We start from the raw sequence: 144,179 nt of genomic DNA, 5'->3' as shown, positions 1-144,179 counted from the left end.
CCTCCTGTCTCACCTTCAGGGGAGTCCAGAACTTAGCTGCAAAGGAAGCCCTTTCTCCATTGGCCTCCAGCACCTGGTATGTGATACAAGTGTTCTCCTTGCAGCATGCACAGGGGGCACCAGCTGCCTGAGGAGATTTATAAGAAAAGGCCATGTTGTGTCTGGAGGTCACACAGTAAAGTAGGTATAATCTAGTTGGGTAATGGTCACATTGGGAAGGGAGACCCTGAAGGATTTAAATGTTCTTCAGAGTAGGTTTGTATTACAGGATAAAGGAGTCACAATCATCTGACTGAAGTTCTCTTCTACCATAAAGGCACTTTAAAGGGCGATTGTATTTGGGAAATACTGAAATTAAATTACTGCTGTGCTCTGGGAATCCTTTAATTTTCGAAACATAAATATACACTGATGTGTGTACCAGTGGCGGCCCGCCCATTAGGGGCCTGGCCCCTAATCTCCATGCAGCCACATTCCTGATCGTTTATGTGCTGGGGGGGGTTGGCTGTTGTGAGTTGATCGCCGATCGAGCAAGTGCTGGGGGGGTTGTTGTAGTGCGAGTGCCGCCCCCCCCCCCCCCCCCCCACAATATTAAGCACCAGTCGCCACTAGTGTGTACACTGTGCCTAGGGCAGAGGTAGGAGCACTAAGCCTAATTTTAGCAAGAGAATGGACAGTGAGGAAAATGGGATGCAGGGAATGTTGGGAAAAAAAGGAAGGCTCTTTAGAGCTCAAACACATCAGCGTGTTCGAGTAATGCATAATTACGCACTGGATATAGATGCAATGCCATTTATTTTGAAAAGCACCACAACACATCTCTTTTGGAGGGCACTACAATGTACAAAAATGAATTACCGTACATTGTGGTATATTACTAAAGATGCTGCAGATGGAAGCAAGTTTCAATCTGTTTTGGTTCATTGGCAGCCCATTCAAACAAATGGGTTGGTTACTTTAATGAAAACCATGTTATTGCACCACAACAGACTGGGTGGAGTGAATGGGCCCTTAGGAGTTTACGTTCTTTAAACTATCTCTCCTTTTTTTCTTTGGCTGTCTGTACATTGGGAACATAGCTGCACATACAGCACAACCAATACTGCCACCAAAAGCACATGCAGCATAGTTTTCACAAAGCTAATCTGATAATACAAGATGGTTTATTTATTAAAACTGAAGAGTGCAAAATCTGGTGCAGCTCTGCGTAAAAACCAATCGGTGTCCAGGATTTTTTTTGTCAAAGCTTAACTTACTCTAAATGCATTCTATGAAAGATAAAAAGCCTTCTGTGTGTAGCAGCCCCCCTCATCCTTAACTGAGCCACATCTCTGTCCATGAATGCCTCAGCCGTCCGGTACTCTCTCTCTCCTGATTGGCTGAGACACAGCATCAGTGCCATTGGCTCCCGCTGCTGACGATCAAACTCAAGTTAGCCAATCAGGAGAGAGAAGAGGCAGAGCCGAACTTCAGCTGAATGTCTGAATGGACACAGGGAGCTGTGACTCGGCTCAGGTGCCCCCATAGTAAGCTGCTTGCTGTGGGGGCACTCAACAGGAGGGAGGGGCCAGGAGCTCCAGCCAGGGACCCAGGAAGAGGAGGATCTGGGCTACTCTGTGCAAAACCAACTGCACAGAGCAGGTAAGTATAACATGTTTGTTTTTTTAATAGAAAAAAAAACAACACTTTATAATCACTTTAATTGAACAAACTGAAGTTAGAGGCTGATTGGCTACCATGCAGAGCTGCACTAGATTTTACACTCTCCAAGGGGTGGAGCTTGTATAAAAGGGCATCGGCATTCAATCATGTCTAGGGCATCGTAGTTTCTATATGCAGGTCTGGATTCCACATAGCTCCCAGTGATAATCATATCTGGGCTGTGATTCATCACAGCAACACAGTGCAATTTGACAATAGGAACTTTATTGTTTTTTTAAGTGTGTTTGGCAGCAGTACAACAGTTTGACAGAAGCCTCAATTGAACTTCATACACGTTCTGTCTGTGGTTTCTCGCTAACCTGAATCTTTCCACATAATCACACTTACTCATCACATGCAAGTCCCTGCTATAACAATGACATTAGTGGTCAGGTCAATGGCAGCCACAAGAACGGCTTACGCCTCTCCTGGTCTTCCCTGAGGACCTGTGTGCACCCAGTGATGTGATCAGAAAAAAGCTATAGTCAATCTCATTTTGGGAAACACAATAAAAGTAAAAGAGCACACAAAGGATAAAAGGCTTTGCTTTAAAGGGGAATTCATGTTTAATTCATGTTTTTTGTTATATATGTGAAAGAGACCAGCTTAACAGAAAAAGTGGTTTTAAATCCAAAACCAAAAATTGAATATCTTGCAGCTTACCAGTAATAGAATGTGGGGGCTGCATTCATTTTCTTTTTTTAAGCTTTTTTTCCCCTCTGTTTTCACCTGGTGATTTGGCCACCTAACAGACTGCAGGTGATCCTGTCTCTCTATTAAGCTCTCCTTCCACTCTGTAACATGCACTCTCTACCACTGCTTCTGACACTCCTGTCCTCTCTCCTCAAACTCTCTTACATTCACCCCCCCCCCTCCACCCGCCTGCTTATACATATCACCCTGCCTTCTGTCCTCTCCCTACTACTGCTCCTACCAACTCTTGCTCATTCTACATCCATATACTGATAAAACCTCCAGTACTCTTGAGACATGCCCCTTCACATAAATCACATTCGCACATTACCTCCCTCACCCTCCTGCTTCTCCTAATCTCTGGTGACATATCCCCAAACCCTGGGCCAACATCATCTGTCTTTGCCCAACGCTCCCATCCCCCTACACCCTCTGGCAGGAGCCGCAACCCACAGAACTTGGTCTCTATTCCTCTTTCCAAAACCAGCCCCCCCTTTTCTTGTGCCCTTTGGAATGCACGTTCTGTCTACAACAAACTCACCGCCCTTCACGACCTCTTTATCACAAATTCCTTTAACCTACTTGCCATTACTGAAATCTGGCTTCATGAATCAGATACTATTTCTCCTGCTTCCCTCTCCCATGGGGGCCTTCTCTGGACTCACTCCCCCAGACCAAGTGGACGGAAGGGAGGTGGAGTGGGAATCCTTCTAGCCCCATGCAGCACCTATCAGGTACTTCACCCACCTCCCTCTCTGACACTCTCCTCTTTTTGAGGCACATTGCATTCGTCTATTCTCTCCCATTTCTCTAAGAATTGCTGTCATCTACTGGCCCCCCTGGACCAGTATCAGCCTTCCTTGATGACTTCTCTGCCTGGCTACCCTACTTTCTCTCTTCTGAAATCCTCACAATTATTCTCGGGGACTTCAACATCCCTGTTACCACTAACACTACTATTACTTCTAAACTTCTCAGTCTAACCTCATCGATTGATCTGAAGCAATGGATACAGGCTCCTACCCACTCCAATGGCAACACCCTTGACCTTGTCTTCTATCTGTGCACTCCATGCAACCTTTCCAACAATCCACTCCCACTCTCTGATCACCACCTTATTAGTTTTGCTCTCTCCCTGTCTTCCACCTCTTCTCCCTCTAACCGCCTAACAGTTACACGTAGAAACCTTCACCACCTCAACCTTTCTCTACTCTGCTACTGATCACCTCTATGACAAAATCTCAGCTCTGTCCTGCCCCAACCTAGCTACTTTCATCTACAACAGCTCACGGTCTTCCTCCCTAGACAAGCTTGCCCCCCTCACTACACGCAGAATTAGGCCCCGACTGCTACAACCCTGGCAAACAGATGACAGAAGTCTCAGATCCAGGAAGACTTCACACAATATAAATCTGCCCTCCTAAAATACTATTCCTGCCTTCACACTGCCAAACAGACCTACTTTATCACACTCATTAACCCCTTCTCATCCAGTCCATGTCAACTCTTCTCTATCTTCAACACTCTACTCTGTCCTCCACTGCCTCCACCCACCAACTCACTCACTGCCCAGGAGATTGCCAATCACTTCAAAACTAAGATTGATACAATTCATGAGGAGATCGCCAATGCGCAAAAACCCCATGCAACACCCCATGTCCTCAGATACAATCATTCCTTTCCTCATTTAACCCTGCTACTACTACTGAGGTTGCTAAACTTTTATCTAACACTCATCTAACCACCTGCCCCCTGGATCCTGCTCTCTCGGAAATGCTATGCTCACCCTCTGACTCGATTCTACACTCTCTAACTCACATTTTCAACCTCTCCCTCTCTTGTGGCATCTTCCCAAACTCTCTAAAACATGCGCTAGTCACCCCCATACTTAAAAAGCCCTCACTGGACCCCACCAATCTCAACAACTTACCTCCCACCTCCTTACTCTCCTTCTCCTCCAAACTTCTTGAAAGACTGGTCTACAACCGACTAAGCGACCATCTGACCATGAATAAACTTCTTGATCCCCTTCAGTCCAGTTTTCGCCCTCAACACTTCATGGAAACTGCTCTCCTTAAACTCTCAAATGATCTACTAATGGCTAAAACCAGTGGACACTATTCTGTACTACTTCTCCTGGATCTCTCTGCTGCCTTCGACACAGTGGACCACCCCCTCCTCCTCAAAAAACTCCTTTGGTCTCTGTGATTGTACTCTTCGCTGGTTCTCATCCTACCTATCCCAGTGCTCCTTCAGTGTCACTTACAACTCTACTTCCTCCTCTCCTCTTCCTTTCTCCGTTGGGGTCCCCCAAGGTTCTGTTCTTGGACCTCTCCTTTTCTCAATCTACACCACCTCCTTGGGTCAGTTGATTGCCTCCCACGGCTTTAAATATCATCTCTACGCTGATGACACCCAAATCTATCTCTCCACCCCCCCAGCTCTCTCCATCTGTCTCCTCACACATTACCAACTTACTAGCAGACATATCAGCCTGGAGGTCACATCACTTCCTCAAACTCAACCTATCCAAAACCGAGCTCATGATATTTCCTCCCTCAGGTGCCACTTCCCCTGATATCTCTGTCAATATCAACGGCTCAACTATCAACCCATCTCACCACGCCAAGGTCCTAGGTGTAATCCTGGACTCTGAACTAACCTTTCGACCCCACATTCTATCACTATCCAAAACTTGCCGCCTCAATCTCCGCAACATCTCCAAGATACGCCCCTTCCTAACCAATGTCACCACAAAGCTTCTAATCCATTCCCAGGTCATCTCCTGCCTCGACTACTGCAACTCCCTCCTCATTGGTTTACCTCTAAATAGGCTATCCCCACTTCAGTCCATCATGAATGCTGCTGCCAGGCTCATCCACCTCACAAACCGCTCAGCGTCTGCTACACCCCTCTGCCAATCCCTCCATTGGCTGCCACTCAGTCACCGAATTAAATTCCAGATACTAACTATAACTTACAAAGCCATCCACAACCTGGCTCTTAGCTACATCTCTAACTTAGTCACAAAATACCAACCTCTTCGCTCCTCCCAAGACCTCCTGCTCTCAAACTCCCTTGTCACCTCATCCCATGCTCGCCTTCAGGACTTCTCCAGAGCCTCTCCCATCCTCTGGAATGCTCTACCCCAATCCGTCCGATTTTCTCCTACTTTATCCACTTTAAGACGATCCCTGAAAACTCATCTCTTCAGAGAAGCCTATCTGGCCCCCACCTAACAACTGTACATTTATCTTCTCAATCAGCACATCACCCACAGTTATTACCTCTTGTATCTCTTGACCTTCCCTCTTAGATTGTAAGCTCTAAGGAGCAGGGCCCTCTACTGTATTAAAGTGTATTGTATTTGTACCCTCAAGTTGTAAAGCGCTACGTAAACTGCTGGCGCTATATAAATCCGGTATAATAATAATCTTTTTGTATATTTTTTTCTTTTCTTATTTATAATAGTTTAATTGCACTCCTCTGTCTGCTGCTGAAGAAGTGGATTATTATCCAAGAAATGCACCGAGCTATGACATTTAAAGTGACACTAAAGGTTCGATTTTTATTTTTTAAAAATAACAAACATGTGACTTACCTCCACTGTGCAGCTTGGCGTTTTCTGGGGTCCACTGGCGGCTTTCCTAGCTCCTCCCCGTCTCAGATAACCCCCTGGGAGAAGCGCTCTCCTGGGGGTTACCTTGCGGGCGCGCTCCCGAGTCCTGCATTCAGCGTCCATAGCCGCCGAGTGCAGGACTCGGCCCTGTCTCTCGTGTCATTGGATTTGATTGACAGCAGCGCGAGCTAATGGCTGCGCTGCTATCAATCTATCCAATGAAGAGCCGAGAAGCCCGGGCAACGATCAGCGCGGGACTTTCAAGGGCTCAGGTAAGTAAACCGGGGGGCCGATAATCATCAGATTTTTTTTCACCTTAATGCATAGGATGCATTAAGTTGAAAAAACATGAACCTTTACAACCCCTTTAAATTATATAAGAAGTGTGGTCGTTTCCATCAGACAACTTTTACATGTTATATTTTGTAGTAATCAACAAACGATAGGTGGTTTGCTCTGTATTGCTTTTACTGATTAATTAGTCCAGATTTTAACTTTTGCTCAATTGTAATAAAAATGTATTTTGTATTTAAAAACATTTTTTGGGTTAGTTGTGCCTTAAAATTCCCACTATTGTTTTTTTTTTTTTTTAGATGTTGGTGCAATATAATAAATGTTAGCTTTTGAGTTTAACACCACAGACATTAAAAATATTGTTTCTATGTATAGTTTGTGATTTTCTATGTACTTGGCAGCAGTCTTTTGATCCCCTTATCTCAATGCTGCTTGAAAACAATAGACTCTAATGATTGGTAGCTGGGATCATGTGATCTAACCTGTCTCAGCTGGGAACAGATCTTTATTATGGTACGAAATAATTTTTTAAGCTGATTTCCTGGTTTCATTTAACTTTAAATAGGCTGTATGGAAACTGGTCCAAACTACCTACCTACCTCCCTAACAGATGAAGCCGCTGTCTGTGCTGTATAAGCTGTATGTAGCCTCAGCTACATACAGTGCTGTGTTCTGGCAGCAGTACGAGAACTTCCTGTCCCATTTCTGGAACAAAATTGAGACAAGCTGAGCGGCGCTCAGCTTTTTACAGGGAATTTTGTATTTTAGAAATGAATACAAAGCTTCTTCTGATTGGCTGAGGTGGGTAAGCGGGCTGATGACCTCATGTACTCTGCCTCAGCCAATCGGAGGAAGCTTTGTATTCAATTATAAATTAAAAAAGCTTGTTCAGTAGACTGGTTGGTGAGTTGAGCTATGGAATGTTCTGTTTTTTGTCTTTCATGCATTTGCCCTAGATGGGGCAGGGGCCATTTGTTTGTTACTGGTGTAAATATGGTCAGGGAACACACTGGGCACCTTTTGCTGCCATTGTGCTACGTGGTGGGTGTCCAGTGTGCTCCTGTTCCTTTAAGGGGGGTTGGGCTACCTTCAGGCCCACCTGCCCCTCATCTATCCATTAGAATGCATGTGCTCCCACTGTGGAGACGCTCATAAATTCAGTAGCTTTAGGACTCCAAACATACACAGGGTGCCATGAAGAGGCCTTGCAGGTTACGCATGCGTTTGCAAATGCGTGCTAACTAAACCCCTGTTTTTAACACAGACTGTTGGTGAGTTGAGCCATGGAATGTTCTGTTTTTGTGTTTCATAAATTACAAAGCTCCCTGTGAATGGCTGCGCATCCCTCAGCAGACTTGATTTTGTTCCAGGAGTGGGGCAGGAAACTTTTGTCCCACTCCCAGAACACAGCGTTGTATACTGTATGTAACTAAGGTTACACACAGTTTATCCCTGTCATGCCTAAGCCTATATCTGACATAAAATCCGTAAATTTTTTTTTTGCTAGAAATTTACTTAGAATCCCCAAACACTAATATATATATATATATATATATATATATATATATTTTTTTTTTTTTAGCAGAGACTCTAGAGAATAAAATGGTGATAGTTGCAATATTTTATGTCACATGGTATTTGCGCAGCGGTCTTTCAAACACAATTTTTGGGGGAAAAAAAAAAGACACTTTCACGAATGAAAAATAAACTAAACTGTAAAGTTAGCCCAAATTTTTTTGTATAATGTTAAAGATAATGTTACGGTGAGTAAATAGATACCCAACATGTCATGCTTTGAAATTGCGCACACTTGTGGCGACAAACTACGGTACCTAAAAATCTCCATGGGCGACGCTTTAAAAAAATTTAATAGGTTAGATTTACAGAGGGGGTCTTTTGCTAGAACTATTGCTTTCACTCTAATGATTGCGGTGATACCCCACATGTGCGATTTAAAAACAGTTTACATATGCGGGTGTGACTTACGCATGCGGTTTCTTTGCTGCGCAAACTCGTGGCGATGCTATAACATTTTTTGTCGTCTTATTTATTTTTACATTGTCACTTTAAAAAAAATAAATAAATAAAATTCTTATCACTTTGGTTGCTGTCACAAGGAATGTAAACATCCCTTGTGACAGTAATGGGTGGCGACAGGTACTCTTTATGGAGGGATCTGGGGTCTAAAAGACCCTAAATACCTACTTTGCACTTCAAAGTATTCATATTGGCAAAAATGGCGATTCTGAATATGGTAATTTTTTTTAATTCGGCGGCCGCGTAAACCGGAAGTGACGTCGCTTCTATGTTTTTACATAGGAGCCTGGAACAAAGACGTTTCCGGCTTTGTTCCAGGTTTAGCCTACCTGGCAGAAGTGCTGGATCATGAATCGTGACTCCCGGTGGAACGGGAGGCTCGGAAAGAGCGGCGTGAGGGGGGACATCCCACCAGCTCCTTTAGGATAACAGCCGAGCGCCTTTTAGCCGCATCGGTTGTTATCGCTAAAGAGCCAACCGCCCGCTCTAAAAAAGAACAACAAAAAACACAGTATTGGGGTGATGCCAGTATAACCCCTTCAAGCCGAGGCTGCATATGTGCGTACGGTCAGCGCTAAGGGGTTATACAGTGCACACAGCCACAGTAACTGTTAGTGAAGTAAATAGTTTGCTTGGACTAGCTTGGATCAAACTAACTTTTTAACCACTTACAGACCGGACGATTAGGCTGCTTAATGACCAGGCCATTTTTTGCTTAACTGACAATTGCGCGGTCGTGCGATGCTGCACCCAAACAAACGTGCCGTCCTTTTTTTCCCACAACTCGAGCTTTCTTTTGGTGGCATTTGATCACCTTTGTGGTTTTTATTTTTTTGAGCTATAAACAAAAAAAAAAAAAAAAAAAAAAAAAGCAAAAAAAAAAAAAACCAATATTTTTTACTTTTTGCTATAATAAATATCCCCAAAAAATGTTTAAAAAAAAAAATTTCTTACGCAGTTTAGGCCAAAATATATTCGTCTACATATTTTTGGTAAAAAAAATAAATAAATATATAAATAAAAATCGCAATAAGCATATATTGATGGGTTTGTGCAAAAGTTATAGCGTCTACAAACTATGGGAAAGATTTATGGCATTTTTATTATTTTACTAGTAATGGCGGTGATCTGCGATTTTTAGTGGTACTGCAACATTGCGGCGGACTGATCGGACACTTGACACATTTTTGGGACCATTGAAATTCATACAGCGATCACTGCTATAAAAATGCAACGATTACTGTGTAAATGAAGGGGTTAACACTAGGGGGTCGATCAAGGGATTAAATGTGTGTGTTCCCTATGTGTGTTTCTAAGGTCCCATACCAACTTTTAGATTTTCTGCAGATTTTTGTCTTCAGATTTACCAAAACCATATAATGAGGTCAAACCTTAGGAGTTTCAATTTGTATGCAATCAGGCAGGCCCTTGCACTACATGGTTTTGGTAAATCTGAAGACAAAAATCTGCAGAAAATCTAATAGTGTGTATGGGGCTTAAGTGTGAGGGGATAGGACTGACTGGAAGAGGAGACATGAAGCTAAATAGACTCCACCGCTCAGGTAGATCCAAACCGAAATGAATAAATCCTTTATCTCCAGGAGAGGAAGAGCCCCAGGTGCTGCCTAATGCCTATGCAGGTAGGATTGGACGAAGTCTGGATAGCTGCACACCGGAAGAAATTTCATATGCCTTTAATTGTGGAGCAGGATCATGAAATACACAAGACACCACGGCAGAGTGGTACAGAACAGTTGACACGTTTCACACTTATACTAAGTGCTTATAGAGTAAGCACTTAGTATAAGTGTGAAACGCGTCAGCTGTTGTCCTGTACCACTTTGCCGTGGTGTCTTGTGTATTTCATGACCCTGCTCCACAATTAAAGGCATATGAATTTTCTTCCGGTGTGCGGCTATCCAGACTTTTTCGTCCATTCCTACCTGGAAGAGGAGAAATATCGTTGTTCCTACTTAGTAGGAACAAACGATATGTCTCTTCGCTCCCTGTTCGTTCTCTCGTGCACGCCTGCTATCGTCCTTCAAAGGTACAGACATACCCATACGGCGATTCGCGGGAACGAACCACTTTGCTGCCGTATATCGGTGTGAGCTGGTCGGCAAGTGGTTAAAGTTGAATGAAGGCTGGAGATCAACATTAAACCAAAAACAACAGTATATACTGACATGAACCATCTATATTTCGGGTAAAGGGTACACTTAAAGTGGATGTAAACCCACCAATTTTTTTTTATATCATACTGTAGAGTATAAGATTTCCTATCATTTGAGCCCAGTCTTGCCACACAGAGTTAATCCATCTCTGAGCAATCCTCTTTTATTGTTCAGTGAGAAAAATCTTGACAAAGTGAGAAAAACTGTCAAATCCTCCCCCCTTGCTGTGAGTGACAGCCTAAGACACAGGCATTATTTTTTAATTCCCTCCCCCACTCCTTTCTTCAGCAGCTCTGCAAGGATTGGCTGTTCCACACCTCAGCATGATATGGCATGCTGAAGTCATGTGGTTACTTTCCTGCCTTTTCACTGGATGTTAGAGATCATAGCAGAAGTTCAGTGTTAGAAATACACAGGGGAGTGTAGAGGTGGGCGGGGAGTCTACTGACATCACGACTCCACCCACCGAGCTCCAAACAGACCCACCCACAGAATATGCGGCTTTCATAACAGACAGAGGGGAGACATTTGACAGGTAAAGATACATGCAGGAGGCATGTATATCCTTATAGATAACCCCTATGGCAGTAGTTTAGAAAGGATGACATTGGGTTTACATCCACTTTAAGTCAACAAGTAAAATAAGTAAATAATATTCTAGTCAACAAGTAAAATAAGTCAGTGAACTGAAAATTAAAAAAAAAAAAAAAAAAAAAAAAAAATCGGAAAGTTTGCTCGGAATTCTTTATTGTGAACTTCAAAAAACGATAATGTAACTACATGTAGGTCGTCCATAGTGTGGTGCAGTAAAAACACAAGGCTACATATTCTCAGGACCAGATTCTGGACTATTCTGAAAACTACAATTCCAGCAAGTAATCATATTTAGCAAGTAGGGCAGATGAGATGCAAAATAGATCTGAGTTGAGCCCATTTCAGTGCAAAATTTCATGCAACTGGGGGGTATACCTCAATTTAATATACTGCAGCTCACCAGTCCTTCGATATGGTGGCTGGATTCGTTTTATTTCTTCAGGCTCTTTTCTCTTTATTCTTATCTGGCAATCCTGCAAATGAACACTGCCTACAACTACACTGTATTTATTGAGGGAGTTAGGCTTCATGTACACAGGACGCTTCTCAACCTCGCCTGAACACTGGAACATCACAGCTAGTAACCCACGTTTAAAAACAGGTTTAGCAGCGTTTGCGTTCAGGAGCGTTTACTAAAGATAACCTCCAGAGACCCTCCCAAATGATTAGAAAGCACTAAAAACAAGTATTTATTAACTATTTCAGCCATTCTGTATGAGAACAGTGTGAGTAGCAGCTGAGAAAGCAGTGTGATTGTAGCTAGCTGTTATTTTTTTGGTTGGTTTGTTAATATGGATCCCATGATGAGCATGTGTGAAAAAATGCTCCTGATGTTGCTTTTGCTAAGGCTTCAAAGATGTAGAAAATTGCGTGAGAGGACCAGAGTTCGACGCTACTGGACACATCCATTGATGGCTCAACGCATGTCCACAGGATACTTTTCTAATATGTATGTTCAGCTGCGTAATTACCCAGAGATTTTTTTTAATTTTACACGCATGTCAATTGCTACCTTTCGTGTTTTCTTGGAAAAGGTTAGACCCTGTCTAGTTTGCAAATTCTCAATGGTTGATGGGTGAGTGAAATTCCTATTCAACCTCAGCGTCAAGTAATGCACGTTGTGTATTGTACAACATAATTGGCTGATGAGGTGAATATCACATGGTACATCAAGCTTGCATACAGTGATAATGGAGTTTTTGGTGCGTTTTTAGAATTTTCCAGGCTCAAAAGTAATGAATAAAATGTTTCCCTTTAAAAACACTACTAGACGAAAACGCAGGTAGCCACGTTTGAAATGCCTCTAAATTCAGCTTCTGAACGCATTTTTTTGGGTTCCAAAAAAAGTCTCTAAAGTAACACAACTGCCTAGAAACAACTATAAATGAACCTGTGTACATGTACTGATAACATATGTCCGTTTACCAGCAGCAGTGTACATGAAGCCTTATGGTTGTAAAACTAGGCTGCTTTCCTTATTTGGACTACAAACATGTCTTCATCTCCATGACATCAGGAGCAGGGAAACTTGTAGTTTACAGAAGATGGAACATAACATGGTTTGTGCTCTCAGTCGAGTTCATAGGAAGGGACATTGCATCTCTGGAAAGATCAGCAAGTATTTTGTGTTCTTACTGAAACATTTTTTTTTTTTTTTTTGGTTTAAAAAAGACAACCAAAACAACTTCCACATCTGAGGACTAGCAGCCTGCAATATATTAAATGTTTACTTGGGTTTAGATATTCTTTAAAGGGTTCTGCAAAAGGACTCTACCCCTGAATTCTCACCATTGCCAGGTTCAGCTGTGAGTAGTACCATCCTGTCCAGGAAATCCTGCTGGATTTCACAGATTTTATCTGTTTTATAAAGTGAACCTGTCAGATCCTACAAAATATTTAGACTAACAATGCTGGTAAAGTGCAGGCACCCTGTGATGCCTGCAAGTAGGGATATCTGCCAATGCATTACGTTTAATGTGCATAAATATTTGTAATAATAAACTTTATTTTATTCAGAGTGGTCACAAAGTCACACACACAATCAAAGACAAAAACAAGTGATACACAAAAAAAGGAACAGTAAGGCTTCATTTCATGCACATGAGACGCCGGTGCAAACTCTGCTGAACACGTTTTTAAAAGCTGAAACCGGCATTTAAAAACGCCCGTTTTGCCACATTTGCATGCCACGTTTAGCGGCGTTTTACCGCGTTTGCGTCAAGAAGAGTCTGCAGAGCAGAGAATGACATTTTGCGACCCAAATTTAGGGCCCCCTATCTCAGGGCCACTTGGTGCTAGGAACCCCAAATTGGGTGTGCTACCACAGTGGAACACTAGAACATATCCAAATTTGGGGTTCCTAGCACCAAGTGGCCCTGAAATACGGGGCTCCAAAGTCGAGTCACACAATATCATTCTCTGCTGCAGAAAAGTGCTTGACATTTTGTGACCCGAAGTTGGGGCCCCGTATCTCGGGCCACTTGGTGCTAGGAACCCCAACTTTGGATATGTTGTAGGGCTGTTTCCACACCAAATTAGGGGTTCCTAGCACCAAGTGGCCCCGAGATACGGGGCCCCAAAGTCGGGTCGCAAAATGTCACTCTGCTGCAGTTTACCATAATATTTCTGTGTTTTCTGGTCCAAAAAATAGGGTTCCTTTAAAAACCACTTATAAACACAAACGCGGCTAAACGCGGTACCGTGTTTAGCATCTGAAACGTGGAAAACGTTTGCGTCTGAACCCATTTTTTTGCTTCTGGAAAAACGAGGTTAAAACAAAACTGCCTAAAAACTAGACTGTGTACATGGACACATAGGATAACATTGAATGAGTTCAGGGGCAGTTGAAAAAAGTGTCCAACTGCCTCTGAACACGAGTTTAACAGCGTCTCGTGTGCATGAGGCCCTAAGTGAAGCCTTGTCTAAAGAAGAAAGTTTAAGCAAGATGAATCTCTGAAAGAGAACTCCAAAGGTTTCAGGCCTTAAAGCATTACTAAACCCAGGACCCTGCATTTACTGGTCTCCCACAGTACACAGAACATGGAAATGCAATTATTTTGGTTAGAGCAGCCTTGTGACTTCTATCAGTGTCCAGCCAGGCACTGGTTAAAGCTTGTAGGAATAGTTTTCTGACTGTCCTATGAGACTGTAAAGACCCGTGACCCCCCGCCCCTGTCTGGACAGTTTAGTAACACTTTAACCGCTTCAGCCCCAGAAGATTTTACCCCCTTCCTGACCAGAGCACTTTTTGCGATTTGGCACTGCGTAGCTTTAACTGACAATTGCGCGGTCGTGCGACATTGCACCCAAACAAAATTGACGTCCTTTTTTTCCCCCACAAATAGAGCTTTCTTTTGGTGGTATTTGATCGCCTCTGCGGTTTTTATTTTTTGCGCTATAAACAAAAAAAAAAAAAAAAAAAAAAGCAAAATTTTGAAAAAAGCAATATTTTTTACTTTTTGCTATAATAAATATCCCTCAAAAATATATAAAAAAAACTATTTTTGTTCCCCTCAGTTTAGGCCGATATGTATGCTACATTTTTTTTAACCAAAAAAAAAAAAAATTTTGATTGGTTTGCGCAAAAGTTATAGCGTCTACAAAATAGATGATAGTTTTATGGCTTTTTTATTATTTTTTTTACTAGTAATGGCGGCGATCTGTGATTTTTATTGGGACTGCGACATTATGGCAGACACGTTGGACAATTTTGACACATTTTTGGGAGCATTGGCATTTTTACAGAGATCAGTGCTATGAAAATGCATTGATTACTGTAAAAATGTCACTGGCAGGGAAGGGGTTAACACTAGGGGGCGCTCCAGGGGTTAATGTGTTCCCTAGTATGTGTTCTAACTGAAGGGGGGAGGGGACTGTGCAGGGCAGATGACAGATCACTGTTCATAATCTGTCTGTTCTCCCCTCAGAGAACCGGAAACTGTGTTTACACACACAGATCACGGTTCTCGGTGTGCCCCGAGCGATCGCAGGAGCCCTGCGGTGATCGCGACCGCCGGGCACTCACATCGGCTCCGTGGGCACGCACGCGCCCCCTAGTGGCCGTCTATGTTACCAAGGTAACAGGACGGCGATTCGTGCAGCCGAGCCATGTTGCCGCAGTACAACTCCAAGGGCTGGTCGGCAAACGGTTAAAGTGGTAGTAAACTCAGCTTTTGAACATGTGCCTACAGGTAAGCTTAACCTGTAGGTACAGTGACTATCTACTAAACTTGCGGTGTTTAGGAGATATTTACACTGGAAGCAGCCGGTGACATCACCGGTGCTTGCGCACTGCGCTCTGAAGGGATGGCATACTGTCCCTTCAAAGCTCTGTGCCACGGTTGTGTCATCATCGCGGCTCGGCCATACAAATGGTCAGAGCTCATGCACCCAGAAGGAAAACCGGGTGAAGATGAGAAGCCCTGTCAGGGGTGACAGAGCACTGCAGGAGGGCTTTGTTTTAAGTCAAGTCTACCATAATGTGCTAGTATGCAGTACTTAAAAGCAGAGGGCCCACTTTTTTTTTTTTTAAATCAAAAAGTTTACTACCTCTAAAAGCAAAAGACCCTGTCACTTAGAGTATAGACAGATATGAGGGACACACAGAGGACCAGGATTAGGAGAGCAAAGGTTACGAGGGGGGTATGGTTACAGACAAATAATGGGTGTGCAGAGCCTTATAGGCGAGTATGAAGATATTAAAATGAATGTAGAACTTGACAGGTAGCCAGTACAAGAAGTAATGTAATCATTTGCACCAGACCTAGTCAGAATTATGGCAGCTGAATTTTGGACATACTGTATTCTTTTTAGTGTAGAGTTCGGTACCCCAGCAGGTAGATCATTACAGCAGTCAACTCAGAGAACACAAATATATTGATTAACTTTTCAGCCACAGTATATAACATCGGGTGTAGTGGAAAAAGATGTGGATCAAATGTTAAGCTAGTGTCAAAAATGAATCCCAGATTCACTTTAGACAGAAGCTCAAGTAAGGCACCATCGCCAGATAGTGTTAAAGGACTGGCTTTGCAAAGTTGAGGGTGCCAATAAGCACGTCTTGTCAGTTCATTGAAGGAAATTTTGAGTCATCCATTTTCTGAATAGGAGAGAAAGACAAATTTATATCCAGTTTAGCATGGATGTATATCCGAGTATCTTCAGCATAAAAGTGATAATTGAGACCATGTGATCTTAAAAGCTGACCTGGAGGAAACCTATAAATACTAAAAATAAGAGCTAAGCTGGGCGTCTTCTTTTCGAGTCAAGATCAAAACCAGAAATGAGTGCTAAACCGTATCTTTTGAGAATATTACAGTTTACTGCACCATTGGCGTTAATTCTATTTTTTGTCTGGAGTGACATCCTTGAGGTGGAGCGATGAATATCATGCTTTAAGAAGTCCCTGATATCCCAATTGCACACTCAGATTCCATCTTGAGAGAAACAAGTCTCACTGATGACCCTGAGTGACGTATAAACTGTAAGTGGTTTAGACATAATATATATTATATGGGTCCACTCATTGAGGTGAGCATATAGAATGCACAGTGGTAGAATATCCAATGGTCACCGCCCCTGGGACACTGCCTAGCACAGTGGAGTGAACACTGAGCACATAGTATACAGACTTATTGTAGAGTTCGTGGTGTTGTGTTGCACAAAGTGCAGATTTCATATGGACTCACAGTGTGGGAGATGTATTTACAGCATCGCTGTTTTGGTCATCTCTTAAATATTGGACGATACTTTAAAAGCTAACCTCTATATACACCAATGCTAATTTTTTTTTAAGTCCATGGCTGGATTTTAGATAACCACCTTCCCTTAGATTGCTCCTTTCTCTTGCTGTATTTGTCCACATTGTACCAGTTTGGTCCTCAAATCCGTATGTCTCTTCGTGTAATCCCAGACAGACTGGATTTTGAGATCAGGGCTCTGTGGGGGCTAAACCATCAACTCCAGGACTTCTTGTTCTTTACACTGAAGATAGTTCCTAATGACACTGATTGTATGTTTGGGGTGATTGTTCTGCTGCAGAATACATTTGGGACCAATCACACACCTCCCTGATGGTATGGCATGATGGATAATATATCTGCCTGTATTTCTCAGCATTGGAAGACACCATTTATCCTGACCAAGTCTCCAACTCACTCTCTTTACAGAAATGCACACCTCGAACCTCTACTATGCCTCCCTTTTGCCTGCAGACACTCATTGTACTGGCCTTCAGTGAGCAAACTGCCTCCTGCTACAGTCAAATGTTTCAAATTCATCAGTCAAGAGCACCTGCTACCATTTTTCTGTACTCCAGTTTCTGTGTTTTCTTGCATAGTTGAGTCGCTTAGCCTTCTTTCTACGTTGGAGGTTGCTTTTTTTGGCCACAATTCTTCCAAGACCACTTCTGGCCAGACTGCTCCAGTGGTGTACCTGGCTCCCAGCCAGTTCTGTGCCGATGGGACTTCTGAACATCCTCAGATGCCAAAGGGAAGCATGATGTGTCTCATCTACTGCAATAACTTAACTTTGCCGACCACTTCGTCTACGGTCCTCAACGTTGGCCGTTTCTGCGTGCTTCTTCAAAAGAGCTTGAACAATATATTTTGAAACCCCAGTCTGCTTTGAAACCTTGCTGATTTCAGTAGAACTACCTTCTGTCTTGTTGCTGTGCTCAGTCTGTCTATAGTGTATGACCTGTGACATGAAAACGGTCTTCCACAACCTCACCTTAGCAGCAGCGTTTAGCTGTTCCTCACTCAGTTTTAAGCCTCCTACACAGCTGTTTGTTTCAGTTAATGACTGTGTTCCAATTTACCTATATGAATTTGATGATCATTAGCACCTGCTTGGTATAATTGGTTAATCATATAACCAACTCTAATCCTACCGGAAAAAAAAAAAAAAAAAAACTTTGTGCAAGTGTAGGAAATGATGCTGGTTTGAAGCCAAAAGGGTACTCACACTAAATATTGATTTAAAGTGATTTTCTTTTTCTATTCGCTCACTTTGTAAATCGAACATTATATATATATATATATATATATATATATATATATATATATATATATATATATATATATATATATATATATATATATATATATATATATATATATATATATATATATATTTGTATTTATTTATTTTTTAATGGTTTATTTTTGAAAGGTTTTTTACATTACAGCATTTCTTCACACCTGCATAAAACTTTTGTATGGTATTGTATATATATTTATAGTGAGATCATCCCAACAGGGTGGACTCCCAGCCAAAGTGCTAAGCAGGAGAAATAGAAGACCAAGTGTGACTGGAACACCCAAGACCCTCGTACAAGGGAGGTTACCCATGACCAGATCACTGGAGTCTGTCGTACAACAGTCTGCATTGGAGTGAGCAACAGCAAGGGTGACTTATTGGACCAAATACTGAGCAGAAGAGGTTCATAGCCTGGTGGGGCTAGGTAAACTCAGGCCAGTGTACAAGCCGTATGCAAGATAAACACAACCAATGGTAACGGACTCACAACCTTTAGAACTGGAGGGGCAAACAGCTGTTTTTGTCTAGGTCACCTTAGGCTACAACGCAAAATGGAAAGGAATGGTAGTGTACAAACCAACCGCCAAGGAGGAGGAGTTGAAGGTTATTCATGGCTGAGGCACTTTGGTCTTACTACAAAAAACAAACAGTATGCAAGTTAAACTGTAGAACAAGGTGCAGTAATGACAAACTGCAACGCAAGAGGAACAATGGTTGTTGTGACTTGGTCACCAGCAGGGTGCAAGTGGGACATTACCATTACTCACGGGCCAACCGTTAGGCAAATGACGTTAAAGGCCATACGTAACAAGTACGTTGTACATTATAGGTTACTCTGTGCAAACAGTATACTAGCAAGAATGTCCAAAATCACTCACAGACAAACCGTAGAGCAGCAGAGTTCAACAGCCAGCGTGACTAGGTCAAGGTAGGCTGTATAAATGGTAAACAAGTGGAATGGAACCACAAGGGATGCACAGGCCACTGCAGAGCAGTAGGTTTAATGACCATTTATGATGGCCCCAATCAACAGTCGGTGTTTATGAAGAATTCCTTCCTGCATAGCTATTGCGTTCTCCCAGTGGAGGGGCATGGGGAGCTCTCACTGGTGGGAGAACAGTGATTACTGCAAGCGGCTGTAGCCGCTCGCAATAATGGCATGTGAAAACCCAACATGCGGGTTGTACCCAAGTCAAATCAATGGATCAACTTGGGTACAATCAGCCTGCCCATCGATGGTTCGAATGTCAGCCAGTCATTGCTGAATTGGAATTATCTATGGCCCACTTCAGTCACCACCATGGGCTGCCTTTCAAACAGTATACACTGAGACATTACAAACAAAAGTTACTCATCTTAGGCTAATGTAGAGCAAAATGGGTTAATGGCTCTCCGTGACTAGGTCACCATAGGCCAAAGAGTACACAGTGAGACATTACAAACCAGGGATTACTCACATATCACTGCAGAGCAGACAAGTTAATGGCGGTCCATGATTAGGTCACTATACCACAAGTACAGAAAGACATTACCAACCCAAAATCAGAACTGAGAAGACCAACTTGGGGAAAAATAATATCCTGGGCCATTAACAGACTGAAAGACGGTAAGGCCCTCTGATTCGGCACCTTTGCATCTAGATCTACCATGTGCATTGGTACAGGGTCCCCAGGAGGTGTACTCATAAAAGCCTTGAAAACGTCTTTCTCAGGAGTAGGATATTAAAGGACAAGCTCCATCCTGGCTTTACCCTATTTGGTGAGCATACCCCCAAAGAGGTCTTCAAGGACAGGGCTCCACCACGAGCAGACCACAGCCCCAGACTTGTATAGTACCCTGCAGTTACCTCAGTTGGTTGCACCACGTGCCAAGGTAAGCATCCACGCAGGATCCAGTGCCTGCAGAGTTACATCTTCATTCAAGCGAATATGGTTCTCAGCGGCCCAACCAAAAAGTCATCTGATCTGGAAAATTTCAGAAGGGTGTAAGAGCAGCTAGAGCTTGATCAAAGATCAAGAAAATGTTTTCCTCAAAAAGAAGAATAAAGCTCCTCTCAGAAAAACAGACATCCATCACCTAAGAACACTAGCAAAAAACTGAGGATTGGTGGGAGTGGAAAAGGTAAATTAAATGTCCCTGCAGCTTTTTTTTTCACCAGTGTCCACTCAATGAAGGTAGCTGCACATAACCCATGGTTATGACGAAGAGCCTGTGTTCTGTACTATACAACTGGAAAATAAAAAATGCTCAAATATAGATGACTCATAAAACATCTAAAATGTGGTTTTAAACCGGTCACGAGATGGAGGATTGCCAAAAGCAAGTCCCAGGAAGTTATCACACAAAAAGCTACGATGAGCCTCCTGCCTTCCCAGAGGCCATGGGGACAGGAGACGGAGGAAAGGCTCATTGTGGCTCTGATATGAGTGTTGAATTCCTGTTTTTCAGTCAGTGCTGTTGGTGGGAACAAGACAGCGAGAGCCCAATGCCAGAGAAGCATGACATGTCTTTCCTGTTTATGACTATCCCCATGCTGAAACCTCACTATCTTCATCAGCTATGATTTCCTTTCACTGAAAAAAGATGTACAGAAAAATCACATGGATTCTATATTGCAATTCATTTACAAAGACATGCCAATCATCTATAGACAATGCAGAAGGATTACAACAGTCTAAAGTCAGAAAAGAAAGGTCCAAAAAAGTATTTGTTCTGCATGAGTGCCAGACAGTCCCAAGGTCTGTTTTTATTTTTTAAATCAAAACTAAACCAAGGGGTAAATGCCCCTTTCTCCAATTGCTTAACAGACCAACCGCTAAACAACCAAATACTGTTCAACGCTCATCCCTAGACCCAGTACCACTAATCAAACCTTAGACTATATGTAAAAGAAAAAAAAAAAAAAAAAAACAAACACAGTTATTCTTGTATGATTCTATTAAATGACAATCCCCATTGACAACTGCATTCAAAGCATTTAACAAAAAAAAACAAAAAAAAATGCTTAAGGGCCAAATTTCAGTTCTATTTTCCCATCCACCACTGGATTTTGTGGAGCATACTCATTTTCTTAGATCCTCTGGTTGGTCATGTGACTTACATGGTTTCTCTCACTTCTTCAGCAGTGTGTGTGACCCTCACTGATGTAGAGAGCAGTGCTGGTGTTATAATGTCGCAGCTATTCCTACACTGTTTTGCTGGGAAAAATGAATGCACTGCCAGGGGTGTGTGGAGGGTTTCCAAAGCACCCTTAACACAATAGAAGTGGCTTGAAAAACATCCAGCATATATGATTTACGGTAATTTAGCAAACTAAATATCATCTGGTTAGTGCTTACAACCACTTAAATAAGAACTCCAGCTTTTCCTCCCCAAAACAGATGCATTGTGCAAGTGAATGCATCATAATCCCACTTTCAGATTGTGTGCAACTTACCTACTTTAGTAGTGTACAGCAGGTTTCTGTGTCTGTGATGTCGCTCCTTTCCCTGTCTGAATTTCAAAGTTGAGAGAGAGTATCACCGCTCCAGGTGGATCAGATCAAAGTAAAAAGGCATCTCCTTCAGTCTAGAAGTCCAGGTGCTGGCAATGCTGTAGCAGTTAAACATCAAAGAAATCCTAGACAGCCGCACTCCAAAAATATTTGCCTTTATTCAATAAAGTGTCATCCAAAATACAGGTCACAGCATAGTGGAACAAAGCTTACAAGTTTCGCACTACACAGAGTGCTTAGTCATAGCTATGACTAAGCACTCTGTAGTGCGAAATGCGCAAGCTTTGTTCCACTCTGCTGTGACCTGTATTTTGGATGACACTTTATTGAATAAAGACAAATATTTTTGGAGTGCGGCTGTCCAGGATTTCTTTGATGTTTAACTGAATTTCAAAGTTCTGACTTCCTGTACCAGTCCTGATACTACATGTCCCATAATCCTTTGAGCCTCTGTAGTTTCAAGGATGGCTACGGGAGTTACTTGTACAAGATCTGGGAGTTGATGTGGGTGTTTCTAGGCCTTCATGTGGGTGGTGAAAGGAGAGTATTGGAATTCTGCTCTCACCAATCATACTACATTCCTCTCTGCAGTGAGCAGAGTGCTGTATAGCAGTATGTGTAACACTACAAACCATCTCTTAAACAAGAAATGTGCTATTCTAACTATAATATAAATATAAGACTCATCACATGGTTGTGTTTTTTTTCTGCTCTGATCTCTCTCTTTTTTAAACAGAGAAACAGCAAATTATCTTTGTTGAAGGCATGATTTGTAATGTGTGTAGTGTTTGCTCATACAACACTTTATTTACTCATACGCAAATCTTTGGTTGTTGTAAAGTGTATGGGTAGTCACCAAACACACTTTATTAAATTTGATGGCTGTGGTGGGAACTATACCTCCTGTTGTGCTTGGTGGGCACTACTGTCTGCCAGACACAACCAATTCTGGCGAATGGAGCCACACTGCAATTGCGCACAATGTGCAGGTTTGCAGTGCAGTACTGCAGCATTTAGGGGGTTAAATAGGTGATAAAAACTCCTCACTGCCTGTCAAATTCTCTCTGAAGAGAGATCACTCTTCAGTCAGCAAAGCAGGTGTCAACCCTGTCTTGTAGCATGCCAAAGAATAACGTCACACTGGTCGGCATATTTAACTGAGTAGGACTGAATTCTAATTGTGATCCATTCAATCTTGTTCAGTAGCAGCACATCTGGCTTTTAGAACAGGCTGTGTATGAAGGCTTTCCTATTTGATGTTGAACAATGCTGTGATCTGTGAGGTGGGACTTGGGAGGTTTGGACTCTTCCCATAGGTGTGACTGGGCGGGGTTGAATGCTAATTAGGATATATTAAACCCCACCCACCACCACAGCTGTGAAGGAAGTTACATCATTTGCACAGCCTCAAAGACTACGGAGGGATGCGTTTTAGGCTAGGGATGCAGCAGGAAGTGGCTATGGAAAGGTCTCAGTCTACAGACTGTCACATGCTACAAAGCCACAACTAAACTCAGAATATCAGAGGATCTGCAGACAACAGAGCAACATGGTACAGAGGTATGATCGATGCAAACAAGCTTTGGCTGTACTTCTCCTTTAAGTGCACTGTTAGGCTGCACTACCACTTCTGTGTTTTAGGGGAAACCTTTTTATACGGGTAAAATTTCATCCCCATGAACTTCTGTATTTTGCTTTTGAACTGATAGAAGAACAATGTTCTGGTTGAGGGAAAGGCAGAAACTACCTTAAAAGTCTTGGACCTCAACACTACTTTGTTTCTATACAGAACCAAAAATGGTTCCTTGAAGAATAAGGCCAAGGGTCTCTAAAATACAAAGGAAAGGGAAGAAATTTGATCCTTGATAGATCAGACACCAGGTCCAGAACCAGCTGCAGGAAGGCGAGAACTTGTCCCATGGAGAAACTCCTGGGGTATAAGCCCAGAGACTTTTACCAAGTGAAGTATGCCTTCCATGTCTGATAGACCTTGCGAGAAGTAGACTTCCACGCCTATAACATCTTAGAAATCAGACTCAGAGGTGCCCCTGTTTCGTATAACCTGGGCTTTAACTGCCATACCATTAAAGCTAGTGACTATGAAGCAGGGTGGCAATTTGGTTCATGGAACAGATGATCCTGACAATCTGACAGAGCCTAGGTATTGTCTTAGCACGTCTGCAAAGAGCCTAGGTATTGTCTTAACAAATCTGCAAAGCTGACAAGGAAAAAGTTGGTGGAGAGGAAAGGCATAGATCAGAGCATACAAATCCCTCAGAGCTTCCATTAGAGGATCCTTATACCTAGATAAATACCGGTCCAGTTTCTTGTTGAATTGGAGGTCCACTTAAGATGTTCCCCACCTACAACACAGTTTTTGGAACATCTCTGGGTGTGGGGACCACTCCCCACTGAGTGAGGAAGTCTGCTTACTAATAATTTACACTGTAGAGACAGTCAAATTGCTGACATTTCAGAATGTTAATCAGAGGATGAGAATCCTCCAATGACCAAGTCACCTAGAATGCCCTCTTTGGGCTTGGGAAAGGTGAAGAGGTTGGAGTAAAAACTAATGGGATTTTTCTGCCAAAGGAACTGGGGCAATGATACCCTGAGCCAGAAGAACTGAGATTCAAGGATAAGGAAGTGGAGAAACAGACTTTTTTCAGTTGAGGGAGAAGACAAAGTGCTCTTGGCATGAATGGACATGAAACAAATGCAAGAAATTAGATGGTAGGCTTAGTTTGACAAGGGCATAGCTAGAATTGGAAGAGCAGGGCCCACCAGCAAGCACAGAAACTAGAAAGATCTTTCAACCACATATATTGGCTGGGTCCCTAAGGAAAAGCACGTCCCCTACTAGAATAGTAAAAGCGGGGTACCAATACCAAAGCGGGACACTGCCAGATCCACATTGGGAATAGAACACTGCACAAAATTCTCATTAACAGATCCAAAAAAATAAGCATTTAGAGGGAGCCAACAGCTTGAATTTTTCCAATCTCCATAGTAAAAAAAATAAAATTTGGAAAAGTGGGTGTAATAGGCAAGTCTTTTAGGCCTAGGAGCTTTAAGTAACTGATAGCTGGACATAGCTCTGATAGATGCAACAGGCCAATCCTTTAGTTTCAGAGTGGTGTATATTGTATCAAAAAGAGCCACAACTTAAAGTGGAAATAGACGAAGTGATCTGGATGCCGCACACCGGACAAAATAAGTGCCTTTATTAATAAAAAGCTGGATCACAAGATGTACAAGACACTACAGCAGGAATGTACAGCAATCAGCTGACGCGTTTTGCACTCATGATGGGTGCTTACTCATCACTTCGTCTATTTCTGCTCCACCCAGCATCAGCCAGCACCTGGGACTCTTTCCCTTTGAAGGATTCAATTTTGTTCATCCACTCTTTGATTTGGACCTACCTGAGCGGTGGAACTTTCCTCACAACTAAAAGTGGTTGTAAAGTCTAAACATTTTACCTTAATGCATTCCTCCGTTCCAAAAGTGGAACTTCCACTCATCTGATTCCCCCCCCCCCTCCAGTGCCACATTTGGCACCTTTTTTGGGGGGGGGGGGGGGGGAGCAGATACCTGTCTTTGACAGGTATCCTGTCCGCACTTCCGGGAGACCAGGCCACGGCGATCTACATCAGCAGCTCGGTCCCCCTTCTCTTCTGCCGGCCAGTGAAAGATCGCAGCATGCATCGCGCATGAGCAGTAGGGGCCCAACAGTGAAGCCGAAAGGGAACACTACCGGGTTCCCTTAGTAGCAATGGCCACAGCAGCATGACCAGCAGATCCGAAGATCGCCTGTGGTGCCCACATTGCTGGACTCCAGGACAGATAAGTGTCCAAATATTAAAAGTCAGCAGCTACAGTATGGGGGCGGGCGAACCTCCTCTAAGGTAAAAAAAAAATGTTTAGGTGTCAGCATCCCCCACTCCCCTTTTACTTACCTGAGCGCTCATTCGATCCAGAGTCGTGCCAGATCTTTTCTCCCCTCACTTCTAGGTCCCATCGGCTTTGCTGAGGTACTGAGAGCCATTGGCTCCCAGTGCTGTCAATCAAATCCAGTGACGAGGGAGCGGGGCCAGGTTCCGCTGTCTAAGTCAATGGACGCTTCCCATGGGGGCACTGGCCAGAAATGCATTAAGGTAAAAAAAAAAAATTCTTGAGGCTTTATAACCACTTTAAACTGGGAGTAATAGTCGTCAAGTACAGGCAGTCCGAGTTACAAACATCTGATTCAAATTTACAAATGGAGCAAACAACAGCAAGTGAGAGGAAATCTACCTGCGAGAGGGAAATTCACTCCTGTAAGCGTTATGGGAAAAAGGTGTCTCCACTGAAGCTTTATCAGCAATCTGTTTCCACAACAAACCAAAACTTGCAAAATCCAATTGTCACAGGGACAGAAAGTGAGGTGAAATCTTCTGAACAAGAGCACAGACAGCAAAACATATGCTATGCTATCCAAAAAACTGAAAAAAAAGTATTCTTTTTTGGCTGGAGTTACACTTAAAAAAATTGACACTTACTTACCGGTAACTGCTTTTCTAGGATATCTTCCAGGACGGCACAACCTGAGAGATGACTGGTCCACCTGACAAGAAACAAAATCAACACATGAGGTTAAAAGGCCCCTCCTTTCCCCCTGCACCTCAGTTCTCCAAAAGTAATAGGTTATCCGGGTGTCAGAGAGAAACTCTTCCCGTTGTACTTACATCAAACCAGGTGTGGGAAGTAGGCCTGCTGTCCTGGAAAATATCCTAGAAAAGCAGTTACCAGTAAGTAACTGTCAATTTTCTCTAGTCATCTTCCAGGACGGCACAACCTGAGAGGCCAGACAAGGAGTTCAAGGCCTACCTTAGGGCGGGACCACCGCTTGTAAGACCTTCCTTCCAAAATATCAGATCCTGAGGCGATAGCAGTTCCACTCTATAATGCTTAAAGGTGTCCTGCTTCGCCGATGTGGCTGTTCGACAGATCTTTTCTATTGAGGCCCCAGCTCTTTCTGCCCAAGAGGCAGCCAAAGATCTCGTTGAATGGGCTTTAAGGTTAACTGGTAATGGGGAACCTGTCTGTTCATAAGCCATTCCTATGGTATGCCTAATCCACCTAGCCACAGTAGATCTAGATGCCTACCCTCCCTTTCTAGGGCAGCTAAATAGAACCAAAAGGTGATTCGACTTCACTAAATATGTCAGCAAGCACTTCCTGACATCTAATAAATTAAATTTTTTCTCTCTCTCGTTTTTCGGGTTTTCACAAAGGGAGGGCAAAAATGATCTCCTGAGATCTATGAAACTGATGTGACCTTGGTAAGATATAGTGGGTCTTGTCTCAGAACCACTCTATCTTCCAGTAACAACAGAAAAGGCTCCTTAATTGACAGGGCCTGGAGGTCGCTTACCCTTCTGGCTGTAGTGATGGCCAGTAAAAATGCTAACTTAAGCGTCAAAAATGTAACTGACATCTCCCGAGCTGGTTCGAAAGGCGCTTTCGTCAATGCCTCCAGTAGCAGCGTTAGATTCCATGGTGGGAATCTATTAATCTTTACAGGGGTTAACCTCCCCCTAGCTAGTAGAAATCTCTTAATCAGGGGTTCTAGCATAAGCCTCTGGTCCAGAAATACAGACAGGGCTGCTATCTGTACCTTCAGGGTGTTCAGGGCAATCCCCTGATCCACCCCAGCTTGTAAGAATTCAAGTACCACTGATACCGAAGGATTAGAAACCTCTCTATCCTGGCACCACTGTGAGAAAAAATTCCAATTCTTTGAGTAGATCCTCCTGGTGACCGGTTTCCGGCTACCTAGGAGGGTCTCAATTACTCTATCGGAGCATCCCTTGTCTGAGAATCTCCCTCTCAAGAGCCATGCCGTCAACTTTAAGAACCCTGGGTCGGGGTGAAGGACTGGCCCTTGTAGAAGGAGATCCGGCCTTGGCGGGAGAAGGAATGGAGGAGAAAACTACCATTTTCTGAGAGTAGCAAACCATGTCCTCTTTGGCCAGCATGGGGCTATCAGGATCAGCTTGCACCGTGAGTGGGCCAACCTCTGTAGAATCTGATGTATTAAGGCTAGTGGAGGGAAAGCATATGCTAGGTGGCAATCCCAGTCCTGAGATAGAGCATCCACTCCCTGCGATCCCCCCTCTCTGGTGAGAGAAAAAACACTCCAGCTTCCTGTTCCCTCTGTGGGCAAAAAGGTCTATCTCTGGAATTCCAAACATCTGACCTATCTGGAGGAAAATGTCCTGGTTTAACTCACATTCCCCCTGGTGGATGGGCTGTCGGCTTAAGAAATCTGCCACCACATTGGCGGTCCCTTTTATGTGGGCTGCCGATATGGACGGAAGGTTTCCTTCGGCCCAATTTAGAACATCCAAAGCCCAGTTCAGTAGCTTTATGGACCTTGTGCTACCCTGAAGGTTCAGATAAGAGACAGCTGTCTTGTTGTCCAACAGGACTTGGACATCTAGTCTCTGAATCCTGCCTCTGAAGGCCTTCAATGCCTGGCCCACTGCAAGGAGCTCCCTGTGGTTGGAGGAAGCCCTCGCCTGGGTTGGGGTCCAGGATGCCTGTGCTTGGAGGTCCCCCAAATGAGCACCTCAAACCCAAGAGCTTGCATCGGTAGCAATCCGTATAGGATTCCACTGGGCCCAGGGACGGCCCAACGTGAACCTGTCCTGACCCAGCCACCAATTTAGGGAGGCCCTTAAATTTGCTGGAATGGACACCTTTTCGACCAATGACTCCCTCTTTTTGTCCCAGGATAGAAGGAAAAACTGCAACTCCCTGGAATGGAGGAGCTGAGCCCAGGGAACCGCTGGAATACATGAGGTCATCAAACCTAGGACCCTCATAATCTGCCTGCAAGAGCAATCCCTAGGTTACATTAGAGAGAAGACTGCTGTTATCACTTAACCTTTTTTCCTCTGGGGAAAAAAAGTTTGAGCCCCTGCATCCACCAGATATCCTAGGAAGGTTTTTATTTGGGATGGTACGAGGAGGTCATCTAGGTAGCGTATAAGGGATACCCCCTGTAGATGCAGGTAAGCTACAACCTCCGCCAGGACCTTTGTGAAAGCCCTTGGGCTTGCAGTTAATCCAAAGGGAAGAGCTCAAATTGCCAGTGTTGTATCCCTTTGCTCGTAAGGACTGAGAATCTCAACAGGGATTGGTGTTCCTGGGCAATCGGGATATGAAGATATGCGTCTCTCAAATCTATTGTGGCCATAAAAGCATCTTTCAATAGATGCTTGTGCACAGTGTATATGCTCTCCATCCGGAAGCTCTTGTCGCAAAAACCTGTTCAGCTTTCTGAAGTTTAATATCAGGCGAAATTTCCCTGATGGTTTTTGGACGACGAAAACATGGGTGTAAAATCCCTGGTAGAGCTCTTCCGGTGGAATGGGGACGATCACCTGCTGGTTCGCCAATCCCTGCAAGATGTCCAATAACCCTGCTGACCTTAAAGTATTCTTGGGGAGATGGGTCAGAATAAAGTTTTGAGGGGGAGGGGAGAGAAGTTCCAGCCGGGAGGGGTTTTCGGAGATCTTGCTCCACTGAGGGACAAAGTGAGAATGTCCCCCCCCTACCCTGACGCTGGCGGGGGGAGAAAAAAAAAAAAAAAAAAAAAAAAAACACGTTTTGCATTTCTCCTGGCCTTTACTGGAAACTTTTTCCTCTTTTCCGCTGATCGTGACAAGACCTGATCCAAGCCAGGCCCAAAAAGCTGGGAACCCTCAAAGGGCAACCCGCAGAGCTGTGACCTGAACATTAGGTCCCCTTCCCAAGATTTGACCCACACGGCCCTACTTACGGAGTTAAGGAGGGCCACTGATTTAGCCATGGTTCTGACAGTTTTCACTGCCGCATCTGCTAAATATGCCACAGCCTTGCTTATTATCTCTAGTCTGTAACTTCTTTGGAATTAGCCTGCCCAACTGTGCATCCACATTTCTTGCTACGCAGGCTGACGCCAAGGCAGGAGCCATGGCTGCCGCATTGGCATCCCACGTTCTTCGCAGAAGCGATTCAGCCCTTCTGTCCATTTGGTCTTTAAGGTTACCAGAGTCCTCAAATGACAAATCTGATTTTTTAGAGACCTGTGACAGGGCTGCGCCTAATTTGGGGGTCTTGAACTTCTACTCTTCTTCCCCAGAGGGAAACCTTCTCTTCCAAGTTTTGAGCTCAAGGACCTTTCTCTCTGGGTCCTTCCACTCTCTCAAAATTACTTCTTTCAAAGTTTGATGAACTGGGAATACCCTGGACTGAGGTTTACCCAACCCCCTGTACATCTTATCCCAGCTGTTGCCTGAACTGGAGGTTCTGGCATATCCTCAGAGGCATAGCTTGCCCTGAGTAACTGCCCCATGTCCCCCACGGGAAAAAGAGGTCTATTACCTCTAGGGCTGTCATTATCCTGGCTCTCCCCCTCCTCTAATGAGCTTTCATCTGACTCCTCTGGGTCCTCAAACTCCTCTACTTCCGAAGTGACAGAGGAGGGAGGCCTCTGCGGGGTTTTCGGACTTCTGTCTGAAGTACCCTCTCTAGAGGACAGTTTCACTAGTGCTAAGCCCTTCCTTAGATGCTATAAATGTCTTCAGAGATTGGAGCGTAGAAGGCATCTTTGACTGTACTGTAAGGAAGTCCCTCATAACCTGTGAGGTTTCCTTTCCTGACAATTTATGTATGCACCTGTAACTAAAAGGCTTTACATGATCTTGTGGGAGCTTTTCTTTGCAATACCCACACCTTTTTGTTCTAGGGGGAGCCTTGTGGGCCCCTTGAGCAGATCCACTGGGTTCTAAGGAGACAAAAAGACAGAACCCAAACTTTAACAGTCTATACTCTTACCCACATCCCTTGGGGGGGGGCAGGAGAAAGACCCCTCTTAACCCACCACCTGCCAAACAGAGGAAGACTCACCACCTGTGGCCTCCTTCTGGGTTGTAGGCACCGCTGTGTTCTCCTCTTTCCATACCTGGTCCCCACTGGTCCTGTACCGAGGAGCCCTGCTGTGAGGATCCAGAAGGTGAGAGGGCTTGTGGGGCCTCCGCCTGTCTCCACTGGAGTCTTATAGCCAAGACACCACCGATCGGCGCCATTTTGCTGGAGTCCCGCCGTCGGAAGGAGCGTTTTGGCCTCTAGTGTTTCCGGATCCGCCATTTTGGCGTAGACCGGAACCGGACGTGAAGCCGACCGCAAACGGAAGTGGCACCATCTTGCTCCACCCAGCCAGAACTTTCACTCCTAACACAGGAGTGTTACCAGAGTTCCCTATGGAGCAGAAATCTGCATGAGATGGACGCCCTCGGCCCCTCCAGCGGCCTGGACTCCAGCTGACCCTCCGGCTCCTTCAGCCCCATGTACCTGGACTGGGTGGAAGGCAAGGGAGCAGTTATGTGCCCACAGAAGCTCTGGGATAACCCTCTGTGCCCGGGAGGCTCCTTGCCAGGGAGAACCCCAGCCATTGGGGCCCCCTGAGAAGGGACTGAGCCCTGGCTGAACCCGCAGCCCTCCCTGGCTTTGGCATCTAGCTCCCAGGGGGGACCATCCACTACCGGCTTCAGGTCTGATAGAAAATAACAAACTTTTTGCTGCCGGGAAATACACAGAACTAAGGTGCAGGGGGAAGGAAGGGGCCTTTTAACCTCATGTGTTGATTGTGTTTCCTGTCAGGTGGACCAGTCATCTCTCAGATTGTGCCGTCTTGGAAGATGACTAGAGAAAAATTGACTTGTTACAACATGCATACAAATTCAACTTAAGAACAAACCTACAGAACCATTTGTAACCCAGAGACAGCCTGTACTGGAGCGACTTAAAATTAGACAGCGTTTGTGAACGATATCTCAGAAGTTGCTAGGTTTGTGGGAAAATCAGATATAAAAACTGCAGTAGTGGGCATGTTGCAGCTGCATAATGATGAGGCAATGTAAAAGCTCAGGTTAAGGGGGAAGCCCTTAGGTACTCATAAGTGGAGACAGCTGGTAGCAGGGGAGAATCAGATGACTGGAAGTCACTGTAGGTGGGCATCATGAATGGATTAAAAGATCAAAGTTCCAGATGTTTCTTTTAAAGCAAAAACAGCAGCACGGAGATGCTTCCTGCATAGTGTAGGGTGGACTCTACCAAGCAGATATCAGCACTCCATTCCAGAGCTAATAGCTACTTTTTCTATGACAAATTCAGAAGGGATGGTGGATTAAATTCCCTCAACGACCTAATGAGGTAGTACCCAATGCTTGCTGCAACACCCAGTCAAGCAACATCTGGATCTGGTACTCCCAAAGGCCATGCGGAGGGCATACACTGTAGAAAATTAGTCAGTCCTCCTAGGACCTACAAAAAAAAAAAAACAGACATGCTGGTAGTGGGAATCTTGAGTTTACATGACGATTTTTGTTTTGTGAGTGTGCAATCCTCCTGTTGTCATCAGTATAACATGAAGGTTACATGCTTCCTGTGTCCCCTCAATGGACAAGAAATACAATTTCTGTACAAGCTACAATTTGATATTATTCAGAATTTAAATTGTTTTAAAATGGGCAGACACCTAATTTTGCCAGAAAAATTAGATGCTACTTTGCAATATGGCAGGAGAATCTCAGTTCAGTACACTATTTGTATACACAGTGTTCTCTAAAATGGTATTGCTTGCTGTGTGATTGGCTGACTTCTCTAAGAAGTTTCAGATGGTGTGCTCTGAGAACAGTTTTGTGCCAATGTGAAAAAAGTTGGGCCGAATCGGTTTCCACATGTCTGTTGCAAACAATCATATATTGTCTCTTGATGATCTTCCTCCTCTAGTAACTAAACTTTGGTTTACAGTTCTCAGGCAGAGTGATGGCTGTGCCATATTCATTTTTTTTAACAATAAATTTAATGGAAGCTCTGGGAGATATTCATGATTTGGTTTAGATATGATCTCCAACTACAAGTATTTGAGATCACATACCAACTATAAACAAAAATAGGACACCAATCAATGCATTACAGAACTTCCAAAAGCTACACGAGCAGCATTTATACTTTCTACAAAAGGGTAAATATTTATGCAACCAAGACTTTTCTCTTTATAAATTGCACAACCTTGTAGACTTTTTGCTTTTTGCCCATTAACATTATGCACTGGCTGTGTGCAGATCAGAAATTAAAGTCCAAAGTTAAAGGGGAGGGGTAAGGATATACACAAATTACCCAATTCTTACCGTTATCGCATTACGGTTATAATCTAAACATCAACTTACCTGCATGCACCGTAGAGCTGCACAATTAATCGTTAAAAGATTGCGATCTCGATTCGCCCCCTCTGACGATCTGTATTGCAGTTTTTCCCGATTCTTTCATGTAACAAGTATAGAGAGTTCTCTGCTCACTCTGGCAGTCCGCCAAACTGGGCAGTCCACCAAGTTTTTAACAACATTGTAACTCTTCCAGCTTAGATCAAAGGGATAAAACTTCTGTGTATATATGCAGGAAGTTTAACCACTTAAAATCTAAACCTTTTTCTGATACTTGTTTCTTACAATTAAAATCAGATTTTTTTGCTAGAAAATTACTTGGAACCCACAAACATATTTTTTTTTTTAGCAGAAGCCCTAGGGAATAAAATGGCGATTGTTGCAAAATTTAATGTCACACTGTATTTGCACAGTCATCTTTCAAACGCAATTTTTTGGGAAAAATACACTTCAATGAATAAAAAAAAAAAAAAAAAAAAAAAAAAAAAAAAAAAAAAAAAAACACGAAACAGTAAAGTTAGCCCAGTTATTTTGTTTAATGTGAAAGATGTTACGCCGTGAGAATCGTGATCTATCTTTTAAGCAAAAAAATTGCGATTCTCATTTTAGCCAGAATCGTACAGCTCTAATGAACAGTTTCCCTTCTGAGGATGCCTTAAGTCAGTGTCTCTAAACTGCAGCCTTTTTGTATGCAATTATCTGGCCTTTTGCGCTCTATTCCTCTGATGACACCAATGATGAAGCACCATTCCTTCCACTGACACCAACTGTTGGGCGCCATTTCTCCCACTGACACCAATGATGGGGCAACTATTCCTCCTACTGACACCAATATTGGGACATGATTCCTTCTACAGACACCAATTATGGGGCACAATTTCTGGCACCAAGTAATTTTCTAACCCTACTGACCACGAAGCCTGGGCCATTGGTTACGCCCACTGAAGCTGGGGCATTTTATACACCCACTAGCTACAGTTCACCTCCACTAAAGTCTGAAAGACAGTAAACTTTTGTAAGTTTGGTGACCCCTGACTTAAGCTGTAGGCTCTTAAGGTATCCAAAACATAATTTTTTTCATTTTAGGATTCATTTTTACCATCTGTATCCCATTCCCTTCACTTCCTGTCCTGTAGACACAACCTAAAGTTAGGGCAAATCTCTCCAAAGTAAATGAAACCTTTAGAAAGCCAAAACCAGAACAAGTGTCCCTATGGAATATTTACCCTTTATTCCTTTTCTGGTGACAACTCAAAATTTTGAATTCTTACTTAGATTTCCAGTAACAATGGTCATCAGGACAAACAGAGCAAGTCTCACACAGTAATACAAGCAGCAATAAAAACCCGACTCTGGCCCATGTAAAGGCCCTATAAAAGCATGGCGATGAATACAAGCGATGACAAGAGCACACCGCCACAGGCTGCCCTCTAAGTGCGCCATCAGTGGTGCGCGCCAACTAACACTGCAAGACAATATGAAAATTACCAGGCGACAGGCATAATGTTCCCGCAGCAGACAGCCCGCCTACATATTTCCAGTTAAATGGGGGGAGCAGAATTAACCTGTCTTATGAGAGAACACTGAGTCACACATACAAGACATGAGGATGGTTTAACCTCACATAGCCTGACTACATTAGACATGGTGGAGAGATTTCAAACAATTCCCATCTGCATTTCTTTTGTCCTCACTGACTAATGAAGTTTATGTTTCTTTGTGATGCTTAAAAAAGCAACATGGTGCTTCCCAAAGATGGGGACATGTACCATTAGAGATCTACCATTCTCATTGTAGAGGGTACATGGCTCAGGATTTGTGGAAGATCTTCACTCTAGTGTCAGCTAGCAGAAGTGGACAAAGCCACATAGTCATAATGAAAATAGTGGGCGTCTTATCATGTGGCTACGTTGGAGAGGATGTTGACCATTACTGGGTATGACTACCTACTGGATGGTGATATATACAGTGTGTTAAAATGGAAATTAAGGCAGCATTGACTTCAGACACTGTTAAGATGGGATAAAACCAAGAAACTGCCAATATCCATGCACATTTGTCCAAGGCTGGTGACTCATTTATGTCAGTATCAGCATGACAGCCAGTAACCTAGACCAGCCTTTCTCAACTCCAGTCCTCAAGGCACCCCAACAGGTCATGTTTTCAGGCTCTCCATTATTTTGCACAGGTGATTTGATCACTTTCACTGCCTTCGTAATTATCACAGTCATTTCATCTGAGTGAAATACTGAAAACATGACCTTTTGGGGCACCTTGAGGACTGGAGTTGAGAAACACTGCTCTAGACTTTTAATTCAACACCCCTTAATGAAGGGAAAGGGAAAAAAACAAACAAAGTAGGTAATGTGTATGCATAGCCAAACTTTTTCTTTTAAAAATAATTTAATAATAATAAGAGTAGGGAAGGTTCAAATTAATCAGTTTATTTTTTGCTGTGTGCTACTGGGGAAGGGTTCTCTTCACCTCCTGCCCCAGAGACAGACAAGTCTAATCCTTGCCAACTTTATCCAAAACTTCACAAAAGGCTGAAGGTTTTTTCACTTTCATGCTTTCTATGCATAATGGTAAAAAACCTGTGTGCTGCTCCCCCACAGCCCTCACCTAATACTTACCTGAGCCCCCTCTCGATCCAGCGATGTGCATGAGAGCCTCGGCTGTTCCGGGACTCCCTCTAATGATTAGCCAAGACATAATCACAGCCAGTGAGCTAACGAAGAGCGAGCAGAAGGCAGGGCTGAGCTATGTCTCGGTCTTATGGACGCATAGAGCAGGACTCTGTAGCAAGCACGCAGCAGTGTCCCCATAGCAAGTGGCTTGCATTTGAGGGCATTGGTCAAGGGGGGGGGGGGGGTCCGAAGTGCTGGCGGAGGATTCGAGAAGAAGAATATCAGGGCTGCTCTGTGAAAAATCATGGCACAAAGCAGGTAAGTATAACATGTTTGTTTTGTTTTTTTTAAAGCCAAACCTTTAATACCATTTTAACCACTTCAATACCAGGCACTTAGACACCTTCCCGCCCAGCCCAATTTTCACCTTTCAGCGCTGTTGCAATTTGAATGACAATTGCGCGATCATGCTACACTGTACCCAAACAAATTTTTTATCATTTTGTTCCCACAAATAGAGCTTTCTTTTGGTGGTATTTGATCACTTCTGCGGTTTTTATTTTTTGCGCAACAAATAAAAAAAGACCGAAAATTTCGAAAAAAAAAACAAGTTTTTCTTTGTTTCTGTTAAATTTTTTTGTAAATAAGTACGCTTTCTCCTTCAATAATGGGCACTGATGGGGACTGATATGGCGGCACTGATGGGCACCGATGAGGTGGCACCAATGAGGTGGCACCGATGAGGTGGCACTGGTATGCGGCACTGATGGGCACTCGGAGGCATTGATTGGTATATATGGGTGGCACTGATGGGTACTTATGTGTGGCACTGATGGGCACAGATGGGCAATGACAGGTGGCACTGATAAAGCATTGCTGGGCAGATCTGGGCATTGCTGGGCAGATCATTGACATAATAGTGCCAATCAGTGCCCATTTGTGGGCACTGATTGGCACAGATTGGGCACATGTGGATGGCCATGGGGTACATACCTGGCCATCCACGTTGCCCCTTCACTGGTGGTCCTAGTGGCATCCCTGGTAGTCCAGTGGGGTGATCTGAGGGGGGGCTGCGCTGATAAACAATCAGCGCAGACCCCCCCTGCCAGGATAGCCGCCGATCGGCTCTCCTCTGTCAGACGCGAGTGAGGAAGAGCCGATCAACGGCTTTTCCTATTGACAGCGTGATCAGCCGTGATTGGACACGGCTGATCACGTGGTAAAGAGCCTCCGCCGGAGGCTTTTTACCAAGATCAGTGTAGCGGTGTGTCAGACTGACACACCGCTCCACCGTTCGCCGTGATGCGCACCCCCGGGGGCGCGCTGCGGCATGTTATCCTGCTGGACGTCATATGACGTCCAGTCAGGATAACAGAACCACTTCCCGGACGTCAATCTGCTATAGGGCGGGCGGGAAGTGGTTAAATATTTAGTGTAAGTAACTGAATGTGTCTTAATATCGGCATTCTGGAATCCCCCTGTACAGCAAATTAGGAACATGCTGGCAGGAAAAGAAAGCAGAGTGATAGAAGACCTCAGTGTGCTGCTGCTCTTGCTTTGGTAAATTAGCAGGTTGAGGGTGTGTTGACCAATCTAGCGGTACTGCCTAGGGGTCCTGTCACATTGGGTATAGTAAAGTCTTCAACACATCAACATTTGCCTTCTACACATTTATCAATTACCTGCATTAAGGGAAATTTTTTTCCATCTGTGTAAAGCGTTTTACCCTAGGTTCATGTATATATACGGTTTTGGTGCGTTTTTAAATATGCGCTTTGATTTTTTTTTTCTTCTCCAACAAACTGTGTATAGCTGGTTGTTAAGGAGTGGACAGGGAAGCCGGCCACCATGTCCTTATCCGATGAGTCATCAGCTGTCAATGGGCTTCCCCACTGACAGCTGAATGTAAAAACAAGCATTGCCGGCAATAAAAAAAAAAAAAAAAAAAAAAAAAACAAAAAACGGTGGGAGCCGAGCTTTTTATTTTTGGGTGCAGCGGGCATCGTGACTGACTATGGATCTACACCGTGTCAGCTCACAAAGTCAGAGCTGTAATGGCTCAGACAGGTACTGACATCCATCCTGTGTAAGCATTTTTTTTTGTTTGCATCCAGCTACGTGCAGGAGTGGTTGCACGGACCCGAATGCACACTGTCTGCGTTCTTGTCTGCGCATCTGCTTCTGCACGCTGGTCACATTTTGACATATGACTGTCCGAGCAGCCGCTGGGTCTGCATTCATTTCTATAGGCTGCTGGACGCAGCTCCAGGGGGATGAAGATGCAAAAAAAGAAAAGGCTCATGCAGGCAGGACAGGTGCCTACATCCATCTGAATGAGCCCTAAATCTGCTGCATTGAGACAGTAAAAGAAGAAACGGTTTCTTTCTCGATTGCTGCTTTTCCACAAAACAAGAGCACTACCTGGTGTTAATGGGTCCTCGAGAACTGGAAATTAGTTTCCACCACTTTGAGTGGGATTCCTAAAGTATCTATAGTTAATCTTTTAAGAAAAATTCAACCCACACATAACAAGCATTTATTAAAGATAAAAAAAAAAAAAATACTTTTAACATACAAATTACAAAAGACAGACCAAAAAACATTGCAGATTACATGTAACCATTCTTCCAACAGGCTAGTGGTACAATGCTGAATGGCAACAGCATGGGTATTCAAATATGGCGTTTGCCTCTTGAAAAAGAAGCCAGTTTCCAGCTTTTACCATCACACCTGAAGCTGCTGTTTTCTTAGCGCCCCAACAGGTCATGTTTTCAGGCTCTCCAGACATCTCTCATCAACATTCATTAATCAGCCTTAAAGGCAAACTCCACCCAGAACAGGAAATTGAACCACAAGCTGCCTTTTTTGTTGAAAGCACTAGAGGCTTTGTAACAGTTCACCCCCCCCCCCCCCCCTAAACCTCTCCACAGTGGATTCTCTATAATGCATAAAAAAAGATCTGGAGAATTTAGATACAAGGAGGTGATGGAGGAAGTGATGCTTTGTCCTTTAATTGGTGAATCAGATAAGGCAAGACTAAACCTTAAGCCCAACAATAGAGTCAGAATATTTAAGTCCAAATGCCTTTTTGCTCAGTAACCTGGAAAGAAAAAAGAAAAAAAAAAAAAAAAAAAGGGGGGGGGGGGGGCTTTCACACTTTTAAGTCTTCAGGCCTTTAACATGAGATTCACAGGATTGCGATTCTCCTGTAAGGACATGTGCAAAATGTATAAAGGGAGGTTAACTGTGGATGCCCTTGTATATGCACCCCAGACTGCAATTTACTCCATTTGCACTACTGGAAGATGTCGCTTTTCCATTAAAAAAGAAACTAGTTCACACCAGATCTATTGCATTCATGTGCGATAGAAATATTACTGTAAGCTACAGGTCTCAGATCTGCTGACCCAAATTTTCCTATTCAAATCAATCACCGTTAGGTCCAATTTATGTAAAAATGTCCCAAAGAGCAAAGCTTCCCCAGGTAAAGCAGGGATCAGTCAGGCAGCTGAAAGAAAACTGCCAAGATTTCAATATTTAAATAACATGCCACCAAAACTTGTTACTTTCTGGATACCCACACAGAGGTAACCCAACATAGCACATCATACACGGGGGGGGGGGGGGGGGGAGCTGGTTGCACATACCAAGTAAGCGTTTTAAGCATAAAACTTTTATTAGTAAGGCAAAGCAGCAAATATTTTTTTTAGCTGGCATTGATTGCCTATCCAGTCGCTTTTGCTTGTACTGGATTCTGGAAGATCCCACCCTATCCAATAGTAATTGCCCAAATTTTGAAAGTTGCTATGAAGCAAACGGCTGAGACAGTCTCCTTATGTGCCTGTAGGAAAACCCCGCTGCAAAATGAAGATCTCTGTAGACAGATGTTCCACAACAAAGGATTTATGTATCCATTGTACATAAAGCATGCACAGTATAATGGAACAGGCATGTTTATTCACTGTTTGGTATTACAATTCTAAGAAAGGCTTAAATACCCACTTCAACAAGCCTGATTTAATTTGCTTACCATCTTCACAAATCAGCTCATCTGCAATAAGCAATAAAGGACAAATCCATCCAAAACCGATATCATTTTGCACAATTGCTGGTGAGCTGAATGACATGCCAACTTTTATATAGCTAAGACTCCATTAGTGAGAGATTCTTATCAGAATTCCCAGTTACCTATCAAACAAAAACACCAAAATGACGTGACACCGCGTCACAGATTATGCAATTAAAAAAAAAAAAAAAACCAGGAGGTCAACTGGATGATGGCCTTGTGGAGGGGCAAAAACACAATTTATTACAGTAAAATCTTATCAAGGGCAACTCTGAAAGAAATATGAAGCAGCCACGTAACTCAACCCAGCAGTGCCCATCAAAACATTTATATCACCTTCGGGTGGAGCTGTCCTTTAATGGTGAGGTAAAGCATCTAAAAAGTGCCGTTGGTCAAACCTTTGCAAATATCCGAAAACGCTCTGCAAAACAGTCCAAGAGCATCCTTCAAATCATTTGCCCCCTAAACAGTCAACAATGCCATTACTCTTAAGCCCATTGAAGAAAAAGAAGTTGTTATGTGGGGCATCTCGTTGGGACAGGGCCTAGACGAAAAGAGAAATAAATACATTGTCAGAATGTGAAAAAAACAAACAAATACAAATTGTATATGCCTACTGCATGCAATACTTACCTTCACGATTTCTTGACCCAAAACACCGCCTACCACTGCACAGACAGGTGCCATCTCAGAAAAACAATAGCTGCAAAAGAAGTAAAGTAGACATCACTTACTGCCCTGCACAACATCAGTGTGATGGAAATTTTTAAGTACCAGAATGAAAGGAATTTTCCTGGTTGGAGGAAGAAGGCAATGCTAACAGGTATGTCCTCCAAGAAATATTTGAAGATTTGTTTTGCATGGGTGACCTTCTCCCACCTTTTGTGGGACCATTCAAAATCTGTGGACAAAAGTATCCAGTGTTCTGAACCAGTACTTGTGCATCTCGATGTTCCTTATACCCTTTGGCAATGTTATTGAGGCACCAACATCGAACCACGTTACAGAAAGTCTCTAATGCCTCACCTTCTGTAGGCAGCTAAGTGCCTTATCCCAAACCTACATGGCTATTATGGTGGAGGGAATGGTTCATTACAGTTAATGAAATAAAAAAAAGACGCTTCAGGATAAGCATGGCATGCTCAGTGGTATTTGGATGGTTTGGGAAAAGTAGGGACAGGTTATATGGGTTGGTCTCAAAATGTAGTTTGTCATGAGACAGGGAAAGCCAACACACCCCCTTCCTAACCAACACCACCACAAAAATCCTTGTTCACTCCCTGGTTATCACTCGCCTCGACTACTGCAACTCCCTCCTCATTGGCTTACCTTTACATAGGCCATCTCCCCTTCAGTTTATCATGAATGCTACTGCCAGACAACTTCACCTTACCAACTGTGCAGTGTCTGCTACCCCTCTCTGTCAATCCCTCCACTGGCTTCTACTCACCCAATGAATTCAATTCAAAATACTAACAATAACTTACAAAGCCATCCACAACTTGGACCCCCAGCTACATCACTAACCTAGTCTCAAAATGCCAACCAAATCATCCCCATAGTCCCTCCCAAGACCTCCTGCTCTCTAGTTCTCGTGACACCTCCAGGAGATTTCCTGAGCCTCTCCCATCCTTTGGAATTCCCTACTCCAATCTGTCCAAACTATCTTTTATACTTTGTCCACTTTTAGGCAATCCCTGTAAACTTTTCTCTTCAGAGAAGCCTATCCCACCTCCACCCAACATTTGTACTTTTATTTTCTTCATCAGCTCATCTCCCACAGCTGTTACCTTTTGTATCACTTGATCCTCCCCTTTGGATTGTAAGATCTAACAAGCAGGGCCCTCTGAGTTCTCTTGTATTTAATTATATTGCAACTGTACGGTTTGCGCTCACATTGTAAAGCGCTGTGCAAATGGTTGAGGCTATATAAATACTGTATAATAACAATCAGTTAGGAAAACTACAAGGCCCCTTTCACATGGGACTGACTAGGTTTTGATCAGCAGGAGATCTGTTCGCTGATCCACTGCTGACCAGAGCAGAGTGGGTGGGTGACCAGGAGGTGTCAGAAAAGTTACCACAGGGATAACTGGCTTGTGAGGGATAACTGGCTTGTGGCGGCCAAGCGTTCATAGCGTCGTCGCTTTTTGATCCTTTCAATGTTGGCTCTTCCTATCATTATGAAGTAGAATTCACCAAGCGTTGGACTGTTCACCCACTAATAGGGAACGTGAGCTGGGTTTAGACCGTTGTGAGACAGTGGGCTCTGTCCGTGCAGCATGGACACGGACAGAGCCACTCTGACAGAATAGCAGAAGGTTTTTTTTACAGCAGCGAAGCGCCATTGACAGCAGCAGGAGCCAAAGTCAGTGAGCCAATGAGTAAAAGAGGGGGGGGGGGGTGTGGGGGTGGGTGTTCCACGGATCTGTGTCTGAATGGACACATGGAGCTGTGGCTCGGGTGCCCCCATAGCAAGCTGCTTGCTATGGGGGCACTCAACAGGAGGGAGGGGCCAGGAGCGCTGAAGAGGGACCCAAAAACAGGAGGATCTGGGCTGCTCTGTGCAAAACCACTGCACAGAGCAGGTAAGTATAACATGAAGGATTAAGGCGCACAGGAGGCACAGCACACAGCAGACTGTCAGTCTGGGGGGGTGGGTAGTATTTGATGTACTAGCAGATTTCATTACATAAACAAATTGAAGCCAAACTCCAGCTTACACTTTATAAGCAGTTACAGCAAATAGTTTTGTTCCTTTTGAGATAAAGGTTTTACATAAGTAAAAAAAGGATCATTGCAAGCACCCCTGTTAGTGCTAAATGGTTTGTTTTAACACTCTTAAGTGATACATATGCAGGGGAGCTTGTTCTGTTGAAAACCAACAGACTTACTGGCTTAAAAAAAAAAAAATTATATGATCACATCATCTAAGAATTGGTAAGCTACAATAAAATAAAATGTTTGCTTTTAGGGTGAATACCACTTTAATACACAAGGCTAATACACCAGGATAACGATCCTGATTATTAAGGGGAAAAAAAACAAAAAAACAAGCATTAGCCAAGTTTAATGAGATTTGAAAGTTGGTCACAAAGCTCAAAATAAAGTTTTTTTTTTCCTTGTATAAAGCTTTGTGAATTGAGCCTAGGACTACAATTATGTGGTATACTCACCCAAAATATCTACTTTGTGTGCAGGCTTTACAATTGTTTTATGACAGCGTTATGCAAACATCTGTATGACAACCACTGTTGTACCACTATTCTTTAGTGAACTTTCAATTACAGTAAAATTTTAATTCCTAAAACATTAAAATTACCTAGCAAAGTCTTCTTCCAGGAGATCAGGGTTAACACTCATGGAATCCAAAAGATCATTGCGAATCTGCAGCAAGAGATCACAGTCTTCCTGAAATGTGCTGGGCTTGGGGTCTCTCCCCTTATCTGTACGAAACTTCATTATTACTGTGGAGAGAGAGGAGGAGATTTATCAGTGCATGAGCTGCATACAATTTATGAATAGGAGGAAATTATCAAACGATACAAGACATGCAATAACATAATGTGGTCCATTCCTTCCCCACCTCTATGAGTGACAGGGAGTTACAGAAAACAAACGTAATTGTTCTTTTATCCTATGAATATGTAAAAAAAACTTCCTGCCAGGTGTCAGTAAAGGACTTTGTACAAGTTACAGCTGTAGTTTTTATCTGAATGTTCACTACTGAAGCCACAGGTGGACTAAACCTAAAGAGCACTTCACACATTTCACCCTAGGCTGGCGAGCATATCACTGTGAAATCTACCAGTCAGTAAGGGCTCATGCACGTAGGACTTAAAAGGATAAATTCACGTAACAAAAAATAAAATGCGTATCTTTTTTGCAGGTAAAAAAAAAAAAAGTGCATTTTTTTTCTTCGATGCCTGCAGAGCATTTTACTCGCGATCAGCAGATGGTGGGTACAATGTCAGGCTCACAGCACAGCTGTCTGCCCGTACCTCCCATACAGGCAGTTACTGAAGTCCAAAAAGAATCAATGAACTACGAAATCGCTCACCAGCACCCTCACAGTTCAAGCCGTCTGCCATGGTGCTACTTGTAGTTCATTTATTCACAGATCTGTGTGAATGACATGGCTGTGTGGACAGACCCCCGAAGAGCTGTAGTTTTTAAATTTTGACAGCAGGTGCTAGAGTAATAATTTACACCCTGAATACAGGGTGTAACTTATCCTTTAAAGAGGAAGTAAACTCCCTTTGTGTTTTTGTACCTATAGGTAAGCCTATAATAAGGCTTATCTATAAGCACTGTAAATATCTCCTAAACTTGCAGAGTTTAGGAGATATTTACTGTATAATGCCCCATTTGATGTCATCGGCGCATGCGCTCTGAAGAAACGACCGCTTGTGCCGTTTTAAGGCCATGCTGTTACCGGCGGCTCCCGAAGGAAACGTGACATCATCGCTGCTCCAGCCAGTCACATCGCTGGAGCCTGCAAACCCGGAAGTAACTCCAGGAAAGATGTCAGCCATATCAGCGGTGTGCGGGCGCCGTTGTAGGGCTTTGTTCTAAGGCAAGTATTCCATAATGAGCTAGTATGCGATGCATACTAGCTCATTATGCCATCGTCTTGCAGGTTTTTTGGTTTTGGAGGTTTACAATCTCTTTACCCACTTTGTATCCGGGCCAATTCTGACACTTGGCTCCTAAATGTAAAAAAATACAGAAAATTATTTAGAACCCCCAAGCATATATTCTCTCTTTTTTTTTTTAACAGAGGCCATATAAAATAAAATGGTGGGTGTTGCAATTTTTTCTGTCACACGAGATTTGTGCAGCAGGTTTCAAACACAATTTTTTGGGGAAAAAAAACACTTCCATGAATAAAAACAAAAAACAAAAATGCCAAAGTTAGCCCAATTTATGGGCATCCACTTATACAGGCATTCAGATTTTTATTAAGCCTCTAAATGCACCTCTATGTTAGCGTATGAGCCAATTTACACATAGGTATTTACATGTGCATTTGAAGAGGAGAGTTTACAGACAGGGAAAAAAACAAAACAAAAAAAAAAAAGCATGCGCACCAAAAGGTGCATTCTGATAGGAGCTTATGAACATAATTTGATTTGCATATGTGCATAAGCATATTCCAATGGCCAGAATAAATGAATATTCGGGCCAGCAGCATGCATCTGCACTCAATGCAATACCCGCATAAATGTGCATATTTAGAGGCATTTTTTTGCCAAGCACTGGAAGAAAAATCCATCGTATTTTGAGCACAAATTCATAATCCCACATGCATGAGGCCCAACGGTGGTCAAACATTTGTAAGCCATATAAAAATTGTACACGTTTCAATTTTCAAAGACCGATTAAAAAAATAGTTGAGGTGACTGTTACACAAAGAAAACTAAAAGATTAAAAACAAGATTGATGACATCACATGACACACAGAACAGGATCTTTGCTGGAAGTTAAGCCTGGTACACACATCAATAGGCTGGAAAAAAAAAAAAAAACAAAGGAACTTTCTGTACAAACTATGTGATGTTAGTACAGCGATCTCCCCGCTGTGCTATTTGACGCTACATAGATAACAGGAGGGAACAATGCTAATTGATAACTTCCTCTCTGCCTCTGGACTGTTATCAGCTCACTAGATTTCTGGTTGAATGAACAGCTATTTTTTTTTTTTTTTTTACACTTGTTAAAACAGATAAATATACCAATGGAGCAAAAGAGAGAGATGTATTGTAATGCCCCGTACACACGATCGGATTTTCCGCCAACAAATGTTGGATGTGAGCTTGTTGGCTGAAAGTCCGACCGTGTGTATGCTCCATCCAACATTTGATGTTGGACTTTCCGCCACCAAATGTTGGCTAGCAGGTTCTCAAGTTTTCCGCCAACAAAACTTTTATGTCGGAATTTCTGATCATGTGTACACAAGTCTGACTCACAAAAATTCCAGGCATGCTCGGAATCAAGCAGAAGGAGCCGCACTGGCTATTGAACTTTCTTTTACAACCTTCCAACAAAAATCCACGGTTTTGTTGTCGTAGAGTCCGATCGTGTGTTAGAGTTTACCTATAGTTTAACCCTTCTCTACTCTGTCCAAAACTTAAAAAGTCTGATCTTTGGATATACTGTAATGCAGTCTCCCTACCCTGCCATCATCCAGTTCTGAGTTAGAACACATACTACATGGTGCAGGCTGCAAAAATCAGGAGAACAGTGAGGGTTGGCAGGCAGGACATGGCAGAATGGATTTCTCTATATCCAAGTGATTTCCTGGCTGCAAGTAGAACCTTCTCTTTTGAAGGCTGCTTTCATTTAACATGCTTGGCGGGACTGGAGCGATGAGGACATTGGTCTATGTAAGCTGGTGTCACCGCACAGAGAATGGTGGAAGGCGGCTGCAAGCCTCCATGCACCAGCGAAGGGCTCCATTGATGTTTTGGCCAAAAAAATAAAAGGTGAAATAATTTTTGTTAGAGCTTAGCAACACCACCAGCCTGAACACGGCACACTTTCTGCATGCAGCGTCAGTGTGACATTATCCTCAATGAACCTTATGATCAACACTGCTGGTTTCAGTGTATATAACTAGACTACTGCAATAGGAGATAACATGATAAAACTAGCTGTGTTACCCAAGGCTGTGTCACATTGGCTGTATAAAGTGTATATACAGTATTGATTTCTGAATGTACACAATGCTGTATAACATGAGACATGAATACGATTGGCTGCTACAATATACACAGCTGCGTCATATCAGCCATATTGTCGCTGGCGCCCAATTATTTGGAGCAAAGTCCTAGATTGTAGAAAGATATATCCAAGCCTGTCCTAGACAAAGACGAGCCCAACATTAAAATGGCTTGTCACATGCAGATGTTTTTCAGAACACTGAAATTTTTTCTTCCACAACTCACATTTGACCATTCTCTTGTCCAATTGGGGGGGGGGGGGAGAATATAAAAAAAAAAAAAAAAAAACTTTGGTCATGCATGCTGTACGCATTCATTGGCCGAGACAGAATACAGTGCTATTTACAACTGGAGAACAGACAGAGCATTCTTACCACTTGCTGAAAGAGAGACAGGCGACAGTGAGACAGATATATGAAAGACATCCATGACCACTCTGGGGTAGGGTTGCCACCTCATCCCTTTAAACCCAAACACAAATTACACAGGTTCTGAGACTAATTCAATACAGGTAGGCACTAAGTGAGTTTATAATTACCACCTTAAAGTGACACTAAAGGTTGTTTTTTTTTTTTTTTTAAATAACAAACATGTCATACTTACCTCCACTGTGCAGCTCGCTTTGCAGAGTGGCCCCGATCCTCGACTTCTGAGGTCCCTCGGCGGCTCCTCCCAAGTTCAGTATTCGGCGTCCATGGGGGCCGAATGCAGAACTCTGCCCAGCCCCCCAGCGCTCGCGTCATTGGATTTGATTGACAGCAGCGGGAGCCAATGGCTGCGCGTCCCCATGGGTCAAGTTCGAGGGGGGGGGGGGGGGCGCTGGAGGGCCGATCACTGACAGGTGTTCTTTCACCTGAATGCAAAAAAACGAACCTTTACAACCCTTTTAATCAGCCACAGAACCTTTGTAATTAATATGTGTTCGGGTTTAAAGGGATGAGGTGGCAACTCTATTCTGGGGGTTCATATTGTATCTGTATCATGAGAGAGACTAGCTGTGGTCAAGAATTATTCACAAAGGTCTCCATTGGAGAAGACATGTTTTAGCTAGTTTCAGTTTCTGTGTCTCAAAGCAATGCCGATAAGCTCTGATTCCTGATTAGATCTACACCACAAAGCAGACTTGCTCTGCTGACGAACGTCTGGCTCGTGCCTACACTCTACTGTATACTCGTTTTTAAATTTGACTAGGAAACAACTGACCTATTGCTGGAACAGTTAATAGTTTACAGACCTGAAACCGTAAAGATAATAAAAGATAGACATTTTTTATCGAGAAAGCCACCACAGAACCAAGACTAACCGGATGATGGAGTAAACATCGTTTGAAGATGAAGTCTTTTCAATTCTCTTTCCTGCACTGCCCCCCACTGGACATGAGGAGATCAGCAACACAACATGTGATGACAGATGCTGTCAATGTGTTAACAATAGGAGCTGAGCATAAAGCTGCTGCAAGACTAAAAAATGTTACTCTGCAAAATAATAACATACTAGATCAGGTTTTAATCTAAACAATTCCTCAGCAGTAAATTTAATATAGTAGGAACTGTGACTGAGTCCTGTAAGGGCTCGTATGTACTAGACAAGGGCCATGCATTATGTTAGGATTACAAACTCTGCTCATGTTCGTGCTTCAACCCCCCCCCATATATATCTGATGCTCCCAACAAGGTAAAGCATTAAAATTCAAGCCAAAACCACATATATATGTATAATAGTAATATATGCTTGTGTACTTGATTAAAGTGGAACTATAGGCAAAACTTTTCCATTTTGAATAGAGCAAGGAAGGGTTACAACTCCTGTCAGATTTTTTTTAGCTTTCTGTGTCTCATTGCTGAGATTTCCCTTCACTTCCTGTCCCAAAGCCAAACAGGAAGTGAGAGAAAATGTACCCATTGGAAGATTTCCCCTCTATTACATTTCTGGGGACAAGCCAAAATGTGGGATTTCCATTTACTTACAATAATGGTAAACAGGGCAAAGTGTGTGAGCCTTTAGCAAAAAGGTTTTGCCTTTAGTTCTTAAGGATTTTGATACTTCTAGAGTACATTGATGAGCTATACAGCAAATACAACCAGGGCTATTCCCCAGAAAAAGCAAAGACTTAACTGGCAAAGTTGAAGTACTCCAGTTGACTGCTAAGGGCAACACTTACCACTGGTATCAGTTTTGCAACAGCAGCTTGGTACCCATTCATACTTTGCACACTGACTTATACAGAAGAAATGCTGTATGCCTTGCCATTTGCATGTCAATCACTAAGAAATCAATGAGTATTGACAGAATCACCCACTATGGAGAACCATCTTTATGGTGCTCTCTTCCACACCACTGAACTGGCAATGTTCAATGTAAAGCCACCAAAGTCAGCAGTCTGAGGCATTAAAGAGACCCTACCAGGTCCCTAAACAATTTCAAATACCACAACTGTTCTACTCATTTCTCCAATGGCCCACAAGTCAGATTTTTCTTTAGGAGGTGGAGGATGATACCATGGCATGCCATGGGGGACACAGGCATCCAACACTTCCGGAGACTGCAGTGATAGAACAGAGAGGTGGGGGATGAGGGAGTTTATACACATGAGGTACTGAAGAGGTGGGTACAACTCTTCTCTTGCAAGGTATTGTTATTTGGATTAGTTTAGTGACCTGACAGGGTGCCTTTAAGCTTGCCACATGCACACACAACAGTCTAACAATCTGCTCACTTCAGATTGAATAGTATGAATATGGAAGTATTCCACAGTTAAAACATCACAGAACAAAAACAACTGAAAGAGTTTAGGCATTTGGCCAACTTTACAATTTGCTATGTGGTGTGGCGTACTATTGTTGTGCAGCGGATAGCGGTATCCACGCGTGGATGTTGATGGCACAATCAGATTGTAAAATAATTTGCTTTTAATCCTAAAGGCCCTTTCACATTGATGCATTTTTGCTACATTTTTACCTTGCAGAAAAACGCAATAAAAAAAAAAAAAAAAAAAAAGATTTCCCTTTAAATCATATGGGACTCTTAATTCCATTGTACTGCAGTTGTGGTGTGTTCTGAAAAGTCCTGCATGCTGCACCCATTGAAATGAATAGATAACATGTTAAAGATATGTTAAAAAATGCACCATGGTTGCGTTTTTGAGTCGTGTCTGTTTCACAGGTGCATGCCAACCAGAAAATGCACCTGAAATATCAAAACCGCATATGCATTTTTAATGTGTCTTTTCAATGGACCAGTGTGAAAGCACCCTTAGGCTCCTTTCACACTTGTGGGACTTCAAAGTCGCGCGATTTTACTGAGATTTGGCAGCAGTACTACTTTGTACGACTTTGCCACAACTTTGGCATTAACCATTCTGAGCTTGTGCTTACAAAGTCGTACTGAAATCGTGTCTATATTATTCAGGTACGATTTGCATGCTACTTGAGGGTTTAACATTGAGGTCTATGGACATCAACTCACATGGAAGTTGGACCAAAGTAGTGCAGGGACTACTTTGAAGTCGGCACAACTTAAAGCCGAGCCAATATGAATGGTAGTCATTGAAAATCATGGAGAATGACTTGTCATACGATTTTGCAGTACAAAATCGTGAGACAAGTCGTATAAGTGTGAAAGGGGCCTAAAACAGATCCCTTGGCAATGGAGCCAGCAGCAAAGATTTGGCATAGTTGTAGATCAGATCTAGAAGAAATCTTTCTAATGAAAAAAACTAACACACACTTTTCATAAATTGTAACATCCTTTCCTGATAAAAAAAAGATGGTTAACTGGCAAAATACAAAATGCCACATAATATACTGTAATAACAAGTCTTCTAGACCCAAGAAATGCACACACACTGGGCATGATCTGAAGATGAAAAATTGAAGCATACAGGATTGTAAAAAATAATAAAATACCAGTGCTATATATTTTTCTGGCAATGATGGTTTAAAATCTTTCCTACAATCTGGATTCTCTTTCAGATTTAGAACATTTGGGTTAAAATTGCCCGGTTCTTTAACCCGCTATCTAGTGTCTATGGTAGCCTTAAGAATCTATGTAAAAATGCTTAGAGGTGGTTTCCGTGCATCTCAGATTAAAGGGTACAGATGGCAAGGACAGACTACCTTACATATTTTTCATCAGCCTGTTAAGCCAGCACATTACCTTCAGCCAACTAAAACCTTCAAAAAATAAGTTACTTCCCAGATTTTATTAGCTGGCACCAAAATCTACTTTATTCCTGTTGCGGAAGCCAAAACAGGCAACCTCTTTATTTTAACCTGCATGACTTTTCACATTCCTGACATACACACTGGGGCCAAAAAATATTCACTGCTGGAGAACAAGTAAAATCCCTGGTCAGGAATCAGATCCAAAGCAAATAAAGTAAAAGTGTAGGCTGGCAGGGAGTGGTGGCATCTGTTCCACAGCTTCCCCTAAGGCTGAGGCGACAGCAGTGTGCGAAGACCCAAAAATAACACCGGTTTTCTCTGGCATGTCTTCCAGAAGGGGCAGGTCCTGGCCTGGCAGCAGGTGCAGAAATGTGCTGATCTCTCCTCCGCATCTCAGCTCACATCATACAGCAGAGACACAAATGATGCACACTGATTAGGTAAAGGCCTAAAGTTAAAAAAAAAAACCCACCATGGTTTAATCTACAAGTTCAATAACCTACACAATTTTGAGCAAATAAATAGAAGTAGGTCTCGTTCATTTGAACGTACTTAAAGAATAACTCCAGCTTTTCCTCCCCAAAACAGATGGCTGGTGCATGTAAATGAATCACAACCCCACGGCCACCTTCCATAGCTGTATTCAGCAGGTTTCTGTCTGTGAAGTCACTCCTGGCTGAACTTCAAAGTTCTGACTTCCTGTTTCTTTCCTTTTCCAGTCCTAATACTACATGTCCCATCATCCTTTGAACCTCTGTAGTTTCAGGGCAGGCTATGGGAGTCACTTGTACCAGTTCTGGGAGTTGATGTGGGTGGGTCCTAGGGTTATTGTGGGTGTTTCTGGGCCTTCCGTTTTTCTTCATCTGCAGATCAAAAGGATGAACAAATGTTCTGTTTGACCCCTTATTAACCGCTTCAGCCCCGGGAGAATTTACCCCCTTCCTGACCAGAGCACTTTTTGCGATTCGGCACTGCGTCGCTTTAACTGACAATTGCGCGGTCGTGCGATGTCAAACAAAATTGACGTCCTTTTTTTTCCACAAATAGAGCTTTCTTTTGGTGGTATTTGATCACCTCTGCGGTTTTTATTTTTTGCGCTATAAACCAATAAATAGCGACAATTTTGAAAAAAAAAAAAAAAATGCATTATTTTTTACTGTAATAAATATCCCCAAAAAATAATTAAAAAAAAATTTTTTTTTTCTCAGTTTAGGCCGATACATATTCTTCTACATATTTTTGTTAAAAAAAAAAAAAAAAAAAAAAAAAAAAAAAATCGCAATAAGCGTTTATCGATTGGTTTGCGCAAAAGTTATAGCGTTTACAAAATAGGGGATAGTTTTATGGCATTTTTAGTAATAATTTTTTTTTTTTTACTAGTAATGGCGGCGATCAGCAATTTTTTTATTGTGACTGCGACATTATGGCGGACACATCGGACAATTTTGACACATATTTGGGACCATTATCATTTATACAGCAATCAGTGCTATAAAAATGCACTGATTCCTGTGTAAATGACACTGGCAGTGAAGGGGTTAACCACCAGGGGGCGGGGAGGGGTTAAGTCAGTACTAGGGAGTGATTTCTAACTGTAGGGAGTATGGGCTAGCTGTGACATATCACTGATCTCTGCCCCCGATGCAGAGATCAGTGAGCCTGTCACTAGGCAGAACGGGGAGAAGCTCGTTTATATCAGCATCTCCCCGTTCGTCCTCTCCGTGAGGCGATCGTGGGTATCCCCGCAGTGATAGAGTCCGCGGGACCCGCGACCCGACTCACGGAGCTCCTGGCCGGCGCGCACATGCAATGGCACGGCAGGAAATTCAATGGGACTTACAGGTATGACCATTTGCCCAGCCGTGCCATTCTGCCGACGGACATTGGCATGCGCCGGTCGGGAAGTGGTTAACCCCTAATTTACTCTAACCAGCCTTAATTAACTCCCCATTCTCCTCCATTTAATTATTATTTTCCTGCTTTTTTTGTTTTTTGTTCACGTCTATTTTATAAACAATAGACAACGAAAACTTTTTTTTTGTTAGTTCTTTTTTACACACATAAACATATATTTACACATTTCACATTGAAAAAGTGCAAAGTTAAAAAAAAAAAAAAAAAAATCTATTTAATTTGTAAATAACTTTTGAATGCTTTGTACCATTACTGACAGCTGAAGTGAAAACAAAACAGTTGCGTTAGATATCGGTAATTCGTATCGGCGAGTACAAAAAAAAAAACAAAACAAAAAAAAAAAAATAGTATCAGTGCATCCCTACTACATACATTATCTACGGCGCTTACAGAGGGCATGTCTAGTAATGAAGGTATTCATTCATTTGGACTAGCTTGGCCCAACAGACTATTTAACCCTCACTAAAACAGAGATCAGCTTTAAGAGCCATGATAAAAACACACCACAATAACCAATACCAATCATGACTTGCAATTTGGTTACCGAGAAAACACGACACTGTACTTGGAAATCAGAGACAGACGGAAATACTGACACAAGTATGTGTAGAGAACATCAGTCCACTACTGTGCGTAAGAAAAACAACAATCAGTCCTCTGACCATAATAGCAACCACTGTGTAATTCGACCGACCCACAACAATGAACATGCCGAGGCCATTGGCAACTCCCGCCACATAGTTAACACATTCTAAAAGTGAAGATATATCCCTCGGCAGAAATATAATAATGTGCATGAGTGTCAGGAAAAGTGCATGTACATAGAGGAATGCAGGTCACAGGGCAACTGAGAATAGCAGAGCAGGTGTACACCACACCCAAAGGAGGAAGCGGAGCAGTATGGACGCCCTCAGGCTCTCTTTCACTGCCCAGTTGCTGCATGGGGGTGGAGTGGGCCTGGAACACATGTAGCAGCAGGAAGGAAGCTGTACAAATATGGGTCACCATTAGAAAGTTAAAAAAACATTGTCCATAATTATTATTATTTTTTTTTTTTTTTAAATCAAATAATTTTTTTTTATTTTTATAATTATACAAACAGGTAATATATGAAATAAGTTCATTAAATATCTGAAGTTATTAAATGACATACAAGAAAAAAATAAAAATAAAAAACATAAACCAAACAAACCTTGCACCTCAAATTCACTTATCATATAAATAACCAAAGCATAGGAGGAGCATAAATACAATCTACTAATCAAATTAAATTAAGCTCCCTTAATATCAGTCGTCAAACTATGGAAATATCCTCCCTGCAGCTTCAGTTTATCTTTCTTTTGCATATTAATTTCTTCTTCCCATCTACTCCACTTCCTTCTACCTCAGCTCCTTACTCCCAACTATCTCCATTGCAATTATTACTTTAGATGGACAAATGAGGACGTTGAGATACCAATAAAGTTACACTCAAGAATCAAAGTAAAAGGAAATCAGTGCTCAATCATGAGAACAGTGTATTCAGATGTCCAGTCCAATTTATCACCGTGTTCAGACAGACAGGGACACTTTAAATGTCACCAACATAAGGTGACTTTCCAATGCCGCTAAGGGGGCAGCTGCACGAGGAAGAGGCCTTGGAAAATTGTTTTTGATTGCATACATTAAAGTGCCCAGTCTGTTTATCTGAACATGGTATGCCGACGATGTCTTGTAATGGATTGACGCGTGAAAAAAAAAAAAAATCATGCATCACATTTCCCAATAAATAGGATCTCAGATATGCTTTAACATGTTAAAATTTCAAATGTAATTTGAAATATTTTAAAAAATATTCAGCTGAAATTCAACTTTCCGTTGCAGGATGAGATAACACTCCCAATTGTAAAGCGTAGTCATCCCAAAAAAAAAAAAAAAAAAAAAAAAAAGTAAAAAAAATTTTATTTACCTTACAAGTGATTGTTATTTTAGGCACAAAAACACAAGCCTTTACAAACATGTTACACTTGCCTGCAAGCAGCTTGCTATGAGGACACTCGGAAAGGCTTGATCCCGAGGCTTGTGGAGTGCAGAGCAGAGGCGGGCCCATGATACTGGTGAAGGAATACCGGACCTGTATGCCGCTAACAGTGGTGAGCGCTCCGAGACCTTCTGTGTATGCGCACACAGCTCTGCTACAGCCCCACAGGCTCTGTGTATGTGAGCCCCATTCAATGCCAGTATGGGGGTCCTCCGCTCTCTGCTCCTCTATGGAGCTCCATGTGTGCGGATATGGGATCTGCCACGCCTTGCAGAGGGGAAGCCTATCCTCCAGCTGGCTGTCTTCTCTGGCAGGTGCCATCCCCGCCTATCCCTCCCCCTCTGGCCAACGGTCACTTCCTGCCTGTTGCCTCCTCCTTTCCTCCACCAGCTGTCACCTCTGCCCCATGTCTCCCGTGTCACAGCCTTTTCCATCCCACTCCACAATACCTACTCCACCCCACCCTCAACTACCCTGCCCTCACTTACCCTTCTTGGCTTTTGGCAGCAGCGGGAGCCATTGGCTCCCACTGCTGTCAAGCACAGCCAGTGAGCCAATCAGGAGACGGAGGGGGTGGGGTTGAGCTGCGGCTCCTTGTGAATGGACACAGAGCAGCGGCTGAGCTCAGGTGCCCCCATAGCAAGCTGCTTGCTGTGGGGGCACTCGGCAGGAGGGAAGGGCCAGGAGCGCTGGCGAAGGACCCGAAAAGAGGAGGATCCAGGCTGCTCTGGGCAAAACCACTGCACATAGTAGGTAAGTATAACATGTTTTTTTTTTTTTTTTAAATAAAAAACAAGACTAAATATCGCTTTAAGGCCTCATGCACACTGGACGTTTTTACAGATGCCGTTTTTGGCTTCAGGTGTTTTTTTTGTACAGCCAGTAAACTCCACAGCATGTTATTCTATGTGTGTAAGAAATTTAAAAAAACACTGCATTCTATAGCTAGAGCTACTGGCGTTTTTATAAACGTCCAGTGTGCATAAGACCTTACATTCATTAGCCCTTATTTCCCCACTGGTTGGAAGTTATTTAAAAAAAAAATACAGTAAGTCAGGTACTGAGGGATTATTCCAGCAGACTAAAACAGACTGACTTTTGCAAGTAAATTTTTTTATAGTTTTCACAGCTGTTTCTACAGAGCATTAAAGTAGAAGTCCACCCTAACACTTAAATCCCTGAATCTACAGACATCGATGGTCTAACACTACCCTATCTAGCCCTGTTAAGAAGAAATCAGTATACATACCTTTTGAAGCCGATGCAACCAGATACAACGTTAAGTTATCAGCTGCCGCTTCGCTGTGGAGGCGGGTGCAGAGGACACAGCCGAAAACGGAAGCCCCATAGTAAGTCTATGGGTGAAGTCACTTCCTATCCGTTGCCAGCTGTGTCCTCTGCAGAGCTTCCGCTACTGGCGACCGGATCGAATTGGCTTGAAAAAAAAAAAAAAGGTATGTATATGGATTTTGTCTTTACCGGGTTAGATAGGTTAGTGTTAGATTGTGGATGTCTATAGATGCAGGGATTTTAATGTTAGTCTGGACTTACACTTTAAAAGGGAGGGAGCTTACAACAGTCTTTATGAGTAGGTACTGTTAGATGGCATATTAGGATGAATGGTTTATGTTTACTACATTGAGGTCAAGTTCAAGTGATTGTAAGGTCTAAATTTTTTTTGCTTTAAAAATCACAAATATGTTATACTTGCCTGTTCTGTGCAGTGGTTTTGCACAGAGCATCCCAGATCCTCCTCTTCTTGGGTCCCTCTTTGGTGCTCCTGGTCCTTCCCTCCTGCCGAGTGCCCCCACAGCAAGCAGCTTGCTATGGGGGCACCCAAGCCGAGGCTCTGTGTGTTCATTTAGCTGCGGGTGGTCATTGACAGCAGCGGGAGCCAATGGCACAGCTGCTGTGTCTCAGCCAATTAGGAGGGAGAGTCCCGGGCGGCTGAGGCACTTGTGCACATCGCTGGATAGGGATGGGGCTCAGGTATTAGGGGGGCTGCTGCTGCTTAACGACTTCAGCCCCAGAAGAATCTGCACCCTTCATGACCAGGCAATTTTTTGCGATACGGTACTGCGTCACTTTAACTGACAATTGCGCGGTCATTGCGATGCTGTACCCAAACCGATGTCCTTTTTACCCACAAATAGAGCTTTCTTTTGGTGGTATTTGACCACCTCTGTGGTTTTTATTTTTTTGCGCTATAAATAAAAAAAAAAAAAAATTTTTTTTATTTTCTGCTACAATACATACCAAAAAAAAAAAAAAAAAATTATATATACACATATATACACACACATACACACACAATTTAGGCCGGAAAAAAATTGCAATAAGCATATATTGATTGGTTTGCACAAAAGTTATCGCGTCTACAAACTACGGGATAGATTTAGGGACTTTTTTTTTTTTCATTGTTTTTACTGGTAGTGGCGGCGATCTGTGATTTTTAGCTGCATTGCGACATTGTGGTGGACAAATCTGACCCCAAATGACACTTTTTGGGGACCAGTGACATTACATTGATCAGTGCTATAAAAATGCACTGATCAATGTAAAAATGACACTGGAAGGAAAGGTGTTAACACTAGGGGGCGATCAAGGGTTTAAGTGTTCCCTGGGTCTGTTCTAACTGTAGGAGGGATGGGCTCACTAGGACATGACAGAGATCACTGTTCCCGATCACTGGGAACAGAAAATCTCTGATATGTCAGGCAGAACAGGGAATCGCCTTCTTTACATAGGCAGTTCCCCCGTTCTGCCTCTGTACACAGCGATCGCGGGTCGCCGGCGGACACCGAGTCAGCGGGACCTACGGACATGCTCCCGGGGTGCGTGCGCCCACTATCCTCCTTGCGCAGACCAACATACACCTACGGCGGTTTGCGCAGGAGAGCCAATCTGCCGCAGTATGACGACAGGCTGGTCGGCAAGAGGTTAATGCATTAAAATAAACAACCTTCAGCCTTTACCACCACTTTAATGTGTTGCATTGCCCGATTTAGGTTTACTTTGATGTGAGCCATACTTATAAAGTATCATTAACAAAGTGTGAAGTTTAAGTTACTAAGAAAAGCTGCAATTCATGTAGCTAATGATCTCAGGATTCCACATGCAACGTGTTTACTTGCCTTGCACCCAGAACGCATTTTTGGCACACATGCTATATAGCAAAAGTATGCCCATTCATTGCAGTCAATGCCACTACTTTCATTGTCCCAATGCCTCTACTAGTCATACACACGGGAAGTCTCCCACTCAGCAAGCAAAATTAATTGCAAGTTACAGGCAGTATCGCTCCCACTGTATTACAGTGATGTCAAAAGCTGGGCAGACACACAACAAAATTATTTCCAGGGTCTGATCAACTAATCTGTATACTGGCAGCCATCACAGCTTCAGAAACAGACAACATTGGTAATAAATTTTATTTGGAAATCTAAACAGCTTTGCCATTACAAACGAAAAAAAAAGGTAAAGTTTGTTTCTACCAACATCAGCGCTGTACAAATATGTAACACACAATATCAAATCAGTCTTGAAAAAGTACAGAATGGGGTCAGTATCCTGCAGGGTGGATTTGATTTAAATCACTAGTAAAAAGGCTCAATTTAAATCATAATTTTTAAAGAGCAACTGTCATCTCTGTCCTGCAGATGCTCCTCACCTTACCCACTGTTGACTCACGGACAGTTCCATTCACTTTAATGGGATGGCTGGTGCTGCAGCAGTGACACAACAAGGTGAGGGACGTAGCGGCAACAGGTGAGTGGATGCCTGCTAACAGGCGCTGTCATGAAGGTGTACATAGATTTACAAAACAATTGGATAAAGGAATATTCCTGAACTGTGTTTTATCTCATGGTTACTGTGAAATTGTGTGAATGCATCACAGTGCATGTTATCTCAGCTTGCAGAGCTTGGATTCATCGAATGAGTTTACCGAAAATGTAAATATTGCAGAATATACAGCCTCATGCTACATAATCAAGCTCCATTTCATGCTATATAAACTAATTATTGCATCTTAAATAGAAAAACTATCTTTAGATTTTTACTCCAAAAGCATTTTATTAAAATAATTTTGATAAAAAAAAAAAAAAAAAAAAAAAAACAGGATTTTTTTGATTTAGTTTAAATAATTAAAAAAAAAATAAAATCAATTTTTATCCACCCTGGTATCCCGAACGATAGGCATATATAATGAGTATAATTTCCCCTGTATCAAGGTTCCAGAAAAAGTCAGATCGCTCCCACCATCAAGCAGTACAATATTGCCATTTGCCCATTACTCCAAGACAGCTACATACCTACAACCAGATAAACCAAAAATGTGTGCCATGTTCCCAAAGCAAGCAATTTTTTCTCACTTCTCCTTACTGATTAGTTCAATTAGTACGTTTCTGGTTTAGTTGCTACACCAAGGCACGCAGGTACAAGTGACAAGAGAGCTAAACACAATAGCTACCAACAGCGGAAGGGGTTGTTTTGAGAGTTTTCAAATATTGAGCAACTTATGCCCTGTACACATGACCGGTTTTGCCGTCGGAATAAACTCCGAAGGTTTCTCTGACGGAACTCCGACGGAATTCCGCTCAAGCGGTCTTGCCTACACACGGTCACACCAAAGTCCGACCGTCCAGAACGCAGTGAGGTACAACACTTACGACGGGACTAGAAAAAGGAAGTGCAATAGCCAGTAGCCAATAGCTTCCGTCTCGTACTTGCTTCAGAGCATGCGTCGTTTTTTGGTCTGTCGGAACAGCATACAGGTGAGCGGTTTTCCCGATAGGAATTGGTTCCGTCGGAAATATTTAGAACATGTTCTATTTCTAGGTCCGTCAGAATTTTCTAAAAAAAAAGTCCGATGAGGCCTACACATAATCGGAATAGAAGATGAAAAGCTTCCGTCTGACTTTTTCTGTCAGACATTCCACTCGTGTGTACGCGGCATTAGTCTTCACTAAGGAGATAGTGGTCACTTTACATGATGGTAGCTCCTGGTTCAGTTAGAGAGGTTCTTCAGTCACATTTTTAAAAAGTAAGTCAGCAGCTGTTGACTTTTAATAAACAGACACTCCTCTAAACCAGGATGCAGCACTGTCCTCTCCCGGCCAGTCTCTTAAGTTGGCTTCAGCCGCCGGCAACGGTTAACTGTGGGCAGCTAGCTATGACTCTTTATGGCTTCACAGCCAGATACTCACTACGTATGCGCAAGCCTCCCGGCGCCATCTGATTGGTCCCGCATCTTTCCGGGACCTGTGACATGTCCGAAAAGGCTGCAAGGGAAGGAGGGGTGAACTTCTGCTTGGATCAAAACCAGGTACCCGCTCCGCTCCCCCCCCCCACACACAAAAAATGTGCCAAATGAGACAGAGGAAGACGGGGATTTGGGGGGGGGGGGGGGGGGTGGAAGAGCAGAACTTCCTAATGGGAAGTTCCGCTTTAAGAAAACCCCTGCACTGCTCTTTTGCAACTTGAATTCAATGCATTTCACCCCATTTCCCAAACTTGCCCAGAAGCTCAATAAATCTGGCTAGGGGGTGCACCAATGAAAGTTCCAGGATCTGCCCATTTTTACACACAGACCTTTAAGTGTTGCACAAAATTCTTACCTTGCAAAAGGAAGAAATCAGCAGGTGTTTTCTTGAGCACAACTTTTGCTTTTTCGCTGCTCCAGTCAATTTCCAAAGCGTCCTTCAAGCGGCAGAAGTCTATTTTCTGACAAGGACAAAAGAGTAGAAATTTTGAGTTGCAATGGGAATACAGTCTCGGGGAAAAGTTGAACTTACTGTCATTTTAACAACCCGCCTCCCTCCTTTCGGCCCCCACCCCTCCAGCTCTTTAAAACATTTAGACAGCGAGAGGAACATTGATTGGGGCCATTGCAATGTCACTTGTGGATAATGAGACTGAGTGTTCCAGCTGCTGAGGACATTGTGTTCTACTTTCTCAGAATACTTTTCTCATGTTTTTATCAACTTTACTCAGGTAAAAATTATATTTTTTTGGAAGCTGTAATGGATTCCTAGACAAACCAAAAGCATTACATCATTTCTCAGCCCTTTCAAACTCTGGCACATACCGCCAGTGAGCCTCACCAACATTCCTTCTCATTCCGCAAAGGAGTACACAATAAAGCTGACCACACACAGAGCTTTTTGGCCTGCAGATAATGAACCGGTTTTAATGTGCTCAGTGGGTAGCCCCGGTGGTAGTATCCCGTCCAACATCCTTTGAAGAGGCCAGGTAGAAAAACGGTCAGCTGAACAGTGCTTTTATCAAATCAGATGCAGGTACTGTGTTTGGACATTTTGACAGCCAGCAGGTCTGGCTGTCGGAATACAATGGCTACAGCGGGAGATCCCTCCATCTGAGCTGTTTAGCATGGATGGAGGAATCTGAATGTGTGCCGTCAGCTTAAGTCTCACAAGGGTACAAAAGCAGCACCAGATGCATCTGAGTGTGTGCCAAGGCTGGCTTCTCGCTACATGTTTATTTCAGATGGCTGTACATTAAAAAGGCAACCAATGACTGCAGTCCACCACCAAGAATTTCTTTCAACACTGAGGAAGAATACAAATTGTTGGGAGTTTGTCAACTTTATTAGTTCTGTTGATTTTGCGTGTGCAAAATGCAGCTTTAGAAATCCCTTCCACAAGTTTCACTATCCAATAGCAAGCAAACCTTTTATATTCTATTACAAACTAATTGGCCCAGCTAAGTTATCACTTGGCCACATTGCTATATAAATGTTATTCACTGCAACAGGCACATTTCCTAAATCACAAGTGAGCATTTGCCTCAATGTACACCAATGTTCAGATCACTAAAATAACTGGGAGAAACAAAAAAAACTAAAACTAAAAATAAAATAAAAAACAACTGGTGTACGAAAATAGAGAATGCTTGCATAAGTTTAGTACTAGCACGTCTGGGAAATGTTCAGCACCTCTCTGCAATGTATGCCATATTCTGTCCCTTTAAAATGCTGCAAGTAAAGAAAAGTACCTGGTGATCCTGCAATAAATCCAATGAGCTCCTAACTTCCTTACTTTTATGGACTGACAAAGCTGCCTTCGCTGTACTGAAATCCCAAACAGTGTTGTCAGTGCTGTTGGTCTACATAACGCCTCCCTTCACTCATTTTAGCAACACAAGGGGGTGTTCTGCAATCTGGGGGGGGGCAAAGAGAGAGAACCTCAGGTCAAGCTGACACACTGCACAGAATAGCAGAGGCAGGATTACCAGTTCACAAAACGATATTGGTGTGCACAGCTCAGGGTCTTAAGGTGGATGTGAACCTGATTCATGACATTTGAGCTGGGCACATATATCTATAGTGTTTTCTTAGCTTCTTAGCTCTCTTCAAAAGGCCCATGGCTTTCGCCTGCCTGTTCTGTTATTGACATGAGAAAGTCTGACAAGATCTCCATCAAAGGAGATAAAAAGCAGTCTGAGTTTTGTGTTGGAGAGAATGCTATACATAGATAAGCACAGAGCTGAATGATTCAACCAACAGTTCTGAAAGTCTCTACCTATGAGGAGAGGGGGTGTGTGCCTTTCCTCCAATCAGCTGTCTTGGCTGTATGCCCAGGCTTCACTGCAGTGCTGAACAGGAAGAGAAAATCTAACAGGATCTGAACTTTCTAAAGAATATATAAAGCTGAAGACAGCAGATATACATAAAAACCTACATAGAGAGATTTGTTTCATCCCTGTGTATTATCTGAGGCTGTTCACCTCACTAGGTATATGTGAGAGTTTACATCCACTTTAATGTAGGCACTGCACCTCTATACTAGTAGTACTGGTAGCAGTGCCAATGTCACTAGGTCTTCCCTGTAGTCCAGAGAACTACAGAGGCATGGCAAAGTGATACTAAAGGTTCCTTTTTTTTTTTTTAAGCAACAAACATGTCATACTTCCCACCACTGTGCAGCTCGTTTTGTACAGAGAGGCCCCGAACTTGCTCTTCCGAGCCCTTGGCGGCTCTCTCGGCTCCTCCCCGCAATAGATAACCCCCTGGGAGAAGCGATTTCCCGGGGGGGTTACCATGCGGGCGCGCTCCAGAGTCCAGCATTCGGTGTCCATAGAGGCCGAATGCAGGACTCTGCCCCCCCCCGGCAGCCGTGTCAGTGGATTTGATTGGCAGCAGTGGGAGCCAATGGCTGCGCTGCTATTAATCTATCCAATCAACAACCGAGAACCCCCTAGCCAAGAGGCGGCGCACCCCAAGGGACAAGTTTGAGGGTTCAGGTAAGTAAAACGGGGGGGGGGGGGGGGGGGGTATGGGGGCCGGTCACTGCCAGGTGTTTTTCCACCTTAATGCATAGGATACATTAAGGTGAAAAAACACTTACCTTTACAACCCCTTTAATGACAGCTGTGTGCCCACTGAAGTAATCACCATTTAAGATCATAGCTGAATAGAGAAGTGTTAAAAGACACCAGATGTGGAATCGGAAACAGGATGCACTTCTCTAATAACAGGTAACTTAAAATAAAACCAAACTGGAATTCTGCTATAAAGTTTGTTGCCTATTGTCTAGGTAGGCCAAACCCAGCTACATAGTTTCCCATATAACAAAGGCTCCTCTGTCTTAGCGAATATCAGCCCCAGGGCAGTGCGACCTTTGGACTCATATCCTGTAGATTTTAAAAAAATGTATAATGTAGACTGTCTGAGTACCATCCCTCCTTTGACATCTGCAAACAACGGGTCTACTTGAAGCAAAAACCAAACTTCATTTAGTCTGACAATTGCCTGCAGGAGAGCTTGTCCAGACCTGACTTGTCAGTGTCACAATGAATCCATGGAATGGGGAAAGGTGAGTCTGTGTCAGCACTAATGACACTCTCAAGGGTAAGGTCAAGATTATATACAAGTAATGCTATGTAACAAAATAAGGCTCAAGGCAATTATGTCTGGTCATAGCAGTAAGTGGGCTATTAGCGGTCATTAGATCTTGGAATAAATGGTAGAATCCACCTGTGATAACCTTTACACCTCAATGACCCCAACCCCAACTTTGCAAGCTTCACACTTTCAAAGTTGATTGCATGTTGAGATATATATGAATAGAAGCTTTCATAGGCAGTTTTAAAGGGAAACTACAGAGTATTTTTAATCAGGATATGTTAAAGCCAAAATTTGAGCGGTTCAGCAGGGACTGGCCGAATTTCAATCCATGCATGGGCAGTCTGATTGTACACTAGTTGATCGATAGATTGACTTGCGTACAATCAGCCTGTAGTGTTTTCTCGCTATAGTCAGCAATACTAATCAGTGTATTCTGAGGGTGGAGGAAGTCTCCCTGCTGTCAGAATACAATACTACAGTGGGATGGATTCCCCTATCCACCTCAGATGTGTGGATAGGGGAATCAATTTTGTTCAACACGCTGGTTAAACAAAAAAATAAAAAATAAAAATGGGATTAATGTATGTGCGGCCTTTTTTTTTTTTTTTTTTTTTTTATATTCTTTATTGTAAATTTCAACCATGGGTATTACAAAGCTAGTTTAAGGAGGAATTATAGGTAAGGATAGTTTACACATTGCTCCAGCTTGGATCAAAGTAACTATGTACAGTATCTCACAAAAGTGAGTACACCCCTCACATTTTTGTAAATATTTTATTATATATTTTAACACTGAAGAAATTACACTTTGCTACAATGTAAAATAGTGAGTGTACAGCTTGTATAACGGTGAAAATTTGCTGTCCCATCAAAATAACACCCATTAGGCTCCGTTCACATCTCGCGTTACGAATTGCGGGCAGAATCGCCTCGATTCGCAATAGTGGCAAATCGCAAGATGCCCGTGGGTTCCCCTATGATTTTAATAGCACCCCAAACATGCTTGGCCAGTTCATCACCTTTAACCTAGCTTCTTTAGCAAGGCAGTGGTCGTCTTGGAGGTGTGTTTGGGGTCATTCTCATGTTGGAATACTGCCCTGTGGCCAGTCTCCGAAGGGAAGGGATCATGCTCTGCTTCAGTATGTCACAGTACATGTTGGCATTCATGGTTCCCTCAATGAACCTGTAGCTCCCCAGTGCTGGCAGCACTCATGCAGCCCCAGACCATGACACTCCCACCACCATGCTTGCCTGTAGGCAAGACACACTTGTCTTTGTACTCCTCACCTGGTTGCCGCCACACACGCTTGACACCATTTGAACCAAATAAATAGATCTTGGTCTCATCAGACCACAGGACATGGTTCCAGTAATCCATGTCCTTAGTCTGCTTGTCTTCAGCAAACTGTTTCTGGGCTTTCTTGTGCATCACATTTAGAAGAGGCTTCCTTCTGGGATGACAGCCATGCAGACCAATTTGATGCAGTGTGCGATGTATGGTCTGAGCACTGACAGGCTGACCCCCCACCCCTTCAACCTCTGCAGCAATGCTGGCAGCACTCATATGTCTATTTCCGAAAGACAACCTCCGGATATGACGCTGAGCACGTGCACTCAACTTCTTTGGTCGACCATGGCGAGGCCTGTTCTGAATAGAACCGGTCCTGTTAAACTGCTGTATGGTCTTGGCCACCGTGCTGCAGCTCAGTTTCAGGGTCTTGGCAATCTTCTTATAGCCTAGGCCATTTTTATGTAGAGCAACAATTCTTTTTTTTTTTTTCCAGATCCTCAGAGTTCTTTGCCATGAGGTGCCACGTTGAACTTCCAGTGACCAGTATGAGAATGAGAGAGCGATAACAAATTTAGACATTAATGGCTGTGTGTTGAGTTATTTTGAGGGGACAGCAAATTTACACTGTTATACAAGCTGTATACTCACTACTTTACATTGTAGCAAAGTGTCATTTCTTCGGTATTGTCACATGGAGATAATAAAATATTTACAAAAATGTGAGGGGTGTACAAACTTGTGAGATACTGTATATACCAAACAAAAAATGATTGTGCAGGTATACAGACTAGTATAAAAGAGTGCAAGCTGCTGGCAACACCACAACAGGACCAATCGTGATAAACGTGAAACAATAAAAAAAAAATGTTGCCACGCTAAACATAGATATTGAAAAAACAAATGTCCATAAAGTGAGAACTGGTGCTGTTCTAAATAGTGCAGATGAATTCCTTGATGAACATCCAGTAACAATGACTACAAATTTGATCACCCAAGGGTACCTCCTCAGATATTGATATGCAAACGCTTCGGGTGTAGTCCATGTCCGTGAGGTACCACGCAAGCCAATCCTTTATACTGGTCGATCGACTTCTAGAATGTCTTGGATCTATTAATGATTGTTTTTACCAGATTTCTGAAACTGTTTAGCACTAATTTCTTTTAATAAACTGTTAAGCAGTTTTGCACTATGTGGCTGTTTTATCTTTACCATCAGCCATGACAGTACCACCACCTGCAATATAATAGAGCAAGCCGATTGGATTGCATATCACGCCTGTCTAGACTCTTATAATTTGGAATCTAGACCTCTGGTAAGGAGGCATTTTCTATCATCGGCGGAGGTGCACTTGGGTGATCAAAACACACATCAATTATATTATTGTTCATCAAGGAATTAATCTGCCCTATTTAGAACAGCACCAGTTGTTCACACTTTATGGACACTTGTTTATTCAATATCTATGTTTAGTGCAGCAACATTTTTTTTTATTGTTTTATGGATATACCATACCTGCCTGATGCAGTACACACCACTGCTCCCACTTGCTTCCGGGACCAGTCCTGAGAGGATGGTTTGATGCATTCTGAACACAGATGGGTCGTTCAGCACAGGCACCATTCAGAGAATGGTTCGAATTTTCTGAATAAATCCAAGGTGTTCTCTGTTCGAATGAGGTAGGTGTGGAGTGGTGATGTCATGCTGTTCACCTGGTCAAAGCAGAAAATGCCTTGCATTCGTTCGGAAACTGCAAAGTATTCGTTGAATGGTGCGCATGTTGAGAGGCCAACCTCATGCGTTCAGAATGCATCAGATCAGCCTTTCAGCACAGGACCTGAAAGCAAGTGGAGATCAGTTGGAGTAGTGGTGTGTACTTTAATGATTTCCAGCTTCCAGGGGCATCAGCAAGGTACTTAAATTATCTTTGCTGCAACCTTCCCTTTTCCCCAGTATCACATGATTGTATTATAATAATCTTTGGGAGTGCTCCTTGCAGTGCCTTCTAGGTTTCAAGGAATGCGACTAGCATCCCATCTTTCACCACTTTGCATCTAGGAAAATTGTACACACATTAAAAAAGACCCAGACCCTCATCCGAGCATGCAGCTCTGGCAGGTCCTCCCCTCCTGAACCATACCAGGCCACATGCCCTCTACATGGGGGTGTGGGGGTGTGGGGGTGCGCTTTGTTAATGGGGACAAGGGCCTCATTTGCGACGTCACAGACCAGAGCATGCTAGGTTGGTGCCGTCACAAGGGGCGGGACCACCAGGTGACGCAGCCAGGTGGCCCTGCCCCTTACCTATATAAGAAATCTCAGGGGGTGGACCTTGCAGTGTAGGCAGCCAGCCTTCGACGGCGGGAGCATCTTTATTTTATTTTTTTTCCCTTTTTTGGGTCTAGCAGGCGGCATGATTGATGGTGGATTTACACCATTTTTAAAAAATTTTCATAAAAGGAATTGTCAAAAACGTTTTTTTTTTTTCTCTACTTTGTAACACTTTTTTGTTGAATGGGTAGGGGTTATATGAAGCTGATACTCATTCACATGGGGGGGTTATATGAAGGGGGGTAGGGGTTATATGAAGCGGATACTCATTCACATTGGGGGGGGGGTTGATGCTGGGATCTGGAGGCCCGCCTTCTTAAAGGCGGCTTCCAGATTCCAAATAGCCCCCTGCCCACAGACCCCCACAGCCACCGGCCACAGTTGTAAGGATGGGGCCCTTGTCCCCAGCAATATGGGGAAGTGGTGCTTTGGGGTGGAGGGGTGCGGAGCCAGCTATGGTTCAGAAGGGGGAACTGGCTCGCCCCACCCACCCTTTCCAGATCTGCCAGACTGCATGCTTGAATTAGGGTCTAGTATGGATTGGGGGGGGGGGGGGGAATCCCACTCCATTTTTTGGGGGGGGGCCCCCCTTCAAATCCATACAAGGCCCGAGCATGGGGGGAGGAATAAGGGTGCTTCCAGATTACAATTAACCCCCTTCCTGCAGACCCCAAACTGTGGTTGTGGGGATGAGGCCCTCACCCCATGTCGAGGGCATATGGCCTGGTATGGTTCAGGAGGGGTCACTCACTTGTCCACACCCCCTTTGCTGATCTGCCGGGCTGCATGCGCGGATAAGGGTCTGGTATGGATTTGGGGGGGTAATGGGGGGAGAAACCCCCAAACCTATTTTTCAGCTGACAGCTGGTGAGTCATAGGTTAAGGACGCAGCCGCCATCTTCCCGGCCCGCTCCTTAGCAACCAGCCGTTTGTCAAAAAACAGCCTGGGGGGTCCCAGACCCCCAGGCTGTTTTTTGATAAATACCACATGCGATACCTCCAGCAAAGCCCTGGTGGTAATTATCACATGCTTTTTTTACTCTCTAATCCATTTGTGAATTGGCCTTAGAGTTTATCTGATATTTACTGGCACATTTTATTTTTTTGTGAATTGGACTTAATTTACAGCATGTGAGAATTTATGCAAATGAGTAACATAATACCCCATAACATAATTATGCATGCGGTAAAGCTTAGTAAATTGAACCCAATAAGGTTAGCTGTGATTGTGGAGACCAGCTCAGGCAATGATGTAGCAAAGAATTTTGGTTGGGAGAAAAATAAATAATCAGGGGTGGGAGAGAGGCTAGGTTTTAGACTTTTCCAGGGCTGAAGAGACACCCATCCTCCTAATAGGTGCCAGCCCCGCTGATCACATGTTGTTTCGATCCGACACATCTTACCGATGTGTCCGATTGCTAATATTCAGATGAGAAAGGTTGCATATAGCACCCTTGGGTTAGTAGAGAACTAATAGGAATTATCCCTTTACTGATGTATATATGAAGCTCTTTGGTGGGTATATGACATCAGAGGAGGGGGGTGTCACTTGGCTCATGATTTTTGATTGGTGGTAGTTCATTTATATTCTGCTGTATGACGACATGCGCTTTTAGCACATGCCTGACGAAGGGGTCCTGTGTGGCACCGAAACACTGCACTTGTTCTTTTGTGATGTGACCTCTGCAATAAAAGCTTTGGACTGCAATTGAAGATCCATGGTGTGCTGGTATGTGCATTGACGTATTCTACCAAAAACGTGAGTTGTAGGAGGGGGTTATCCTCGGCTGGCTTAAATTTTATGTTTTCAGTGTCCGATCCTCCTGTAGGTGGCAGTATAATCCGACGGTTAACGGCTTCCTGTGCCGCTCAATGGATGATGAAGGAAAACATTAATATAATGAACTTGGCGCTTCATTCATCTGTACCCCCTACAGTTGCCTAGAGTTAAATTAACCTTTTCATCTGTACCATTATCTGGGTCATACTTAGGCTTCTCCAAACATTGCAATTCCTCCCCTACAACGCCAGTATGCCTTCATTTATCTTTGAACAGTTATGGTTTGCCACAATTCCAGGTTAAACGTGCTTAGCATACCCCTCCATACAGTTTAGCATTCTGCCACACCTGAATACCCCAGGCTGGGGCAATGTTTCACACTAGTGAACATGATACGCTATGAGAGACTGGCAGCCTTTTCAAGTGCTCTAGTACCGAGGGAGTTAAGGCTCCGGTGAGACATTAAGCTAAATTGCAAAATGTTCAGACGCTATTGTGTTCTTCCCGGCTGTGCATTTGCTCACCAGTAGGGAATAAAAACACACACATCCCCCAAGCATTTCCCAATTTAAATATGTCACTTTGCAAAGTCTGTCAAGTAAAAAACGAAGTCCCATTTGCAACACTTAAAGCGTGTGTGAGCACCTAAGGCATCCTAATTTATGTCAGAAATGAATAAATTAATGTAAGGGGCGGGACTGTCCTCGGCAGCACGAGCAGATTACACAATGATATCACCATGTAACTTTCAAGTCATCTATACATTAAAGGGAAAGTGCTGTGCTGCTGCAGAATAATGTTCCAAACATTTTCATTCTCTAATTGACAAAACAAAAAGTATTCAATATCCTGCAACCCTCTGGATAAACAACGGTCAAGTTTATTATTCACCAAAACCTGAAAGATCTATATACAAAAGTACAATTAATAGGTTCTCTCTTCCCTCTGTGCTCTAGGTTAGAATATGAAAAAGGACAAGTTAAATGGCTGCCATAGACAGCGCATTGAAGAATGCTGTATTTAGACTGGAAAAACCCTGTAAAGTGAATGACAAAGCCAGTACCCCATGTGAAACTTAACTTCATGTTGGATAAACAACAAATTCTTTGGAAGAGCTTGCTCCTTACCAACTAACATTTGGGATTCATATACCAGAACACCAGTCAGCAGTGAAGGCTCCCAGGAGGTTTCCTTTGAGATGCACTGTATTCTGATAATCAAATGTTAAAAGGCATGAAATGATAGTATTCCGTTTAGGATTCTTTTTATTTTTTAAATAAATCACATGTTTTTTTTTAAGAAAAAAAGAAAAAAAAAAAAAAAAAAAAAAAAAAAAAAAGATGCCGCACACACAAAAAAGGGGTCTCCTTTCATTTTTAAACACAGTAGGATTAGGCACTGGCAGTTGCTAAGTGGCAGCTTTGCTAATCTAGAAAAACATTTGCTTGATGCTAAAAAAACCCAAGAAGCAGTCGCAGACCTAGCACAGCGTTTCCCAATCATTGAGACCATATGCTTGAATAGTGGCCTCTATAAGCCACCTAGAAACAGTGGAACAAAAAGCCAGTGTGACCATCCAGGATGACAGTTTTGCAGCCCAAACCACACGTACAGTGGATATAAAAAGTCTACACACCCCTGTTAAAATGTCAGGTTTCTGTGATGTAAAAAAAAAAAAAAAAAAAAAAAAAAAAAAAAAAGGAAGGAGACAAAGAAATACATTTCAGAACTTTTTAAACCTTTAATGTGACCTATAAACTGTGTAGCCAATGTCAGCAAATATGCTTATAAGTTAGACATTTTCTGTGTTGTTAATGTGGGGTTGGCTCCCTCTAGTGCAGTGGTTCTCAACCTTCTAGTGCTGTGACCCCTTGGTAAAATTTCCCAAGTTGGGGGGACCCCTAACAGTAAAATTATCTTTATAGCATGGGTTGTCAGCACCCAAGGCAAGACAAGTAATTTGTGCCCCTCACCCGCGGACATTTAGTGCTCCCTGAGTCCCTTTAATGGCAACTATAATCACAGGTAGTGTTACTCACTGTGTCACTGACTCTGTGGTGTCTCGTAGCAGTGACACCTATGCCGAAATCAGGAGGTAGGATCTCCTCCAGCCCCTCCCACTTCGCATTCATCACCAGTCAGCTGACCTCTAGTCTCTGCCCCCCCAGCCATGCCGTGAACTGAATGGGCGCCTGCGAAGAGGCTGAGTGGGTGGCCGTGGGCTTCAGGGATAGCCCTGCTGGGTGGCCGCAAAAAAGCTGGGAGAGCGGTGCGGGCTTCAGGAACAGCCCAACATTCGGTGACCCCTGGCAAATCATCATTCGACCCCCGAGAGGGTCCCGACCCCCAGGTTGAGAACCACTGCTCTAGTGTTTGCTGGACTCTGTGTGAATTTCTTCTCTTCCTGTGTGAGGACATAGAGCAAAGCATCATGGGATGTGTAGTTCAGAATGCTGAAGTGACACTGCCAGCAGGACTGATCTGAACTACAAGGAACAGAATGCTGAGGGCACAGTACAGACTGATGGGAGAGGATATAAAAAGGGCTGGCGCAGCCTAGATCAGCCTCTCTGGACACCGTTTTGACTCTGCCAGCAGGAGGTCTGTGTGACAGGAAGTTTGCTGACGATTTGTGGCCTACACAGCAGGGACCCGGACAGCTATACCCAGAGGGATCTCTGCAGACAGCATCGCTTCTTCAGTGCAGTGGACCGGTGGGTGTTTCAGGTCATCCAGAGGCGCCTGCAATTCAGATTCCAGTGAGCTGTCGCGTGGCGCGGCGGCCTTCATTTTGCAGAGCAAAGACATTGTTCCGGCTGGAGTCTTCTCATCTGCACCGTTATCTAATCCCTCTGAGATTTAGAGTGGTGAGCGGGCCTAGCCCATGTTATAGTTAAGGACACTGCTGTTAAACAACTCTCACACACAGTTTAGTTGGTGGTACTTGTAGTCCCACGGCAGTTAAACTCTGTTTTAAGGGACACAGCCAAGTAGATGCCTATGCTCAGTACACATTACAGTAGCCGTATCAAACGACATCTTTAGGATTATAAAAAGAAGGAAGCTATACTACTACTACTACCAGGCTAAATCACAGATTTACTAACTTTGCTAAACCTTGCCTTTTTGGATTACATTATTTACAACTTAAAGTGGAAGTTCCACCCACTTTTACAACTCTTCAGCATCCCTCACTAAACTGTGTACTGTAAACAAATTGGATATTTTTTAATTTTTTTTCTCAGCACCTACTGTATATCTGCTGTATTCATTTTTCACTTCCTCCTCCCTGGCCGCGGCCCATCGCATCATTTCCTGTTTGCAATGCCTTCTGGGAAGGGGCGGTAACTTCCTCTGAAACTGCCGTTGCTATGGAAACCTGACCTGAAACCTATTACACTGCTTGTGCTGCACTGAGCATGTGCGAGATCTGCAAGGATGATATCCAGAAAGAAATACAGTCTGGCTTCAGATGCCCACACTTAAGATGGCCATGGCCTGCTGTAAGTTTATAAAATAGCAAACTACTGCTATAAACTAACAAAACAGACCTTAGTTCACAGACTAACTTTACTAGAATACATTAAGCTTGTGTATTATAGGGGTATTTTTATTTAAAAAGTATCAAATTCGGCTGGAACACCACTTTAAAAGAGGCTAGCTGAAGACATCTGGATTTCAAGGAATACCCTTTCTCACCTTTTTATAATTTTCTCTCCTCATCTGCTCAAATTGCATTGAACTGCTAAAGGGAGCCATCCTATTGAATATAATATTGTTCATACTGTTTTCAATAGGGTTGTCCCGATACCGATACTAGTATCAGCACCGATACCGAGCATTTGCCCAAGTACTTGTACTCGGGCAAATGCTCTCGATGCTTCCGCCGATACCTGTACAGTCAGCGGTAATCGACGTGTGGGGGAGTTACAAGCTTCTCCCCCCGCAGCTTTCAGCTGCTTTAGTGACATACAGCGGTGATCGGTGCTCGTAACTCCCCCACACACGATCACCGCTGACTGTCACCGCATCCTCCTCCATGCCCCCTCCGTTCCGCTGTCCCTCTCCCTTCCTCTGCCCCCCTCCGTTCCGCTGTCCCTCTCAGTGTCCTCCTTTGTGAATGGATAGAGTCAGCTGACCGTCCATTCACATAACTGAAACATTGTAATCTCCTGTGATTAAGATGTCTCAGTTTATGAATGGAGAGGAGCCGCTCTCTTCTCTCCATTCATTCTCAGTGCAGCTGAGGCTGCAGAGAAAGGGGCTGGGGAATCTCTATCCTCGGTCTCTTTCTCTGTCTCAAGGGGGAGACTTCAGGGGTCTGTTAAGAAAAAAAAAAACCACATATTGCAATAAATAAAAAAAAATATTGTAAAAAATAATAAAAATGTAAATAAAAAAAAACAAAAAAAAACAAAGGAGTATCGGGTCTTGTACTCGGTCCTAAAAAAAGTGGTATTGGGACAACCCTAGTTTTCAATATTGTGCAGGATTGCTGGCCTGTGAGTTGAGGAGGCAGAAGGGAAAGATCTGACACATAAGATATTGTGCCAGGTGTCTACTCTCCTGTTAACCTGTTCACATAGGTCACTGTATTGGGTTAATATTTGTGTTCATTCACAATTCAGGGGACTTTATATCAATATATTATGTTTACTAGATAAGCTTGAGGTAAAGGGCGGTGAGTGTTTCCATTATTGACCAAAGTTAATATACGTATGCATCTTATAGAGATGCATAGTAGGTGAGGTTGAAAAAAGACAAAAGTAAAAAAGAAGCAAAAGCCATGGTCCGCACAGAGCTTCCAAAGCATTATAGGAATCTCATTATTAAAAGGTATCAGTCAAGAGTAGGGTGCAAAAGAATCTTCAAGGCATTAGCTATACCATGGAACACAGTGAAGACAGTCATCATCAAGTGGAGAAAATATGATACAACAGTGACATTAACAAGAACTGGACGTCCCTCCAAAATGGATGAAAAAACAAAACTGGTCAGGGAGGCTACCAAGAGGCCTACAGCAACATTAAAGGAGCTGCAGGAATATCTGGCAAGTACTGGCTGTGTGGTAAATGTGACAACAATCGCCTGTATTCTCCATCTGTCTGTGCTATGGGGTAGAGTGGCAGGACGGAAGCTTTTTCTCACGAAGAAAAACATCCAAGCGCGGCAAAATTTTGCGAAAACACATCTGAAGTCTCCCACAAGCATGTGGGAAAATGTGTTATGGTCTGATGAAACCAGGGTTAAACTTTTTGGCCATAATTCCAAAAGATAAGTTTGCCGGAAAAACACTGTACATCTCCAAAAGAACACCATACCCACCGTGAAGTATGGTGGTGGCAGCATCAAGCTTTGGGCTGTTTTTCTTCAGCTGGAATAGGGGCCTTTAGTCAAAGTAGAGGGAATTATGAACAGTTCCAAATACCAGTTAATATTGGCACAAAACCTTCAGGCTTTTGCTAGAAAGCTGAACAGTTACTTAGTTACATAGTAGGTGAGGTCGAAAAAAGACAAGTCCAACCTATGTGTGATTATATGTCAGTATTACCTTGTATAGCCCTGTATGTTGTGGTCGTTCAGCTGCTTATCTAATAGTTTCTTGAAACTATCCATGCTCCCAGATGGAGAGGAACTTCATGTTTCAGTATGACAAGCCAAAGCATACACCCAATCAACAAAGGAATGCCTTTACCAGAAGATTAATGTTTTAGAATGGCCCAGCCAGAGCCCAGACCTGAATCCAATTGAAAAATCTGTGGGGTGATCTGAAGAGGGTAGTGCACAGGAAGATGCCCTTCACAATCACAAGCCAAAAAACAACCTGATGCAGCCCCCACATCTAAGAATTGGTAAACTGCAATATAAAACCATTTTTGGGTTTAAATAGTGCTTTAACTGCATCCTGAGTGCATTAGACTATTGGGGTCATTTTATTTTACAACATGCCTGGTGGATTCATGGAGGAGAATGGAAGACTATTGGGACAACTATCCCATGGAGAAGAGTCTGCAGGAGTGGACAGCCACTGATCAAGCTTTACATGCTGATCTTTGATTAGAGAGGCATGTTTTTGTGGCCGGTGTCTGGAGAATGCTGAAGGCACTGAGCACTTTTTGGCTTTAAAGATAAATTCACACAGAGAACCACAGTGGACTTTATACGATTTTATTGGTATATGATAAACTATTATACTATTTGACAGATGTTACATTGTTTCACATGGTGTTTAGGATTCACTACGTTTTTAAACACCATGTGTGACTTGATCACCGATTTTTTTTATAGGTTTTTCAGTTTTATTTAGAGTTTGGTATGTTTTACAATGCAGATTAGAAGTATCTTGGGGGGGTTCCGCAGTTTAGCTCTAAAGCTAAAGTGCCCCACTTATGTATACTAACAGAAGACTCATGCAAGCGATATGCCAGGAAGCCTCCAGCAAAAAGAACCTAACTGAAGTATAAATCTACGCCCATTGGCTCCACGCCTTCTATGAGCAAGGGATCAACCGCTAGAATGAGGTGAAGAGCAGGGCGTGCTAATGAGAAGAGAATTCTAGAAAGGGTTTGCAAGGGCTTATTGGTTGGGTTCTTAAAGAAAGGTGCACCCTCTACTGTATGGCAGTAACTTTGTTAAGGCAGGACACTGCCAGTTTGACAGTGGGGGTAGATTTTTTTTTTTTTTTTTTTTTTACCACTTTAACTAAATCTACCCCAAATGCAAACAGCTTGTCGGGATGTTTCCAATCGCTTACAGTTGAAGCAGTGGGTGCAATGGGAAAGTCCTTGCTGCCTTAAAAGGAACCAAGACTGGAAACAGCACTGGTAAAAAAACAGGCTGATCTAGTTTCACTGTGGTGTATGCTGCATTGATAATACTCTCAACTTGGGAGTAAAAACAGTGGACTGCGACTCTCTAGGGGCAATCTCATCAGTGAGACTCAGCAAATAACTGGATAATTTGGCCAATAAATTATTGCATATGCCTGAACTGAAGGAACAGAGAAATGAGCCACACATGATGGAGCTAAAGAGGACTCCCAGTGGCAGAATAGACTAGGAGCAGAGGGCAACATGACACAAAGCTGCAGGATGTCCGCACCATTAGGAGGCACAGTGTATTCAGCCCTGGAGTATGAGCTGAAGGCACACGTTACAGCAGGGCTTTCTGCATCCCTCAATGGACAAAAAAAAAAAAAAAAAAAAAAAAATTACTGTAACATTCTCAGCCCCTGGCAGTGTTTTTGCTTGTCCTGGCTCTTGCCACCATCACATTTGCTACACAGCCTTGTCTGTGGCAAATGTGCAGAAACTATGAATAAAAGCATGCAAGGACAAATCATAAAACCTACATTTGTGTATCAATCACATAATTATCAGATTATATTTTGTTTCCATAGTAACTGGCATTTAAGACTATCTTTTCTACCCAGCATATATATAAAAAAAAAAAAAAAAAAACACAACTTATACCAATACATAATTTATCTAGATAAGTACATGTGTATACAGTCTAAAGTCTAAACATGTTGGGTCAGACCAAAAGGCCTTCATACAATACATGTGGCAGCTCTCCTTAAAGAGACTGCCACTGAGCACAGCATAGCAACAAAGACTGCGGGCCTATTCAAACCATGGTTTGTAGCAAAGAAGGTGCAGAGAGCACAATAAAAGAAGCAGTTGTTGCCACAGTTATGGCTAAGATGTGTGTCTGGGAATTGTCAGAATTGAAGTTAGCAAAATTAGTTATGAAAAAGCGCTTTTATGTACTTTGTATACCCTATGTCTGTTTACCAACTGTCATTGTTTGATAACTTTTGTATCGCATTAACATTTGTACGGAGACTGAAGTTAATAAATATTTGAAAATAAAAACAGCTTTTAAAAATTATTATTCCCATGTTAAGAAATGTATAAAAAGTTAATCCCCTGGTGCCTGGTTCAATAACTTTGTACACACGCATCTTTAAATCTCTGCCATGAATGTTACCAAAAAAAAAAAAAAAAGAAGGTTAAGTGACCAAAAATAAATCCCAACGACAGCCATGACTTACTGGGATTGGAGCTAAATTAAAAAAAGGTCACCTCAGGGAGGTGTTAGCTTTGCTCATAAAAGGAATTGCTCAAATTGTAGCTTTCAAGGGCTTGGGCCCTCCCTCTATGACAGTGCTGGTGTTTGGCAATCAGACCAGCGCCATCACAGGGAGTGAGGCACATGCTATTCCACACTGAAAAGTACCGAGTACTTTCCAGACTCCTGCCAGCTGAACAGACATAAGGAATGGTGGGTATTTGCTGCTGTGAAGAGGGGAATAAAGCAAGCCTGTTGCTTTGCATTCATAAAAAAAATGCAGTTTTACAAAAATAGTCCACTTATGCGGTAAGATGCACAAGTCACACTCAAATATGGTTTTGAAACTACATACTGCAGTTGAACAGCGTACAAGAACTTGGTTAGTGTTTTATTTATTAAAAAAAATAAAAATAAAAAAATAATACGAAAAAGGTTCTAGCTATAAAACAAGAGGAAATAAGGAAAAAAAAAAATAGCTGCTGCTCATAGTGACCAATCAGGTTACAGATTCTATATTCAGTTAAACAAAGATTCCAACCAGTGGCGAGTGAGTCTCAAAATTTTTTGGGGGGGGGGTGCAAAGAAAATAAGGTCTGTACACCTGCTGGCCGCTGTGCGCATTATGAGGGGTTTCCACCATCCCTGTGCTTAGTTCCTGGGTCTGGACACCCGCTGTGCCATTATGAAGGGTTCCCAGTGTTGCAGCGCAGCCAGCAGCAACACACAGGGACTGGGAGTCAGGGACAGTGTGACTGGCCACTCCTGGTGCCCAGTCTCAAGTCCACCACCAGCTAACACACTCAGTGTCAGACATGTCCATGAACTAAGCCCAAGCAACCACTCCTCCCTTCCTGTGTCTAGCAGCAGCCAACAGTTGTTTCAGTAGTGAGTGCCCAGTTTGAAGTCCACCGCAGGCTAACCCCCCACATCTTCCCATCCCATATCACAGGCGCAAGTGATTCAATTACACCGCCGCTTACCGGTCCAGCCGAGACTTGGAGAGGAAGCGCCACTCAGGCCTTACGTTCCTTTCATTGCCAGGGGGAAACCGGAAGCGACGCCGCGGAAGGCACTGCCCACGTCCTACGGGCTATGCCACTCAAACCCTACAGGCAGAATTATTCTGAGGACTCCCCAAAGAAAGCCAATGAAGCTTGTCAGCTGCAATCACGCGATTGCAAGGACATCACGCTTCCAATAGACACCTGTGTGTCCAGCGCCCCGTACACACTTAAAGGGCCACTTTTTTTGTGACCAACTTGGAGGGGGGGGGGGGGGGGGGGGGCACTCCTGCGGCCACCACTGGTTCTAACTGATTTCCTCACAATTCACTTTTATTCATGTATATACAGGACATTAGTGTGAATTAGTTGTTAGTATTTTCATTTCTACTATTTTTTTTTTTAAATAGTGTCACCAAGTACATTATTCGTCACACTTACCATTAGCAATTTTACACGAGAGTGTCAGCCATTGTTAACAAAACAGTTGGAACAGCCTTGCTGGAAATCATGTCTGACAGAACTATCAACTAAAAAGGAGAAAGAAGGAGAGAAAGCGCTTCTATCTCCGGCTCTGAACACTCTCATATGCACAGCTATATATTCAACCATGAAAGTGAAAGAAGAGAAGGGAAATGTTTTTTATACAGTCCATACACCAGGCTCTAAACAGTTCTTGGTTGGACTCAGCAAACTATGTCCAGTATGGGCAAGAAAAGTGAAAAACAAAGAAAAAAGTTGTGATTTTTAAGTTGCGTCTTGTGCTTCAAAAATGCACTTTTTATAATGCCAAAAGTCATATTAAGAACTATGCAGGGCTTTGGGTGAGACAAGAACATATTTGTCTTGACATGACATTGACAATATACGGTATCTCACACACGCTGCTAATATGTATAACTTACAACACTCAGATCTTCAAACGGTATTTTTAGGAAAACTGGAAATCCCCCATCTGCTCAGGACCCCTGCACGTGGTAACTCAGGCAGAGAGGTCAGGACCCCTTCTTACAACACAAAGGGTCCGCAATCAAGAAGGGAAATTCCATTTTCTATGGATTCCCCTTTAAAGCAAGTTATCTGAAGCAAAGTATAATGTACACTTTGTTCTATTTACAGCTCCTCACCCGAAGCAAGCTATCCCCCCTCCCACTTCCACATGGTACCTTTTTAATCATTGTACTCTCTGTAGCATCAATCTTTGCTTTCTTAGCCTCTGGACCATCTTCAACATCCTTATTACCTTTTGTCACCTTCATCTTCTCCCTGAAACAAAAAACAGAAACTAAAGTAAAAAAACCCTCAGAATGGCACAACTACTCACATGGGAAAATACTACATCCTGAATCACAAAACACAATTAAAACAGAAAGAGCTTTGTTATAGTACAGTATCTCACAAAAAGTGAGTACACCTCTCACATTTTTGTAAATATTTTATTACCGTATATACTTGAATATAGGCCGACCCGAATATAAGCTCAGGCACCTCATTTTATCACAAAAAAACTGGGAAAACATTGACTTGAGTATAAGCCTAGGGTGGGAGAATGCAGCAGCTACTGGGTAAACATTGCCCATCTGCAGCCTCACTGTGCCCATTTGCAGTTGTACCTTTCATTACTAAAACAGCGCACGTCTCCCGCTGTGTTATGCAGTCTGTTCGGCCGTCCACTGTAACAAAGCCCCGCCTCCTCCTGGTCTGTAATAGACGGAACGCTGATACAGTTTCCCAGCATTGTATCAGTGTTCCTCTATCACAGACCAGGAGGAGGCGGGGCTTTGTTACAATGGACGGCCGAACAGACTGCATAACACAGCGGGAGACGCACGCTGCTTTAGTAATAAAAGGTACGGCTCACTCGAGTATAAGCCGGGGGGGGGCAGGGGGGTATGAGGGTTCAGCCTTAAAAAAAAAAAAAAAAAAAAGGGGCTGAAAAACTTGGCTTATACTCAAGTGTACAGCTTGTATAACAGTGTAAAATTTGCTGTCCCTGGTGTCATGTGACTCCTTAATGTTACAAGGTCTCAGGCGTTTTAAATTTGGTGTTATCGCTCTCACTCTCTCATACTGGTCAATGGAAGTTCAACATGGCACCTTATGGCAAAGAAAAAAAAAAAAGAATTGTTGCTCTACATAAAGATGGCCTAGGCTATAAGAAGATTGCCAAGACACTGAAACTAAGCTGCAGCATGGTGGCCAAGACCATACAGCGCTTGAACAGGACAGGTTCCACTGAGAACAGGCCTTCGCCATGGTCGTCCAAAGAAGATGAGAGCACGTGCTCAGCGTCATATCCAGAGGTTGTCTTTGGGAAATAGACATATGAGTGCTTTTAGAGATGGTGTTCTGCATACCTTGCATGTAACGAGTGGTTATTTGATGTACTGTTGCCTTTCTATCATCTCAAACCAGTCTGCCCTTTCTCCCCTGACCTCAAGGCATTTTCCTCCACACAACTGCCGCTCACTGGATATTTTCTCTTTTTTGGGCCATTCTCTGTAAACCCTAGAGTTAAATGTGTGTGAAAATCCCAGATCAGGAGTTTTTGAAATACTCAGACCAGTCCGTTTGGCACCAACAACCATGCCACATTCAAAGTCACCTTTCTTCCCCATTCTGATGCTCGGTTTGAACTTCAGCAAGTCATCTTCACCACGTTTAGATGCCTAAATGCACTGAGTTGCTGCCATGTGATTGGCTGATTAGCAATTTGTGTTACCAAGGAATTGAACAGGTGTACCTAATAAAGGGGCCTGTGAGTGTATGTACCTTTCACTTCCAGTCTTCTAGCATTTAGGCATGTGTGCTGAGGTTTAAAGCATCACAATTGCCAGCTTTACATAAAACACAGGTCTGTCCTAACAAAAGGTCACCAATGTGTTACATTTTGCAGCCAACTCAACGTATAGAACACAAGTTCTAACCTTCACGTTTAAAGATGAACATGTGGTTCTCACTACGTGTTAGAATGATGCAGATTGGAATAAATTAGCAAGAACATATTTGTTGTTAAGGTGTCAGTAATCACAAGGGAAGGTGAAGCTGGGCAATAGTTCAAATTCTATCGCATCATGGCACTTAACTTAGACAAATTGCTGACAGAGGTAAAACCTCATCACTCAGGAGTACAGGGAACCATACATTTCTATCTTAAAAAAAAAACAAAAAAAAAAAAAAAACAAGAAGTTCAAAACGCATTAAAGAAAAAAAAAAAAAAAATTTCGCTCATTAAATAGGATTTCCACTTTTAAAGTTGACATCTTCCTCCTGAAGTCTAGCTTTGATAGAGTCTTGGCTCGTAGACTAGCACTGTTCGGCTTTATTTGGAAAATGCGGAATGAGTCAATTTGCCGTCAATGTATTTCAAAAGTCATGGCTGCCTCTCAACAAAGAGGCCAAAGTAGCTCTGGGTGATGGCAAATAGTGTTTCCAACAGAGCTGGCCATGTTTAAACAGTTAACTGGAAACAAATGTCCTATTAAAAAAAAGGTTTTTAAAGAGCACATGCATACTCACATTAGGGATAACTCTGCATAGTGCGTGAGCTGCATCAGTAATAGGTCAGTATAGTAATAAACTGTTTCCGCCTGGCCTATTGTCAAATGACAGCTGAGTAGGAGCTCTCCCATAAGACGTCCTCCCAGGATCATACTTTGTGCGTGCCCTGGGGGGCTGTGCTGCAGTGCAATCTGTCACCCACTGTGTCCACCAGACACAGCAGATGACAGATCATTGTAACGGGCCACTGCTGGTACCATGTGATCAATCACAGCAGAACACATTGAATGGTTTTCATGCACAGCCATTCACTGTATACTATTGTGTTGATTTCTATGATTAGTCACAGTGATCACATAGTAGAGATAAGGCCAATCACAGTGCATCTGAACAATGTAATAGCTGTGGCCAATCCCAGTTTCACAATGGTACAGACTGGATGAATGGATACCATTCATAAAAAAAAAAAATATGATTGCTTAGAACTGATAATCATGTGTGTAAAAAAAAAAAAAAAAATCCTAATCACTTCCTCAGAGTAGTACAGTGTCACTGTATTTAGGTGGTTAAAAAGATACTTTGTTTTTAAATGACTTTTATTGCTTTTAAAATGTGAGATTTGACCCCAGATCTCACATTAAAGAGGTCCTGTCATGCTTTTTTTCTATTACAAGGGATGTTTAAAAATGAAAGCGCCCCGTCCCTCCATGCTCACGCACAGAAGCAAACGCATAGGTAAGTAATATGTATGTATATGTAAACAGTGTTCAAACCACACATGTAAGGTATCGCTGAGATCGTTAGAGGAGTTCTTTTGCTAGAATTATTGCACTCGCTCTAACTCAAAACTGGTAACCTGTAGACATTTTTAAACGTCGCCTATGCAGATTTTCAAGTGTAAAAGTTTGTCACCATTCCACGAGCGGGCGCAATTTTGAAGCATGACATGTTGGGTATCAATTTACTCGGCATAACATTATCTTTCACAATGTAAAACAAAATTAGGCTAACTTTAGTTTTCTTATTTTTTTAATTTAAAAAGGTGTATTTCTTCCATAAAAATTGTGCTTGTAAGAACACTGCGCAAATACAGTTTGAAAAAAAATTATTGCAACAACCGTCATTTTATTCTCTAGGGTGTCTGGGGAAAAAAAAAAAAAAAAGCCAAATCTGGCTCTCTTTTGCCAGGAAACAAGTCTTCCAAATCTACCATAAAATTTCTTCTTTCGACCAACTTGTGACTGACTAGAATCGTACTAAAACTTTCTGAACACCCTTTCAGTTGTAAAATGCGCCGTTCAGCTTTCAAGCCGTCAAACGGTAAATTTGAGGGTTTGGGTGGTGTACTGGCCCTTGTCGGAGAAGGTTCTTTCAATCTGGCAGGGGCCAGGAGAGCGCTGTTGAAAGTGTTCTCATTGTTGAGACCCAACTCCTCCTGGGCCTCCATTGAGCCATCAGGATTACTTCTGCTTGAACAAACCTCTGGACTACCAGACGCAACAACACAAACTGCGGGAAGGCATATGCAAGATTGAACTTCCATGGGAAAGTCAGCGCATCTGTCCCTAAAGCTTCCGTCTTTCTAGTGAGAAAAAAAAAAAAAAAAAAAAGTGCTGGAAGCAAAAAGATTCACTACGATTACACCCCATCTTAGAGTGATCTCTTGGAAAATTTCTATGCTGCTGATACTTGATTTAGATCTGCTAGAATATTTGCAGTGTCACTAATGTGAACCACCTTGATCTAAGCAATACTGTCTTCTGTTAGGCCTAGAGGCTACTGGCTTAGGGATAAAAACATGTGAGCAGGTGCCCCCTTGCTTGTTAAGGTATGCTATGGCATTGTGTGAAAAGACCAATATCTGCTTGGATCCTAGGCTCCCGAGCTACAAATGCCCTTCCTCCTGCAGGGAGCTCTCTGAAAATGGATGACTGGGCTGCATTCTCTGGCTGTCAGGCTCCCCGAGACTGCCAGTCCTCCGAGTGAGCTCCCCAACCCCACAGACTGATGTTGGTGGTAACTTTCTGGGGGAACGCTGTGCCCAAGGTTTCCCTCTCTGCAGATGGTCTGCAAGCTCCCACCAGGACAGACCATGAAAGTCTCTGCTTGGAAGTTAAATGATCTGGTTCAAGGAGCTCTTCCTGTATTCCCCATAACTGAGAAGAAAAGATTGAAGGAGCCTGGAATGTAATTGAGCCCACGATACCCCAGGGATTGCTGCCATCAAACATAATAAGTACATAAGTCCACGAAGAAAGGCTTGTGGGTGCATCCCGAAATTACCCAGAGAATGATTTTAGATATCTTTTTGTACTGGAAGAAAGATCTTTTGGCTAACTGTGTATCTATAATCACACACATGGGTTGGACTTGATGGACTTGTGTCTTTTTTCAACCTCACCTACTATGTAACTATGTAACTATGTATCAGGCAACCCCAAAAAGGGAAGACTCTGGGAAGGAACTAGGCACTATATTTCTAGATTAATCTTCCAGCCTACCTCTTGAAAAGTCTGCAGCAACAGCTGCGAAGATCAAGAAATTGCCCAGATAAGGAACAATTGAGATCTTTGCAAATTTTCTTTGAAAATAGGTCATGATCTCGGCTATGATTTTCGGGAAAATTACCGGGGCTGCCGAGAGACCACATGGTAGGGCCCTGAACTGCCAATGGCGTGGTCCATTCTCTTTGAGAATAACAAATCTCAGGAACATGAAGACAAGTGTCCTGAAGGTCCAGAGATAACATGAACACTTCTGGTAGCAACAGATTTCTGACGGAATAAATGCTTTTCATACGGAATCTGCTGTAAACCAAAAATCTGTTCAGGACACTTAAGTTCATGAACATCCAAAATTTGCCAGGAGGTTACTTTACAAGAAAAACATGAGAGCAGCAACCCTGAAATTTTTTATTCTCCGGAATGGAAGAAACCATTTGCTCCGACTCCCAAAGAGAAATCAGGTCTAATATGGCCTGCTTTCTCCCCTGATCGCTGGGTAGATGAGTGAGAAGACCCCCCCCGCGCAAGGTCTAGGAAAAATCCGAATTCTAACCTGTAGTCCTCTTATAATCTGGAGGATGAAAGGGATATTTGGTGACCTCTGACCATTGTTTGGCAAACCGGGTCAACCTTCCTCCCAAACCCTAGTTTGGCGTCACTGCCACTTTTTGGTAAGGGCCAAAGGAGCAAACAGCGCCCCCTTTTTGATTTATCTTTATTGAATGACCACTTTTTCTAGGTCGGTTGAACATACGTTTAAAATTGGATTTGTTTTGGAAACCACAAAAAGGGGCTCTTACCCTGAGGATTATTCCTCTGGGAAGGAAACGCTTACTTATCTCTGAGAAAGACTTCCCATGGGGTAGAACTGAACAACAGCTTACCCTAAAAAGGAATTCCGCACAATAGGATTTTGATTTACCGTAAAATTGGTTAATTGACAGACAAAGCGCTTCCTTATTCAGAACCATAGGGTTATATTGCCCACTACAGAAGTAGGACACTAGGCAGAAAAAAAAAAAAAAGAAGACTTGGCTACGCCCATGGGCAGTCCTAGGTGATATACACCCCCCCTCTCTGCTATAGGCCTTCAGTTTTGTCACAAGCAGTGTCAGAAGCATTAAAAACTCCATAGAGGGGTGGGTGCTGTGTCTGTAAATGAACTCGGAGAAACAGATTTTACGGCAAGTCAAAAATCCTATTTTCTTATTCGTTCATTGACAGACAGCTCTTCCTTATTCAGAACCATAGGGATATCCCAAAGCAGTGCCAACATAAGGGGTGGGGCAGCCATCAAAAAAACAGGCCAACCAGACAATCTGGAGCTTAACGAGAACAACTGGAGCCAAACCTGAACAGCAAGAAAAGCCCTTCATGGAGGGAAAAATCCTCTAGACCACAGCCTGCAGAACCTTGCAGCCAAAAGAGGCATCCGCAGATGCCAGCACATCCACTTTGTAAAATTTGTGAAAGTGTGCACCGACGACCAGGTGGCCGCCTTGCACATTTGCATCAACGATGCCCGACAGAAGGCCCAGGAGGCCCACAGTGCCCAAGTAGAGTGCGCCTTAACCGGAAAGGGAGGAACCCAACCTGTGACAGAATAGACCTGAGTCACCGTCTGTCTGATCCATCTAGAAATGAGACACTGGACATTTGTCCCATTTTAAGGGGGTCTCGTATGGAACTGAGCAAACGGGACTGCCTCAAAACGTAGACACCATCAGGCATAGCACCCGCATACAAGTCCGCAGGGAGGCCCACCTGCTGGACAGCAGTAAGCGGGTTGCTGCCTGTAACTTCTGGAGTTTGTCCTGCGGAAGGAACACTCTGGCCAGAGCGGAATACTGAGTCAGACCCAGATAAACCAAATTTCTTAACTGGAATCATCGCAGACTTTTGGTAAATTTATCAGCCACCCAAAATCTGCCAGAGTCTGAATAGCGATCTCCATGTTGCCCCTCAGGGTCGCTAGGGACTATGCTCACAGCAGGTGGTCGTCCAGGTAGCCCAGAACAGCAATTCCCCGCTGGCGCAGCAGCACCAGAACCGGGGCCAACACCTTGGTGAAGACCGGAGGCGGGACCAAAGGGTAACACCGCAAACTGAATGCTCCTCTCCCACAGCAAAGCGGAGGAACCACTGGTGTTGTGCACATATCGGAATGTGCAGGTAGGCATCCTTGATGTCGATGGAGGCAAGAAAGTCCCCCTGATGAAGGGATGCTACCAAGGAGCGAATGGACTCCATTCTGAACTTCTGCACCCGCACAAAGCGGTTCAGGGCCTTGAGATCCAGATTCGGACGTTCCATGCCCTCTTTTTTGGGGAACGTAAACAGGTTTGAATATAAAACCCTGAAAACAATCCGACACCAGGACAATCACCCCTTGAAGCAACAGGCCTCGCACCTCGCCCCGGAGGGCTAACAAGTGGCCCGGAGACAGACACAGATTGGATGGAAAAAATCAGCTTGGGGGGGGACAAAACTGGAACTTGATCTTGTAACCAGAATCACTTCGTGGACCCACATGTCATTTATCAGAGAGGTCCACGGGCCCGGAAACCAGCGAAGACTCCCCCCACCCGGACTGCGGGTGAGGGTGCCCCCCTTCATGCCAAAGGAGCCTTATCTGGGGGTCTGGAGAACCCCACTCTCGGTTTGCCTGACCAGGGTCGCTTGGAACCTCCCAAGGGGGTCTTGAAAGACTGAGCCTTTATCAGTGGACCCTGAGGGACGAAAAAAAAACGTGTGGCGAGAAGGAAGGACCACACTTGCGACGTGGCTCCTTCCCCTTTTTTGACTGTGGAAAAAAGTACTCTTTCCCCCTGTGACACTCTTAATGATATCATCCACAGTGGCCCCAAACAAAACGATAGCCTTGAAAAGGCAGATCAGCGAGGGCTTTTTTTTTTTTTATAGAGGCCTGGTCCGCAGTCCAACACTTCAGCCACAATACCCGCTGAAGCACTACTGCTGAAACAGACACATTAGAAAGCAAGGGAGCTGCATCCAAAGAGGCATCGCAGACAAACTGTAGCCCCTGGACCAGCTGGTCTGCCAATTCAGTGAAGGCAGGAGGAAACTGATCACCCTCCAGATCACAGCACAACAGCGTCACCCAGTCAGCGCTTGAGACACCAGGGCAATGGCCAGGACCAGCTGAAGTGCCGAACCCACAATAGTGAACATAGTGCGGCTCAGATACTCTGCCTTTCTGTCAGCCGGATCTTTAAAAGCCGGAGAGTCTTCAACCGGAATCATGGTGGCTTTGTTCAATCAAGAGACTGGAGGATCTACCACAGGTGGAGTCATCCACTTCTTGAGAAGACTCTCCTCAAAAGGATAACGCACAGCGAAGCACTTTGGGACCGCAAAGGGATGTTTTGGATGTCAAAAAAGGAGGGATACGGGAAAATTTTTGCCGCGAGAGGCGGCTTGTGAGTGCCAAAAGGGACCGGCGCCTCCACCACAGCCACGGCTGCATCCTCTATTTTTAAAGTTTGTTGCACAAATGCAATCAGTGCATCCACCAGCGCCTTCTTGTGCGCAGCCACCGGGGCAGAGGAATCATCCTCACTGTCCGAAAAATCTAGGAGCGCGGCCACTGACCCCGCAGGGTGGGCCCCGTCCACGGCAGCCGAATCAGATCCAGGGCCGCCGTCAGTGCGTCAACGGAAGGCTGGAACCCATAGCCTCTGATAGGTGGTCAGGCGGGGAAACATGCTCCTGAGACTCCATAGGGGGGGGGGGGGGGAAGACCCCCCCACACCAAGAGTGACCACTGCTAAGGGACACCCCCCCAATGCCGGTAGTGGTACTGGAACACCAGGACAACCCACAGCCTGCAGCAGAGAGAGGAAGGGACCCCACTGGCGTAGCGCTTGCTGCCTCAGGTGTAGACCCGCACACACGTGGCGTCCGAGGAAGAGGATAAACACAGGAGTCAGCATCAGGTTAAAAAAGGAAGGAGCTTCCGCTTGCTAAAAATTACGTCTGGGCTACACAGTAATGGCCGCCACTACCTGAGCACAAAAACCACCAAATCATGGCCACCAGCAATAAGCAGTCAGCAGGCACTAGGGGGAAAAGACGCCGGCTACGGAAAAATGGCCGTGCTACACGAGGCTGACACAACCCCAGGAAAGCCCCTGAAAGAAAGAGGATCCGGGCACCGGTCCCCCGGGAGCGCCCAGTGCCTCCCCCCTCCCGGTAAGCACTGCACCTAGGGGCGCGCACCCCCCGCCCACAAGTACTCAGCCTCATCCCCCCAGGATCCATCATGGCACCACACTACCCCATAGGGGGGCTACCCGGGGACCTCCAGGGACCATCCACCCCAGGAAGAGAGGGTGCAAGGGGGGAGGGAAACCCGCAGGACTGACCAACCTGGTGGAGGGGCCTGCGTCCACCGCAAACCCACCAAGGGTAGAGGGGGGACATTTACTCACCAAACCAGGACCAGACGGGCACCGCTCCAGACCTCCTCGCCACCGAAGTGGGGGGGCTGTCGGCCATGAGGGACGCTACGACTCGAGCCGAGACCCGGTCGTATGCGACCTCATGAGACGTTTAACTCGCTGGGCCAGCCCCTGTCCAGTGGGGCTGTCGCGGCTGACAGTGTGTAGCTCGCTGGCCAGACTGGGGAGACCACTGGATCAAACATCCAGCCCGTTGCCCAGTCCAGCAGTTGATTGCAGATCTCGCCAGAAAAAATTAAAAAAAAAAAAAATTTGCCAGGACTAGAGATCCCAGTAGGGAACTAGGTCCTTATTCCTGACTAAACAGAAAAAAAAAACTGAAGGCCTATAGGGTGTATCTCACCTAGGACTGCCCATGGGCATAGCCAAGTATTTTTTCTGCCAGTGTCCTACTCCTGTAGGGGGCAATATAACCCTATGGTTCTGAATAACGAAGCGCTGTGTCTGTCAATGAACGAATGAGAAATTATTTTTAGAAGTAAGGTCCCCCTCCCAGGACTCATTTGCTACAGATTTGGCAATCAGGGGGAAAGATTCTCTGACCTCAACAGGAATGTCGGAGGAAAATAAGCCATCCAGCCTCTGGATCCAAACCTCTAGATTCCTAGCAATATATGTGGGAGCCAAGGCTAGACTCAGGGAGAAAGCCAAGGCCTCAATCTGCTCTGAAGTATAGACAGTTTTTAAAAATTCATCAATTTCTACAACCAGAAAGAGAAAACTAGAAGAGCTAACAGCTACTTTGAAGTGGAAGGATCTAAACCTGCCCCTATAAAGAGGCAACAGATTCAGGCCCTGCCAGTAGCTCTTAGCTATCAGGCCACCTGTACCTACAGTTCCAACACTTACTTAAAGTCTAGGAGAAAACAGAGAGCAAAAGCATATAAGGACAAACTTTTACTGAATACGATACAAATACCACCGGCCCTAATGGCTATCATCCATAGCATTATGAGTGGCACATACCTTGAGGGTTACACTGGAATTGGATGCAGCCGCTGGATCAGCTTGAGCGGATGCTCCATCTGTGGGGATGTCCTCAGTGTTCCACAGGAAAATCCCCCACTGCCAAGCTTGGCGAGGAACACTACATTGAAGTGCCGACCCGGCAATGCAGCGCCGCCAGGCCAAAAACCTGCACTGTACTCCAGGCAAAGCCATTAGCAGCGGTCCCCCAATCAGCATGTCCTAACATGGCCAGCCCAGAAAAGGAAATCCAGCCTCCGGAAGTATGGCACGCCACCGGAAGTGCATCATCCAACGCCATTTTGGTACACCTGATGCAGAGAGCGGAATTTTAGGATGCAGCTCTCCCGCCAATTCTCCTAACCTAGGTCCACCATGGTAGGATGCACTTCAGGCCTGAAAGACCCTGGGATGTGGAAGTTGCCTCTTAAAATAAAGCAAGTAATCCCCCAACACAAATGGGAACCCTTTAGGCAAAGAAAAGAAAATACAGAGACATAGCCCCAACCAGTCTAAGTATTTAACCAAAAAGGGGGGGTCTGCCAACCACAGTTACTAGACCTATAGGGGAAAAAAAAAAAAAGTTACGGTGTGTACTCCTGGAGGGTCTGGAAACACAAAACAACTGAGGGTCGGAGGAAGGAAAGGGCCTTTTAAATCATGTCCGATTTGTGTTTCCTGTAGAGGGCAGAGCCAAATCATCTCTCCAAGTAGCTGTCCTGGAAGATGGAGGGAAAATACTGATTTACAATTGTAAACTAAAAACGCCAGAGAAAGCCTGGTCTTCAAGCGGTTAAAAAAAACTGATTCAGGGCTAATGTGTCATATGCAAACATCACAAAATCCAATGTGCGCAGGTACTGAGAAAGATGGGTAGATACCATGAAAGTCAGTCTACAGATCAACTTACTCAACAAATTCATGTTCTCCCAGGTCAGCAAACATGTATCCATGATAACCAAAGACATCTCCTGCAAAGAACTTGATGCTGTTTTGGTGGCAGATCTGGTCAACTTTTACGAGCAAGTCTCTCGAGCAGCAGCTCAGACATACCTGGGAGCAACAAGAGGAAGAAATTGAATACCTGCAAGACAGTATTAGATGACACTGACCAAAAGACTGCTATTCAACATTTACAGGAAAAAAAACAATGCTTTTTTATCAGATGTTCATTGTTTAAAAAGGTATACATGATAAAAAAAAGTTCTAATTTTTAAATATATACGTTTACATTTATTTTACAAAAAATAAAAAAAATTTGATACAAGGTGCATCCACAACACTCCAGGTCGCAGTACTCAGGGGGGGGCCCTTTAAAAAACAAAAATTAGATGGGACCTTCAGATCAAACTCCACTAGGAGGAGGAAGGGGGGAGGATATAGTTTCCCTCCTTTAAGATATTCTGCAGTGTGTGTAAGCCGACCACCCTGCTATTAAGAATGATTACATAACATGCGCTTGCCTGGAACCTACCATATGCAAGTGATACATAGAGATGTTTCATACCCAACTAATGAAAACGTTTTTTGGAACAAAAAACATTTGTTCCCATTTGTTGGATGGTCCCCCATCCCCCCCAAAAAGTTATTGCTTCTGTAAGAAAAAAAAAAAAAAATCCTATCAACTTCCCCAGAGTAGTACAGTGTCACTGTGAGTAACACTATACTGCTCTGGTCACAGTATGTAAAAAAAAAAAAAAAAAAAATTTTAAACTTGGGGGGGGAAAAAACAAAAAAAAACAAAACAAAAAAAAAACAAACACACACCACACACAAATAGGGGATGGGGACCATTCCCCAACAAATGGTTTTTGTTCCAAAAACTTTTTCATTAGGTAAACGTAGTTAAAAGTTATAAGAAATATACTGTATAGTAATATAAGGCTTATTTTAATAAATGGTATCAGATAGATAATAAGAGGTATATAAGAATATGAAACATCAAATCATGCATATTGTATGTATATACTACATAAAAAACTTACCAAAGTGCCAATAAATTATAGATAGGTAGTTTAATGGTGTATTGTTAATGTGAAAATATTGATACTATGTGCAGCCAAATTGTGACAGCATCATATTAATACATAATAGTAGACATATTTCTTCCTTATGTAACCCAAAATATTTTGGGTTATGCAAAAATACTATATTGTAGGATGCAAGGCAGAATTATTTTTAATGGCTTAGTGCTTCAAAGTATTAAATACAGCTGTGGAAAATCCACAGTGCTCTGGAAATCGTTTAGGACACTTTCACACTGAGGCGTTTTTTTGCACTAAAAATAGCGCCTGTAAACTGCCTCTTCTGCAGCCCTAGTGTGAAAGCCTGAGTGCTTTCACACTGGGGCGGTACGCTTGCAGGACAGGGAAAAAAAGTCCTGCAAGCAGCATCTTTGGGGTGGTGAAGGAGCGGTGTACACTCCACTCCTAAACCGCCCCTGCCATTGAAATCAATGGCCAGCACTGTCAAAGTGCCTGCAAAGCACTCCGACGCTTTTAACCCCTGCTAGCGGCCGAAAAAGGGTTAAAAGCGCCCCTCTAGCGGGCGGAAAGCGTTGCTAAACTGACGGTAAAGCACCGCTTTACCATCAATGCCCCTGCCCCAGTGTGAAAGTGGCCTCAGAGATCCTTTTTTATTTGTAGATCAAAGATCATGAGCGAGTGCGTTGAAACTGACCCAAACTACTGTAATTTGCATTTAAAGTACAGCTTTAGCCAATCAGCTAAGCAAGCACGAACATTGTAGCTCTTATCTGCCTAAAAATCTCTGAACAATGGAATCCACCAATTCGGATGTATGGCACAAGGAAGGTAAAAAGAAATGCCCTCCAATATTTGTAGGATTTCAAGTTTTAGCTAGCATGTGGAAACTCAAGACAGTCAGAAAAACAATACATTTTTAAGTATTTGTCCACAACTTTTTTTTTTATCTGAATGCACAAGGGCAACACTCAAATCCAGTCCTCAAGGCACCCCAACAGGTCATGTTTTCAGGCTTACAACTATTTTGCACAGGTGATTTGATCAGTTTCACTGCCTTAGACCCCGTTCACACTCAGCTGCGGCAGCGGTAAAGCGCCGCTTTTATCCCCCGCTAGCGGGCGAAGAAAGGGTTAAAACCACCCGCGTAGCTGCGCTTCTGAATCGCTTTTCAAGCTCAGGCTTTCACACTGGGGTGGCATGGAGGCGTTTTTTCATTTTTAGCACTAAAATGCCTGAAAACCGCCTTTAGTGTGAAAGGGGTCCTAGTAATTACCATACCTGTTACCATGCGTTTAGGAAATCCTAAAAACATGACCTGTTGGGGCGCCTTGAGGACTGGAGTTAAACACTGCTGTAGCCAGTCATCAAAGTTCAGTAGGTCTTAACAGCAGACACAATGCCAAGTGTGTACAAAAGGGCCCACGAGAGGAGAGAGAAAAAAAAAAAAAAAAAGAAGAACACAATGGCTTCTAGATAAAGAAAAAAAAAGTTACTGCTAGGAGAGAGAAAAACTATTTCTCCCAGCGAAGCTGCTTCCTGTTGTTACTCTATATTTCCTGATTGACACAAAACACTGGCACTGGGCAGAACCAGCAATAGCAGCTTATACCATGAAGGCGCCCATGTCAACACTCATACAGCACGTTCCTGCACGGCCTTGGGAAACTATTCTTCCTTTTGTGCCAACAATGTGTAGACACTATTGTTTTCACTTAAAACAGAGAGAAAAAAAAATGAGCAACTGTGGAACAATTACTTCCCTGATCACTTGTACAGCAGAGGTCATGGATACTCCCCAGAGACTGAAGTCATGCAGCCATGCTCTCCCAAAACATCCTGTTACTTGTTAAAAAAAAAAAAAACCCACACACTTCCCCTCTCTAGCCAGTGATCCTGCGACACTGGCTCCCCTGTATCAGGGAGCACTCAACAGCTGGGAATTCTGAGACTCGCCTATAGCCCAGCCACTGTTGCCGCTCCTGACCTCTCCCCTGCAGCCGCTGTTCACTTTTTTTTTTTTTTAACATAAGGCAGGCAGGATAGGTAGCAGAGAGAACATTTTTAGGTATAGTTAATGTGAAGCAGGAATACCACTTTAAACCCACTTCTGAGTGGTCAAATGACATCCCAGGGGTCCTTCCTCTTAGGCAATCTTTACAGCTGAACTCCAGTAATGATTTTTTTTTTTAACTCACGTTGGTGTAACTGGTTACATCTAACCCTTTATATCTCACATCCGAAGGCCACTGGGGATGCAGAAATCCACTGTAGTCTGTGCTGCATACAGTAAGCATCAAATCAATGAGATCAGCACATAAACAGACCGCACAAGATCTTTGGACTGATGTCATGATACAGCCTGGCCATGGAATCCAAAATCCAAGATCCGGTCGCTGTGGTCTCTAAGGAACAAAAAGCTGCCAACTGATTCAACCAGCCAACACCAACCCAGGAATTAAATATCGGTTTTAGGGGTGTGTTGAGGAGTTCTCACATTTGTAAAAAAAATAAATAAAAAATACTCACAGCATCAAACTGCTTGAAGTAGTCCTCAGGTTTAGCCTCAACGTTTTCTGTGTCCACTTTCACTTTGACATTTGGGTTGAGATTCTGAGCCCGCTTTTCAGAAGCCTCTGCCCTGTTGCTACCAAGTGATCCAGTTGGTATTAGGAACTGGGCCCGAGAGTCTTCTTCTAACACCTTAAAAAAAAAAAAAAAACCCACATAGCGGTTATTAGATATCATGTAAAACAGATATAGGAATTAGGTTATTTTTTCCACTTTTATCCTGAAAATGGGAAAGCCTTTTAGAAGGACAAGTGCACATACCTAGCCTAATATGCTTCTCATCAGCAAATTCACAAATACAAGAAGAAAAATGCAGAGCCAGACAATGCTTTAAGTCTCCTCTTCAGCGTGCCTAGTGGTGATGCACAACCATAGACCGGAAAAAGAACTGGCCATCTCTCTGCTTAGCCAGGTACAATTATACGAGCATTACAGCTGCAATGTCTGGCCTTCATTAGGTTTAAAACACTGGCTGGCCTGTGCAGGCTGGGGCAAAGTAAACAGTATATTAGCTTAGTCATAGATATGCAATTATGTCAAGTTGGGCAAAGGGGTCACATAGGGTTTATTATACAGATACACTGTCCTGTAGTAAGAGAAGAAGAAAAAAAAAAAAAGCAAGCCACTTAAAAATCAACTGAACGGAGATTGTGACTGCCACCTTGTGGTGGTCAGAACGCAACTGAAATGCATTATGTTACGAAGAAGATAAAAAAAAAAAAAAGCTGGTCCAAAAAAAACTATTTGTTTCACTATTTGTAAGTGCTGCAATGGTTCGAAGCACAGTATGTATTGCATGTAACTTCAGCTACATCCAGTACACAATGCTGTGTTCTAGCTGAGAGACAGGCATCAGCTTTAAAGGAGAAGTACAGCCAAAGCTCATTTGGCTGTACTTTTATTGATCACAGAAGTGCAGTTCATTTGGCACTCCTGAAACCCGCTGTCGGCTGACATCAAAGAGCCGGTCCAGGCTGGGGAAAGATCATGACCATATGGTCCAGATCCACCCAGAACCAGCACCTGGCTCAGCCTCTCAGCCAGCCGTTCCGGCCCCCTCCACAGCCCAGCACTCCAAAGAACGTTGGGGGGGCTTTAGAGCACACAATGGTGACTGACCGTCTGCAGCTCTCTGCTCACGGAGTACTGGGAACCGAGCGATCAGCAGTGTTTGATTGCTCGGTTCTCACCCTTAGAACCGGCGGTGGACAGATGCTGCATCCACCTAGGAAAGTATGATCCTATATTAAAAAAAAAAAAAAAAAAAAAAAAAAATCCAATTTCTCTTTTAAAGCGGCATTAAACTCAAAAGTAAATATTTGATTGCATTAGTTATCTTTTTTAGGCTCTTTATTTTTATTTTCACCTGGTGATCCTGCTAGTAAGTCTGCTGTTTTTCCAACAGAACAAGCCGTCCTGCAGATTTATCAGTTAAGAGTGTTGACCATTTATAATGGACAGGTGTGCTTACAATGATCAGCTTTTATGTAAAACCTTTTTTCCCCAAAAGGAACTCAACTGTCGCTGTAATAAATTATAAAAATGTAAGCTGAAGTTCAGCTTTAAATTTGTTAGTATATCTAAATCTGCTTGTCCATCTAACACACACACACACACACACACACATACATATATATACACACACATACACATATACACACACACACACACACCCCCTTTGGCTGCTAGAGCCATTTCTGCAGACATTTAAAAAAATTATTTTAGGCCTGAAGATTACATAAAACCCCCAATTATATATTTTCTGAAATCAGACACCCTAGCAAATAAAACAGTGGTAGTTCCAATTTATGTCACTTGATATTACTGCAAAGTTATTGAATTTTAAGGCAAAGGCAATGAACTACCCACATTTTTGGTAAAATATAAAAGACGAGGCTGCAAGTAAATAGATGCCCAACATGTCAAACCTTATATTAGCGTGAGCCGGTTAAATGACGACAAACTTCAGTACTCTAGATTTTTTTAAAGGTGACGCTTCAAAAGCCCCCTAAGAGCCGGTTCACACGGGGGCGACTTGTCAGGTGACCTAGCCGCCTGACAAGTCGCCTCCCGTTCTGTACAATGGAACCGTTCTAATCGGAGCGACGCAAGTCGCTCCCACTTAGAAAAAAGGTTCCTGTACTACTTTGGTGGCGACTTGCATAGACTTCTATACAAAAGTCGTTTTGCAAGTCGCCTTGGCAGTCGTGTGCAGGTCGCCTCGGTGAGGCGACCTGCAAGTCGTGCCGCTTCTAGTGTGAACCGGCTCTAAGGGTCATCAGTTTAGCGGTACGGAAAAGGTCTTGTGCCTGAATTATTGCTCTCACTCCAGCGTGCAACATGTATATTGCAATCTACATTTTCACAAGTAGGCGCCCCCGAAGCATGCATTTACATGTGTGTATATGCAGGGGTGCCTCAAACTTTTTTTTTTTTGGGGGGGGGGGGGGGGGGGGTTATGTATTTGGATGTAGCAATTTTTTTGCCAAAAGTAAAACTAAAAGGCAATACTTTCTCTTTTGTTTTAGATTAGAGTGGGGACGGATTAGAACACCTGTCTGTGTCCCCATTAGGGAGATTCACCCTCTATTTGTTTTGTTTACAATCATCACTGAAAGCGAAAGTAAAAGAAAACTGCAAATTTTGGGTTGTCCCTAGAAACGTAATAGAGGGGGATCCCAAGAAATTCCCCTAATTTGCAGGGATTTCCTCTCGCTTCCTGTTTGGCTTTGGGACAGGAAGTGAAGGGAAATCTCTGCAATAAAATAGATGGCAAAAAAAAAATTCCTATAGTTCTACTTTAACCCCCCCCCCATCACATAGGGGACAAGTCCCCTATGTGATGATTTTTAGACAACATCTTTTTAATGAGACGTCCAGGGTCTAAAAGACTCTGCATGTCTCCTCCGTGCTTCACTGAATCTTTTGCAGTGTAGACAAGTCCCCATTATTTCCTGGCTGAAGCACTTTCATTATCTAGCACTTTCTACCCTCACTGTCCCTAGCCCATTCCATTCATTCACTGAATTTCAGTTCTTTCAATCATGGAGGCTCAGCATCACACATTAGCACAGTTTCCAGTTTCAAGTTATGGTCAGCACTAGGAATGCACTGATATAGGTGCTGATATCAAGCATTCACGTGAGTATTGGTACTCGCACAAATGCTCCCGATACCAAAACTTTGCGGTGCGATTTGGGTCAATACAAAATGAATGGGCGCAAAACGCATGCAATTTGAACAGTCATGCGGTGCGATTCCTGTCCGAATCGCATGTGATTTCCGTGTGTGTGAAAAGGGAAAAGCGCCATCTAATGCAAAGTGCTCTCATCGGAAAAGAGGACTTTGGACCAGTGAGCAACAGACCAGGTCTATTTTTCTTTAACCCAGGTAAGACGCTTCTGACGTTGTTTGTTGTTCAGGAGTGGCTTGACGAGAGGAATATGACATTTAAAGCCCATGTCCAGGATCCGTCTGTGTGTGGTGGCTCTTGATGCACTGACTCCAGCCTCAGTCCACTACTTGTGAAAGTCCCCAACACTTTTGAATGGCCTTTTCCTGACAATCCTCTACAGGCTGCGGTCATTCCTGCTGCTTGTGCACCTTTATCGTACACACTGTTTCCTTCCACATAACTTTCTATCAATGTGCTTTGATACAGCACTTTGGGAACATCCAACTTCTTTTGCAATTACCTTTTGAGGCTTTCCCTCCTTATGGAGGGTGTCAATGATGGTTTTCTGCACATCTGTCAGGTCAGCAGGCTTTCCCATGATTGCGATTCCTACTGAACCAGACAGAGACCATTTAAAGGCTCAGGAACCCTTTGCAGGTGTTATGGCTTAATTAGCGGATTGGAGTGGGACACTTTGAGCCCCAGAATATTGCACCTTTTCATAATATTCTAATTTTTTGAGATTGTGGATTAGGGGTTTTCATGAGCTGTAAGCCATAATCACCACAATTATGACAAATCACAGCTTGAACTATCTTGATTTGCATGTAATGAGTCCATCTCATATACAGTGAAACCCTTGGATTACGAGCATCCGTTCCAGGAGAATACTTGTAATCCAAAGCACTCGCATAGCAAAGCGAGTTTCCCCATAGAAGTAAATGGAAACGAAAATATATGTTTCGCATTGACTTCTATTACATGCAATACTGCATGTGGCCAGAGGTGGGGGGGGCCTGCACCTCTGGCCAAATGTGGTACTGCACCGCCCATTAGCTTGAATTCTGCTTGTTTTGCGAGACAACACTCGCAAACCGAGTCAGAAAAAAAAAAAAAGAAGTTGTTAGTCTTTCAAAAAGCTCGTTAACTGCGCTACTCGTAAACCCAGGTTCCACTGTATTAGTTTCACCTTTTAAGTTGTATTAGTGAAATTTACTTTTGCACAATATTCAAATTTTTCGAGTATCACCTGTATCTGGCCAAATGCAAAATCTTCATGATAGTAAAGCACGGCCAGTGGAGGTGCTCACAGAGCTGGAGGAGATGTAGAGGCGGTCTGCCCCCAAACTGACATCACTTCCGCCATATACCCAACGGGGTCCCGGAACTTCTCCTTCAGCCCTGTGAGCACCTCCAGCAGCCGAAATTTGCTATCATCGGTGGGACTAGGGCACCAATGTCGCACTGTATTCCTGTTCAAATTGCACACGATTCTTTGCAGTACGATTTGCACCAAATGTTTTTGTATTGATGCAAATTGCACCGCAAAGTATCGGTACTCGCGAAAAAAAAAAAAACCAAAAAAAAAAAAAACCACCACACACGGTATCAGTGCAACCCTAGTCAACACCCTGCAGGCCCCTCCCACCAGCCATGATCTACCTGCCTTGATTGCATAGAGAAGCACACAGTCCAGGTAATGATGTGACTAGGTTGAACACCGAGTATGCAATAAAATAAGAAAGATTTAATAACTTCACAAGCATTGTTGAGGTGGTGGGAGGGAAAAAGCAGGGAAGGCAAAATATAAGCAGATTGAATTTCCGGTTTAAGCATCTATTCTGAGGACTAAGGTTTCTTTCTGTACACTTGTTAGAAGACAAATGTGCATTGCTGATCGTTACCTCTGAAAATACTATTTCCTTGGCTGTCAACCTGATGTTTTGATTTTTAAGCTTAAGTTTAGATAAAAAATAATAATAATAATAATAATAATAATAATAATAATAATAATAATAATATTAAAGCACCAGGGCATTACTTACCATCAGTGTGATGTGTCCTTTGTGCCGCCGTGTCCTGGATTAGGTGAAATCATCCTTCAATACCCTCCAGTCGCCGTAATCCTCTAGTGCAATGGGGGTAATGGAACTAAGGGAGCTGACACAGGAATTCACCAAGAAAGCTTGACTTTGCCGGTGTTCTGTCAAGAAGTGCCCCCCATCGATTAGTGTCCGTGATGTACTGCGCATTGCACCGTACGGAACAGCAAAACAGCTTATTTGCCGATCAGCTCGGCTGACGTAACCAGGGCGCATGCGCACATCGCAAGAGGCATCTCTCGATGGGAGATACCATTTCACAGGCACAATTTAAACCTTCACAAAACAGCAGGGGAGACCGTAGTTCTCAGATTGTGCATTGCTGCTGCTGGTGGGCAGCTAGTGGCTGTGTTGAAGAGCTGGTTTTGTCTGTGTTGCAAGCCACCCTTTCACACAGCAAACCCGCCATGCAACACAGACAAAAGCGGACCATCAGCACACTGTAAAGCCGACCCCCAACAGCGAGGCACAATGTGAGAACTAAGGTCTCCCCCCGCTGTTTCTATAGGTTTCAATTGTGGCCATGAAATGGTATGCCTCCTATGATGTGCGCTTGCGCCCTGGGCACATCACTCCAGCTGATCGGCAAATCAGCGGAAGCGAGACTCCGTCCTGCACATGCGCCGGCTCTTCGACAGAACACTGGTCCTTCCTGCCAAATTCCTCCATTCATTGGACCCATACTGTGGCTACTAGGGTTATATTTTTATTTTACAATTTTATATTTTTTACAATCTAAGCCTCAGGGCTTGGGTTGGTTGCAGGTGAAGGAAGAGGGCAAAAGCCTCTTCATTTTTTTCCTGGTTTGACAGAGCCTATCCCTTCACCTACCACTGGCCTTCAGAGGGCTCCCCCATTGGGTGGTAGTCCCATTTTTTTCCTGGAGAGTTAACCGAATACTGCACTTTCGGCTAAAATTTATACTGCTGATGAGCGGACCTACCCATTTGGAGTGACCATTTTCCAGCCAACTCTTAACCCCGAGGAGTTCTGCCTACACAAGCCTGACTGACCCACTGCCGCCAGCAAGTGGGTCCACCTTATCTGGCAAAAGTAAACATCTACATCCTTTTAACAGAAGACCACCTTGTTTCAACAGTCTCATAGCCAGGACTTACATTGTTGCATCATCACCAACTCTATTGAGGACTCACAAGTCACATATTTGATGGACACACTCCTTTGGAAGTTCATTTATTTGGTGTATTTTTATTTGAACTTTATTTTCACTGATTTGCCCTTTTTACACATGTGAATATTGGACTTGCACTTTGCATTACATGTTTATGTGTTTCACATATTAATTATTTCAGTTCATTGCTGCCGTATTGTTACATTTAGCGCTACACTGTTTTTTTTTTTTTTCCAAATTTGGATCTAGTAAGTGCCTTAAAAAATCTTGCGACCAAAGTTTCTGAATAAATTGATCTCTCAAGAAAAACCGCCAATGCGGCCACATGCACCTTAAGAGTGCTGACTGCAAAACCCTTGTCTGCACCCTTTTGTAAGAATTCTAAGACGACAATGTCTTCCACAGCTCTTTTTTCTGAACGACACCAAGAAATGTAGACCTTACACACCTTGGCATAAATAGCTCTAGTTACTGTCTTCCTACTGGAAAGTAAAGTGGTTATTAAGAGTTTCTTAGCATCTGCTCCTCAGATACCAGGCAGTGAGGCTTAACCTGGCTACATCCAGGTGATGCACTGTGCCTTGTAGAAGCAAATCCTGTCTGAGAGGAAGCTGCCAAAATGGTTTGACTGCCATTTGCAGAATGGTGGGAAACCAAGCTCTCTTTGGCCAGAATGAAGTAATCAGAATCAACTTTCCTTCTGTATTTTTCTCAATACTAGTGGAATCAGTTGGAATGGGGGGAAAGGCATACCCCAGGTGAAAATTCCAAGGGTGCGCCAAGGCCTCTATCCCCTGAGAACAGTCGTCTCTGTGAAGGGAAAAGAATTGCGTTTTGCCTTGATGCAAACAGGTCCACTTCGTTTAATGTGACTTTGAGATGGACTGCAGATAAGGACAGCAAATGGTTTTCCGCCCACTCCAGAATTTCCTCTGACAGTAACTGAAGAGTTTTGTTTCATGTGCCTCTCTGCTTGTTCAGGTAGGCTACGGTAGTGGCGTTGTCCGATAGAATCTGGACATGGAATCCTAGGAGGTTTGGAGAGAAGGCAGCCAACGCTAAGGCGACTGCTTTTAGCGCCCTCCAATTTGAGGATTTTTCTGCTTCGGTTTGGGACCATGCTCCCTGTGCCAAATCTTGATCCATGTGGGCCCCCCTCCCCACATACTGGCATCTGTCGTCACATTTTTTTAGATCTGGAAGTACCAGAGTAGGCCTTTTTTCAACACTGACTGATTTCTCCATCACCAAAGTGTTCGACGCTGGTGGGGATCTTGACCCTTGTGTCTAGAGTCTGTCCTGTGGTTCCATACCTTTAGAAGGAACCTCTGGAGTGGCCTGAAATGTAGCCTTGCCCATTGGATGGCTGGCATAGTCGAGGATAAAAGTTCCCAAGGTTGACATAACCTTTCTGACCAACATCTCCCGATTCGTTTGTAGCATAGTTACTACATTCTGGACCTTGATTTTTTTTTCTGTTCAGAAAGAAAAAAAAAAAAAAAATTCTGTTCCACTGAATTTGGAACCCCAGAAATTGTACTTGTTGAGTTGGATTGAAGATTGATTTCTGAATGTTCATCATCCAAACCCAGGGATTCCAAACGACTGCGGGCCTTGCCCAGATCTTCTTGCAGTTTCTTCCTGGACAGGCAAAGAAGAGGAGGTTGTCCAGATACAGGATTACCGCAATCCCCTGAAGGCGAAGAGGGGCGAGGGCTTCCGCCATAACCTTTGTAAAGACTCGGAGCAAATGTAAGGGCGAAAGGAAGGGCCTTGAATTGCAGATGTAGCACCTCCTTCCCCATATTGACTGCCAAACTCAGGAATTTTTAGGACTGAGAGGCTATAGGAATATGTAGGTAAGCATCTCTCAAGTCTATCGATGCCATAAAGCATTCCTTGGTCAGCAGATTCCTGACCGTGAAGACAGAGTTCATACAAAACTCCTTGTATAGGACTGACCTGTTCAATGGTTTCAAGTTTCAAGAGAATCAAACGGAAACTTCCGGATGGCTTTTTTTTCTTTTTTTAGGAATATGAGAGAATAGAATCCCTGATAACATTCCTCTGGAGATACACGAGTCACAACCCTTTGATGCATCAGATCCTTTAACAGGTTCTTCATAGCTAGGGCCTTTGTTGTATCCCTTGGTAGGTTTGTTACAAAGTATCGGACAGCATGCTCAGAATATATTGGTTTTCTATCATGCTGGCCCAATCAGGGAGAAAATTCTGAAGCCTTCCTCCCACTGGCAGTGACGAGTCATTGCGTTTTGTTGGTTGATGCAGGAGGATGGAAAAGGACATTTCCTTTGCTCTTTCCCTTCTCTTCTCCTGGGGTTTGGTACTTTGTTCTTGAGCCCTTTGAGATTGAAAAAAAAAGCTTAACTGGTTGGTTTTTCTTTTTTACGGGGAATGACTTCTTTTTATCAGCTGTCCTATCTAGGACTGAATCTAAATCAGGTCCAAATAGTAAATCTCCCAAGAACGGCACCCCACAAAGCTTGTTTTTGGATGCCGCATCCCCCGACCAGGTCTAGCCACAGCGCCCTCCTGGCCGAGTTAGTTAGGGCCGCAGATCTTGCTGTCATTCTAATAGACCCTGCTGAAGCGTCTGAAAATAACCAGTTACACTTACTGGTAACAGTGTTTCTGGGAAGTCTTCCAGGACGGCACCCTGAGAGATGACTGATCCCACCTGTCAGGAAACACACAATCAAAGAGGTTAAAACCCCCGCCCCTCCTTGTGCTCCTCAGTTGTGAAAAAGTATTTACCCACACCAGTGCACGAGAGTGAACACTCACCACTCTATACATTACGAATATACCTAAAAAGAGCGGGTGAGAAGTAGGCATGCCATCCTGGAAGATTTCCCAGAAACACTGTTACCGGCAAGTGTAACTGGTCATTTTCTCAAGCCATCTTCCAGGACGGCACCCTGAGAGAACAAGTATCTCAGGCCTACCTTAGGACAGCTTGTAGGACCTTCCTACCAAACGCCAGATGCTGAGGTGACAGCAACTCCACTCTATAAATGTCTCAGGAAGGTGTTCTGGCTTGTCCATGTAGCTGCTTTACATATTAGCTCCACCAATTCTCCAGCCCTTTCTTTTTAATCAGAAACTAGTTTTATTTTTGTCTTGCACAGTACACAATTTTTATCCAGCCTTTTCTGCCCAAGAGGTCGCCAGAGACCGGGTGGAACGCGCCTTAAAGCGGGGTTCCACTCAAATTTTTAACGTAATCTTACCCCCTTCAGTTAATTGCATAGATGTTCAAATGCTGCACGAAAAAATTTTTATCGCTGTAATTGCCTTTATATTGTACTTTATTGTGGCACTTCCTGTCTCTCCTCCCATGGGAGTAGGCGTGTTTATTGCCTTTCCCCGGCGCCGCACTGTCTCCTGGGAGCTTAGTGTCAGGCTTCCCAAGATTCAGTGCGGGAACAATGATCATGCTTGTGAACAAGCTGTGAATGAACACCATTCACCGCATCCAGGAAATCAATGCTTGTGGGCTTCACATGCCCACAAGCAAGATGGAAACAGCCAGCACCACATTTTTAAAGTTATTCTTCAGTACGAAAACAGACAGAGGCGGAAATATTACACCCAACTTGTGAATATTATTTTGGGATTAGCAAAGTGTCTCAATGACCTAAAAAAAAAAAAAAAAAAAAAAAAAAAAAAAGAGATTGGTCGCTGGACTCCCACTTTAAGGTCCCTCGGGACTGCCGTACCAGAGTGATCATAGGCTAAGGAAATAGTATGCTTAATCCATCTTGCTATGGATGCTCTAGATGCTTGCTGGCCCTTCTTCTGGCCAAAAAAAATAACCAATAAATGGCTGGACCTTCTAAACTCTTTCTCTAAATAAACCAACAGACAGCGTCTGACATCTAGACAATGAAAAGAAAATTCCTTCTCATTCTGAGGATTGGTGCAAAGGAAGGAAGTAAAATCTCTTGAGTTCTGTGGAACTTTGAGGCTACCTTTGGGAGGTACAGGGGGTCCTGTCTAAGTACAACCCTGTCAAACGAAAAAAAAATGGCTCTTATTGACAGAGCCTGAATGTCACTTATCCTCCTGGCTGTTGTAATTGCCAGCAGGAAAGCTAATTTAAAAGTGGGTAACTTGAGGGGAGCCTTGGTTAGCGCTTCCAAAACTTAAGTAAGGTCCCAGGGTGGAAATCTACTCAACTGTACTGGGGACAGCCTATCCCTGACCAACAAGAACCTCTCCTGTCCAAAAAGCAGGACAAAAGCTGCAACCTGTACTCTAAGAGTCTTGGTTGCCAGTCCCTGATCCACGCCATCCTGGAGAAAATCCAGGATGGCAGGGATCTCTTGTTGGGAAGTCCCTCTCGCCTGACACCAGCGTGAGAAAACACCCCAGGCCTTTGCATAAATACGCCTTGTAACTGGCTTCCTACTTAACAGGAGAGTATCAATTACTCTGTCAGAAAGGTCCTTTTCCCGCAGGTTCTGCCTTTCAAGAGCCAGGCTGTCAACTTGAAAAAGCCGGGATCTGGGTGGCAGACTGGACCCTGAAGGAGAAGGTCCTACCGAACTGGAAGACGCTGAGGCGGAGCTATGGATCAACTCCCCAAGCCCTCTTGGGCCACCATGGGGCAATTAGGATCAGACTGCCCTCTGAGAGAGTCAGTTTCTGCAGTACTCTCAGGATTAGACCCCAAGGGGGAAAGGCAAAGGCCAAGCGGAAGTTCAAAACTTGGGTCAACGCATCCACGCCCTCCGAAGCTCTTTCGTGTGCGCAAGAGAGAAGAATCTTTTTACCCTTCTGTTCTTCCTGTGAGCGAAGAAGTCAATCTCTGGTTTGCTGAAGTGCCGGCACACCAGGGAGAAAACTTCGGGATTCAACTCCCATTCTCCCTGGAGAATCGGCTGTCGACCGAGATAGTCTACTTCGATGTTGAATGTTCCCTTTATATGCACTGCTGAGATAGAGGATCCGTTGCTCTGCCCAGCCAAGGATCTCCAGAGCCAGAAGAGCGCAAGACTTGGTGCCTCCCTGATGATTCAGAAATGCCACTTCTGTAGCATTGTCAGAAAGAATCTGGACCTCTCGGCCCCTGATCCTTCCCGCGAATGCCCTCAAGGCCTCCCCGACCTCCAAGCGCTCCCGAAAGTTGGAGGAGGTGCTTCTGACCCCGAGTCCCAGGAACCCTGGGCTCGCAGTTCCTCTAGGTGGGCCCCCCAACCCCAGGAACTCGCATTCGTCGTTATCCTGAGGGGCTGAACCTGACCCCAAAAAGACGACCCCCCTGCAATTTCTGAGGATTAAGCCACCACTGTAGGGATTTCCCTTACTACTGCTGGAATAAGAACTCTGTTGTCCAGGGTTCCTCTCTCCCCATCCCAGGAAGATAGGAGGAATTGCTGGAGAGTTCTCGAATGGAGCTGAGCCCACGGAACTGCTGGGATACAAGATGTCATTAAACCCAGAACCCTCATGATCCCTCTGTAAGAAACCCTTTCTGCCTCTAACAGGGATGTAACTGCTGAAATGAGGCCCTCTATCTTGTCCTGAGGAATCCACCAGAAATCCCAGATAGACCTTCGTCTGGGAAGGCACCAACGAGGATTTCTCCTTGCTGATGATCCACCACAGAGATTCCAAGGTACTCACTACTCTGGCTAGGTCTGAGAGCAGGTGATCTCGACTCCCAACCACCTCTGCCAGAAACTTTGTAAAACACCCTTGGACTGGATGCCAGTTCGAAGGGAAGAGCCGCAAACTGCCAGTGCTGTATTTCCTGCGCTGAGGCAATTGCGAACCTGAGGAAAACCGGATGTTCTGGAAAGATCGGGAGGTGGCGATAGATTTGAAGGATGCCTATTGTTACCATAAACACATCCTTCAGAAGGTGTTTTCTGAGCGTATAAATGCTTTCCATGCGGAACCTCTTGTACTGCAGGAAAACATTTAGACTCCTCAAATTTATAATGAGGCGATACCTCCCTGAGGGCTTTGGGACAACGAAGATGTGAGTAGAATCCCTGACCCTATTGTCCCACTGGAACTAGCACTATGATGCCCTGTTCCGCCAGTTCTGACGTTCTGCAAGATACCTGCTGCTTTGAGGGGATCCCTGGGTAAGTGGGTTAAAAGGAACTTTGGGGGAGGAGATGAGAGAAACTCCAGCTTGTAGCCCTCTTATAATATGGTGGATATGGGGGCTCTGCGTAATCCCTTCCCACAGAGAGAAAGTGGGAAAGCCTTCCCCCTACTCTTATGTCACTTAGAGTCTTTGTCGGCCATTTTCTGGTTGGAAAAGAGACTACCTCCTTTCTGCTCATCTCTCCCAACCCCCAACGTCTGTTAACGGAGCCCTTCCTATCTGAGAATCGGTTCTTAGCCTGAGGGCCTCGAAAAGATTTCCTTTTGTCCTTCTTAGGCTTAGTGGGAAATTTTTTACCTTTCTCGGTAGATCTAGAAAGAGCCTGATCTAAACCTGTACCGAAAAGGAGGGAACCCTCGAAGGGAAGACCACACAAATGGGTTTTAGATGAATTATCCCCGTCCCAGGTCTTGACCCACAGGGCTCTCCTTGCTGAATTCAGTAGAGCACCAGATTTAATGGTTGTACGCACTCAACCGCTGCATCTGCTAGGTAGGCAACCGCACTACCCATCACTTCTAAAGAGTCCAGGATCTCCTTAGACTTGGAGGTCCAGGATACGTGATCCATTAATTTGGAGATCCACATAGCCACGTTTCTCGCTACACAGGCCGAAGCCAATGCAGGGTTCATAGCCACAGCATTGGTTTCCCAAGCTCTGCGCAAAATGGTCTCAGCTCGCTGATCCATCTGATCTATGACGTTGCCTGCATCTTCGAAGGAAAGATCGGACTACTTGGATACCTGCGCCAAGGAAGCGTCTAACCTAGGTGTTAGAAAGAACCTTTCCTCATCTTCCGCTTTAAAGGGGCACCTACGTTTCCAAGTCTTGTACTTGGAGAGCTTCCTTTCATTCCCTTTGGATGATATCTTTAAGGGCTTGGTGAACTGGAAGGACTCTGGACTGGGGCTTAATTAACCCTCTATACATTCTGTCTTGAGCAGACACCTGAGCTGCGGGTTCCTGTATCTCCTCAGATGCATATATTGCCCTAAGAAGGCCCTCCATGTCATCGGCCGAAAAGATGTTTGCTGGCCCTGGGGTCCTCTCCCTCCTCCTGGTTGTCTACTAGACCCTCAGACAATCCTTGATCAGGGTCCTCAGATTCCTCTTCCGAACCCTGAGAGAAGAGAGATCTCGGAGGTTCTAGCCACCTCTTAATGCTTCTGGATTAGGAGGAGCCCTAGTATGGGGTTCCGGTTCTCTAGATGTTTTCTTTCCTGTTAACTTCTGAATACATTTAAAGCAAAAAGGGTTTTCAATAGTCCAGGGGTAACTTTTCGTTACAATACCCGCATCTTTTAGAGTGGGTAGAGGTCTTAATAGGATGGCTGGCAACCCCCTGGGCAGTGACATCCTCCCCTGAAAGCAAAGGATACACAGGCACAAAGTTAAAGAAGCACTGCGTCACACAGAGGTAAGAGCCGGGGTACCCTCCTCCATCAAAACCTCTGGCGGCTGGTCCGACTCACCCCCTGTGGTCTATTCCATAGCCGTGGACCCTGTGGGCCTCTCCTCACGCTCCATCTGCTACCAGTGTAAGTATTCCCACCTTGGCTGCGTTGTGAAGGAGAGAGTGGGCGCCTGCTCCTCCTGGCTCTGCCGTCACCGTCGCCATTTTCCGGAGACCAGAACCGGAAATGACACGGGATGCCACGAGGTCACTTCCAGCGCTGGGGAGGGAACGATCTCATTCCTCCACCAGGCGCCGAAGAGATGGCGCAGGGCACTCTCTGCTTACCGAACGGCGCCATCTCTTCTGGTAACAGCCCACGCGAGCCACAAGAAGCTTCGGGGGGGGGGGACATGAGTATGCCTGCACAAAAAAGGATGACCAGGACTCCTTCTTGAATGGACGTCCAAACAGGTAAGGAGGGGAGACAGGATAATGGCCCCTGAAGTTCTGGGTACACCACTGTACCTAGGGTACTTCAGTCCTTAGGGGGGCGGCTATTCCAAATGCTGTCCCCCCTAAGGAAATCAGATGGGGAAGGCTTCCCAAGCATGTGGTCAGGCTCCCAGGAGGAGACCACCAGCCCCAAGCTTCTGGTCCTTTACAAAAAAAAAAAAAAAAAAAAAAAAAAAAAAAAAAAAAAAAAACCCCACCACACGGTTTCGCTATGGGGAGACACAAACAAAAACTGAGGAGCACAGGGAGGGGCGGGGGTTTTAACCTCTTTGTTCGATTGTGTTTCCTGGCAGGTGGGACCAGTTAACTCTCAGGGTGCCGTTCTGGAAGATGACTTGAGAAATAAAGGCTACAGCAGCTGACAAAGTCAAGAAAGAATCCAGAATGTCTTGCTTTGGTGAGTCTGCTATAATATGGGCTTTGAGCCGATTCACACAATAGTCCATATTCCTGGAGACACAAGTAGTCGCCATGGCTGGTTTGAGATTGCCCATGATGGATTGCCAAGCTCTTAAGTTGTTGATCCATCCTTTTATCCATGGGATCTCTTAACACCCCCATATTCTCGAATGCCAGGTCAGTTGATCTTGAAACCTGGGAAAAGGCTGCATCGAGTTTTCGGACTTTATTCCAAAGTGCCGCTGGGTCTTCGTCAAATGGAAAACGCCTTTTAAGGGCCTTAGGGAAAAAAGGCCTTCTTTCTGGTTCTGCCCATTCCTTCTTAATAGCCTCAGAAATTACTGAATGCACAGGAAAAGTACGATTTTTAGGCTCACTGAGACCCGCATACACCCTGTCATGCAGAGACAATTCTTTTCTCTCCTCATTTAGGCCCAGAATAGTACAGATTGCTTTTAACAGGCCATCTACCTGTTCTAAATACAAGCTGTCTTTAGAAGGTGTATTCTCCATTCCTTTCTCCTCCTCCGATTCTTCCTTAGAATGAGAGGGGGAATGTCCCTCTTGGGTAAGAGAACCTGCTGCAGCCTTCACCGCCGGAACTAATAGTGAGCCCTGAGAGGATTGTGAGGTAGCTGGCTGACTTAGGGATGGATTTACTAGTGGAGAGCGAAACTATTAAATGGTGGCATCTAGTTCTTTTTTAACTGGTGCCATCAAATTGCTGCATGCGCAAGAAGCTTCCTCTTTAACTAGAAAGTCAACACATATTTGACATAAGGTCTTCTTCCAGCCTTTAGGTAGCTTTGCATAAAGGACACTTCCTTTTAGCCACCGGATCAGAGCTTTTGGCCTGCCGGGACACAAAAAAAAAAAAAAAACAAACAAAAAAAACCACACACCATCCCAGTGAGACAACCTGCCCTTTCAAAATAAGGTTCACAGTGAGAAACAGCCACCTCATCTGCCCAGACAGGCCCCTGCCACCAGAGAGAGGAAATAGGAAAAATAGGGCAGCATCACATCTTCCCCTTACCTGGGCCTTGCTGGTGCCTGTCCCACTCACCGCCATCGAGTCCATCGTGGTGCGCTGTGTGTGTGGCTAGGACGCCGAATCCGGACTCCAATAGCACTGATGTGCCGGACCAAAACGGGCAAAAAAAAAAAAAAAAAAAAAAAAAGATGTCCACCTCACCGCCTCCCAGGAGTGGCGCCCGCAGCAATACCGGCTATCCCCGAGCACTTTAAAGAGGGAGAAGGAGCCCATCCAGCAGCGCTCTGTGGAATGGGAGGAACAAGCTCTCTGAGGTAAAACAAAAAACAGTGTAGCAGGAAGCTTGGACTCTCAGGACTAAGTGTTCCCTGCTGGAGGAAACACAAAAACTGGCAACATGTGGGAAGGAGCCTCCTTTTAAAGTTCAGTGGAAGATGTGTTTCCTGTTGGCAAGTGGGAGGAGCCACTCTCTCAGGTGCTGTCCTGAAAGACGTTTAGGGAAAATGCATATACCCGCTTCTGGATATATACACTACTAGCCTGAACCTAATGCATATATATTAAGGTGCTCCAATATATGTAATACAAACAGGCTTCTCCAAAGCCAGGATGTCTGTCAGTCAAAGAAACCTTAAAAAAGAAAATTCATGCAACCATCAGATCTAAGAATTGTTAAGCTGCAATATAATAAAGGTTTGCTTTGGGGTTTAATACTGCTTTACTTTTGTAAGGTCTACAGTACTCTCACTTTCTTTCTGAAACAAGAAGTGATCAGTAAACTCTCCAAGGGGACATGGAAGGTCGTAAAATTCTTATAGTCATTCTAACTCCTCACTTCACACTTATGGCATCACCCACCAGCTGATGGTCCAGTAAAGTCAGTTCCTGAACTCCTGCCAAAATCAGATTCTTTGCCACTTCAGCACCCAAACCGCTCATGCCAACCAGAAGGACTTTGGATTTACGAAGCCTAAAAAGGAGAGAAAGAAACAAAATTTTAAAAAATAGTTAGTTACCGGATCAATTTTTTAAATTTTTTTGCACGTGTTAAAATCTGCATTTTTGCCAGAAATTACTATGAAGTATCACAAAAGAATATATTTTCTGAAAGCAGACACTGGAGAATAAAATGGTGGTAGTTGCAATTTTGTATGTCACACAATACTTGGGTAGCTGTTGAACACACATTTCCAGGAAAAAGTACACTAAAACTAATAATCATTCAAACAATACTATATGCACCTTAAAAGTGCTTACGCCCCTGAAAATGCAAAAAACTATGGTACCCAAAACTCTCCATAGGCAACGCTTTAGAAGCATTTTCAGGTTATCAGTTTGTAGTTAAGGAGGAGCTCCAGCACCATCCCCCCCCCCCCCCCCAAACAAAATACGTAAAGACAAATACTGTAGCTGCTGACTTTTACTATTAGGACCTGTCCAGGGATCCCACGGTGTCCTCACCCAAGCCAATTCTTGAATCGGATCTCGGGGGCTGGCGCCACCATCCTGGGTAAGGGAAACCAGCAGCGACAGCCGGTTTCCTACTGAGCATGCATGAATCGCACTGCGCTTTCTAAATCGGCCGGCTGCAGCGAGGGCCAAACTTTCGCCGCTGAAAACGCAACAGGAAGTGGGAGCAGGTACCTGTCAAAACCAGGTACTCTCTTCCCCCTCCTCCCCCACAGTCTGCCCGAAATGTGGCACTGGAGGGGAGGGAGGAGACAGACAAGTGGCGTTACCCCTTTTGGGTGGAGCTCCACTTTAACTAAACTATGGAGCACTGCGATGTTTGCGGCAATACAATGTTTACATACACGGGTTTGTGCTTTTAAAAAACACTTTTTACACTTTATTTTTTATTTTTTTTCACTTTATTGCACTTACAACAACTTGCCAACAAACCCCGTATTTGAGAGCATTGGGCAGGTGACAGGTACCTTTATCAGACTAGAGTGGCACTAAAGAGGTCTGGATCACTTTCGTTGGAAACCCTTTACCAGCCATTACTGGTACAAAGCTTGATTTAACCACTTGTCTACCATGACATTTATAAATGTACCTTGGTAGACAAGAGGGTAAAAGACAACTCCAGCCATTCCCAACCCCTTATACTTTATTTTTTTTCCAATGGTTATTAAAGCGGGGGTCCACCCACACCGCCAAAAAAAAAAAAAAAAAAATATTAAAAGCCAGCAGCTACAAATACTGCAGCTGCTGACTTTTAATACATGCCCACTCACCTGTCCCAGGGTCCAGCGATGTCGGCAGGGGACGCTGAGAACCCGCTCGGTTCTCGCCAGCTGCCGCCGCCATCCTAGGTGAGGGAATCAGGAAGTGAAGCGTTGCGGCTTCACTTCCCGGTTCCCTACTGCGCATGCGCGAGTCGCGCTGCGCGTCCCTAGTGGTTCCGCTCTCTCCTGGGAGCTGTGTGTTCCCAGCAGACAGCGCGGTCGGGACGGGAAAAGGCATAGACTCCCATGGGAGTCTATGCCGGAAGTGGGTGCAAATACCTGTCTTAGACAGGTATCTGCACCCCCCTCCCCCCTGAAAGGTGCCAAATGTGACACCGGAGGGGGGAGGGTTCCGAAAAGCGGAAGTTCCATTTTTGTGTGGAACTCCGCTTTAATGAATTGGGGGCAGAGAAATGCCCGACTGCTTCTGCTAATCTCACATACAGGTACTGGAACATTATTTTTTACCTTAAAGCGGACTTGCGGTCAATTTTTCAACTTTCCAACTATTAAATCTTCTGCCCTTGTTGTTTTAACTTTGGATAGTATAACCTTTTTTTTTGGCCAGTAAATACCTTATACAGTCCACTTCCTGTTTCTTGTCTGAAAAAAAGCCTAGGCTTATGACATCATGCACAGCTCTCATTCTCGTGAGACTTTGCCAGGAAAGGAGAGGGGAGGAGTCATAAAAGGGCCAATGAGAGCTGCAGAGTTGGAGGTGCGTGTCTAAATCTAGGAAGTGAACAGGCAGCAGCTTCAGCCAGACTTAGTGGAGGACAATTTCTGCAGCACATTTGGCAAGTACAGAATCACAGTATATATATTTATATATAAATAAAAGTGGTTGGAGGGAAGCTTTAAAATGGCAAAGATGTTTTTATTACAAATTATGAGAGCAGACTGCAGCTCCTCTTTAATGCAGGGAATGCATTAAAAGGAGAAGGTACAGCCAAAGCTTGTTTGGCTGTACTTCTTCCTTGTGGATCACAGTTTGTTCTGTTTAGCCCGCTGATGACACAAAGCCGGTTCAGGCTTGGGAAGGATAGCAACCATATGTAGGGATCCGCGCCCATGCTTGGACTGGCACCCATCTGTGTCTCAGTGAGTCGCTAAGAGCCGACCACTCCTGCCCCCCCCACAGCCAAGTGACTGACAGTCACCAGCTCTCTGCTCAGGGAGCGGCAAGAACCAAGCAATGTTTGATCGCTCGGTTCTCAGTTTTAGAGCTGGCGGGTGACAGATGCTGCATTCACCTAGGCAAGTATAATCCCCAAAAAAATAGAAAAAAAAAAAAAAAAAAAAAAAAAAAAGAATTCCCATACTTCTCTTTTGGTAAAAATGTTTAGACTTCACAACCACTTTAAGAGCGGGCACTAAATCGTATAGTAGATTTTAGTTGTTGTGTTTAGATTTACTTTAAAAGCTCATTCATACCAGCAGCTGCCTTGGACATGGAACAACCAATATGCTGATCCCACACTGCTTACTTTGTTTTTAATACCTTTAAATTGTATTCAGTTATATTGCTGTACTTTCGTCAGTGTGGTGTGGATTGTGTCACGAGATGGTGTGAAGTGACCTCCCTTTGTAGTCTGGTGTTGGGCTGTGCAGTGTGAATGAACCATAAGTCTGGGATCACAAATGTGCAGCTCAGGAAGGCATCCATAATCACAGACATTCCCGACCAGCAGGCAAAACACGCTGCTCTTTTGCAGCCATGTGGGGGTGTCATCCATTCTTAATAGCACCCCGTGCATCAGCGAATGCAACACTTTTTTAGTCGCATAAAGCTACAAGGTACTACTGCACTATGTGGCACGTTTTACAAAAGACTCAGGGGAATCCCCCCCCCCTCGTGTTTCTCACAGATACATAAGCACATTCAAATGAGTGGACTGCTGTACCTGTGACATGCAGTCACAGGGTACACATACATAATATATATATATATATATATATATATATATATATATATATATATATATATATATATATATATATATATATATATATATATATATATATATATATATATATATATATATATATATATATATATATATATATATATATATATATATATATATATATATATATATATATATATATCTCCTCACTGGGCTTTTTTTCCCTGATTGATATATACATATATATATAGATATATACACACACACACCTTTGTGTTGGGAGTGCACCACACTGAGAGCCCCAGGTCTCGTACTAATGATCAAGACTGGGACTGGCAGCAAGACTGGGACTTCTGGTTCATTTGATCACTGTGATAGCCTCCGATTGGCTATCACGGTGATCAGTCACTATGCAGCCCGCCCATTCGTTTACTTCCTCTTTTGAATGGTGAGGAAGATGCATTGTAAACAAACTAGTGTGAAAAAAAAAAAAAATTAAATGAAGAAAAAAAATAGCTAGATCAAGGTTAGAGGTAGGTCAGTACCAGGGTTCCTGTTGGAGTCAAAGGTCAATGTTAACGTTTGGGGGTCAGTAAGTTTTTGGTGGGTTTTTTTTTTTAAATCAGCCCGTTCACATCGGCGCGATTTGACAGATCAAATCGCATGTCAAATTGGAGCCTATTGCTGACAATAGGAGCGTCCCAGTCTGTGCGATGCTGACTTTGCAGCACCGCACCGATTTCCAATAGTATTTCCTGCACTGCTTTTGGCGACGATTTCAATAGACATCTGTGCATGAACCCGCACAGATGTCGTTCAAGTCGCCCGCAAAGTCGCACTAAAATGCGGGTTTGAAATTGTGTGAGTTCAGGTGAAAAAGCCGTTTTCAGTGTGAATTTGGGCTCAGTGTCGGTGCGTTTTAGATTTTTTTAACCAGTTCCATACCGCATCATAGTAATATGACGGCGGCAGGGACCCTCCCTCACGGTGGACGTCATACGACAGCGTGCGCTTCTCACTGCTACTGCGGGCCCCCAGCCTGGTGATCGGGGACGAGGAGTGTCCCTCCCATCCCCGATCAGGGTAAAGAGCCAAAAAATTGGCTCTTTATCACGTGACCGGCTGTGTCCAATCACAGCCGATCACAAGTGTAAACAGACCCAACTAACGGCTGTTGCTGGGTTCTGCTCCTCACACACCGATCCAGTGTGAGAAGGAGAACTTGAAACAGCGAGTTACAGTGTTACTGTTCATTATTATTGTGCCCAGATTGCCCCCCTTGAATAAAGAGTACCCATCACCCCCATCAAGAATACCCGAGTACCCGTCACCCGATTCTAGTTCAGATTCTGGTTCGCAACACGAGCCCCCCGAAGGGAGTACATCCGAATCGGAAGAGGAAGTAGTCCGTCCAAAAAGACGACGGTCTGAACACCAAGCGGCTACCAGCAGCGCCAGACACCCCACTGGCCAATTAGCAAATGCCAACGGCGCTAGACCCCAGGAGGAGGGGTCCAGTACAAGCGCAGGAATTCCGTGCCAAAGAAGTAGGGCCCATCTTCCGGATGCCTTGGTAAACCCATTGTGGCTGCCTTTTAGCACAGGGTCAGCCACAATCCCCCCCTTTCACAGCACAGCCAGGTGTGCAGGCCAACACCAAAGGTTTCTCTGAAATCGATTTTTTAAATTTATTTTTCCCTGATGAGTTACTTCAAAAGCATTGTTTGCCAACCAAATCTTTTTGCCCGTCAGTACATAGAAAACAACCTCAACTCATGCTATGACCGCCCTTTTGAATGGAGACCCCTAACAGTGGAGGAGCTTAGATTGTTTTGAGGCCTTACGCTAAACACGGGGTTTACAAAAATAAACTGCATGCATATTGCATCCACCACATGCCAATTTTTTCAGCTGTGATGTCCACGTCCCATTATGACATGATCATTTGGTTCCTGCATTTCAGTGATAACTCGCAGTGCCCCCCCACAAAATCATTCGGACTTTGATAAATTGTATAAAAATCGCCCCCTAATTGATTTTTTTAATAAGAGGTTTGCTGAACTTTACATCCCTGACCAGAACATCTGTTGACGAATCCCTGGTCCATTTCACAGGCCAGCTGGGAATCAAGCAGTATATCCCCAGTAATAGGGCGAGGTACGTATTGAAGCGCAACAAACTCTGTGAAAGCTCCTCCCGATATGTGAATGCCTTTCGTGTGTACGAAGGCAAAGACTCCCAGCTCCAGCCCCCTGAGTGTCCAATGTACATGGGAATAAGCGTTGAAAATTGGGAGTTGGCATTCCCACTCCTCCAAAAGGGGTATCACATTTACATGGACAATTACTACACCAGTTTGCCCCTTTTTCACCACCTATACCTGAAGAAAACTTTAGCCTGCGGTACAGCAAGAAAAAACAGGAAAGGCTTCCCCACAGAGTCTAGTCACCACAAGGCTACAAAGGGGGGAATCAGCAAGCCTGAGGAACGAGGAAGTGTTGGCCGTGAAGTGGAGGGATAAGAAAGATGTTTACATCATGTCCACCGTCAACGATGACACCTCGGTGGAACTTCACAGAAGACACAGTCCCGTTCAAAGCCTTGCTGTATCCAGGAATACAATAAGTTCATGGGGTGGGGGGTGGATTTAAACGATCAAATGCTGCAGCCCTATCTTTCAACACGAAAGTCCTTCTTCTGGTACAAAAAAGTTGTAATATACTTCTTTCATTTGGCCATTTATAATGCATACGTCACTTATCAAAAATCAACGGAAATGCCCAACCCCTTTATCAAAAATATTGTCACTGCCCTGATCTATCAGCAAGGATCCCCCCCCAGAAAGCATTCGCTCCGATTGTGTCAGCAGACTGCATGAGCGCCATTTTCCTGAAAATATTCCACAATCAGCAAACGGAAGACGCCAAAAAAGATGTTGGGTGTGCAACAAAAGAGGAGTTAGGCCCCTTTCACACTGAGGCGGTTTGCAGGCGGTATTGCGCTAAAAATACCGCCTGCAAACCGCCCCTAAACAGCCTCCGCTGTTTGTTCAGTGTGAAAGCCCTCGGGCTTTCACACTGAAGCGGTGCGCTGGCAGGACGGTGAAAAAAGTCCTGCAAACCGCTTCTTTGGAGCGGTGTATTCACCGCTCCTAAACCGCTCCTGCCCATTGAAATCAATGGGACAGCGCGGCTATACCGCGGCAATAGCCGCGCTGTACGAGGGATTTTAACCCTTTTTCGGCCCCAGCGGGGGTTAAAACCGCACCGCTAGCGGCCGAATACAGCTGCAAGAACGACGGTACAGCAGCGCTAAAAATAGCGCTGTTGTACCGCCGACGCCCCCACCGCCCCAGTGTGAAAGGGGCCTTAGGAAAGACACCAGTTTCCATTGTCCCCAATGTCCCTCCCAACCTGGCCTATGCATCGGAGAATGCTTCAAGCGCTATCACACTGTCGTAAACTATTAGCCCACATTTCTAAGATTGCCATTTCCCCGGTTTCAATTTCTGTGCTGTTTATTTCCCTGGTGCCTCAACTCAACTGACCCTGGCCTGTTTATCGACTATGCCTCTGCCTGCTGGTTTATCCGCCATGTTTCTGTCTTTCACATGAACTGACCCTGGACTATCAGCTATGCCTCTGCCTCCTGTCTGTTTCTGCCTTTTACCTGCACTGACCTCGGCCTGTTGACCATGTTTTTGCCTGCCCCTTGGACTGATCTTTCACCCTGCTACACAGGGGTCTCACATATGTGAGGGGCTCCAGAATAGTGTTCTGAGTTGAGAAAAAAAGTTTTTGGTTTTCTCTTTGTTTTGAAATTCCCAGAACAGGGTCTGGTTGTCTGGAGGCTTCAAAGCGATTTGGGTGGGAGAAGCCTCTACCCTGTCCCAATTCTTCCCTGACCGAGGCCCTAAACTTGATGCTCCTGTCTGCTGCCTGGACCAATACTTTGGCTGTGCTGACAATAACTATCTGCACTGACCCAGAACCTTTCATGGACCATGTGCCTGAACCAATACTTTGACTACACTGACCGTATCTCTGCCTGCTGCCTGTACTATGGACAGTATTCCTGCCTGCTGCATGGATGATCCTTTCGCTGCTGCTGACCACATCCCTGCCAGCTACCTGGACCGATGCTCTCCTCTGTGGACCACTGCACTACTAAAACTGCAGGTAATCTTTTCTTTACTCAGAAGAATGTATTTTGGCTTGTAATTGGTATAATATGAAGGGCCTTCAACAATGTGATAGGTTGGCAGGAATTTGTGTGTGTGTAATTTATGCTCCTAGAACGCCTGGGATGCGCTTCTTCAATGTTGGGCCTCTGTATGTGGCCAGGCTATGTAAAAGTCTCACACATGTCACAAAAGTCACACACATACTCAGGAGGAGTAGCAGAATGTATTTTGGGGTGTAAGTTTTGCTATAAACATGCTATGTGTTAGAAATATCTTATAAATGGACAACTTTGTGTGAAAAAAAAAAGCATTTTCTTTTTTTTCCCCCACATTTTCCAAAAACTTCTGGGAAAAAAAAATGAACCGTTCAAAAGACTCATTATGCCTCATAGATTATAAGTTGGGGTGTTAGCTTTACAAAATGGGGTCATTTTGTGGGAGTTTCCATTGTCCTGGTGCTCCAGGGCTTTCAAAAATGTGATAGGTTGTCATCAAATGAGATGTGTAATTTCTGCTCCTAGAACGCCTGGAGGTGCTACTTGCATGTTGGGCCTCTGTATGTGGCCAGGCTGTGTAAGTCTTACACATGTGGTATCGCTATACTCAGGAGGAGTAGCAGAATATATTTTGGGGTGTCAATGTAAGTATGTATGTGCTGTGTGAGAGAACTTGTTATGACAATTTTGTGTAAAAAAAAAAAAAAAAAAAACACAACTTAATTTTCCCAAGAATTGTGGGGAAAAAATTACAACTTCAAAAAAAAAAAAAAAAAAACTCACCATGCCTCTTACTAAATACCTTGGATTGTCTACTTTCCAAAAAGGGGTCATTTGGGGGGTATTTGTACTTTCCTGGCTTGTTAAGCCCCGTACACATGATCAGAAAATCGTACGGAAAATACTGCTTTTGAAGCGATTGTAAGATAATCGGCTCGTTCGTACAGAGCTTTCGAGAGCCGATCAGGACAGTTCATCTGATATTATTCTATTGGACATGCACAAAAAAAAATTTTCGTACGATTTCCGTTTAATCAGTACAGCTATCGTTTGAAAATGCAATACAAATGCATTACAACACATGACATCACTTCCGAATTTTATTTGTCGTGCGGGAATTTTCGTGACTTTAGTAAACTCATCAGATTCAATCTGAGATTAGCATGCAATAAAAACAGACGATCATTCGTCCGATAATCTCATTGTGTATATGACTGAGTAACTGTCAAAGTGTGAGAGCGCTGAAAGCTGAAAATTGGTCTGGGTAGGAAGGGGGTATAAATGCCCTGTATTGAAGTGGTTCAACCATTTTGGGCCAGTTTTCCTTTGATCAAAAAATAAAATAATAATCAGGAGATCTCCATTACCACCAAATGAAAGTGCAGTTTGTCCCGAAAAAAAAAAAAAAAAATTATATGTGATGATTTGTAATTTTACTAACAGGTCAAAGTTGCAGACTTTGTGTCCAGCCATTGGGATTTGTGTTCCTCTCAGTCACTAAGGGGTTAACAATAGACCAAAGCTGCATCTGATTCATGGCTAAGCTCCACCTACTGACCAATCAGAGCAATTCTAGCAGCTGCTGAGAACCTGAGTGGACAGTGCGCTGGCAGGCGGGACATCAAGTATATAACCCTCCATAACAAAGTGAGACTGAACCAGAGAGGCGCACACATGACAAGTGGTGCTCCCTGTACACAGGAACAATGGCAGCACAGCCCTCACATGGCAGACACGACCCAGCCTGGACTCTAGTGCCCCCCTCTAGGCGGATCACTATTCTCTGCATGCTCTACTCTGGTGAAACTACAACTCCCAGCATGCTCCAGCGCAGAACTCAGGCCTTGATCCCCGCAGGGAATGCTGGAATTTGTAGTCCCCCGCATAGGGAATAAAAGTGATGGTGTAAAGTAGAAGAAGCGGTTAGTCAGGTCCAGTCACCTATTCTGCGCCTCCAGTCCCCACAGGCGGATCTGGCGGTCATACTGCGCGGCCTCCTCCTCGCTGATCACCGCCTGTTCCTTCTCCACCATCTTCTCCTGCCGCTCCACACACATCAAATGAATGGAGGACAACGGGGGGCGGGGCCCGGCAACGTCACTACTTACTCGACGTGACGTTTGCACTTCCCGCCCTTTCCTTTCACGCGTCACGTGATCCTTTCCCTTTACAGCGATTGGATGGAAACCGCTTGCATGGGGACACGGCGCCTTCTAGTGCGTGAACCGCTTATTGAAAACTTTATGCGGAGAGATAGTGCCCTCTAGTGTGTGAAGTGCTCACTGCAAAACCGGTGTGATGGAGACAAATGCTAATTATAGTTGGTGCTTAGATACAACAGCGCCCTCCTGTGTGTGAAGTGTTCACTGCAAACCATGTTCGAAGCTTACAAGAGCATGTCTAGGTTGGCGTCCAGTAACAACAGCGCCCTCTACTTTTCTTCAAACAATCTTTATATGGATCAGGTACCCCCATTGCCAATACATTCTTTATATATACAAGATTGGCTGTTAGTGAACACAACAAATACAAATTTATCTAAAGTTAAAAATCATCCGAAATAATGAATATCGATCATAACAAATGATACGAAAAAAAATAAAACGAGAGAAATTAAAACGAAAAAAAAAAAAAAATTTTTTTCGACAGTGCACATTTGTTTTTTTTTTGTTTTTTTAGTTTTAAATTCTCTCGTTTTTTTTTTTGTATCATTCGTTATGATTGATATTCGTTATTTCGGATAATTCTTATCTTCAGATAAATTCGTATTCGTTCACTAACAGCCAAACTTGTATATATAAAGAATGTATTGGCTATGGATGTACCTCATTCATATAAAGATCGTTTGAAGAAAAGTGGACAGACTGAGCGGACTTTACCGATACCAGAGAAGGACAATCACTACGTAATAATACTACATTTCTTTATTACAAAAAATTAACTAGTTAAAAAATGTTTGTACATTCTATAAAAACAAGAAAAACAGAGCTCTCATCAATGTGACCACTTAGTTGATATCATAATAGATCTCTGATGCTACTAGGTCAAAGAGGTCAACGTTTCACTTTCATGCTTCCTCAGGACCTCACTTCATTGACTATAGATAGAGATCCTCTACAAAAGAAAAGGAGGGAGACATCACATTTCTAATCAGATGAAAAGTGCAGCATTATATTTAACCAGTATGATCCCCATATACGTATATAGAGATACAATGTGTAAAGAGTGCCACTTACATATAGAGAAGGGCCCTCATAAGAGTGGCGTGCCAGGTGTCATCCAAAAGTGGCTTAAAAAACAATGTCTTCTATGAGTAAATCAACCAATAAACAGACACAATTGACCAAATGGTCCTATTCTGAAAGATAATAAAAGGCAAGAAATTGTTTGGCATCCATAAAAAATGCAAAGGGCAATCTTCTAGCTGCAATGATGTAATACTTACTGGGTACTGGACCCCAGAGGGGAAACAGAAGAGTCAGCCACCAATTTTCAATGTTTATACTGACTGGTTTCTCAGCATGGCCCCTAAAGAATCTAAATACAACGCATAATCAGTCTTCCAAATGCAGAGTGTATTTCCTAGCATTCCCATCGGGCAGTGTCAGACAAACCAAAATATACCTCAATGATATTAAAGCGGCAATCAATAATGGTACTGAGCTCAAAGACTCGATGTCTCTTTACTGAAGTGTTCCGTTGGGTAATGTCTAGGCATAATATAATGACAATGGTATATGGTCAAAAAAGTCTGATTACTCAGCCATCATGCCCATGCAAATGGATGCAAATCCCAATAGGAATGAAAACAAACTACATATTTCGATGGAGCCAAATACAGGGCAATCTTAGAAGAAAACCCGTAGAGTCTGCAAAAGACTTGGGACTGGGGCGAAGGTTCATCTTCCAGCCTAAACATACAGCCAGAGCTACAATGGAATGATTTAGATCAAAGCATATTCATGTGTTAGAATGGCACAAAGTCCAGACCTAAATCCAACTGAGAATATATGGCAAGACTTGAAAATTACTGTACACAGACGCTCTCCATCCAATCTGACAGAGCTTGAGCTATTTTGCAAACAAGAATGGGCAAAAATTTCACTCGTTGATGTGCAAATGGAATGCGAAGGAGTCTTTCCAGCTTTCTTTTAGGCTTTCTCTGCTGGGGAAATGAGAACTCTTCCTGCCAGTGAGGTCATTCACGGTGAAGTCTAAGGCCTCACTCACACGGGGCGTATGAATCTGTACCCTGTGTAGGGGCTGTGTTTACCACAAAAAAAAAAGATCCATGTGGGTGCAGTTGTGCGGACGCACCCTGGGTGTGTTCAGGGCCGTGTACCGGTACCCACATGGATGTGACATTGGAAACAGCGGCTGCACCCCAGTTGACAGCAATGGGACTGCCTACACAGGATGCTGGGAACACCTGAGCACCCCTGTTCCGGTAATCACGGCCCTCCCATGGGGTACAGATTCATACCCCCGTGTGAATGAGGCCTAAGGGTGAATAGAATATTTAGCTCCATTATGTTACTAATTTGGGGACCACTGTACCCCTCTTTATTGTTATTAGGGCATGTTTTATTATAGGAGTGCTACATATTGTAGCTTAGGATAAGTTTGTATATATTGTGGAGGTGTGCGTTATTCTTTGGGTGTGTTTTGGAGTGTTATATCTTGTAGTTTAGGATAAGTTTGGATTTCTTCTGGAGGCGCTTTGAGTGGACATAACTGATGTACCCTGCTCAGCGGGGGCGGGCCTTAGAGAACAGAGGCCATATATGGGCAGCACAGAGGCTTAGGGGTTAGCCTTGCAGAACTGGAGTCCTTGGTTTAAATCCTGACCAGGACACTATCTGCATGGAGTTTGCATGTACTCCCTGTGCTTGTGTGGGTTTCCTCTGGGTACTCCAGTTTCCTCCCACACTACAAAGACATGCTAGCTTGCGTTGGTGGTGCAGTGGTGAGCATAGCTGCCTTCCCAGCAGCTGACCTGGGTTTGATTCCCAGCCAACGCCATCTCCAAGTACTTGGAGTCCCCAGAGGGAAAAGCGCTATACAAGTTCAATGCTGAGTATATATTAGCGGTGGAATAAAGAATGAAGCAAATGTGTGGTATGTTTGAGGAAGAAATGAAAATGTTCCCCAGAATCTATAGAAGGTGAATGCACCAACTGATAGAAGACGCTTAGGCTGCGTTCAAGCCTAAGCATTCTGGATCGTGGGCAGAATTACTGCTATTCCAGAATCGCCACAAAAGGCCGGGCGCGCTTGTGATTCTGTTACTTTCAATGACACCCCAATTAGGGGATGCTTTTGGCACCATTGTCGTCCGACAAATCTCACTAACAAAATCGCAGGATGCCTGGCGCCCAAAAGCAGTCCCGTGGATTTGTTGCGATTTGTTGGCTGACAGTCATGGCAAAATTACGCCGCGATTGGGGTTCCATTTAAAGTAAGGGGATTGCAAGCACATCCTGCATTTTGCAGCGATTCGAGAATCCGGAACACCTAGGTGTGAACAGAGCCTAGGTCCTCGTCGTGTCCATCATATGACAAGAACTTCCTTCACAGACGTCCCCCCAGCAGGAATATTACACCAATACTCCCCCCAGAAGGAATATTACACCTATATTGCCCCCAGCAGAAATATTACACCGATACTCCCTCCAGTAGGAATATTACACCAATACTCACCCCAGCAGGAATATTATACCAATACTCTCCCCAGCAGGAATATTACACCCATACCCATACTCCCCCCAGAAAAAATATTACATCGATACTCCCTCCAGCAGGAATATTACACAACACTCCCCCCAGCAGGAACATTACACCGATACTCCCCCCAGCAGAAATATTACACCCGTACTCCCCCCAGCAGGAATATTACATCCATACTCCCCCCAGCAGGAATATTACACCCATACCCCCCCAGCAGGAATATTACACAAATACTCCCCCCAGCAGGAGTATTAAACACATACTCACCCCAGCAGGAATATTACACTAACACCCCACCATCCTGACACTGACGTCCCCTCTCAGCAGGAATATTACACACACACCCCATTATCCTGACACGGAAGTCCCCCCCAGCAGGAATATTACACCAATACTCCCCCCAGCAGGAAAATTACGCCAATATGCCCCTCAGCAGGAATATTACACCAATACTCCCTTCAGTAGGAATAATACACCGATACTCCCCCAGCAGGAATATTACACCAATACTCCCCCCCCAGCAGAAATATTACACCAATACTCCCCCCAGCAGGAATATTACACCAATACTCCCCCCAACAGGAATATTACACCAATACTCCCCCCAGCAGGAATATTACACCAATACTCCCCCCCAGCAGGAATATTACACCGATACTCCCCCCAGCAGGAATATTACACCGATACTCCCCCCAGCAGGAATATTATACCAATACTCCCCCCAGCAGGAATAATACACCCATACCCATACTCCCCCCCGAAAAAATATTACACCGATACTCCCTCCAGCAGGAATATTACACCAACACTCCCCCCAGCAGGAACATTACACCGATACTCCCCCCCAGCAGGAATATTACACCCGTACTCCCCCCAGCAGGAATATTACATCCATACTCCCCCCAGCAGGAATATTACACCAATACTCCCCCCAGCAGGAAAATTACACCAATATGCCCCTCAGCAGGAATATTACACCAATACTCCCTTCAGTAGGAATAATACACCGATACTCCCCCAGCAGGAATATTACACCAATACCCCCCCCCAGCAGAAATATTACACCAATACTCCCCCCCAGCAGGTATATTACACCAATACTCCCCCCAGCAGGAATATTACACCAATACTCCCCCCAGCAGGAATATTACACCAATACTCCCCCCCAGCAGGAATATTACACCGATACTCCCCCCCAGCAGGAATATTACACCAATACACCCCCCAGCAGGAATATTACACAGACACCCCCCATCCTGACACTGATGGGGATCTCTACTGACCTATTGTGCGCTGATAAAAGGAATCCTGCTGCAGGTATCCGGGAACATTTCAGCATCACTCTGATCTCTCCTATCAGCATGCTCCCTGTCATCAAATTGGCACACAACTCCTCTGATTGGCTTCTGCAAATAAAAAAATAATTAAAAAATAAAAATAAAATAAATAATATTATTATTATTATTAACCGTTTCCCCTGGGTGAATGTCATATGACGTCATGTACTTTGAGTGGAGATATTGGGATGATGGTTGCAGCTGTAGGCCTCATTCAGATATCTTTGTTTTCGGCCAGTGATTCCCTGCAAAGTAAAACCCGTCATAGCATCTGTTTAGCCGCTTGACTGCTTTTACAGCAACGAGAGGGGATGCCCCCCTACCCCCTCCTGCCGCCCTCTAGTGCTTCTTTGGGTTCTTCCCGTGCGATAGAAGAGCCGGAGAATAGATCTGGTGGCAGCGTTTTACCATAGAGCCATTGACATAATGGTCCCCAGCCATCTCTATGACCCTCGGAAGCGACGCCATGACGTCGCCTCCAGCGCCGGCAGATGTAAACACTGCTTTTTTTTTTGCTGGGAAGCCTGAGATCTTTTTTTTTTTAATCTCAGGCTTTCCAGCCTAGAGGAGAGATGTGGGGGGACCTAAAGACCCCAGATCTCTCCATAAAGAGGACCTGTCATGCCCTATTTCTATTACAAGGGACTTTTACATTTCTTCTAATAGGAATAAAAGTGATCAAACGATCAAACAATAAAAAAAATTAAAGGAAAGGTGTAAACATAAAGAAATAAACAATAAAAAAATAATTTCAAAGTGCCCCCTGTGCTCGCATGCAGAAGTGAATGCATACGTAGATCACACAAGCATATGTAAACAGCAATTAAAACCACACATGTGAGGTATCGCCGCAATTCTATCACCAGATCTCCTCTGTAACTCTAAATGGCTCCGCGATGCAATCACGCTGCGGGAAAAGGTGGAAGGCGCTATTGGATGGCTGAGGTGATGAGCAGGCCATGCAGCCAACGAGCGGCGAGGATGTGTGTTGTTTGTGCTATGCTGCTGATTTTATCTAATATGTATTCTGCTACATATTTTTGGCAAAAAAATCCCAATAAGCGTATATTGATTGGTTTGCACAAAAGTTATAGTGTCTACAAAATAGGGGATAGATCCAGGGACTGGTTTTTACTGGTAATGGCTGCAATCTGCAATTTTTAGCGAAACTGTGACATTGCGGCAGACAAATCTGACCTTAATTGACACTTTTTGGGCACCAGTGACACCAATACAGTGATCAAAAATGCACTGATCAATGTATAAATGACACTGGCAGGGAAGAGGTTAACTACAGTGGTGATCAAGGGGTTAAATGTGTTTCGTGGGAGGTCTTTTCTAACTGTGGGGGGAGTGGATTTACTGGAGGAAAAGCAAGATTGTGATTCAGCTTAGCTGAAACACAATCTCTCTCTTTTACTCCCTGACAGAGCAGCGGTCTGGTTTATTTACATCGGCTCACCGCTGCTCCTTCTCTCCTGTGAACGATCGGCGGGTCGCTAATTGGCTTCCACTGTGTCCAATCACAGCGGGAACAGCGCATGCGCGCTCCCTAAACCGTGTGCACAAAATCACATACAGGTACGTGATTTTGCGCACCCGGGCACCCTGCTGCAGTAAATGTACGTAGGGTGGCCCGGAATCGGTTAAAGAGAGTAGTTACACGGTGTGCTGTGTACGCCACGGCGGACAGAGGGTGTAGCCACATTGCATTAACCGTGGAAAGGGCCTAAATTAGCCCACCCTACCTACAACAACCCTTACTATCCACTCCACCCCAACCTTCCACTGACAATCCAAAGTAGCCCATGCTACCTATAGCAACCCACACTATCAACACCACATACAAGTGGCTCATTCTATCTACCACACCCCAAATCAGTCCATCATATCCAAGGCACCCCAAAATGGACCACCCTAACCACAGCACCACAAAGAACCCCACACCAGCGGGATGGACTGGGGGGCAGTGCTGTGGACATGGGGGCAGCAAGATGCACCGGGGGAGGCCACAGAGTAGTCAGAGGGGCAGTAGACTGGGGGGGCTGCAGAGTGGTCAGGGGGGCCACAGAGTAGTCAGAGGGGCAGTGGGATGCACAGGGGGTGAGCAGCGGGGCAGTGGGGTGGGCTAGAGAGTAGCGTAGTGGACAGGGGGCAGCAGGGTGGATGGGGCACCAGGATGGACAGGGAGAGTAGCGGAGTGGACAGGGGGATAGTGGTATGGATAGGCCGACAGTGGGATGCTCCCTCCATTTTGACCAGTTTTCAGAAACATTCCTTGATTCCAAATCCAGGGATGGAATGTTCTTTGTATTGCTGTTTGCTGCCATGACTCTTCTACCACACTTCTGGTACCATGTGATGATTTAACACCAAGAATAGGTAGACAGCAGGAGCTTGAACACGAGCCTGGTGTTTATTCAGCAGCTTCCATCTTGCAAAACTAAGCACAGCTCCCCGCCCCAAGATCACATGACCAAAACTGTTAACGGTTTCCTAACATGCATAAGGAACTAGGCATAACAATTGAACTTGAATTATAACATAGAGCCTACACATCATTACAGAAAGGGGTACAGTGGGATGGATAGGGAAATGGACAGGGGGACAGTGGTAAGCTCTGGGTTGCTCCCTGTACTGAGGCTGATCATTGCACTGACTGCACTAGCTGATCCTTCTGCTGGGTCCTATGAAGTTGGACGATCCTGTCAGCCCAGGAGACACACAGACAGGGAGAAGAGGGGTCCTTTAGCTGCTGGTGGTCTGCCCTGAGAGATGTCTGCCGTTTTTGGCTACTTAAAGCTATCAGTCTGCAGAACAGTAAGGGGACAGAAGGCAGCACTAGTAGAGAGAGAAGTGCTGGCAGTGTGTGGTCACTGGAGTCTGGACTGGGGATAGAGATGAGGGGAAGACACATTGCTGACAGGCACTGGGGACATCTCACTGAGAAGTATGCTGTTAGAATAATGTGTCTGGGTGTCTGGCAGTTGGAAACACGGGGACATGATGCAAAAACCAGACTGTCCGGGTCAAAAGCGGGCAGGTGGCAACCCTATGAGGGGGGGGGGGGTTGTTACTATGATGGCACAGACAGTATTAAAAACACTGCCAAAAATGATAAATCTTCCTCATGCTACTAAATCTGTTTTTTGGCCACAGCCTTGATCACTCAATGTTTGTGTTCAGAGCCTGCTGTGTCAATGCAGCTTCATCCCAATTGACATGAATGGGACTACTTGTAGAGAGATTCATGGAACACCTCTGCTTCCCTATGCGAGTAAACACGGCTCTCACAAAGGTGTACAGTCTAGTACGCCTGTGTGAACGAGACCTTAGAACAAAACCACTACAAAATAGTCTTTATATTGAAAATGGCACTGCATCTATCATCATGAAAGACAAGAACAACAAGAAAGCTTTGGCTTTTTTGAAAATGTATTTTATTTATTTATTCCAGGTATTTATATAGTGCTGACAATTTGTGCAGCTCTTTACATACTATACATTCACATCAGTCCCAAGCTTATAATCTAAGGTTTTTTTACTTGCCACATGCCTCTGAACCTGCTAGAAAAATTGACTATTTTTGAATTCCCTAGCACATGGCCCTCCCAACTTGCACTTCATAGCCATCTCCACTTCAGAGTGTGTCTCATTTTTCTTTATGATGGCCCAGCTCTTCCATCCCTTTTATATAGCTGCTAGGAGAAAAGTAAACAGAAGTTATTATTATACAGGACTTATATAGTGCCAACAGTTTGAAAATTGAAGGGTAATAGTGCAGTTACAAAACACTTTAAGACAAAGGGGTTGGAAAGACCCTGCTTGTGAGAGCTTACAATCTAAAACTACAGAGCAGTTATTCTCAACCAGGGTTCCGTGGAACCTAATGCCGCGTACACACAACCAGTTTTGCCGAATAATAAACTCTGAAGGTTTCTCCGACGGAATTTCATTCAAGCGGTCTTGCCTACACACTGCCAACCCAAAGTCCAACCAAAGTCCAGCACGTACGATGGGACTAGAAAAAGGAAGTTCAATAGCCAGTAGCCAATAGCTTCCGACTTGCTTGCTTCAGAGCATGCGTCGTTTTTGGTCCGTCGGAACAGCATACAGATGAGCGGTAGGAATTGGTTCCGTCGGAATTTTAAAAAAAAAAAGTCCTTTGAGGCACACACGGAATAGACGATGAAAAGCTTCCGTCGGACTTTTTCTGCTGGACATTCCGCTCATGTGTACACGGCTTTACAGTTTTTCAAGAGGTGGTTCGGAGTTCCTTGAGCTGTGTGGTTGATTGACCTCCCACCTGATGAAGCCTGCATAGTTCCAGGCCCAACACCACTTTGTGGAGCCAGCAGACACCAATGATCTTATTAGTGGTCTGTAAGTCCCCTTTCACACCAGCGGACTGATCAGGTCCGCCTGTCCCTTTTTCAGATGGACCCGATTGGACCACTCATTGTTCTCTATGGAGCGGTGGATGTCAGCAGACATGTGTCCGCTGACATCCGCCAGCATTCGATACGATCTGCTTAAAAAAAAACTGCTGTCTGTTTCCATCTGACCACCCCATAGAGAACAGTGTGCTGTGTCCATGTCCACCCTGCATTGTCGACACAAACCTGTTATCCACCTGCTAAGCGGGGATCAGCATCTGAAAGGGGCCGTATGATGGCATGCTGACCACCACCACCTTAAGGGGCATTCTTCCTTGATAACCGATGTAAGACACATTCTTCCCACTGGCCCCCATTAAATAATTTTAGCAGGGGCTTTCTGAGACCTGAAAATTATTTCAGTTTTAGAAAATTTTTATTGAAACAGTTTTTAAAAATACAATAAAAAAAGCCAAAACGCATAGTAATACAAATCACAAAGGATCAAGTAGTAGACAACCATATTCCTGGAAGGTCCATCCTTCAATGTCTATTTTATTATCAAAGTACAATGCCAGGAATTTATCAAAACTGGAGCAGACAGAATCTGAAGCAGCTGTCCATGGCAATCAACCATCTTCTATCCTTTATTTCAAAGCTTAACTCAACAAGCTGAAGATAGAAGCTGATTGGTAGCCATGCACAGCTGTTCCAGATTCTGTCTGCTCATGTTTTGATAAATTCATCGCAATGTACAGTGCCTTGCAAAAGTATTGATACCCCTTGAAATTTTCCACATTTTGTCATGTTACAACCAAAAATGTAAATGTATTTTATTGGGATTTTATGTGATAGACCAACACAAAGTGGCACATAATTGTGAAGTGGAAGGAAAATGATAAATGGTTTTCAAAATTTTTTACAAATAAATATGTAAAAAGTGTGGCGTGCATTTGTATTCAGCCCCTCTGAGTCAATACTTTGTAGAACCACCTTTCACTGCAAGTCTTTTTGGAGGTGTCTCTACCAGCTTTGCACATCTAGAGATTTAAATTTTTGCCCATTTATCCTTGCAAAATAGCTCAAGCTGTCGGATGGATGGAGAGCGTCTAAGTCTTGCCATAGATTCTCCATTGTATTTAGGTCTGGACTTTGACTGGGTCATTCTAACACATGAATATGCTTTGCTCTAAACCATTCCATTGTAGTTCTGGCTGTATGTTTAGGGTCGTTGTCCTGCTGGAAGGTGAATCTCTTCCCCAGTCTCAAGTCTTTTGCAGACTCTACAGGTTTTCTTCTAAGATTGCCCTGTGTTTGGCTCCATCCATCCTCCCATCAACTCTGACCAGCTTCCCTGACCCTGCTGAAGAAAAGCATCCCGCAACATGATGCTGTCACCACCATGTTTCACGGTGGGGATGGTGTGTTCAAGGTGATGTGCAGTGTTAGTTTTCCGCCTCACACATAGCATTTTGCTTTTAGGCCGAAAAGATAAATTTTGGTCTCATCTGACCAGAGCACCTTCTTCCACATGTTTGCTGCGTCCCCCACATGGCTTCTCGCAAACGGGTCTTCTTATGTCTTTCTTTCAACATTGGCTTTCTTTTTGCTTCTTCCATAAAGGCCAGATTTGAGGGGTGCAGGACTAATAGTTGTCCTATGGACAGATTCTCCCACCTGAGCTGTGGATCTCTGCAGCTCCTCCAGAGTTACCATGGCTGCTTTTCTAATTAATGCTCTCCTTGCCCAGCCTGTCAGTTTAGCTGGACGGCCATGTCTTGTAGAGGTGCACATCTTCACTGGTCTCAGGATTCCATTCGATTACGATTATCTGGTCAATGCTTCAATTCGATCCTGCGATCCATCACGATGCACCATTTTCCATCTAAAAAAAAAAGGTGGCCCAAGCGGAAGTGAGAGCTGGGTACCTGTCAAAACCAGGTACCCCCCCCCCAAAAAAAAATGAGGGGTCAGGACTCCTTAAAGCAGAAGTTCCACTTTTGGGTGGAACTCCACTTTAATAAAATATGTTTATATAAAAGCACTATGACATCCCCGACCCTGGACTTCAGGAGGAGACCATCACACCCCCAACCCTGGCATGTACACAGCATAGGGGATCCTCTACCTCTGATATTCCTCACCTGCAGGATTCCATGATGCCTCTCGCCTCTTTTCCCGGCTGACATCAGTGGGGGATTCTCAGCCCCGCCCGCTGACTGTAGCTGTCAGATCAGAAGAGAGGTGGGCCAGGCAGTCACATGAACGCCGAAGGGGCAGTATGTCGCTACATTTTTTTAAAAAGCATGTACAGTGGGGCACTTAATGTACTGTAACACGGGATTCATTAAGACACAGTTATTTTAACACCTGTAAGTAGAGAACGCTAGGAGCGCTCTCCCAGGAGGGACGGGGCAAGTCAGGATCATTTTTCAATGATGAATTGAACAGTGCTCCGTGAGATGCTCAAAGCTTGGGATATTTATAACCTAACCCTGCTTTAACCTTCTCCACAACTTTATCCCTGACCTGTCTGGTGTGTTCCTTGGCCTTCATAATGCTTTTTGTTCACTAAGGTTCTCCAATAAACCTCTGAGGGCTTTACAGAACAGCTGTATTTATACTGAGATTAAACTACACACAGGTGAACTCTATTTACTAATTAGGTGACTTCTGAAGGCAATTGTTTCCACTAGATTTTAGTTAGGGGTATCAGAGTAAAAGGGGCTGAATACAAATGCACAGCACACTTTTGACATATTTCTTTGTAAAAAAAAATTGAAAACCATTTATCATTTTCCTTCCACTTCATAATTATGTGCCACTTTGTGTTGGTCTATCACATAAAATCCAAATAAAATACATTTATGTTTTTGGTTGTAACATTACAAAATGTGGAAAATTTCAAGGGGTGTGAATACTTTTTCAAGTAAGACACTTAGCTTTTGATCAGATTGGAGTAGAGGAGGGACATAAATGAAAGTGGTTGTTAAGCCACTTATTCAACTTTATACCATCCTGTTTTTTTAATAATCCTATGTGCCGCTGTGTCTGTGTTTTTAAAATAAGCCATTCTTTACCAGTTTTCAGAGCACCGATCGCTGCTCATGTGACCTGCAGGCTCTCTCCTCTTCCTGTCTGACAGCTGCAGCCAGTGGGGCAGAGGATTCCCCGCTGATGTCAGTCGGGAGGGGAGTTGGAGGGGAGGAGGAGAGAAGGAGAGGAGGACAGAGGCAGCGGGTTACGTAAGCGGTGATAGACGCTCTGAAAACTGGTAAAGAATGGCTTATTTTTATAAAACACAGACACAGGGGCACAGAGGATTATTAAACAGACAGGATGGTATAAAGTTTAAATAAAACTTCAGCAGCAAGAGGGGAGGGGTCAGGCACTGACACAGAAGCAGACAGGCAGGGAGGGGAAAGAGAGCACAGAGGATGTATCAGGCTCCTACTTACCAGACCGGCGAGTCCTGTCGGGCAGAGGGTAGGCTCCCTTACCCTCCGACTATCGGCCAGCTGATAGAGTAAACAGGGGGTACAACAGTACGGAGTGGAATGAAGGCCTGTATGGCTGTTCAGGTATTGCTGTCCGGGTGTCACAGGGTTAACTGTAGCAAAGACTGAGTAGACTGGAGCACCTTCACTGAGCGGAGCAGGCTGGTGTGGACAACAGGCAGGAAGACTGCAGACAGGCTGACAGGATCCCAGGGAGCAGGCAGATGGATGGTCAGGAGACAGGCCGGGTTTGGCAACAGGCAGGCGGCAGAGGTACAGTGGAACAGGCAAGCGGATGGTCAAACAAGCAAAGGTCGGTGCAGGCAGAGTTCAGAGAGTGGTCGGGGGACAAGGCCGGGTCAGTAGGTATAACAGGAACAAACAAGGTACACGGTCAGGCTCTGGAACTACTAGCTGTTGATTAGGCAGCACTGGTCACCAGAACTCACTGGCTTAAATAGGGCTTTTGGCGCCAAACGACGTGCACGCGCGCGCCCCGGCACACACAGGCACGCGCGCCCGCCAACGCCCGCGCGCGCGCCCCCGCACACCGGCGTGCACAGTGGAACGATCCCGGACACACACACCGGCGCCGCGAGGAGCCCGCACGGCGAGGTCCGCAGAAACGCGCGCGCCAACGCGCGCCGACGCACCCTGACGCACACCACCGCGGGCGCCCCGCCTGCCAAGGTAAGAACCCTGACAGGATGACAGAAGAGCTGCGGATGACAGGCGCGTAAACTGACCACGGTGTCAGGGCTCAGCAGCCATGATATACCGTGGTCAGTTTACAGAGGGGAGGACATGGCCCGGCAGGATCAGCCAGGTTTTTTAGGTGTTACAGAGGGCCAAATTACACAGTGTAAAAAAAATCATAAAAAACAGTTTTCCCTTTTTTATAAGTGATCACATTCCCTCTGTTCTCAGCTGCATATGAGCTGAGGGAGGAGAAGCAACAGTACACTAATCTTGTCAGGATCACTTAGTGCTCCTGCTGCTCATTCCGGCATCTGGGTGTTGGCTGTTGCATTTCCCCTGTCTGTGTTCACCTGGGAGGTGATTGATCTGGTCAGTCACCTGATATAAGCAAACCGAACACTCTATCCCTTGCTTGTGATAGAGACAGATAGATTTACCTGCATTGATCTTGATCAAGCCTCCCGTTTGTCTGCCCTGCTTTGCTGTTGGATTTCCCTGTGTATGACCCGGATCGGATATTGGATTATTCCCTGAACTCAGCCTACCTTTTACCTAGACTGTCATTGGATTGGATATTGGACTATTCCCTGAACTCAGCCTGCCTTTTACCTGGACTGTCATAGAATCACGCTACCTCTCTGCTAAACTACAAGTAGTCTGTTGGTTGCTCTGTTTGCGTCTGCCCTGGTGTGGTGGCCAGGCACTATAGCATTGTGTATAAGTCCTGGGGGCAACCAAGTACCAGTAGGTCTGCTTGCCTTAAGGGAAAGGGGGCTGCTATAGGTGAAGCACACAGTAGCTAGCTATAGTGTCTGACCACCTGCATTGAGGTAGACGTGAAATTCATGACAGATCTTCCCAGTAAAAAGACTGTGTGGAGGGGGGGGGTTGTGTTAGGACAAGTCTGTAGCACCCTCTACTTAGGTAGGTGCTAGAGGTAAGATATTTTGGTGAGTGCAGATAAATTTTAGGCAGACCAGTTTGTTTTGATCTGTGTGGGCTGGGAGTGGTTCAGAGTAGCAGCTGTGAGGCCTCCTTGAAATACCTGGAGTCAGCCCAGCTGGGGAGGAGTTATCAGGGGGAAGAACAGAGGATGGAGTACTAGGCTGTCAGGGCCTTTGAGGGAGCTCACCAGTCCTGGGGAGGGGGTTGACCTTGGGCCTGGGACTCCGGTGCAGGACAGATCCCTTCAAGAACTCATGAAGGATCTGAACAGGAGGCACGGAGAGGAGTCAGAGATGACAGCAGGAGCTAGTACTGCCGGACAAGTCTTCTGGAGGGAAGCACCGGTTTGCAGCCAGGAGAGCTGGTGAGTGATATGTGCTATGGGGAGGACTGGAGAGGCATGCCAGAGAGGACTAAGAGGAAACAGTCACAGCTGGGTATGGAGCCAGTGAGGATTGCAGTTTTATGAGCAGTGTAGTTGGGCAGCTGAAGCCAGGAGGGCTGGCAGGGCCTGAAGAGGGATTACTGGGATCAGTAGTCCACCTTAGGACAGCTAGCACTAAACACTTCCCATTCTATTTTTGCTACACTAAAAGGGACCCGCGGTCCATGCCTGCAAAAATCAGTTGCTGAGGCCTGACTCGGTCGGAGTTGGGCCTAACCATGTGATAGTTGTGTGCTAGCTGAGTTAAGGGTTGTGCAGGAGAGCGAGAGTAACTGTCTGTAAGCAAAAGATGTGCTGGAGGAGAATGGAGTAGCCAAGTGTGTATAGTTGTCCCAATTGATTGATAAACAATGGACCAATTGCTTGTTCTATTGGGCATCCCATATATTCAGTGGTGGCCCATCCATGGGGGGCGCATGGGCACCGCCCCCCCTCCAAGCAGCCACAAAAAAAAAAAATGAAAATAAAATTTTTTATTTTTTAATACTGGCCCTTTAAAAAAAAAGAAAAAAAAAAGGTCTTTAAGTGCACTGTGTTCGGATGCCGGACACAGTGCACTTATGGGAAGCGCCACCTCTATGCAATCACGATCTGCGAGGGTTTAGCCCACCTTGCAGGGTTTTCTGAAGCGCCGAGTAGCTTCCACCCGGCCATAGTAATATACACTACAGGCGCCGGGCGGAAGCTACTCGGCGCTTCAGATTTGATTGACATCTGACCTGAGTTAGATGTCACTTCCTGTTTCCTTCTCCCATTGTGACTGAGAGAGGAAACGGGAAGTATGCCGCTCCATCGCCGCTGCCAGTGGAAGGAGGCACCGCAGGAGAGGACAACAGCAAGGTAAGTACTGCTGTGCGGAGAACGGGACGGGGGGGGTTTGAAGTGACAGAGGCTGCATTTAATGGGACACAGGCATGCTGCATTTAATGGGACACAGGCATGCTGCATTTGGGGGAACAGAGGTTGCATTTGGGGGGGACGAGGCTGCATTTGGGGGGGCAGAGGCTGCATTGGGGGCAGAGGCTGCATTTGGGGGGGCCAGAGGCTGCATTTGGGGGGGGCAGAGGCTGCATTTGGGGGGGGCAGAGGCTGCATTCGGGGGGGCAGAGGCTGCATTCGGGGGGACAGAGGCTGCATTTGGTGGGACAGAGGCTGCATGTAAGGAGGGACTCCGCTGGGGGCACCTGATGTAAGGACGGACTCTGCTGGGGACGCCTGATGGCATCTGGTTGTAGGCGACGTGGCTAGTGGCTCCCACTGATTCTGCATTATGGTGAGTTGAATGATTTAATTTCATATTAAAATGTAATAATAGAAATAATGCGCTTCAATCATCCTGGCACCATAACAATCACATGGTGCCGGGATGATTGAAGTGCTAACACCAGGTGTTTGGAGTATCTTTATCTGCTGATTGTTAAACTTTCTAGAATACACATATTTCTATTGTTGTGTAGGATCTGGTCCTGCTGTCCCTCCATCCCTCTCTCCCTCCCCCTCCATCCCTCGTTCAATTTAAATTTTCAAGTTCAATTTAGCTAAAACCACTCCCCTTTTACACCAAGTAGGAGGGGTCAAAAAGGAAGGGCGGGCTCTGCCCCCCCCCATCCTAAAACTTCACCAGCCGCCACTGCATATATTCCTATCCAAGTTCAAATCCCACAATAAAAATAAAAAAACAATCACATGGACTGTTCATTATCTCAAGAGTGACTGGGAAGTGAATACTGGGCAGAGCAGGGCGACAGGTGGGCCACAACTTTCAGCAGCCCCTACGGGATTACCGCTACAAGTCTGATCATTGAAGGAGAGCGGATTGAGTTCCCAGCACAGCTAGAGAACTGCCCAGTGTGTTTTCCTGCATAGTGTGGTCAGTTTTTAATAGGAAAGCTGGCAGGAACACCAGGAATTTTACACAAAGGAAGCAATCCAAGAGAACAGAAATCTTTTTGATAAAAGTACATGGTATAGCAGGCACATACTGTATCAGGAATATCAAATGTTGGGTTAGATTTGTTTCTCGAGAATATGCAGTATGTGTAGAGAAATTTAGAACCGGAGTACTCAAAAAGAGCACAGCAATTTGAGGTGGAAGGACATCTTCACCACTACGATGCAACTCACCCATGGGCTTATTCTCAACTCAGCAAGGAGGCAAAGTTGTCATTCTGTAACAGCAGAGAGCTACACTGACAGTCTGCAGGAGCCTGAGATTGCACCTGTGATCTGCTGATCACGGGTGTGATACTCTGCAGGCTTCTAATAAAAAAAAAATTAAAAAAAAGATGAATGCAAATTTTTTTTACCTGCAAAAAGATGTGCATTTGTTGTTTTTTTTTTGTTTTTTTTTTAGAAAGGTGAATCCTTTAAATCCTTTCTGCCCTTCAATTTTGGATACTATGTTTTTTTTCCTCTGAGCACTGCACTAAAGCGACCCTGTCAGGTTCCCTGCAGTTGAAGAGGTGTTATACTTGCCTCACCAGCAACTTGTGTCCCCTACCTGCCATCAATCTCTACAGTATATGACATTATGGAAAATGCCAGATGCCTGTGTTCCCTGCTGTGTGCTGTGGTTCCTTCCACTTTCCCTAAGCCACTCATATGTCCTGTAGTGGCATAAGGATCAGAGGAAGAAACCACAGTATGCGGTGGGGGACTCGAGTCTGACAGTCCCTGAAGTGTCAACTGCTGAAGAGATGGATGGCAGCACTGGAACAAAGCAGTGGTAGGAGACAGGGGCAACCAGAGAGGTGAGTATATGAAGCACTTATCTTATTATATTTGTAATTATATGTTTTTTAGCATGAACATCATTTTAGTGGCTTGAGAAATTTGGCTAGGACCCTTCACGCTGTGGGAGCCACTGCGTCCTTGTGAAAAAGACATAAGTGAGCAGCCTGGGGTGACAACTCCTAGGACAGGAGGTGTATAATCGGCAGAATCAGCAGCTAAAAATAAAGGAAAAAAGCAATAATAAGGCAAACTAAAGCAGCCACATCTGAAGACTGGTAAGGGCATAGCTCCCAACTGTCCCTGATTTTGAACAAAGTCTCTTTGACCCTCTTTCCTCCTCATTTGTCCGTCATTTTGGTCTGATCTATAAAGTTGTATATAAAATGCACTATTTATCTTTCTAAAAGTGTTTCCCAGTTCTAAACCTTTCGCCCAATTTCTAAACGACTGCATTTGTAAATTTCAAAAGCCAATGTCAAGGAACATTAACTAATCTTTATTTTTTGTATAATTCTCCTATAATTCTCTTTTAAGAGGGCATAGCATATGTCTATATACTTTTGGTAATAGGTGTGCCTCGTTCCCATCTCAAAAAGGTGGGAGGTATGTAAGGGGCAATATATTAAAAGTTCATTTTTGGGTTTAGATACTGTTCTGTCCCCTATTTTCCCTGTGTGTAGCTTGACATGCAGCTAAACCCTCCTATTCTACAATAAGCCAGACTGAGTGTCATTTTGAAGCTTTATTAACAAAACAGGTTGGGTTGAAACTATTGAGAAAAATCAAACAAAGATACATATCATACATTATCAGTATGCAGGGCTTTTTTTCTTAGAGAATAGGTGCAGGAACTCCCCCTTTCTGAGTCACCTCTTTTCTCCGCCCCTACCCACCTACGAGCACCATTCCTTGGCTTCACTCCCTACCCATCTGCCAATACTGCCTTTTTTAGAGAATACAGAACCAAGTATCGTTTTGTAATTTGTATGGAATTTTTATGGAATTTGGTAATGATAACAAGAAAAGCACTAAAATAGATCCCCTGCAGCCAGTAACAATAGAGTCCCCCCCTCCCCCCAGCAGCAATAGATTCCCCCATCTCCCCCCCCCCCCTCTCAACAAGATTCCCCCCAAGCAACAACAGACTCGTGGCATCAACAACAGATCTCTCACAGCCAGCATCAATAGACTTATGGCAGCCAACAACAATAGACCCCTCCCTCAACAGTAGATCTCTCCCAGCAACAACTGACCCCCAGCAATATAAGACCCACCCAAGCAACAATAGATCCCCCACCAGAAACATTAGACCTCCTCAGCAACAATAGACCCCTAGTGCTGGAGGTGCTGGAACTGCGTTCCCCCGCGTTCCCGCTAAGAAAAAAGCCCTATCAGTATGTGAAATATACAGAAATACAATGAATAAGCTAGTCTGTAGATGGCGATAATAAATCTCACCAGCAATGCCGTCGTCTCCCTCTGATGCCTGGGCAGGAAGTCGAGTGAGAGCAAGATAGCTCCCACTCGGCTCTATGCCCTTGGAGGACCAGAGCCACGTCTGACGTCTTTTCCTTCTCTTGGGCTTAGGCTCGATTCACACCTATGCATGTTGCTTTTGAGCGTTTTTGGAGGTTTTTTTTTCATGCTTGCCACGTTTTTGAGCCGCGTTTTTGCCGCGTTTTTGCGGCGTTTTTGCCGCGATTTGCGTTTTGCGTTTTTTTTTTTTTTCATTTTTTTTTTACAGTCTTAAAAAAAATTACAAAAAAAAAAAAAATAAAAAAAAAAAAAAAAAAACGGCAAAAACGCACCAAAAACGCACCAAAAACGCTGCAAAAACGGTGCAAAAACGGTGCACTTGCGTTTTTGATGCTTGTCCATTGAAATCCATTACATGCAAAACGCTGCTTTTTGCATGAAAAAAAGTCCCCGACCCTTTCCAAAAACGCAGAGATACAAAAAAGCATTGATGTGAACATGTTCCATAGGAACCCATGTTAAAAAATTCCCGTGCATTTCTGCAAAATGCAAAATGCATCAAAAAACGCGCTAGTGTGAATGGGGCCTTAAAGGGATTTTTTTTTGTTGTTAAAGTGTCATTTTTTCATTTTTTTTTTTGCTTTTAAGGGTCAATGAGAGATCTGCGGTCTTTTTGACCCCAGTTCTTTCAATAAAGAGGGCCTGTCATGCTTATTTCTATTAAAAGGGATGTGTACATTCCTTGTAATAGGAATAAAAGTCTTCAAAAAATAAATAAAGGGACAGTGTAAAAATAAAAAGTACAATAAGGAATTTTTTTTTAAAGTGCCCCTTCCCTCCATGCTCGCACGCAGAAGCAAACGCGTACGTAAGTCGTGCCCGCATATGCAAACAGTGTTCAAACCACACATGTTAGGTATTGCACGATCTTTAGATCGAGAGCGATAATTCTAGCACTAGACCTCTTCTGTAACTCTAAACATGTAACCTGTAAAGAATGTTTAAAATGTTGCCTATGGAGATTTTTTTAGTACCGTAGTTTGTCGCTATTCCATGTGCAGTTTGAAACCATGACATGTTAGGTATCCATTTACTTGGCGTAACATCATCTTTCACATTATACAAAAAAGTGGGCTAACTAGTGTTTTTTTTATTATTATTATTCATTAAAGCCAATAGCTTTCATCTCTTTATTTATTCTGAGCATGCGTGGCACTTTGTCCGTCAGATTTGTGTACACACGATTGGAATTTCCGACAACGGATTTTGTTGTCGGAAAATTTTATATCCTGCTCTCAAACTGTGTGTGTCGGAAAATCCAATGGAAAATGTGTGATGGAGCCCACACACGGTCGGAATTACAACAACAACAAGGTCCTATCACACATTTTCCGTTGGAAAATCCGACCGTGTGTACGGGGCATTACATTAAATATTGCAAGATTGCCATTTTATTCTCTAGGGTCTCTGCTAAAACTATATATATATATATATATATATATATATATATATATATATGTTTAGGGTTCTACTAATTTAAAATTGTAAACAAAAAGTTCCAGAAAAGACCTGGTCAGCAAGTGGTTAAATGAACCCCCCATGCATCTGCTAACAGGCATGTTTTCATACATGCCAAAACGGTTCAGCGTGGCGCAATTTTGAAAAAGGGTCAAGGACTTCTTTTGCGCATTTCTCACATGTAGACCAGACCATTGAAATTAATGGGCTGCCCTACATATGGGCAGAGCAGAAACGCATGTGCACTCCATCGCACCCACATGGTGTGAACTGAGCCTAAGCCTCGGTTCACACCAGAGGCGGCACAACTTGCAGGTCGCCTCACCGAGGCGACCTGCACTTGACTGCCCGGGCGACTTGCAAAACAACTTCTGTATAGAAGTCTACGCAAGTCGCCCCAAGTCGCCCCCAAAGTCGTACAGGAACCTTTTTCTAAGTCGGACCTTAGAACGGTTCCATAGCACAGAACGGGAGGCGACTTGTCAGGTGACTAGGTCGCCTGACAAGTCGTCCCTGTGTGAACCGAGCCTAAGGCTCCTTTCACACGGGCTGTCCGATCATGTCCGCCTGTCAATTTTCAGGTGGACCTGATTGGACCCTCCAGGCTTTTCTATGGAGAGGCAGATGCTGCCATCTGATCCACTAAAAACAGACAGATGGTGGTCCTCATCCCCATCCAACTGGCGGATCGGATGGAAACGGACAGGCGGTCAGTTTCGATCTGATTGCCCCATAGAGGAGAGCAGGACTGTGTCTCTGTCCACTCTGCATAGCGGACCAGACACGGACCTGTTATCCGCCTGCTCAGCGGGGATCAGCAGAGAGATGCCCCGCTGAGCAAGCAGATTCCGCTTGGCGGGTGCGCCCATGTGAAAGGGGTTTAGGCTGCATTCACACCTAAGGCTCCGTTCACATCTTGGCGTTCCAAACCGTGGGTGGAGTCGTTGTGAATCTGCCTGCGATTCGGAATAGCGGCAAATTGCAGGAAGCCCGTACTATCCCCATCACTTCCAATGGCACCCTGATCGCCGCACGATTTTGCCACAATTCGTCGGGCGACAGGTGCGATAAAATTGCGCAAACAGGATCACGGAACGCCTGTCGACGAAAAGAACTTCTTTTGGGTGACAGACATCCAGCAATTCTGTTTGCACAGTTTCCCGCGATTCGAAATGCCTAGATGTGAACGGAGTCTTAGCATAGAATCTTTGAGCGTTTTTCCAGCGTTAATTTGCATGTTTTTTTATGCGTGATTTTGGCACGTTTTTATGCGCGACTTGCACGTTTTTATGCAGCATTTTTTTGTTTTGTTTTTCTGCAGGAGCCTGAGATTGCACCTGTGATCTGTTGATCACAGGTGCGATACTCTGCAGGCTTCTAATAAAAAAAAGAGATGAATGCAATTTTTTTTACCTGCAAAAAGATATGCATTCTGTACTTGCCAGATATGCTGCTGAAATCCCTTTACAGTCTACACTGAGTCTGGCTGCAACCATATTAACTGTGGGCAGCTGAAGCTGCTGCCTGTTAACTTCCTGGATTTACACACACAGAGGCACACCTCCAGCTCTGCAGCTCTCATTGCCCCTCTTATGACTCACCCCCCCCCCTTCCTGGAAAACTCTCATGAGAAGAAAAGAGAAAGCCGTGCGTGATATCATAAGCCTAGGCTTTTTATCAGACAAGAAACAGGAAGTGGGCTGTATAAGGTATTTACTGGCAGAAAAAAAAATGTTTTATAAACAACAAGGGCAGAAGATTTAATAGATGGAAAGATTAAATAATTACTGAAGGTCCACTTTAAGGTTAGGGTTATTTATTTTAGGGTTAGGGTGTTAATACTACTACGACTAATAATATTAAATTAATAAATACATGTAAAATAAATACACAAATAAATAAAAATAATCATAAATAAATTCAATAAATTAATACAAAGTAATAATAAATAAATAAATAAATAAATAACCCCTAACCCTTAAAAAATAAAACACATAACTAAACACCCTCAGGCTTGGTTCACACAGGGGCAAGCCGACTCAGCGCAACTTTGCAAGGCGATTTGGAGGCGACTCCAGCGCGACTTTGCTCAACTTACAACGCGACTTAAAGTTGCCTCCAGGACAGGCGACTTTGGCTGTGGCCAATCACAGAATAATCAGCTCTGTGGGAGGGAGAGGGTTGCCTGGGTAAACTTGGGAAGTACCTGTGTAAATTATTTTATTTTTCCTGTAAAGGCGCTTCAATATAGATGGAGATGCGACTTGGAGTCAACTTCCATTGAAATCTATGGGTACAAGTTGCCTAGAAGTCGCCTTGAAGTAGTACAGGAACCTTTTCTGAAGTCGGAGCAACTTCAGTAGTGTACATTAAGAAGGCTCTCATTCACTTCAATGGAATTTCTTATGTCCAGCGACTTGGGGCAACTTGAGGTCTGACAAGTCGGATCCCAAGTTGCTGTACTGTGAACCGGCATTAACACAAAATAAATAAGTACTTTATTATTATTAATATTTTATTAAGAATAATTTAATTATTAATATATTTTTTTAAAGTTAGGGGGTTATTATTTATTTATATATTATTACATAGTATTAATTTATTAATGATGATTTTTAGTTATTTGTGTATTTATGTATTCACATATTATTCTGATTTTATTTTTTCATTTGAGCAGAAAATCACACAAAAATATGTGACACAACGTGTGAATAGTGCATTTCCATTCAATTCTAAGGGAATAAAACCATAAAAAAAAAAAGCTCCAGAACTTTTTTAAGCTTCAGGTGACTTGTACTGGAGAGGTGAAGCGTCTCCATAAAGTATAGTTCGCTTTTTTTTCTCCTCCAGCTTTTTTGGAGTTTTGAGATACAAAACGCTGAGGTGTGAACGCAGCCTAAGTCCCCTTTCACACTTGTGTAACTTCAAAGTTGCACGATTTTACCACGATTTCACGGACGCGATTTGGGAGCAGTGCTACTTTGTACGACTTTGCCACAACTTTGGCATTAACCATTCTGAGCTTGTGCTTACAAAGTCGTACTGAAATCGTGTCTATATTATTCAGGTACGATTGTCATGCTACTTGAGGGTTTACTATTGAGGTCTATGGACATCAACTCGCATGGAAGTTGGACCAAAGTAGTGCAGGGACTACTTTGAAGTCGGAACGACTTAAAGCCGAGCCAATATGAATGGTAGTCATTGAAAATCATGGAGAATGACTTGTCATACGATTTTGCAATACAAAATCATGGGACAAGTCATATAAGTGTGAAAGGGGCCTAATAGAGCGCACTACAGTACACCTCCTTCGGAAAGTTATTTTGGGGTGCTATTGAGAATGAATAGAAACCACAGCATGTGACCCCAGTGCACCTCAGAATTACTGCACGTCCTGCAGCTTACCGGTGTGAGGTGACGCCATAGGACACATTTATTGCATGGAACACGTGCACGAGCCCACCTCGTGCGTTACACCTGCCACTACATGACGACAC

The 144,179-nt window shown here is 44.1% G+C and overlaps 1 protein-coding gene across 1 annotated transcript; it reads right to left on the bottom strand.

Moving 5' to 3' along the window:
* Positions 1-38,047: 38,047 nt before the first annotated feature.
* Positions 38,048-120,033, bottom strand: SAE1 (SUMO1 activating enzyme subunit 1). The gene is made up of 9 exons (XM_073599007.1): positions 119,868-120,033; positions 110,468-110,579; positions 93,714-93,887; positions 90,113-90,255; positions 78,917-79,016; positions 60,029-60,134; positions 42,914-43,058; positions 40,225-40,294; positions 38,048-40,135 (listed from the first exon to the last, which is right to left on the bottom strand). The coding sequence occupies exons 1-9, from the start codon at positions 119,981-119,983 to the stop codon at positions 40,043-40,045; spliced, it is 1,059 nt and encodes a 352-aa protein (XP_073455108.1). The 5' UTR covers positions 119,984-120,033; the 3' UTR covers positions 38,048-40,042.
* Between the last annotated feature and the right edge of the window lie 24,146 nt (positions 120,034-144,179).

The sequence above is a fragment of the Aquarana catesbeiana genome, linkage group LG09 (assembly GCF_042186555.1).
Source record: "Aquarana catesbeiana isolate 2022-GZ linkage group LG09, ASM4218655v1, whole genome shotgun sequence".
NCBI lineage: Eukaryota > Metazoa > Chordata > Amphibia > Anura > Ranidae > Aquarana > Aquarana catesbeiana.
This window is presented reverse-complemented; position numbering and strand designations above follow the sequence as displayed.

Excerpts from the sequence above, each read along its gene's own strand:
- SAE1 (XM_073599007.1), bottom strand. The coding sequence starts at position 119,983 with ATGTGTGTGGAGCGGCAGGAGAAGATGGTGGAGAAGGAACAGGCGGTG. Across the intron at positions 93,888-110,467 it reads CTTTACTGGACCATCAGCTG|GTGTTAGAAGAAGACTCTCG; the intron begins GTGGGTGATGCC and ends TTTTTTTTTAAG. Across the intron at positions 43,059-60,028 it reads TGATTTCTTCCTTTTGCAAG|TAATAATGAAGTTTCGTACA; the intron begins GTAAGAATTTTG and ends CTCTCTCCACAG.